The sequence below is a fragment of the Astatotilapia calliptera genome, chromosome 2 (genome assembly GCF_964374335.1).
Source record: "Astatotilapia calliptera chromosome 2, fAstCal68.1, whole genome shotgun sequence".
NCBI lineage: Eukaryota > Metazoa > Chordata > Actinopteri > Cichliformes > Cichlidae > Astatotilapia > Astatotilapia calliptera.
The window spans coordinates 16,552,192-16,672,510 of NC_137423.1; the positions used below are offsets into that span (position 1 = coordinate 16,552,192).

Sequence of the window (120,319 nt, forward strand, 5' to 3'; positions counted from 1 at the left end):
TCCTTTGTTGCCCGGGCGGTGTGTTTTGGATCATTGTCATGTTGGAAGACCCAGCCTCGTTTCATCTTCAAAGTTCTCACTGATGGAAGGAGGTTTTGGCTCAAAATCTCACGATACATGGCCCCATTCATTCTGTCCTTAACACGGATCAGTCGTCCTGTCCCCTTGGCAGGAAAACAGCCCCATAGCATGATGTTTCCACCCCCATGCTTCACAGTAGGTATGGTGTTCTTGGGATGCAACTCAGTATTCTTCTTCCTCCAAACACGACGAGTTGAGTTTATACCAAAAAGTTCTACTTTGGTTTCATCTGACCACATGACATTCTCCCAATCCTCTGCTGTATCATCCATGTGCTCTCTGGCAAACTTCAGACGGGCCTGGACATGCACTGGCTTCGGCAGCGGAACACGTCTGGCACTGCGGGATTTGATTCTCTGCCGTTGTAGTGTGTTACTGATGGTGACCTTTGTTACTTTGGTCCCAGCTCTCTGCAGGTCATTCACCAGGTCCCCCCGTGTGGTTCTAGGATCTTTGCTCACCGTTCTCATGATCATTTTGACCCCACAGGATGAGATCTTGCGTGGAGCCCCAGATCGAGGGAGATTATCAGTGGTCTTGTATGTCTTCCATTTTCTGATGATTGCTCCCACAGTTGATTTTTTCACACCAAGCTGCTTGCCTATTGTAGATTCACTCTTCCCAGTCTGGTGCAGGTCTACAATACTTTTCCTGGTGTCCTTCGAAAGCTCTTTGGTCTTGGCCATGGCGGAGTTTGGAGTCTGACTGTTTGAGGCTGTGGACAGGTGTCTTTTATACAGATGATGAGTTCAAACAGATGCCATTCATACAGGTAACGAGTGGGGGACAGAAAAGCTTCTTACAGAGGACGTTACAGGTTTGTGAGAGCCAGAGATTTTCCTTGTTTGAGGTGACCAAATACTTATTTTCCACCCTAATTTACGAATAAATTCTTTACAAATCCTACCATGTGGATTCATGGATTTTTTTTTCACATTCTGTCTCTCACAGTTGAAGTGTACCTCTGGTGCAAATTACTGACCTCTGTCATCATTTTAAGTGGGGGTACTTGCATAATCGGTGGCTGACTAAATACTTTTTTGCCCCACTGTATTTGATATGACCAAATCTTTTAACCTTCAGCTCTATACACCGTCTTCTACAGCCTGAAACTATGAATTTTGCAGTTACATTAGCACTAAAAGACAATGGGCTCTTGTGTGCCATAAATAAATACGCCTACATCTGCTGTGTGTGAACTCTCCCTCCAGTGTTACTAAATGTTAGGTTTCTCTCTTTCTTTATTTGTACCATTGTTAATGGACCATGGTTGTTTTTCAGCTTTTTCACTGCAACCTTCCCTCCTTCTCCCTCCACTGGTAGTCAAAATGTTAATAATTATAAACAGTTAAGTCTAATGTGACATCTGTAATAATCAGTGACCTTGAGGAGCATCACATTGATTTAATCGAGGTTATTTTAGTGCTTCAATAAGCTATAATTAAAGAAGAAAGCTCATAGTTTACATCACCAGGCTCTCTTTTCTTGGAAAGTGTCATCTACACCCATAATCACTGCGTGACATGAAAACAACAGGTGGTCTCATAAATACCACAGTTGCAGCAATCAGCTGCACTCTGTGTGTTCTTAATCATTTGCTTGCCTCTCGCTGAGTGTTTTTGTTTTTGCAATAGTCATAGTTTTTGTTGTTTTCCACTTTGTTTCTGTTTGCATGTCGCTGCTATTTATAGTGGAGATGAAAGTTGGTTCTGTTTTACTGCCTAACATTTAAAAACCAACTCTAACATCACTGTTGACAACTTAATGTCCACCATCTACCTTTTATAGGATTAAGTTAAAAGTTGGGATTTGTTTTAACTACATGCTTGCCCTGTTAACATGCTTAAGATCCCACTATCCTACTTTGAGCTTAGGGTCACACGGCTGGCCACTGTCCCAGGTGTCAACAGGTCATCAGTCTTCCACAGGCCAAAGAGCCAGACAGAAAAGCACACAAATTAATAAATGTTTCATTGGACTGTGGATATGAACTGTGGATATGAACTATGCATATGAACCGCACAGAAAGGCCCCAACACATGTTCACATTGCCTTCTTGCTGTCAGGAAACCATGCCAAAATCCTCCATTTTTTTTAACCACAACCAATTTCTCCAAATATAAAGTTAACTATTAATTGAAACATAAGACAGTTCACATAGATTTTACTTTAAACAGAAAAAAATTCAAATGGTTTCTATATCTTTTCCTATACTTTAGGTTTTAGTTCACTGTAGTAACCTTGACAAACTCTAAGCTATTTAAAAATAATTCCTATTTTGTATACGTAGTTCTGAAAGATACCCATACATTCAGATGTACTCAATATTACTCGAAGTGAAAATCACAATTTCATACAGTAACTTCTCTTTCCTCACTTCCCTCTGCAGATAGATGTGCACAGAGGTTCAACAAGGCACAGACCTCGATCAGACAGTGGGCCGACATCACTGATAAGAGACTGCATGAAGAGTGTGACTTTTAAACTGCTTTATTCATTCACTTCAGTCAAGCTGTTTTCAATAGACTTAGTTTCACTTCATTTCATTCATTGTGTGTTTTATATTCACCTTCATCTTTTATGAGCTAGTTAAAATGAATTGCCCTTGTGTGATAAATTAAATTAAATGGAATTAAACTGAATTGAAACTTAGTAATTATTTAATAGTGAGTTTATTGTTAGCAATGTCGAACTGTTGGTTACATATTTATTAATGTGAATGAATGGAAGGGATGAATGGAAAAACCTTTGCATTCAACGGCCTTGTTTAATGACAAAGAAGAGACAAACAAACAAAAGTGTGTGGGTGGGTGTATGTAACACAGCAGTGATGGTTAATTTACATGATCATCACCTCAAACATGTCCTCGCATCCATCTTAGTCTGTGGTGTACTGTTCATGCTCATGCACACACACACAAACACACTCACACACCACTTGTCTGTGCATGCATGTAGGTGTCATATAACCACTGGGGACATTGTTCCTAGTTTGACTTTTAATCTGCTGTGACACAGTGTTAGGTGCATCCCTGGATACGTATGCTGCACTCACACATGTGACTGATAGTGTAACAAGTTTGAATGAAATATTTTTTTATGAAGTTTTTTTTTATTAAAAAAAAAAACCCTATGGAAACTTCAATTTTTACAGATGTTCTGAAAGCTTCCCTTTCTTTCAGAAATCCAATATTCATATCTTGACACCAGTTGGGGTCTGCCTGTGTGCAGATCTGTGTTCTCTTGCAGCTTTAAACTTTGAACTGTTACAAAGACCAAGCCTAGTTTTAGAAACGAAGGATTAAGAATTCGAAAATTAAATTTCTGTCAACAAATATACAAAACTGTCACCTCAAATACACTTCTGAAATTCTGTTGTGCAGCACAGCAGCCTTTCATGTCTGTCTCTGGAGCTAATTCACTTACTGCCTATGCAGAGGTTTTTTTAAGTGTGTATTTCTGTGTGTGTGTGTGTGTGTGTGTGTGTGTGTGTGTGTGTGTGTGTGTGCGCGTGTAAAAGAATGATTCTTATCAAAAAATACTGAGACTGTAATCTTCAATTCTGTATAAGAGAGTTTAATCATTTGCCCAAGCTTAATATGTTTTTATTCGGTAAAGTGCAGGCAGAACCTAATTAAACTCCATTAACTGGTTTATTGCCTTAAGACAATCTAAATAAGATTTAAATAAGAGCTGAATGACTTCATTTAGTATTCAAACTCACGGAGAGAAAACACAAACAGATAAAAGGAAAGACAGAAATTTAATATAGGTCAAGGCATATATAGGAAGTGCAGAATTATTAGGCAAGTTGTATTTTTGAGGAATAATTTTATTATTGAGCAACAACCATGTTCTCAATGAACCCAAAAAACTCATTAATATCAAAGCTGAATGTTTTTGGAAGTAGTTTTTAGTTTGTTTTTAGTTTTAGCTATTTTAGGGGGATATCTGTGTGTGCAGGTGACTATTACTGTGCATAATTATTAGGCAACTTAACAAAAAACAAATATATACCCATTTCAATTATTTATTTTCACCAGTGAAACCAATATTCTCCACATTCACAAATATACATTTCTGACATTCAAAAACAAAACAAAAACAAATCAGCGACCAATATAGCCACCTTTTTGTCCCCCATAAACCCCCCACCAGAGCGGCCAAAGGTTCGCCATCGAGCCCCACCCTCAACAGAGCAATCGAAGTCACATTGCCCAGCCTCGCCCCCCTTAGTTCCTCTTCATGCCCTGTCTCCGCAGTCTGATGCGTGATGTGTGAAGGGTCCGGGCTGTGAGGATTATGGCAGTGATGACTTTTCCCAGGAGAAGCTGGGACCCTGTTTACTAGAAGGTTTTAAAATTTCTGTACTTTTAGGTGACAGGAGACATGTGGCCTGGTCAAAACACAGAGAGCTGCACTCTAAAAGATCTTTAAACATAGTAAACATACCTTGTGTGCCACAGACTGCTCCCAAACACGAGGGGACAAGTAATACCTCTAAAACACTTAAGTTGGCTTTATTAAACATTAGATCTCTAGCTGGGAAAACATTTTTAATTAATGATTTAATCACTGAGCACAGCCTTGATTTTATGTTTTTAACTGAAACTTGGTTGGACCAAAGTAACAGTGGAGCTGTTCTCATCGAGACGACCCCTCCTAACTACAGTTTTATCAGTGAGGTCAGGGCGAGCAGGAGAGGAGGAGGGGTTGCTGTCTTATTTAATGAATCATTTCAATGTAAGCAGCTATCTCCTGGAAGTTTTCAGTCTTTTGAATATGTGGCTTTACAGCTGAAGGCCCCATCCAAAGTTGTGTTTCTTAATGTTTACAGGCCTCCCAAATACTGCACAGACTTTTTTAATGACCTCAGTGAACTGCTGTCTTTGATCTGTGTTGATTTTGACTGTGTAATTATTGCTGGGGATTTTAACATTCATGTGGACAACCCTCAGGACAAAGGGACTAAAGACCTGAGTAACACTCTGGGCAACTTTGGGCTGACTCAGCATGTAACAGAGGCCACACATAATAGAGGACACACTCTTGGCCTACTGATCTCCAAAGGCCTGAGCATTTCAAAGGTTACTGTGTCTGATGTGGGCCTGTCTGATCATTACTGTGTTTTCTTTGAAAGTAAAATCTCAGCCCACACAAATATATCAACAACAGTGATCACAAAACGGTGTATAACTGAACACAGTAGTGCAATTTTTAACCAGGTCTTCCCATTAACACCTGACCTGTCCAGAGGGTCAGTCAATGAGCTCGTCAATAGCTTCAATGCTAACATGTTAAATGTAATGGACACTATTGCTCCCATTAAGGTGAAGGTTATCTCTGGAAGGAAAAAGTCTCCATGGAGAAACTCCACACTGGTGAAAAATGAAAAAAGAGAGTGTAGGAAAGCTGAGCGCAGATGGAGAAAAACAAACCTCCAGGTTCATTATGACATTTATAAAGAGAAACTTCACAATTATAATTTACAACTGAGGAATGCAAGGAGGTCCTACTTCTCTGACATCATCACTAAAAACAGCCATAATGCTCGGGTCTTATTTTCTACAGTTGACAGGCTAACAAACCCTCCTGTGTCAGTGGCAGCTGAACTTCATTCGACCATGGCCTGCAATGACTTTGCCAAATTCTTCACTGAAAAAATCCAAAAAATTAGACAAGCAATTGGTACATCAACAGCAGATCCAGGATATGTACTGTGTCCACCAAAAAACTGTTTAAACACCATGAAACAGTTTCAACCTATTAACAGCAAAGACCTGGAGGACATCTTAGGTCAACTGAACTCCTCCTCCTGCTGTTTAGATGTCCTGCCAACAAGTTTTTTCAAAAAGGTCTCAAAGACTTTAGAGTCAGACCTGTTACAGATCGTCAACTTTTCTTTATTATCAGGTGTGTTTCCAGAATCACTAAAAACTGCTGTAATCAAACCTATACTGAAAAAGGACAATCTTGACAAGACACAAATGAACAACTACAGGCCGATCTCAAATCTCCCGTTTTTAAGTAAGATCATTGAAAAAGCAGTTTCTCAACAGCTCAGTTACTTCTTAAAACAGAATAATTGCTACGATGCCTTCCAGTCAGGTTTTAGACAGAACCACAGCACTGAAACCGCTCTGACCAAAGTGTTTAATGACATATGTCTGAATACAGACAGTGGAAAAATGTCAGTCCTAGTTTTACTGGATCTCAGTGCAGCATTTGATATAGTTGACCACAACATATTACTCAAACGACTGGAGAACTGGACAGGTCTTTCAGGAACTGTACTAAACTGGTTCAAAACATACGTAGAAAACAGGAAATACTTTGTATCAATAGGTAACTTCACATCTGAGCAGACAAGTATCACATGTGGAGTTCCCCAAGGTTCCATCTTGGGACCCCTTCTGTTTAACATCTACATGCTCCCACTGGCACAGATTATAAACAACAACAAAATAAACTATCACAGCTATGCAGATGACACACAAATATATATCACAATGTCACCAGGAGACCGAGGCCCTGTACAGGCTCTTGGTAAATGCATTGAGGAAATCAATGACTGGTTGTGCCACAATTTTCTCCAGCTAAACAAAAACAAAACTGAGGTAATAGTCTTTGGCGCCAAAGAAAAACGATTACAGGTCACCAGAGAACTTCAATCTATACATCTAAAAACCACAAACCAGGCGAGAAATTTGGGTGTAGTGATGGATGCAGACCTAAACTTAGAAAAACACATTAAGACAATAACAAAGTCAGCTTACTATCACCTCAAGAATATATCAAGGATAAAAGATCTGATGTCTCAACAGGACCTGGAAAAACTAGTCCATGCATTCATCTTTAGTAGGCTTGATTACTGTAACAGCATCTTTACAGGTCTACCTAAAAAATCAGTCAGACAACTACAGCTCATTCAGAACTCTGCTGCTCGAGTCCTCACTAAGACCAAAAAAGTGGACCACATCAGTCCAGCTCTGAGGTCTTTACACTGGCTGCCTGTCCGTCAGAGGATAGACTTTAAAGTTCTGATGCTGGCCTATAAAGCTCTGAATGGTTTAGGACCAAAATACATCAATGACCTCCTGACCCAGTATGAACCATCCAGATCCCTCAGGTCATCTGGATCCGGTCTTTTATCAGTTCCCAGAGTCAGAACCAGACACGGAGAAGCTGCATTCAGCTTTTATGCTCCTTATATCTGGAACAAACTCCCAGAAAGCCTCAGATCAGCTGAAACACTCAGTTTATTTAAATCCAGGTTGAAGACTCACCTGTTCTCAGCTGCATTTGAATAAAGCACCAAATCCACACTTTAAGCTTAAATTTCAAAACTTACATTTAACTACTGATTTTATCTACTGTTCTGATTTTATCTGTTTTGATTTTATATACTGTTGTTTGTTTGTTTGTTTGTTTGTTTGTTTGTTTGTTTGTTAATTAGTTAGTTAGTTTATTTGCTTGTTTTAATCAATTTTAAATCATGCTTTTTATTTGTTCTTGTTTCTAATGTCTCTGTAAAGCACTTTGAATCACCTTGTTGTTGAATTGTGCTATACAAATAAACTTGCCTTGCCTTTCTTTGCAAGGACACTCAAAAGCCTGCCATCCATGGATTCTGTCAGTGTTTTGATCTGTTCACCATCAACATTGCGTGCAGCAGCAACCACAGCCTCCCAGACACTGTTCAGAGAGGTGTACTGTTTTCCCTCCTTATAAATCTCACATTTGATGATGGACCACAGGTTCTCAATGGGGTTCAGATCAGGTGAACAAAGAGGCCATGTCATTAGTTTTTCTTCTTTTATACCCTTTCTTGCCAGCCACGCTGTGGAGTACTTGGACGCGTGTGTTGGAGCATTGTCCTGCATGAAAATCATGTTTTTCTTGAAGGATGCAGACTTCTTCCTGTACCACTGCTTGAAGAAGGTGTCTTCCAGAAACTGGCAGTAGGACTGGGAGTTGAGCTTGACTCTATCCTCAACCCGAAAAGGCCCCACAAGCTCATCTTTGATGATACCAGCCCAAACCAGTACTCCACCTCCACCTTGCTGGCGTCTGAGTCAGACTGGAGCTCTCTGCCCTTTACCAATCCAGCCACGGGCCCATCCATCTGGCCCATCAAGACTCACTCTCATGTCATCAGTCCATAAAACCTTAGAAAAACCAGTCTTGAGATATTTCTTGGCCCAATCTTGACGTTTCAGCTTGTGTGGCTTGTTCAGTGGTGGTCGTCTTTCAGCCTTTCTTACCTTGGCCATGTCTCTGAATATTGCACACCTTGTGCTTTTGGGCACTCCAGTGATGTTGCAGCTCTGAAATATGGCCAAACTGGTGGCAAGTGGCATCTTGGCAGCTGCACGCTTGACTTTTCTCAGTTCATGGGCAGTTATTTTGCACCTTTCGAGTCTATACAGCTTGGAGTAAGACAACATGCATGAAGAGGATGATGTGGACAAAATACTCATTTGCCTAATAATTCTGCACTCCCTGTACATGCGTGCTATGGATGCACTATGTCTTAATTACATCATGAGCATGACAGGAATTTTTAATAACCTCATGCACCGAAAATGAAGCATATCTTTCTATACATAATATATTATACATGTCTAAAATCATTCATTATATTATATCACAAGAGTCTAATTTCTGTAATTATTTCATGTAAGCACTCAGATTCCTAATTTCGCTGTTTGTCTTTGTTGCAAGATTCCCTTTTCCATTCACGAATACCAGATAATATATAACTCATGTAACATTACACAAAATATATTAAAGCATAAAAAGAAAATGAGAAAGTCAAAGTCAGACACAAAAATACCAATCAGTAACCCCAGGGGCTGAAAAATGAAACTAATCCTCAAGAGCCCAAAACTGTATTTTCTCTAATGGCCACTTGAGGATGGCTCCAAAGGGAAGTTAGCCCCCTTGGATTATCCTTTCAAACTGGCTGCTGTGACTCATGAAGTATCTAGTGTGTTTCAGTTTTTAGGCATTTTGTTGATGTCGGTGTTCTGCTGGTCTGACTGCAGATAATGCTTTTACCAGCCTTCTAGATTATTTCGTTCATTCTTTGAAGCATTGGTTTTCTTTTTAAACCTCTAAAACCAGGCAAGATTTTGACTACTGAGTGTTTTGATCTGGACAGAATCATGCATTTCTAAAAAACAAGACTACATTAACCTAGCTGAGACATTGTGTTAGCTTGTGTTTTTAGTCTGATGCAAGGGCGATTCTAGGATCAGAGCTTTGGGGGTGCTGAGCACCCAGAGAGCTGCCCAGCCAGGCAAGATAAACCTGTCTCTGTCAGTCCCTGCATCCTTAAATGTTGTCCCGAGTTCTCTCTGACTGTCACTTTGGTGCATTTAATCCCCTGTTCCTCCCTGTCCTCATCGTCTGTTGTCTTCGTCTCCGTTATCAGTCATCATAATTTTACCATCTCTATGCAAGTCTGCAAATTTCTTTATTAAATCATAAGATTCTTAAATTCATCAAGTCTCTCTGTGCCTGGGTCCTCGTCACAAAACATGACATCACTGTTTTGTACATGTTAACACAATTTAATCCCCACATTTGTGAAAGAAAAGCAAAACACTTTTTTGAAAAGTCTGTAACAAAACCATCAAATCTGATCAAGGTTGTTTAAATGCTGTAAAAGAAGAAGGGATTGGAATAGAAAAAATACATATCCTAACCTTAATTACTGGGGGAGAATAATGAATGATGCTAATAGTGAGTAAAAAGTAAACTGAGTGCATTTTTTGGACAGAGATTCACTTTTAATGTGTATGTATAATATAATACATAAAAAATACTCCCAAAACAGAATTATTACAAATAAATTATTACAAAATATTAATAAACACTATAAAAATGGAGGCAACTTTGCCTGTGGTAGAATGTATACAATGTATGAAAAAATCTTTATTGCAGATACTAATTTTACTAATTTAATAATAATAATTTTGTGTTGTAAGATTTATGACTTTCATGCTTTCATAGTGGTACTTAGGAGAGCTTGACATTTTTTATCAGGTGGTACACACTAAAAAGTTTGAGAAACACTGATAAGTGTGTGTGTGCTTTTGAAAAACATTTAAAGCTGCTGTACAGAATCTTTGAAACAAGCTTAAAACATTTTTAGAATATAAACAGAGCATCTGCTTCTCTTTACAGCTCCTCACTCGACCAGGGCTGTTTGGCACTTTCTGATAGAGTGCAAATGTGATGTACGTACTGCAGCAGTCATACAGACAACTGGACGGTCCAAAAGTTGGCCTACCTATTACTGGCTGAGGTTTTAGTAGAGTTGTGGCTGAACCACATAAAAACATATCATTAATTTTAATCTCCCCAATCAATGATAATGTTATGTTGGAATGTTGTTAAAGAGGGTCAAAAATGTTTCAACCCAGTTTGTTTTGCAGATTCTGTATAGCAGCTTTAATATAGGGAGGACACAACTTCCTGATTGTGTGAGTAAAATCAGGTTTTTTCTCTTTGTCAGTTTAACAGTTTCTGTTGTGCCTGTCACTGCTCCCTGTCTGTTTTCTTACCTGGTTCTTCCTGACTTTGTACTCTCTCCTCACATTCTCCTCTTTCCTCTCTCCCTCTTTGGACTGAGAATCATACACAAATAGATTGTATTCAATTAGATGAAAAATTACATTAATATGAAAAAAATTATATTAAGATTGCTAACAAAAAGTCCTCTCTCAGTGTACTTTCAACCAAAAGGCAAATAACCAAACCACATGAAAACCTAATAAAAGATAGAAACATTGCAACACTGATCCAACATTATTCTTGATTGACGGATCATTTGATTTTACACTTTTACCTGAATGTGGCTCCTTTTTTGGAATAAACTTCCTTATATCCACTATGAACCTGGCTGTCTCTCTGTGCAAGAACACGCACACAGACACACACAACAGGAGTTATAAGGTTAATGGGCATTAAGTCAGTTAGCTAGTTAGTATTTATTTTTATTTTTTTTATTTTATTGATTAGCATTCAAATATCTCAGTGAAGACAGAACAAAGATCTACCACAAAGCAAGAAAGCATGAGACAAGGCTAATCAAAAGGTATTGGCTGAAGCATTTGCTTATTATGCCAACCCTTTTAACAAAAGATCTTTTTGCATGCAGCTCCTGTACACAGGGCTCGAAGCAAATAATAAAACAAACAAACAAACAAACAAACAAACAAACAAGGAAAAAAAAAAAAAAAACTTTCCACCTTAGATAAGTAACTACATCAAAGCAAAAGAATCAAGAGTTTTTTTGTTTTTTGTTTTTTCTTTTGCTCTTTTCATTCTTGATATATATATATATTTTTCTAATACTCTATTTTTAAACATATTTTTAAACAAGGAAAATGAACTACACTTGTCACGGCAGGGTGCGCCGATGTGTGTGGAAACAGGACCCAAGAGCAGATGACGACGAGGAGTAGTAAGGTTTTAACAGAAAGGTGAGGCTTTATTAAAATGACGGCAGGGGTAAACCAGGAAACCAAAACAAACTGGCAAAACACTAAGAAACAGAACACTAAAGGTACTAAGACCAAAAACTATAACTATGATTGAGGTGGAAATAAACAGGCAAAGACTATGACTAATGTGGACATAACAGACGAAAACTAGAACTATGACTGAGGTGAGGTAAACAGACAAACCGACAATGGCATGCAGAAAACAAAGGGCTTAAATACATACAAGAGGTGATCAGGGGAAGTAGAGACACATGAGGGGAACAGCTGACTAACATAAACCTAATGACAGGACCAGGAGAGGAAAGCTAAATACAATGAACAAAGAACACATGACACTGTCAGAATAAAACAGGAAACACTAAAACTAGACATGACAGCACAAACTAACAGACCTAATACATAATGAATAAATACAAGAACCCAAAACATAGAAAACCAGAGGAACAATAAACAAAAGCTGCCCAAACTAAAGACAGAGAGGAAATGACACAAAACTAATCACATAACAAAATGAGACAAATACAAACATGAACTCAGAGCGCTGGGTCAGAGACCCAGCCTGTGACAACACTGTCACGGTTCTGGGTCCGTTGGACCCAGTATTTTGAGTTCATTATGTTTTGGTACTTTTGCATCATGGATTTTCCTCTATGTTTCTCTGGTACTTGGTGTTTCAGTTATCTTGGTGTTTTTCTATATTATGATTTATGATCTGATACTGTTGTGATTATGATTATCATTTAGTAGCCTTTGGTCAGTGTCAAGTCTGTCTCTGTCTAGTCTGTGTCTTAGTAAAGTGTGTTTTGTTTCCTGTTTTACTTTGAAGGTTCTTGTTCCTGTCTGATGTTAGTATGTGCAGCTTTGTTCCCCCTGTCTCGTTAGCCCTGATCTCTCCCAGCTGTGTCTCCCTCCTGTTGCCGATTCCCCGTTACTACCCTGTGTATATAAGCCCTGTGTGGTTTCCTGCCTGTTGCTGGTTCGTCTGTGTAACTCTGTGTCAGTCTGTTACCCTGTGTTCCACGGTGTCCTGTTCCTCGTCTGCGTCTCTCTGCTTCTCATCCCGTTGTCATATGCTCCCAGGTCTGTTATTTTTAGTTCTCCCAGTTTAGGTGTATTTAGTTATTTGTTATGCCCCACTGTTTGTTTGCCACTACACCTCTGTAAATAAAACCACCGGTATCTCATCCACTGCCTGCATCTTGGGTCCTTCTTCCAACTCCACACGGCTCGCCTTGGCAGCCGTGACATACACCTTTTTAAATCACTGTCATAACCATTCCGCAGGTTAACTCCTCTAAAAGAAACACATCTCTGCTTTATATTTGTCCTTATCTTGTTTTTTTTAAAGAAATCTGTTCCCCTTAAGTCATATTGACTCTCTCTGACTTTGAACAGCTTCTGAGTACTGAGGCAAAAAAGTTATTTTGTGCTATATACATTATCTGTGCCATTTTATATTCAACTAAATCATAAAATTTCAGGGTATTCAGATTAATAAACAAAATGTTAGTTGGTTCTATATAGTTTGATTGGTTTATAATTCTTATAGCTCTTTTTTGTAACTTGAAAATAGGAAGAGTGTTCGTTTTATATGCATTACCCCATATCTCCAGACAGTAAGTCATATATGGAAGCAACAGAGTACAATAAAGTGTGTATAATGATTTTTTTGTTCAGGACATGCTTTGTTTTATAGAGAATAGCAATGGTTTTTGACATTTTTGTTTTCACATGGTTTATATGAGACTTCCAACTCAGTTTATCATCAATTATCACTCCAAGAAATTTATTTTCGTACACTCTTTCAATTTCAATTCTATTAACCCTTATTTTAGATACATTTTTCATTTGTCTAGTGCCAAAAATAATCAATTTTGTTTTCTTTATATTTAATGATAACTTATTTACATCAAACCAGTTTTTTTAATTTATTTAACTCCTTTTCCACTGTAGTCAGAAGCTGTCCTAGGTTTTTACCTGAGCAGTACAGAGTGGTATCGTCAGCAAACAATACACATTTTAACAGTTTGGAAATGCTACATATGCCATTTATATATAATATAAATAATTTAGGGCCCAGCACAGAGCCCTGAGGAACACCACAAGTTACCTTCAACTGCTTAGATTTTACATTATTGAATTCGACATATTGATATCTTTCATCCAGGTAACTTTTCATCCACTTGTATGCTATGCCTCTTATGCCATATCTCTCTAGTTTATTCATTAATATAGAATGATCAATTGTATCAAACGCCTTTTTTAAGTCTATAAAAACACCAACAGTATATTCCTTATTATGTATAGCATTAGATATCCCTTCAACTAGTTCCATCACTGCCATCAAAGTGGACCTTTTCACTCTAAAGCCATATTGGTTATCACTTAGGAGATTATGCTTCTCAATATATTTATCAAGTCTATTAACAAATAACTTTTCTAAAATCTTTGAGAACTGTGGGAGTAGTGATATTGGCCTATAATTGGTAAACTAACATCTCTCTCCGTTTTTATGGATTGGAATAACTTTTGCTATTTTCATTTGTGAGGGAAACACACCAGTTTGAAAGGATAATTACAAATGTATGCGAAAGGTTGCACTATATATTCTATAATACTTTTAACTAATATCATGTCAATACCAAAAAAGTCAGTGGACTTTTTATTTTTAAATGTCTTCACAATGTTAATTATTCATCTATGAGTTGCAGCACCAATAAACATGGAGGACACATTCTGAGTAATATGTTTATTTAGGTCATTATTATTTCTTGACTCTGGAATTTCTTTTGCTAAATTAAAGCCAACATTTACAAAGAAATCATTAAATTCATTTGCAATGTCTTTAGTTTTATCAAGCACAATATCTTTATCTTTTTAAAAATAAATCCATTTCAAACAGGACAGTGGTAACAACAGTAGGCTGCGGACAATTTAAAGTTTTAGATTTTAAATAGGCTGTATACATGTCAATGGGAGCAACAGGACGGTCAAATGTCGCTGATTTTACTATAGAGCATGACGGATTGTAGAGTAGCAACCATTGTCGGAAAACACATTTTCAACACTGCAGGTTACCTGTTGTAATGCTTTTCAGCTAAAAAGAAACATGGTCGAACTCCTACCTACTGTAACTATATAAAGAGTAACTGAAGGTTAAATGCAGCTAATATGTCATGTTTTAAGCCAGGCACTTACACCTCCGCTCCGCTGCGTCTCAGCCACCATTGCTCTGGCAGCAAGAGCGCTAGAGCCAGAGCAGGGGAGAGGCGAGCTGGAACAAACCATTTTTTGGGGGGGGTATCTATACTTTTGTTGTTAAAGTGTTACATCTCAAACAAGTACAGTACTGTATGCTTTTTATATTTTTAGTAGTGTGTCACACAAACAGCAAATATTGTCCAAAAAAAGTAAAAAATCTTTGGGGGTTCTTTGATTCATTCAAAATGGGCTAAAATCGTCCCTGGTCTGATGGCTAAATCACTCACTGCCACCCTGCTTCCTCCCATATCTGCAAGCTGTCTTTGTTTTAGCCAAAACTAGATAGATAGAACAAAGGCTCTCCACCCTTTACCAGATTAAATACAGTGACCAGCTCTTCGACTCCCTGATAACTTTAGGCCTTGTTAATCGATCTGGTGGTGTAAAAAAAAGGAAAAAATTACAAAACATGGTATCATTGTTCATATACTTATGAGCTTAACCATCAGCCATTCATACAATACTTCATTGCAGTATCTTGATTCTTTTCTTTTACAGTACTTCCAATGTGATTAGCATCATTTCCCTTTTTCCATAACCCCATCTTGTCCTAGCATTAGCTGTTAGACAGATAGCCTCATATTTGATGCTTGACTGAACACATTCAAAATATGTCACACATATCTGTGATTTTCAGGAATCATAAAGATCTTAACTGGATCATATATATCACATTATTTAGCAAGCTGGCAACAGTCTTTCTAAAAGTGACATAAAACCTACCCACTTTTCAGACTTTTGAAATGAAAATTTCTAGTATCGGATATCAGAACAGATCCTTTATAATCCTGGTTTCTCCACTGTTGTCAGCCTCCCCAGCAGGATAAGAGAAGACAGTGTACCCCTGCTGACTGAGATTACAAAACTGTATCTGTGTTTGAGTGTGGTGGGAATATTATATTATGTTGTACGAACTCATAACTCCTAATTACAATTTGGGAGTGAAAAAGACTCAGTGTTGAAGAAACAAAGGAGCATCTTCTATTAGAGGCATTATTGCAATGCTGAGAGGTGTTTCTGTGCTTTTCTTCTGTTTCTTTCAACTATTTATTAGGGGAGACAAACACATGGTTTCCCATGACCCCTCTAAAATTTAAAACTATGGGGTTACTTATTTCAGCCTACATTCTCAATAATACTCAGCTCCGTGGATGTAAAGCTGTATGAATGAACTGTAGATAAAAACATATGTGCAGTTTCTGCCCTGCCTGCAAGGGCCAGCACCTTGGTTACTTAGCTGAACATTTAGATCATCCAAGAAGGAACCTAATTTCTCTTTATCGTATCCTGGAAGCAGTACCCTAAAGAACAGTTTAAAAGTATAAATAGAGCAGCAAGACTGTCACGGTATTGGGTCTGCACCCAGTATTTGTATTTCAGACTTTGTGATTATAATATTTGATTATTGTTGATTCATGGTTTTTGTTCTCTTTGTTTTCTGCTGGTGTTATATTCTTAGCTCCTATGATTTAGGTTTCTGTTACTTTCCCCTTCGCCGTGTTCCACATCTAGTCACTCTTGTCCAGTGATGGGAAGGTTACTTTTAAAATTTATTCCATTACAGATTACAGAATACATGCCCCAAAATGTATTCTGTAATGTATTCCGTTACGTTACTCAATGGCAGTAACGTATTCTGAATACTTTGGATAACTTAATATATTATCATGCTTTTTACAACTACGTGAATGTACTATTGCTGTGTGATTTATTACTATTACTGAAGGTCCGCGGCTCCGAACCTTAGTAAAGGGACCTCTGACTAATACGGCAGGGTCCGTGTCGGCTCATAGCCGAAAAATAGCTTTACTTTGTTGTGTGGGTCAACTTTTCTTGCAAGAGACAGAGAGAGGCGTTGAAAGACTGCTCCAACGGAACTTGGTACAGTCGAACACAGTGTACAGTCGAGTCTTAATAGCGTACTTACAACTGGGCTCGTCAGGCACTCTTCTTGGCTGCAGTGGTTATTATTATATTTACATGCTTCCAGCTCCCATTTTTGCTTGATGACTGCTCGTACTTTTCCACTATCCTTTTTCTCCCTCCTCTTGCTCACAGACACATAACGTGTATGGCGATCCATTCTCCCTGCAACACGGACTACACTGCCCATGAGGCTACATTCTTTAGAGCTATGCTTGTAGCATTCTGCCTGTTAGCTTAGCACAACAACAACAACAACAAAAAAGCGCTCTCTCACCCAGGAAACACACAGAGAGAGAGAGAGAGAGAGAGAGAGAGAGAGAGAGAGAGAGAGAACGTCGCCATGTAACCATGGCAACCATAACGCTGCCACCTGGAACAACAGAACGTAGCTGTCAAACAAAACCCAGTCCTGACCCACCACAATATGAAACAGGAAAGTACCGCAGTGTAATCCATTTATTTCAACAAAGTAACTGTATTTTAAATACCACCTTTTTAAACAGTAACTGTAACGGAATACAGTTACTTATATTTTGTATTTTAAATACGTAACGGCGGTACATGTATTCCGTTACTCCCCAACACTGCTCTTGTCTCTATGTTTCTTCTGTCTCCAGTCAGTCGTGTCTCGGTGTCAAGTCTGCGTCTCTGTGTCATTCTTTTCCTGTGTCCTTCATTTCCCCATTTCTCCCAGGTCCAAGTTTACATGTCTTGAGTTCAGTCAAGACACGTAGACACGCGTGTTTCCTGTTTTACTTTGATGGATCCACCTGAGGACCCAGATTAGTCCCAGCTGTGCTTCCACCCATCCTCTTGTTATCCCACCTTTGTATTTTAGTCGTCAGTATTCCCTTGCTCGTTGTTGCATCATACCATCACCAAGCTTGGTGTGTCTTTCGCTCCATGTTCCTGACCAAATTCTAGTTCATAGTTCCACCCTTACAATTCCAGCGAATATAGCTGCGCTTTGAGTGTAATCATCCGTCTAAGAGTCCTACATTTGGGTCCTTCCTCCTGCCACACAGCAAAACATGACAAAAACATTCAATCGAAGCAGGCCGAAGCTGGCAGTGAACCTGCTGCTGTGTGATGTTATTCATCTAGGAGATACACACACGCAGCTAACTGGTTACTCCAGTTTTTTGAGGGAATCTATAAGAGCTGTATTTTGCAGAGTTCCAATATCGAAATCACACAAACAGTATCAGCGGAGTATAATTAATATGAAGAAAAGTTGAGTCTTGAGCCAGTTTTTTTTCTTTTGAATTCTAAAATTACTGTTTTGTTTGTTTATTGCTTTTCCTTTTGTAAGGCAGAATAATCAGATGTTGTTTGCTTCAGCTCAGTTAAAGTAGTGGAGATGGTTTACAATGAAATCTTAAAAAGCAACGTTGTCATCCATTCAGAGTTGTCTAAATGCGAGTATTATTGGTCAGTGTCTCATAGCTTTGTCCAATGTTTGATAAGCAATAGAAGGCCAAAACGAAAAAACAAAACAAAAAACGTGTAATTAGGAAATTATGTTGATTTCACAAATTTCGGGATCATAAAACTGTGCAGGGATTCTGTTTTTGCATACTATAATGCATTTCATATTGTCTTCGTGTTCTTCTCTACCTATGAGCTAGAGCAGCTTTTTTGGTCAAAGGAGGGAGTAGACAGGAGGCAAAGAAAGTTGTTAGGGTCAGGGAAGGAAGTGCAGATATATATATATAAACGATATAGTAGAGGTGGGCAGCAGAAAGGAGGGATTAAATTGGGTGCTAACTCAGGTTAATGCTTTAAGGCTTCCAATACTAAATCAAGACAAAGAAATATGTGGAGGAAGATGAGAGAGCAGAGGGGAGAATAAAACAGTGAGGACAGTTTGAGGATGGGAAAGTAGAGGAGAGTGGTAATAGGGGCTGATTTTATATAGGGTTCTGTGAATTCAAGTATATAGGTGTACTGTAAAAATTTTTATGAAATTAACAGTAAAAGTTTATAAAATCTTGACATAAAAAAGTGTAAATAGAAAAACAAAAAAGCAATGTTTAATTTACATGAACATTTTGTAAATAATACATATATACCTGTAAAGTCCTGAACCAAATAAAAATGTTAATTTTACAGTAGGAATATGTTTTGAATATCAAATGTCCTTGTTGAATTTACAGTTTAATGTTATCTAAACACTGAAAAATCATAATTTAAAAGTCAACACACAACTGAAACGGTAACAAAATAATGTTAAAATTACGTATTTTGTTATTTTTTTTTAAATACAGAAAGTATCTTTATTACATTTTACAAATTCATTCACACTCATTTACAATGTTGGTCACATACAGACCACTTTTTAAGTGAGCCAGACCAGTACAATTTCTGTAAGTGTAAAGAAGATATCAGAGATATCTTTATATGACTGTCTTTAAAATGTAGAAAAACTGACAAGTACTGTTTAAATTGCACTGCTGTAGTAAATAAATGAAATCAGTCAGCATAAGTCCTAAACTGTAATAAATAAATGTTAAAAAATAACCTAAAAGTTATGGCACCCTACTGGCCAGACTGTCATGTAATTATAAAATAGAGAGGTTTTCTTGATTCATAAAAAATGTCCTGTTTTTTTTATAGACAGTGAAAAGACAGGAACTTTTCTTTCATTTAGTTTTTTATCTACTACTTAATTACTTTGGTGTAGTATGAATGGCTATGGGAGAGGTCTTTTTCAGTGGGTGAAAAATGCAAAACTGGGCTAATTATCTTTCAAATAGATAGCTGCTCATCTCCTCCATGGTAGTCATTTCTTTAATTTTGCACCATGTTCAATCAATTTTAGCCAGATTTAGTAAAAGTTAAATTAATCATTTGCTGAAATGTTTATGTTTTTATTGCCCAAAGTGCGTTAGTATTTAAAACTATACGAGCTCTACCTTGGCAAATCACTGAGCGGAAGAGTTTGTTTCTGTTCTTTGATTGGACTACTTAAATTATTGCGGTGAAACAAACACTAAGCAGCTTATTAGAATCAGAATTATGGAAGAATTCAGTGTTACAGCAGTCTTGTGAAACTGACTCTGAGGCTTTTGGAGACATAAGTGATGAACAAAACTTTAAGTCCAACACGTTTTTCATTGAAAATACAGGATGCCTGAAGCTAATTCTGTACCACGATGCATTTGAAATTGTTAATCCTCTTGGCTCCGCTAAGAGAAAACAGAAAGTCGTTGCAGTCTATCTGTCTGTGGCAAATTTGCCTGCTTATTTGCGGTCCAATACTAATCTCATGTCCCTTGTCTTACAACGTGGAGAGAATTACCTTAAAAAATTTGGAAACACAAAGGTTTTCTCAAAAGTGGTAGAAGATTTAAAAGATTTGGAGCAAAATGGTATCATTTCTGGTAATGAAATAGTCAAAGCAGCTTTGTACTGCATTGTTGGTGATAATTTGGGTTCACGCAACATTGGTGGGTTTATTGAGAACTTCAGTCGCTCTGAATACTTTTGCAGATACTGTGAAATCACACGAAGTGAGTTTCAGAGTAATGATCCAAATGTCTGTGGTCCACAGTGCAAACCTGAAAGCTACAATTCTGCTGTGGGCGATCTACAAGCTGAAGGCAGTCAAGAAATCAAAGGGATAAAGGTAAACTCTGTTTTTAATACCTTAAAATCTTTTCATGTTTGCCAACCTGGTTTACCACCTTGTTTAGCCCATGACATATTTGAGGGTGTCTTAGCCTATTATAGTGCACTGTACTTGAAGTATTTTATTAAGACAAAGAAATGGTTTACATGTGCACTTTTGAACCGGTGCATTAAACAGTTCAAGTATAAAGGAGCAGATGCGGTAACAAAGCCATGTGCTGTCAACCAAGATTTAACCAAGCTTTCAGGTCAAGCCATTCAGAACTGGAATTTCTTAAGGTTGCTACCTGTTATAATTGGTGATAAAGTCCAAAATCCAAAGGATGATGTATGGCAGCTAATGCTTCAACTTAAAGACATAGTTGAAATGATTTGTGCACAAAACATCTCACTGTCACGGGTAGCCTATCTTGACATTATAATCCAAGAATATTTGGATTCAAGAAAGTGTTTATTTCCAGAGAGTGTACTAAAACATAAACACCATTTCCTCTGTCACTTCCATCCTGCACTTATTTTGAAATTTTGCCACTTGATTAGGTTATGGACTATGCGTTTTGAAAGTGAACATAGTTACTTCAAAAGATGTGCCAGGAGTTTGAAAAACTTTAAAAACATCTGCCAAAACCTATCTGAAAGACATCAGATGTTTCAGGCATATCTTTTAGCTGGGCCAGGATGCAGTCAGTTTCTGCAAGTGAAAGACAGTTGCACCTTTTACCCCGATCTCTACAGTGATGCCATCAAATATGCAGTGAGACAGTTTGGCTTTACAGGAAATGATACTAGTGTTTGCACAGACATACAGTATAAAGGTACATTATATAAAAAGGGGAATTTCCTTCTGTCAAAAAATGAGGAGTCCATTGAGTTTGGAGAGCTTCTTATTATTTTAATCAAAAATGATGCAGCAGTGTATTTTGTGTTGGATGTACACCAAGCTGAGTATCTTTCTGAATACCACATGTACTCTGTGACAAAGGACAGTACAAGGCTGCAATGTCTTAACCCTTGTGTGGTGTTCGTATTTTTGTTACTCAGCCAGTGTTCATGGGTCTGGTGGACCCGCTAGAGTTTTGGCTTTCCAAATTAACACTATCAAACAATTTTATGTTAAATTACTCAACAGATGTTTACTTCATCCCAATTACAAGCCATATGAACAGCAAACATGATTAATTTTTTTCCCTTTACCTTTGTTAGATCACATTTATGTGCTTCTCGTTTTTTTTTTTTGTTTTTTTTTTATAAAATGTTATAAAAAAATAAATCAGTTATAATCAAGTGGAGTGAGTGGAAAGACACAACACATTTACACGTGAAGCAATATGTTTCACAACTAAATGGGATCAGCTGCTCATCAATGGTGACATTAGGCCCAGGGTTGTAAAACAGGGAGAGGTGGTGCACCCACTTATCCCACACTGTCCTGATGGCAGCTAGCTCGTCTCTCTGCCGTCGAGCTGGTCTGTCGTCTCGGTTATCAAAAAGGAATAATCCTGGAAATTTTGTGGAAGTTTTCCAGAGACATTGATGCACGGAAAGGTTCTTGCCGGTTTCTGCATCCCACAGGGATTCTGTGGATTCCCCTTTGGACCTGAAAACTCCAGCAAGGATAAGAACCCCAAAGTAGGCCTTTGGGGTTCTTAGATTAATTTGGTCCATCTCCTTCCACCTCTCTCCAAAAACACACCTTCCTTCTAGATTACTGCAATGCAGAAAAAATTTCTGGATGGAATCTGGGATGAAAAGCTCAAATGAAGACTTGATGTCCTGCACATGAGTAACTTCAGCCCTGTTGGCCCTGGCTTATCACAGTAACAGCTCTGCAGGGTGGCTCATTTCTTGGGCAAGAAGACCATTCAATGTCACCAGTTACTGACATCCATATTTCTTCACTTGCTGTCTGGTGGGCTTGTTCTGGTCCTGGAGCTGGCTGCAGATGGGGTACTCGTCTTCGTTTTGTTACTAAATGGTGCTCAACCTCATCCTCTTCTTCAAAGTCACGGTCAGACTCTGAATTTTCAGAAATGTGAAATATTCTGAAACCTCTTTGTCAACATCATCATCTGAAGCCCCTCTCTCTTCCAAAATCAATTGCATGGCCCTCGCAGTAGATAATCTTTTGCCATCTTGATCAGTTGTCATAAAGAACCACACTGGCAAAGTCTTATTTATAGTATTTTGCCCCTAATTTGCAGGTGGGACAGGGTATGAGAAAATAAAATTTGGATCCCTCAAGAAAGAGGGTAAAATGTGTGGGAATGTCAGAGCAGACGGTGTTGATAGTTGAATTTTCAACAATGTTGCAACTTTGTGCAGAGCAGGAGGGGAAGAAAACACTATCAGCAGCACCAGAAAGGAGGAAGACAGAGTGTGGGAACACAGGACCTCCACTTTCAACACTTTTACTAGACCTGGGTCCAGTGGACCCGAACACCTTGTATGTAATGTAAATGCGTGGGGGGAGGTACAGCATTCGGTCATTGAAAATTAGTTCGGATTTATGTTCTTCACAGAAAATAAGCCAAAGCCAATGAATTTCAGGTTGAAAAAATAATTCATTGTTTAATTTTTCTCTTGAGAAAAACTGAAAACGGGTCTCACGGACCCGAACACCATACAAGGGTTAACATTACTGACTTGGTAGAGTTTGATCCATTGCCATCATACTTTGTTAATGGCCACCAAGTCATTCCTCTTAAACACAGAGTGTTGTCAAAATAAGCTTTTTTTTATGTTGCCACTGTTGTTGGGAAACCATATCAAAAATGCATGTGTGCCTACTAGAATGATTAAAAAGAAAATGTTGTGATGGGAGGGGAAAAATCTTCTTTAAAAAACCATTTTGAAGAACCTTTTTTGAGTGGTTCTTTAAAGAACCATTTTAAATCTTTCAAAATAAAATGTATCCTAAATTGAATTTGAGTAGGGTAAAATAAATACGAGCACAGCATAGACATATATTACTCTTGGTGGCGCTGTCACTTGGTGTTCGCTCGCTCTGCGGTAGAGTATCACTTCCTGTTCCTGCTCAAACACAGTGGTGTTTCTGAGTAGCTTATTTGCTTAGCAATTTAATTAACAACTTTTAAATACATTCTTCTTTCATAGTATAATCTTCACGTGCTTCATCTGAAGCACACTTTCGTGTACTCACTACCTAATTTATAGCCAAAGTATTCACTCACTGTCTCTGTACTGTTTCGCTAGCTTAGCTTAGCTCGTAGCCGACTTGTTGGCACCATGGCTACTTCACCTGTCCCTCCTGCACTTTCTTGCTCATTGTGTCAGATGTTTAGTTACTCCTCGGCCTCCTTTAGCAGTAATGATATCTGTAACAAATGTAGCATATTTGTAGCACTGGAGGCCAGGATTACTGAATTGGAGACTCGGCTTCGCACCCTTCATTCACCCATAGCTAGCCAGGCCCCTGTAGCTGGTGCAGCCGAAGATAGCGTAGGCCCCGCTAGCTGTTCCCCGGCAGACCCCAAGCAGCTGGGGAAAGAGGGCGGCTGGGTCACGATGAGGAGGATGCATAGTCCTAAACAGAAGCCCCAGGTACACCAGGTTCATGTGTCTAACCGTTTTTCCCCACTCGGCGACACACCCGCCGGGGGTCAAACTCTGGTAATTGGTGATTCTGTTCTCAGACATGTGAAGCTAGAGACACCGGCAACCATAGTCAATTGTCTTCCAGGGGCCAGAGCAGGCGACATTGAAGGAAATTTAAAACTGCTGGCTAAGGGTAAACGTAAATTCAGTAAGATCATAATTCACGTCGGCAGTAATGACACCCGGTTACACCAATCGGAGGTCACTAAAATCAATATTGAATCGGTGTGCAACTTTGCCAAAACAATGTCGGACTCTGTAGTTTTCTCTGGTCCCCTCCCCAATCAGACCAGGAGTGACATGTTTAGCCGCATGTTCTCCTTAAATTGCTGGCTGTCTGAGTGGTGTCCCAGAAACGATGTGGGCTTCATAGATAATTGGCAAACCTTCTGGAGGAAACCTGGTCTTGTTAGGAGAGACGGCATCCATCCCACTTTGGATGGAGCAGCTCTCATTTCTAGAAATATGGACAAATTTATTAAACCCCCCAAAATATGACTATCCAGAGTTGGGACCAGGAAGCAGAGTTGCAGTCTTACACGCCTCTCTGCAGCTTCTCTCCTCCTGCTACCCCCCCAAAAACTCATCTCCATAGAGACTGTGTCAGCTCCCAAACAGACAAAAAACAAACTAAAAACCATCAACAAACAACTTAAACATAAACAATTACAAAGAAAGAACAATACAGTATCCACATCTGAACCAAAGAGCAAAACAGTGAAATGTGGATTATTAAATATTAGGTCTCTCTCCTCCAAGTCTCTGTTAGTACATGACTTAATAATTGATCAACAAATTGATTTACTCTGCCTTACAGAAACCTGGTTGCAGCAGGATGATTATGTTAGTTTAAATGAATCAACACCCCCGAGTCATTCTAACTACCAGAAACCTTGAAGCACAGGCCGAGGGGGCGGTGTTGCAGCAATTTTTCACACCAGCCTATTAATTAATGAAAGACCAAGACAGACTTTTAATTCATTTGAAAGCCTGATGCTTAGCCTCGTCCACCCCAGCTGTAAAACTCAGAAACCAGTCTTACTTGTTATCATCTATCGTCCACCTGGGCCTTACACAGAGTTTCTGTCTGATTTCTCAGACTTTTTATCTGATTTAGTTCTGAGCTCAGATAAAATAATTATTGTGGGTGATTTTAACATCCATGTAGATGCTAAAAATGACAGCCTCAACATGGCATTTAATCTGTTATTAGACTCAATTGGTTTCTCTCAAAATGTAAAAGAACCCACCCACCACTTTAATCACACTCTAGATCTTGTTTTAACATATGGCATAGAAACTGAACATTTAACAGTGTTTCCTGAAAACCCTCTCCTGTCTGATCATTTCCTGATAACATTTACATTTACAATAATTGATTACACAGCGGTGGAGAGTAGACTTTATCACAGTAGATGTCTTTCTGAAAGCGCTGTAACTAAGTTTAAGAATATAATCCACCCACTGTTATCATCTTCATCTGCCCTGTACCAACATAGAGCAGAGCAGCTATCTGAACGCTACCCCAACAGAAGTCGATTATCTTGTTAATAATTTCACCTCCTCACTACGTACGACTCTGGATACTGTAGCTCCTGTGAAAACTAAGGTCTCTAATCAGAAGTACCTGACTCCGTGGTATAATTCTCAAACACGTACCCTAAAGCAGATGACTCGTAATCTGGAGAGGAAATGGCGTGTCACAAATTTAGAGGATTATCATTTAGCCTGGAGAAATAGTTTGCTGCTTTATAAGAAAGCCCTCCGCAAAGCCAGAACATCTTACTATTCATCACTGATTGAAGTAAATAAGAACAACCCCAGGTTTCTCTTCAGCACTGTAGCCAGGCTGACAAAAAGTCAGAGCTCTTTTGAGCCAACAATCCCTTTAACGTTAACTAGTAATGACTTCATGAACTTCTTCACAAATAAAATTTTTATCATTAGAGAAAAAATTACCAGTAATCATCCCACAGATGTAATATTATCTAGAGCTACTCTTAGTAGCATTGATGTTCAGTGTTGGGAAGGTTACTGTTAAAATGTATTCCATTACAGAATACAGAATACATGCCCCAAAATGTATTCTGTAACGTATTCCGTTACGTTACTCAATGACAGTAACGTATTCTGAATACTTTGGATTACTTAATATATTATCGTGCTTTTTACAACAACGTGAATGTACTATTGCTGTGTGATTTATTATTATTACTGAAGGTCCGCGACTCCGAACTGTAGTAAAGGGACCTCTGACTAATACGGCGGGGTCCCTGTCGGCTCGTAGCCGAAAAATAGCTTTACTTTGTTGTGTGGGTCAACTTTTCTTGCGAAAGACAGAGGCAGGCGTTGAAAGGCTGCTCCAACGGAACTTATTGTTTTCGGAGGAAAACACGAACACGGTGTACAGTCGAGTCTTAATAGCTTACTTACAACTGGGCTCGTCAGGCTCTCTTCTTGGCTGAAGTGGTTATTATTATATTTACATGCTTCCAGCTCCCGTTTTTTCTCGATGACAACTCGTACCTTTCCACTCCCCTTTTTCTCCCTCCTCGCGCTCACAGACCCATAACGTGTATGGCAGTCCATTCTCCCTGCAACACGGACTACACTGCCCATGATGCTACATTCTTTAGAGCTATGCTTGTAGCATTCTGCCTGTTAGCTTAGCACAACAACAACAACAACAACGAAAAGGCGCTCTCTCACCCAGGAAACACACAGTCGCAGAGAGAGAGCGCGTCGCCCTGTAACCATGGCAACCATAACGCTGCCGCCTGGAACAACAGAACGTAGCTGTCAAACAAAACCCAAACAGTCCTGACCCGCGACAAAATGAAACGGGAAAGTACCGCAGTGTAATCCATTTATTTCAACAAAGTAACTGTATTCTGAATACCACCTTTTTAAACGGTAACTGTAACGGAATACAGTTACTCATATTTTGTATTTTAAATACGTAACGGCGGTACATGTATTCCGTTACTCCCCAACACTGTTGATGTTAAGTTAGACTCTTTTTCTCTAATTGATCTTTCTGAGTTAACTTCAATAATTACTTCCTCCAAGCCATCAACGTGTCTTTTAGACCCCATTCCTACAAAACTGCTCAAAGAAGTCCTGCCATTAATTAATTCTTCGATCTTAAATATGATCAACCTATCTCTAATGATCGGCTATGTACCACAGGCCTTCAAGCTAGCTGTAGTTAAAGCTTTACTCAAAAAGCCATCTCTAGACCCAGCAGTCTTAGCTAATTATAGGCCAATCTCCAACCTTCCTTTCATATCAAAAATCCTTGAAAGAGTAGTTGTCAAACAGCTAACAGATCATCTGCAGGGGAATGGTTTATTTGAAGAGTTTCAGTCAGGTTTCAGAGCTCATCACAGCACAGAAACAGCTTTAGTGAAGGTTACAAATGATCTTCTTATGGCCTCTGACAGTGGACTCATCTCTGTGCTTGTCCTGCTAGACCTTAGTGCAGCATTCGATACTGTCGACCATAATATCCTATTAGAGCGATTAGAACATGCTGTAGGTATTACAGGTACTGCACTGCAGTGGTTTGTATCATATCTATCTAATAGACTCCAGTTTGTTCATGTAAATGGAGAGTCCTCTTCACACACTGAGGTTAATTATGGAGTTCTACAGGGTTCAGTGCTAGGACCAATTCTGTTTACATTATACATGCTTCCCTTAGGCAGTATCATTAGAAGACATAGCATACATTTTCACTGCTATGCAGATGACACCCAGCTCTATCTGTCCATGAAGCCAGATAACACACACCAATTAGTTAAACTGCAGGAATGTCTTAAAGACATAAAGACCTGGATGGCTGCTAACTTCATGCTTCTTAATTCAGATAAAACTGAGGTTATTGTACTCTGCCCTGAAAAGCCTAGAAATATGGTATCTAACCAGATTCTTACTCTGGATGGCATTACCTTGGCCTCCAGTAACACTGTGAGGAACCTTGGAGTCATTTTTGACCAGGACATGTCCTTCAATGCACATATTAAACAAATATGTAAGACTGCGTTCTTCCATTTGCGCAACATCTCTAAAATTAGAAATATCCTGTCTCAGAGTGACGCTGAAAAACTAGTTCATGCATTTATTACTTCCAGGCTGGACTACTGTAATTCATTATTATCAGGATGTCCAAAAAACTCACTGAAAAGCCTTCAGCTAATCCAAAATGCTGCAGCAAGAGTACTGACAGGGACTAGAAAGAGAGAGCATATTTCTCCTGTTTTGGCTTCCCTTCATTGGCTTCCTGTTAAATCCAGAATTGAATTCAAAATCCTGCTCCTCACATACAAGGTCTTAAATAATCAGGCCCCATCTTATCTCAATGACCTTGTAGTACCATATCACCCTATTAGAGCACTTCGCTCTTGCTCTGCAGGCCTACTTGTTGTTCCTAGAGTATTTAAAAGTAGAATGGGAGGGAGAGCCTTCAGTTTTCAGGCCCCTCTTCTGTGGAACCAGCTTCCAGTTTGGATTCGGGAGACAGACACTATCTCTACTTTTAAGATTAGACTTAAAACTTTCCTTTTTGCTAAAGCATATAGTTAGGGCTGGACCAGGTGACCCTGAATCCTCCCTTAGTTATGCTGCAATAGACATAGGCTGCCGGGGGATTCCTATGATGCATTGAGTTTTTCCTTTCCAGTCACCTTTCTCACTCACTATGTATTAATAGACCTCTCTGCATTGAATCATATCTGTTATTAACCTCTGTCTCTCTTCCACAGCATGTCTTTTATCCTGTCTTCCTTCTCTCACCCCAACCGGTCGCAGCAGATGGCCGCCCCTCCCTGAGCCTGGTTCTGCCGGAGGTTTCTTCCTGTTAAAAGGGAGTTTTTCCTTCCCACTGTTGCCAAAGTGCTTGCTCATAGGGGGTCATATGATTGTTGGGTTTTTTTCTCTGTATCTATGAAGCGCCTTGAGGCGACTTATGTAGTGATTTGGCACTATATAAATAAAATTGAATTGAATTGAATTGAATATCTTAATGGTTTATTGTCATTTCGTAGTATACCAAAAGACAAAAAGGCATTTTAACCCTCAGCACAACATCACTACTAATACATGTCACATATTAGTCATTTAAACAGTAATAATTCAATATTTTTACTATATTATAAATAAATATATATAAATAAAATAACTATAGATAACACAACAATTAATACATGTATTGTTTAATTAATAAAACATCAGAAAGTGATAAAAACACATTAGAAATAGCAATAGCTTCATAACAGACCATTAAATCAACACATTGTCATCAGCAGATGTTTGCATGTTCAGTAAAAATATTTCAACAACAACAACAACAAGTTTTTGATTAAAATTATCAATGAACTTTAGCGTTATGTAAGGCAAGTTTCATGTTGTACTCATGGTCCTTTGTTAGTCCAGTTTAGGACCATGTCTCTGACGTATGTATCATATCAAATATATGTCATATCAAAACAACCCCACACCTGCAGTTGTTTCAGTTTTTCATAGGTGTTTCTTGTCAGCTGGTCAACCTCACTCAGGCGGACATCCGTATCAGCCAACCAAATGACAAGGTCCTCCCTTTGTGCTTCAAATCCCTCCCACTCTAAGACAAGGAGCTGAGAGAGAGAGAAAAAGAGTCAATTATAAAGAAAAGAGAAAATCGAAACCCTCCTCAGAAGGTCTGACTCGCATACCTTCAGTTGACCTGCGATGGACTCCTGTTTGGCGTTCACGTCATCCCAGTGGCAGCTGCACTCCCTCGCCAATGCCAGCAGCTAAGTCTGCAGGGTGCCCTGGAAGAACCGAGTTAATGTTTGACTCCTCCTGGTCAAGCTCTCCAGCTGGATGATCCGAGGTCTCCCCTCTTGCCGCCGCCTCTGAACACACAAACACAAATTGCATGTGAAGCAGGAGGTGCAGATTTTTTTGCTATTCTTTTCTAAATCCAGGCTTGATCACGTGGAGCTATTTGGAAAACTTTTTTGGCCAGCCGATGACTGTTGTCTCACAGAAAGTCAAATCAAATGTATGTGATACACAATTAATTCACAAGAACACATTATAAAAAACAAGTCCAGTTCATGCCTGATTTCAAGTTAATTCTGCATCAAAACAGGGTGACAGAATTAAAACGAGTGTTTGCAGCAAATGTGAGCACAAAGCCTCACTTTGTACAAGCCTGCTATTAAAGTTCTCCTCTATGCAGACGACTTTCCTGTTTTCAAGGCACAACTTGGATCTGTGCTGTACAAATCTTATGGATACACGCTAAATGAAACAGTAGTGTGCACGACTCCAGATTCTGATCCCTCATCCTAATATGGTCCCAAAGGATCAAAAAAACCCACATAGCAATAGCAATAAAGCAAATGTTGAGGCTTCAAAATATAATGTACTAGAGATGGACCGATCCGATATTACGTATCGGTATCGGTCCGATACTGACCTAAATTACTGGATCGGATATCGGAGAAAAATAAAAAATGTAATCCGATCCATTAAATATCACGAAAGCACCTCACAAAACTTGCAACACGCCGTAACTCACCTCAGAACGTTAGCACGTCGGAGCAGTATGCATCACGTGATAGAGCGGCTGTGGCATGCAGGACCTGTCGGTGGTCTGGATAGCATTTGGAGCTTCGCTAGCAACCCGGCATTTCATCTCCGACAAAGTTATCCCCGAGAGAAGTAAAGCAAGTGTGTAAGTCCATCTCTGAATGTTTGTAAAGCATTCCTGCGTTAAGCTTAACAAACGATATATGGAGCGACTGCCTCTTCTGCTGCTGCTACTTCAATCATGAAACTGCTTAATGATCAGCTGATCGGCTTTTCTGTCGCGAGTCGTGTCTCTAGTTTGCTTTTGGCCCACTTTGCACCAGGAAAGAGGAAAACAGTGGCTGAACAACAGCAGCACGTTTAAGCTTGATCAGCTGTTGTTAGAATTTATTTAATATTACTTTCTACTCGAGGATCTTTTTCTACGTAGCTGACGCTGGTAACTGTGCAGGGGCGGATCTAGCAAAGTTTAGCCAGGGGGGCCGATAGGGCATTAACAGGGAAAAGGGGGCACAAAGACATACTTTTCTTTCTTATTCTCATTTAAAATGTCTAGCTTTTAATAAATAATTATCTGACACCCAAAGTTTTAATTTGATGTAAAATGAATAGAAGTCAATTACTGTATATAGTAACTATTAAGTCTAATATACCCTAGTAAGCTATAGTACTTTTTCCTTTGGGAAGGTACCATCTGTGCAGTCTGCAATTTTGTTGAAGAAAGATGTTGAATCTATTTAATATTTCTTGAAAAATAATTGATTTCTGTGCATTTTTTTTCACACTGCATCAAATTAAGGTTGATTACGTCGATTAAGCATCATGAGGTGGCGCGTGAGGGGTGGTTTCCTATTTTTTATTTATTTATTTTTGTTGTTGCTGGGAGTTGGAACCCTATTAGTTAGGTTGCTTAATATTTATGCTAAGTACTCTTTAAAATACCAGAATAGGGAGGATGGTGTAGGTTTAAGTTTATTAGATTGATCAGTATTGCTGAACTATGAAATTTTTTTTTTTGCATACAGGTATAACAGAAAAGCTTTAGTGTAGTTGTTATTTTAAACTTGAGTATGAACTCATACAAAATGCAGCAAGATATTTAAAAAACAGTTTTGTTGATTAAAAAACACTATATCGGATTCATATCGGTATCGGCAGATATTCAAATTTATGATATTGGTATCGGTATCGGACATAAAAAAGTGGTATCGTGCCATCTCTATAATGTACATAAACCAATGGCTGACATGGGTTTTTATCATAAGGGTGATAAATATGCAACATATGGTCTTAAGACTAAAAGTACAATACAGATTTTAGTCTGAGAGATTTGATGTTCATTTACCTGCAGATGCACTATACGTGCCTTCTGTCATGGTCCTGGGTCTCTTGACCCAGCGTTTTAAGTTTGAGTTTATTTTGTTCATTAGGTTATTAGACTCCTTGTGTTTTCTTCCCCTGTATTTAAGCTTCCCCTCACCCTTCGTGTTTCATGCTGCGTGTCTTATGTTATCAAGTTTGTATTATTATGCCTAAGTGTTTCTAGTTATTATTTTCCCCTCGTGTTTCCAACCATGTTAAATCTCCCCTGCTCTTCATGCGTTTCATGTCTGTCTTACGTTGTCAAGTTCGGGTTGTCATGTCTATGTCTCATTATGTTTCCTGTTTTATTGTGAAGAGGTCTGGTGTTCTGTGTTCATCATGTTCAGTTTTACTCTCCCACTGTGACGTCATTATGTTCATGTGTGCCAGCTGTTTCCTCATGTGTCTCCACTTCCCCTAATCACCTCCTGTGTATTTAAGTCCTCTGTTTTCAGTGTGTGATTGTCAGGTCGTCTGTTGTCCATGCCATGCCATGCTTCCAAGTTTCTTGTCTAGGTTTTTCTTATTGTTTGTTTAGATTCCCCAGTTTAGGTTTGTGTTAATTTTGCTTCAGTTTGCCTTGCCCTTTGTTTGTACCTTTTCTACCAGCCATATTAAACGGCTCACCTTTTGTTAACATTCAAGTTTTGTTCCCTGTTCCTTGGAGTCTGCATTTTGGGTCCTTTTTTTCAATTCATACAGTCTGCCCTCGCCAGACTGTGACACCTGCTCCGTGGTTTTCCACAATGTTTTGCACGTCACTATTTAATACAGGAAGTAGGTGAACTAAAACAAGTCATCTTTCTTAGTGAGAGGACAATATTAATGAAACCAACCTTAATGACATCATACAGATCCCTAAAGATGCTCCTGCTGCTTCTCGTCCTCCTCATCCTAAGCTTCCTTCTCCTTGTCCTTGACTTCCATCCAATTGTAATTCAATCTAATTGTGTTTCTCCCCCTCCTCTTCCTAATTTTGTTGGAGATGTGAACAGAATTAGTGTGAATCTGAATTAACTTGTGCAAACAAGAAAAATCTACAGCTCTTCGGTAAGAGGTGGTCTTGTGATTTAAGCCGGGTAGAGTAGATTTATGTGTTGATGCTACCTGCTTCAGCTCTACGACTGGCTGCTGAGTGATATTTACACCCTGACTGGATTACAAACTTTAACCACATGCTGAACTTTGGCCCAGCTTTTATACTTCTTGTTAATGTCAGCCTGCAACTTAGTCTTTCTGAGAGACACACACACTGTTTAAACCTCTGAATACAATATCAATGCTGCAGGTTATATTATTAATGCAATGGTAATGATGATGATTATTTAACAATAGCAGTAAAATAATTTCCCTGCTCCACAGTAGCTCTGTTTTAGAAGTTCAGTTAACGCTAGAAATGGGTTTTAGAGTTTGTACGTGTTTTGTCTCAAGGGGCCACCGCATATATTTATATATAAACATTATAAATAAAACCACTTTTTTTTTTTACATTAGTAATTCCTTTTTTGCATAATCTTATATTATTGTTAATAATAAATTAATTAAAGCAACAAAACAACCTGAAGAGCCGATTGGGAGCCGAAAGAACCGGCTCTTTTTAGTGAGCCGAGCTGAAAGAGCCGGTTCTCTAAAGAGAGCCTGAAATCCCATCACTATAATGTATGATGGTGGATAAATGAAATGTACAAAGGGAATTTAAACTATATTACAAAAGGACATCTATCTTGGAAACATCAAATGACCGGAGCATAATTTTCAAGTAGTCCGTAAATAAGTTATACAGTAACAGTCATGTGACACATGAGAAGGCGTGTCTTTTTCTATTCATTCAAAACACTTCAAAACACTCTTCCAGAATTCAAAGTACAGGCTGATGTGAGTGTTTAATGTAAGGCTCAGCTCTACTGAATTTCTGAGTTTCTAGAACAGACACAGAGCTCACGTCACAGGCTTCAGGCGCCATTTTAGTGACTTTAACAATATTATAAATTTCAATATCGGTCTAGCTGACATTAAGTTATGTACGCAGCATGCAATAGAACCACGTATTTTAGAAGCCAAAGGTTCAAATCAGTTAGGAGTACCTTCACTTAATTATGACAGTGTTTTTAATTATAATTAATTATAACTGTTTTTTTAGGAAAACAGTTCTGTATACCGATACTAAATTGCGTTAACTTTAACAGCTAACATAGCTAATCGTTATTGTTAGCACAGCATTAACAGCAAGCTACACTAACGAGTATCAAAAACAAAACAGTACAAAGGTTTTTATGAAAATATTTTACCTTTTCCAAGAATCCAGAGCTTCAAAGACCAGCAGGTACTGAAGCCTGTTATCCACTTCGCTGTCACCGGCCGTGAGAAAGTGTTTTTCCCTTAGAAAGTTCAAGGCCCACTGCTCACGCGATCTGCCTACGCATGCGCATTCCACCGACTGACCCCCTCCGTCCGCTCCCGGGAGGTTGCCATAGTACAACGTGTTCTAACGTCTCTCTCTGTCATTTGGCTCAAAACACATATTAACAAATTGCTCAGTGATGAACAAGTACTCAGATCATTTACCTAAGCAGTGCGCTTTAAGTGAAGTGAGTAAGTGTGTTGGTAAGTGTGTTCATTACATTGACATTCTTTTGTGCAGTTGTTATTTACTTGTATTTTATAATTTGACTTTACATACTGCTGGGTGGTTTGTAAAGTTTACAATACCTAGTATTATCATTATGCTATATTTTCTAATATATATAATAATCTCAAAAGTAATGCCTTGAAGCAGAAAATAGTAATACTTTATTAAAACTTAAAATTAAAGTACAGTATTTGAATGTGTGTATTGTGTCTACTGTTTGTTAACTCACCATATTCATAAACATCTTAATAATATTCCATATTCTACTACCACATTATTTGTGATCAATGGGTTTGCTGGGTTAGGTGTGTGTGTGTGTGTGTGTGTGTGTGTGTGGTGGGGGGGAGGGGGGGGATTTTTTTAAGCAAGTATTTCTAGCTTTATTTGAATATTCAGTTTCCTACCATCTGCTCTTAAAGGGTAATCACCAGGTAACCCGCCCTCCCCCTTCGCACACACATGCACACAAACAAAACACACAGTATGATTCACACCCTCATTATAGTGAATAAATATTTATGCCATTTTACACCATCAAACTTAGATAGCTAAGGATGAAGAACCTTTTGTCCTTTAAAGAACCATTTATAATAGCTATGAACCATCTACAAAATAAAAAGGTTCTTTGACGTATGATGGTTCTTTAAAGAACCATGAAGACATCTGAAGAACCATTTAAGAACCGTAATTTTTCTGAGAGTAGGATAAGTAAAAGCAACTCTACTGAAGTTGCCAAAAAGTTGGTGGCAAAATATCCCAAATCTCTGCAAGACATAATAGAGGGAGATGTGATTAGTCCAGGGTATCACTCTCTAGTCAGGCAATTGGAGTACAGAATTGATAGTGTGAAGCGATCTACAGCCCCAAAAATAAGAAAACGTAAGCGTCATACTGATGAGTCTGACACCGACTCTGTTCCTCCAAAACAGAGAGCAGCAATTGAAGACACTTATGGGTGCATTAACTCGGATGTGAAATTCCTGCCCCTTGGAGAAACTCCAGAGAGCCAGCAACTGAAAAAAGAAAAACTTAAGATGATTTTTCAGATGCAAATCCTGAAGAAGTCAAAAATCTAATGAAACTGACTTTCTACACACAGCGTAAACAACTCATCCAGGGAAAAAATATAAAACACCTCATGGAAGAATGGCCATTTTGGTTTAGAGAACTTGGCATGGCAGTCCACTTCAAGGAACTCACTGGAATTGGACTTAAAGCAACTTTGATACTGTGGAGGTCAGGGAAATTATTTTGCTGCTATTGCTAATAATCATCATCATTACCATTGCATTAATAATATAATTGACAGGATTGATATTGCATTCAGATGTTTAAACAGCGTGTGTCTTTCAGAAAGACTAAGTTGCAGGCTGACAGGAAATTGAAGAAGCGGTAGTCAAAAAGGTTGCCAGGAAACATCTGCCATGAAGATAGAGCAATGTTCCTTTTTAAACTGTGTTAAAAGTCATTGTGGTTTTGATCTGACCTATGTATGAAATGTATCTGACGTTGAAGGGGCGTCATTAAATTCAAGCCCTGATGGTAAAAAATATCTGCTTATGCTTTGATTAGTCAGTCGGAGATCAGCGCTGTCTGCGAACGGAGCTGGTCCCCCCACGCATGTATTTCATTAAAATCAATTGTTTGACCAAGCTCTTCTGGACCATGGTTGCTTTTACTCTCCTCTTACAATGATTTTTTTTTTTTACAAATTTGATGTTATCGTGACTGTAATGCATTAAATTTGCAGACCTGCTAGAGGTACTCTTTTGAGTAAACCAGAAAAGACCAGAAAAATTCTGTTAAATAGCAGTTTTATAAATGAGGCTTTCACAATAAAATACTGTTGAATTTATTTATTTTTTTCTGTGAAACTGAGATTTAGTGTACAATAAGCAGCAACTTTGTGTAAATCTTACAGTGTTTAATAGCAGTTTGGCCATGCTAATTTGACATAAAAGGGCTGTTGAATTTATTGGTTTGACATGGTTTTAGGGGGGAAATTATAATGGTTTTAAACTGTAATTTTTACAGCTTTTCAAGTATTCTTGTTTACAGTTCAGTTTTTTCTACAGAATTATTCTGACAACCACAGCTGCCAGATTTTTCTGTAAAATCAACAGGATTTTTTTACAGTGTGTAATTTACTGTCAATTTATTTGAATGAGATCTCTCTCACACATGCATCACTTCAGTTTGGCCTCAGAGGGCGACAGTAAAAAAGGACAGGTGTTAACTTGGTTTGTCAGTCCTTTATTCCACCGGACCACATATCACATCAAAACTCTGACCTTTATCACAGCACTTTCCTTCAGCACAAGCGACCTCTCTTTGCCAGTGTTCTTTATCACTGTTTAACACGGAGTCAGGGAAGAGAAAGGAAAGGACAGACAATGCTAACGCCTTGGAAAGAAACAGGCTGTTTTGTTAAAACTGCTGGCTTGGCTCATTTACACACAAGTTGTTTGCACCCTGACACTGCAGGGATACGCCTCTCTCTCCTAGATCATCATTTGTCAATGAGCACACCCTTACTGATGTGAAGTGTACAGAGTAGTTTTCAGTGTGTAAACGTGAAGTAGTTTTTAATGCCTACGCGTAACAAAGCCGTTTTTGAGCAAAACACAAAGGACCCAAGAGAACAGGAACCACAGTCAAACCTGACGAACCTAAAATCTACTTTGGTCTCAGAATATTTTCCAGGTGTCTTACATTCAAAAAAGTGCAGAAGGATATTTTGGGCATACAAGGAGACACTAGGGCCATCTGTTAAAGCGACAATATATGATGCCACAGGAGGAGTATACACTGAAATAGGAGAGAGGTTTGATTTTCTAGCACTGGAAGACAAATGAAAGAAAGAAAACATCCCTGAAATGCAACAAAATCAGTCATCTAATCTAATCACCCATGCTCTGACTGTGCTGGTGAGCTCTCCAAGCTAGTAAAGAAAGCCCGTGGAGTCAGTGGTCCCTCGCTATAATGCAGTTCACTTTTCGTGGCCTCACTGTTTTTTTTGTGCAATTTTGCATGTTTTTTTTTGTTGTTGTTGTTTTGGGGTATTTTTACAGCTCATTGTGTATTGTGTCCTGATTGGCTGTAGACCATTGTCAGTTAATCTCGTTCTGTGGTCCTGTACAGTACAAATGCGTTCAGCTTGTCAAATTTACATAAATCTTCGATCGCTAGCAGTGCTGTACTGTATGTTTGTACGTCTTCTCCTCAACAAACACAACAATGTCGACAAAACATTTTGCACCATCAAATTCAACCACAGGTGGCTTTGGTTTTAATCTATAACACTGGACTTATTTTCCTATAAAGGTTCAAATTATGAGAGTGTTTAAACAAGAGACAAAAGTGTGAAAATGTTTATGCCTGTCTGAGAAAAGTGTATAAAGTATGTTTAAGGGGTTTTACAGCCTTAAAACATCTATAATAATTGTAAAAAATAAAGTTGGCTACTTCGCGGATTTCACCTATCGCAGGTTATTTTTAGAACGTAACTATTGCGATAAACGAGGGACCACTGTATGTCCCTTAGGTGCAGGAAGCAGGACCTAACAAAGGCCCTCTTCCCTGTCACCTCTTGACAAAAGAGCTGGAATTCAAACTTCCTCCGTCTAAAGCTTTTTTATCATAATGGCTTAACCTTTTTTCCTAATGTTCTCAGAATTATAAGATCCCAGAGTTTAAGATGATAATCAAATGACTATCGGAACAGAAAATAAATATGACTGCAAGAATAGAAGCATCCTGGGATTTTCCCTACCACAACTCCACTACAGGCTCCTTCCTTGGCATCGCTAACTGAACATCGTCTCTCCCTCCAATTTCACCATCATCAGTATTCCACCCACAATGCTCTCTACTGCTCACTTTATTCCCTTACCACACTGCTCCCAGTTAGAGTAAATCCACAGTTGAAAGGACAGAAAAAAATAGATGTTGAAATTGAGCAGGAAACCAGAAGCAATGCAAAGTTTTAGAGCAAGCAACAGGCAGTGAGAATGCTGAGTGTACAGTAAATAGGAAAAAGAAACACAACATAATTGAGCTAAATGCAAATATTAAATGTGATGGTCCACAAAAGAGAATTCTTGTGCTTTTAAATTTGTTATCTGGTTGTTTTTCAGATACAGCTGTTTCAGACATGGCTGTTTTTCAGACACAGCCTGCGCACAGTTTGTACGGGGAGATAAAATAAGGCAAATGTAAATGTTTTTATAGCCGATGATCTGAATGGGACTGGACTGTCCGGATTTAAATTTCACAACTGTCTCCTACAAAATAGTACCCTTCTTCAGTGACCATAACCCAGATAGCAAGGAGACATTGAACAGATGTTGATTTTCCATCTGAACCATCAGAATCGTCAGGATTGAAATGTCAACACAAAACCAGTGTTGAAACAACATTGAAATACTGATGAAACCTGACACTGACATTGAAATAACATTGATTCACTGTTGTTCTGTCATCGTTGATTGTTGATCTATGTATAGTTGACAAGGTGACAACAATCACGTTGAAAAACCATCGATTTATGGTTGAGCGGGAAATTAAAGCTGCTACCACTTGGACTATTCCGCAGCACCCCTATCACATTGGTACATCCCTCCAGGTAACCATTGTCTTGTACAGTAGAGCGGGACATTAGATTTACTCTCAGCGGAATTGACCGGAGAAGGTATAAGTTCATGCACTGCACTGGCCTGCACCACGATTAGTATAAGGTAAGAATGAATGACTTTTGTTCTATTCGTTATTTCCACGGTTGCATTTGAATAACAGTAAAAAAAACAAAACAAACTTGTTAATGTAAAGTTTCGGATAAAATGTGGGAGCCCGAAATTGTGTCTACTTTCTTCTTACAATCCGGCAACAAATAAATTGCACTGCAAACAAAGTCTATCAACAAAGAAAACATTTTCGTTTCATACTTTTCCGTTATATTTCCTTACAAAGCTAGCTTTAACGCTTCGAGGGTTCCTTTGTTCTTGCCGTCGCCTCGGCGCTTGACCCAGACTTTCGCTCTGTAGTTGCTTTTTAGCATAGTACTACAAAAAATTTTAAATCTGTGATATATGATTGATAAACGTAAAGGTAACTGTATAAATGTGTTCAATGACTTTGTTACTTTTAATGATTGGAGAGCACCCGCTTCGATTCGCACTCAATTCAAACTTTACGCTGCACGCTCACCTAACTTGCGTTTGCACCTTTTGTCCACACGTAAACTGCGTTTAGCATTTACGTGTGGACGAGGAAGACGGAGAAAACGCAGCGTCAAAGGTGTGCGCCTATTTTGACGCCACACTGTGCGCCAAGTTTTTGTCTCGGTGCCATGAATTCCTACAATGGCAGACTTAGACAAAATACTGTTAATGTTATTATCTTCAGTGTTTAAATGCTTACATATACGGGTTTGCTTGTAATTGTTGCCTATATACATTTTAAGCTATTATTTATTATTTAGTTTAATCAATAGATCAAGTTTTGTAGTGACTATGAAATATATTGTAATTATCTGTTTCCTGTTTATCCTAGACAGGGCAAAAAAGGACTCCAAATTAAAAAAAAGATAAAAATGAAAGACTGGTGCATTGTTCAGCACTGGTGGTACAGAAATAGTCCCTAGTTCATGGATAAATGGGGAGAAATTGTCATGGCCTCCATATCCTCTGTGAGACACATTCAGGATCCACGATGCAGTAAAGAGGAGAGTTCATCCTGGTTCAACATGGCTCACCTATGCACCAGTCCGACTTCTAATAAGCCATGGTGGGTATCATCTGGATTGGTGTTGTATAAATGTAACAATAACAAGTTTTTCATGTCCTAATTTATGTCTGGCCATACATTGTGTTTGTACTTCCAGACACATTTCACAAAGCAGAACGCAGTCTTCAGAAATATCTAAGTGAACACTGTGATACGTCTGACCTTCAGTCCGAAGCTGAAACTCAGACCAGTCATAAAAGAAAGCACAAGTAAAACTTTTTTTATTTCACAAACATATCTTTGATTGCTAAGAATTTATGATCTTGTCTTTTGTACATATCTGTGGTGCTTGCATACTGCAATATCACCACATAATATAGTCCAAAAAGTGGAAGCTTGTAAACTTTTTATAAATGCAAAGCCGTGTACACTTGTGCACTTCAAAAATTCCTTGTATACTGTACCTTCTTGCACATCTCCGTTTCCTGTGTGTGTTGTTATAAATTAAACTGTAACTTTAGGAAAAAATATTCCAAAAGCACATTTGTAATTACTTATGACCGTTTTCAACTTTTTTTCTTTAGACCAAATCCCCTGTACACATATAGTGACTCAGAGGATGAGCAGCCCACAAAGAAATGGTTTCCCCAGGCCCCTCGAGTGAAAATACCAGGTAATAAAATACTGTCTAGTGTCTTTGTACATATCTGTGTGTGACACAAGGAAACTTTTGACAAGTTGTCTGTATTCTTAAATACTTAAAAAAAATTATCTTTTTCTGTCAGACCTGACGAGAGCTGTTAACGAACTCCGTGAGGAGGTCAGAGCCATCCGCAATACCGGCTGCAATGAATCGGTAGATGCTGGGGTACTGCCTCTGGATTTGCCCTTGCACAACATTGAGGAGCTAAACAATGCAGAGCCAGCTCTTCAATCACAAGAGGCAAATAAGGCAATGGTAAGTATATAAAGGTTATATACACTTTGTAACTATAAAGTGTAATAGCTGTCAGATGTGATTTAAATACATAACAACGGCTTGTTGATTAAACACACAAGCACTTGCATACACATTTAAGACATGAGACACGCTAATTCCATCTCTTAAAATGTGTCTATAGGTGAGACGCTTTGCCTTGATTGGAAGGACCACACTGGAGGTGCGAGTCCACCGTGTAATGGCTTATGCCATTACAAACGAGCTGGCCTCGGTACTAAACTGGGCAGGGAAAAAAACCAAGGACCAGACAAAGCAAAAAATGGCATTTAAAGATACAGCGCTCTGCAAATGCATATTTGGTAAGTTTTACTGTTTTTTTGCTATATTACTTTGTCTTTCTTAATAACAAGACTTTCATGTCCGGTTAATCTGGAGATGGAGTCTTTGGTCTTTGGCTTGTTTAGTCCTCGGGTTGTAGTTTGTACAGCCCGAGGACCCCATGTTTATTTTGTTTTAAAGGATACACGGCACACCATGCTAAGACTTATCACTTTTTCCGCTCATAGCTCTTTGGGAATCAAATGCGGCAGTTTGCAGATTTACGCCTGGTGACTTTCATGTTTATCAGCCTAGGAGTTTACATACTTTCTCCCCGCTGAAGACAGTTAACAAGAGCTTATTCACGTGCTCTAATTCACTTTTTTTGTTTGTGTGTGTGTGTGTGTGTATTTTTGTCCTAGATGGCCTGACGCAGCAGTTAGGGGCAAACTCTATGTCCGAGTTTGTCTTTGCGCAAGCAGTGCAGAAATGGCTCCGATACGCCCCAGATCGTTTGGGTGGTGCAGGACGCACATCATGCATCCCCATCCCAGAGTAAAAAATTACAAACTTCTGTGAAACATATAAATGTAAATAGGAAACTGTCTTTTAATAAAGTATTTAGCAAATGAAACATGACTATTGACCTTTTTTTTTTTTTCTCTGTTACATCACATGCAATGCTTTCTTATTTTAGGATATTAATATTGACATGATACATTGTGAGACATTTGGGGTTTTTTTTATAAAGGGTGTCCAATTTAAGGAATAAGTACAATTATGTGTTTAGGTGGTTTAAGTATTGATGGAAACATGCAGTAGTTTAGTATTGGTTAAAATACCTATAAAGAAAGGTAGATTTCCAGTCATGATTTAACTGTTGTTTTAATAAAAAGCAACTGTGCAAAAGAGGTGGAAAATCAACACCATAGCTCAACAGTGTTTCAATATCAGAATCTGACATTGTTTCAATGTCAACAGTATTAGAAAATACAACGTTGAATCAATGTCAGGTTTCAACATTGATTCAACATCAAAACCTGACGTTGTTTCAACGTTAAAAAAGGGTGCAAGAGTGACGTTAGGTCAACGTCACACTTCAACGTTGATTCAATGACACAGCCTGATATTGACTCAACAGTGTTTCAATGTTTCCTTGCTATCTGGGAAAGCAGAGGAGCGGCTGAGGGCGCTGCACCCACCTCACTGGAGATCGCACAGATGTCACTTGTCATTATATACTTTTTTCTTGATTACTCTGTTAAATGACCTGAAACACACTGCCACTTAATCACCATTTAACAATATAAACCTAAGATTTATATTACAGTCACACACACTGTAGCCTCTATTGTCACCCTTTTTTATTGTCAGATACACAGCAAAATCTCCAGTGTTAAATTAACACTAGAGAGTGTCTATATGGGTCCACACCTCTGAGTGTTAAATACAACACTGTTGAGTGTTAAATTAACACTTTTGACAGTGTTATATGTTTAAAAGTAACCTAGTCAGTTTTGAAGATTAACAATGGCTAACACTGAGCAGTGCTGATTTTCTAACACTGGAATATTTCTAACATTTTGAGTTATTTTCCAGTGTTAGAAAATCAGCACTGCTTTTCTTAACACCCCGATAGCTTGCTGAAGACCTCGAGTTTCTTCTCCCCCCTCCATGCTGTCAGACACTTGAAAGTGACCCGCGCGTGCTTCTCAGCCAATCACAGCGGTACAGACACCCAGCCTTCCGTTTCCCTTAAACTCCTTCCGTTTCCACTATACTCTATAAGAAGAGAATGCATACATGTCTGAAGAAAATATATGTATGCAAGAGAATAATGTATGTCAATATACATTATTCTCTTGCATACATGTATTTTCTTCAGACATGTATGCATTCTCTTCTTACATACATATATTATTTGTGAGATTAAATGCATATTGGATGCATGTAAATGAGAGCAAAATGTAGGAATGCATAAATGAAAATACATGTATGTTAGAGTGAAAATTTGTAAATATGTACATTAAAAAGCAGAGGCGGTGGTGTGTGTTTCATGATCAACAACAGCTGGTGTGATTATGCGAACGTGCACCCGGTCAAATCCTTCTGCTCACCGGACCTGGAGTACCTGATGATTAAGTGCCGGCCATTCTGGCTACCGAGGGAATTTACAGCAGTGATTATTACGGCTGTTTACATTCCCCCACAAGCCGACACTGACCGTGCACTCAGGGAACTGTACAGCGCGATCAGCAGCGAGGAAACCGCACACCCAGAGGCAGCGTTTATCACAGCCGGAGACTTTAATAAGGGAAACCTGAAGAAAGTCTCACCAAAACTCCATCAACACATCCTTTTCAACACACGTGGAAACCGGCTACTCGACCACTGTTACACCTCTTTCCGGGATGCGTACAAAGCCCTCCCCCGCGCCCCATTCGGCCAATCAGATCACTGCTCCATCCTGCTCCTGCCCGCCTACAGGCAGAAGCTGAAACAGGAAGCTCCAACCCGGAGGGCGGTGCACTGTTGGACGGACCAATCGGAGTCTGCGCTGCGGGACTGTTTTGATCACGCGGACTGGGAAATGTTTCACGTGGCCGCCAGAGACATTGATGAATACACAGACTCAGTCTGTGGATTTATCAGGAAATGCGTGGAAGATGTCGTCCCATCCAGAACAGTCAAATCCTTCCCAAATCAAAAACCCTGGATTAATGGAGATGTTCGCGCGGCACGGAACACCGCCTTTGCCTCCGCGAACACATCGGACTACAAACACGCACATTACCAACTCCGGAAGACGATCAAAGCAGCCAAACGTGAGTACAGGGACAGGGTGGAGCAACAGTTTGACAACCCTCGGAGTATGTGGCAGGGACTAAACACGATCACAGACTTTAGAGGGAAAACCAGCACACCGCAGACCACGGCCTCTCTGTGTGAGGATCTAAACGTATTCTACGCTAGATTCGACACAGCGAACACCATGAGCACCGCGGATGACGTCAGTGCGCACACTGTGTCTGAGGAGGATGTGCGGAAGTGCTTCAGGAAGGTGAACGCACGCAAAGCTACTGGTCCGGACGGGATTCCCGGCCGCGTCCTCAGGTCATGCGCGGCTCAGCTGGCTGGAGTGTTCACGCACATCTTCAACCTTTCCCTCTCTCTGTCTGTAGTCCCAGCCTGCTTCAAAATGGCCACCATCGTCCCTGTACCCAAATCCTCCACCATCTCCTCATTGAACGACTGGCGACCTGTAGCCCTGACCCCCATCGTAAGCAAATGCTTCGAGAAGCTGGTCAGGGACTTCATCTGCTCTGCACTACCCGACTCACTGGACCCTCTACAGTTTGCATACCGCCACAACAGGTCCACTGATGATGCCATAGCCCTGACACTACACACTGCCCTGTCACACCTGGAGAAGAGAGACACGTATGTGAGGATGCTGTTTGTAGATTACAGCTCAGCATTCAATACCATCGTTCCCTCGAAGCTGGACAGGAAACTGCAGGATCTAGGACTGAGCAGCTCCCTCTGCAGCTGGATCCTTAGCTTCCTGTCTGACAGACGCCAGGTGGTCAGACTGGGCAGCATCACCTCATCCCCCATCACACTGAACACTGGTGCTCCACAGGGGTGTGTACTGAGCCCTCTCCTGTACTCACTCTACACCTACGACTGCACAGCCACTAACAGCTCCAACATCATTGTGAAGTTTGCAGACAACACTACAGTGATGAGACGGCTTACAGGGAGGAGGTCAGCGCCCTGACCCACTGGTGTCAAGACAACCATCTCACCCTCAACGTCGCAAAGACAAAGGAGTTGATAGTGGACTTCCGGAGGTGCAGAGAAGTACACACCCCCATCACCATCAACGGCGCTGCTGTGGAGAGAGTGAGCAGCTTCCGGTTCCTTGGAGTACATCTGGCTGAGGATCTTACGTGGTCAGTACACACAAACAAAACAGTGAAGAAGGCGCAGCAGCGCCTCTTCTTTCTCAGGAGACTGAAAAGATTCGGCATGAGCCCCCGCATCCTCAGGACCTTCTATCACTGTGCCATTGAGAGCATCCTCACTGGATGCATCACCACCTGGTATGGCAACAGCACCGCCTACAACTGCAAAGCTCTCCAGCGAGTAGTGCGGTGCTCTGAACGGATAATTGGAGGTGAGCTTCCCTCCCTCCAAGACATCTACAGGAAGCGGTGCCTGAGGAAAGCGGGGAGGATCATCAAGGACTCCAGTCACCCCAGCCATAAACTGTTCAGACTGCTTCCATCAGGAAGGAGGTTCTGCAGCATCCGGTCCCGTACCAGCAGACTGAGAGACAGCTTTTTCCATCAGGCCATCAGACTGCTGAACACGTCATAGACACCTCAGCTTCACTACTGGAACTTCAACATTATGCACTCCACACTGTATATAAATGCCACTTGTTTTGCACATATTCAACTCTGTATATTTTATATATTTTATTATTATTATTATTATTATTTTATTTTATTTTTTTTAACTATTTAATTTGTAAAAATGTGTATACACACACACACACACACACACACACACACACACACACACACACGTAGGAAAATATTTAGTATACACATCCAGAAATGCATACACTATTATATATTGTACATATATTTATTAGTTTCAGGTTGGCCATTCTTGTATTTTGCTCGTTTGTGTTGTTGTGTTTGCACATCTCTGTTGCTTGTGGGGCTCGCACACAAGAATTTCACTCGCATGTGCTGTGCCAGTGTGCCTGCACATGTGATGTGACAATAAAAGTGATTTGATTTGATTAAAATACAAGTGTAAGAGAGCACAATATTGCAATGTGTGTGTTAAATATGTGTAAACATGAGAATAAAAATATCTAATTATAAAAATTAAAATAAAACTATGTGAGAGTGAAAGTATATGTATGTGAAAGAAGAATATATGTATGTGAGAGTGAAAATATATGTATGTGAGAGTGAAAGTATATTTGTGTGAAAGAAGAATGTATGTGTGAGAGTGAAAGAATGAATTTTGGCTTGTACGGCCCCTCATATTTTTTGATTCACACTTGCTTTGAACATACTCACACATGCACTCAAGAACAAACATATGCATAACCGTATGTACAGTATACCTAAAAATGTTCACTCATGCATGTACACTCACACAAATACACACTTGGGATCCCTTTCTGTTAGACTTCCAGTACAAGCCAGTCCTGCTTGTCTCTTGGCTTGGTTAGCTGGGCCATGAATTATTTGTTGGGCTGCAACAACCTCTGGTAATATGATGAGAGCACAGATGACTGAGAAAAGCACTCACATACACATGCACTTACATAGATGTAGTACCACGCACATGCAGAAGCACAGGCAGCCTTGATCCAAGTGCACAAAATATGCTTGTAGAAAGGCATTTTTGTGTGTATGTGATTGTATGCGAACTGTAACAGAGAGCATACATGGGGACAGAGATGAGAGCTGACACCAGTAGACTAAGTAAGCTTTTAGCTGCGGTGTGGATAGAACTCAGAGATTCTAATACATGTGGCATGATCGCAGTACAGAAAGTCTGGACATCCCTTCTCCAAGTCCACAGTAAAAGGCACACATGACAAGTAGTTGGGTTTGCCGTAAAGAATGAAGTGAAATATGACTTATTCATGAGACCTTTGTTTGAATTTAGCTGCAAATGTGCCAGCAACATGAAAATTTAGTCATTAAGCAATGTAGCTGTTCTAGTTGACATCCATCCATCCATCACCATCCGACCATATTCTGCACAGCATATCAAATTTAGGGTCACGGAAGTGCTAGAGCCTATCCCAGCTGTCACAGAGCATGAGGCACCATATGCACTAGATAGGCTGCCTATCCATCACAGAGCTAACACAGAGAGGCAGACAACAATAACAGATAGGGGGAATTTAGACCTAACAAGCATGTCTTTTGACAGTGGGAGAAGAAGAAATTCACATAAACACAGGCCGGCGTGATGATGCAGTGGTTAGCACTGTTACCTCAGAGTAAGAAGGGTACTGGTTCAAATGCTGCTCGGTCCTTTTTGTTTGGAGTTTGCATATTCTCTCTGGGCCTGTATGGAGTCTAAAAGAACAGAGACATTCACATAGCATTGTGTAATCCAATAGGCCTGCACACTCAATAGTCCTCTCACATACTTTCCTCTCACCCCCCACATAAAAAATAAATGAATACAAACTCTGTCAAAAACCTGCATTATTGGCATAAAAAGCAATACAAAATTACAATAACAATTAAACCAATAATAAATTTGTTACAATACAAAAAAAACAAAAACAAAACAATAATACTGAGGTAATCTACACCAAAAACAAAGTGAATGTAATAAGGAGATGTTGAGTTTGTTTATATTCAAATTCAAATTCAAATTTTATTTGTCACACACACACAACCATACACAGTATGACATGGGGGTGAAATGCTTGTAGCTGTACAATGCCCGACCATTAAATGACAGAAGAAAAGTTCTACAATATTTACAATTTACTACAAAAATTTACAAATTAATTTAGGAATTTACAGTAAAGAATGTGCAAATAGCAGAAGAGATTATAAAGATAAGGATTATAAATTATAGGAATTATAGGATTATAGGAAATGTGTGGTGGTGCGTGTGGTGACGTGTGTGAGAGTCCAGTCTTATAGTGACGTGTTTGGGAGAGTCCAGTCTACACCTGGTTCAGGCCCCGAATAGCCTGGGGGAAGAAGCTCCTCTTCATTCTCTCTGTTTTGGCCTTAAGGGAGCGGAAGCGCTTCCCAGACCTCAACAGTGAGAAGAGTCCATTGTTGGGATGGGAGAGGTCCATCATAATCTTCCTAGCTTTGGACTTGCACCGCTTGGTGTAGATGGACAGCAGGTCAGGGAGCTCTGATTGAATGATGCGTTCTGCCGAGCGCACCACCCTTTGCAGATCTCGTCTATCCTGCTTGGTGCTGTTCCCAAACCAGGTGCAGATGTTTGACGTCAGGACGCTCTCGATGGTGCAGGAGTAGAAGTTCTTGAGCACCTTCAGTGGCAGATGGAAGTCTCTAAGTCTTCTGAGGAAGAAGAGACGCTGACGGGCTTTCTTAACCAGGGTGTTGATGTGACAGGACCATGACAGGTCCTGAGTGATGTGGACACCCAGGTATCGGAAACTGTCCACTCTCTCCACTGGCGTGCCACTGATGATGAGGGGTTTGTAATTCCTCGCCTGCTTTGTAGTGAAGTCCACGATCAGCTCCTTAGTCTTGCTGATGTTTAGGAGGAGGTTATTCTCCTGGCACCAGGTCTCCAGGTTCCTAATCTCCTCCAGGTAGGCCGTCTCGATGTTGTCGGAGATCAGGCCCACAACAGCAGTGTCGTCAGCAAACTTGACAATGGAGGTGGTGTCGGATGTGGCTACACAGTCATAAGTGTACAGTGAGTACAGCAGGGGGCTTAAAACACAGCCCTGAGGCACTCCAGTGCTGAGTGAGATGGAGGGGGAGACTTGTTTTCCCACCCTCACTGATTGGTGTCAGGATGAGGTCGTGGACGAAAGAAGGAGGACCCAAACGCTGGACTCACGGTGCAGAAATGAAGGGGATTTATTGGAGGGTGAGTGAACAAAGCAGGACAGATGGAGTGACTGGCTGGCTGAAAGACTGGAAGAATGGCTGGCTGACTAACTGAACATACAGACGGAGGGACGACATGAACATCAACATCAATGACACGACAGAGAACTGGTGAAACCGAGGAACTTAAATACACAGGTGGATGATGACAATGATTGGAAACAGGTGAGTACAGGGCTGAACATAATCTGACTAATGACACGGGAGACAAGCTGACACGGGAAAAAACAGGAAGTGAGAACATTAATGTGGCGAACCAAACTGAACATGAACAAACTGAAATCACTGGGTCAACGACCCAGGAACCCTGACAATTGGGGTCTGTCTGTGAGGAAGTTGAGGATCCACTGACACAGTGATGAGCTGAGTCCTAGATCCGTCAACTTGGTGAAAAGCTTAGAGGGAATTATTGTGTTGAATGCTGAACTGTAGTCCACGAACAGCATCCTAACATAATATGTTATATTATGTTTATGTTATTATATGTTTAAGCTGTGCATTCACTGGCCTTAAATGTTTAAGCAGAAGTCATTAAAATAAACTTCTTATGTCTTTATCAATAGGATATATTAAGCATGACTGCTGATGGCCTTTTGTCCATCATTAGGTTAAAACAACAGTTTGTACAATTTGGTTTAGTGCTAATTAGTAAATGTTGACATAATAACCATGTTGAATCATATAATGTAAACACCACAAGTTGCCATGGTCAAACCTTTTTTATATGTCATTTTTAATATGTCATTAAAACCTCAAATATCAATATCGGTATATTTCCCCTAAGGAGGTCAGGATGGATTGATGAACCACCTAAATACTGGATACAGGAGGCAGTTGTTTCAAACCTAAAAGTCGAGGTTTCTTGTGAAGCATGAAGAAACAGTGGTGAACCAGTGACAGGGTTACAGGTTGCTAAAGGTCGCTGCTGTATGTGGGGGACGAAGGCAGACCCATGTGGTCTAATCCAACAGGTAAGCTATTGTACAGGGAGTGCAGAATTATTAGGCAAATGAGTATTTTGTCCGCATCAACCTCTTCATGCATGTTGTCTTACTCCAAGCTGTATAGGCTCGAAAGCCTACTACCAATTAAGCATATTAGGTGATGTGCAACTTTGTAATGAGAAGGGGTGTGGTCTAATGACATCAACACCCTATATCAGGTGTGCATAATTATTAGGCAACGTCCTTTCCTTTGGCAAAATGGGTCAAAAGAAGGACTTGACAGGCTCAGAAAAGTCAAAAATAATGAGATATCTTGCAGAGGGATGCAGCAGTCTCAAAATTGCAAAGCTTCTGAAGCGTGATCATCGAACAATCAAGCGTTTCATTCAAAATAGTCAACAGGGTTGCAAGAAGCGTGTGGAAAAACCAAGGCGGAAAATAACTGCCCATGAACTGAGAAAAGTCAAGCGTGCAGCTGCCGAGATGCCACTTGCCACCAGTTTGGCCATATTTCAGAGCTGGAACATCACTGGAGTGCCCAAAAGCACAAGGTGTGCAATACTCAGAGACATGGCCAAGGTAAGAAAGGCTGAAAGACAACCACCACTGAACAAGACACACAAGCTGAAATGTCAAGACTGGGCCAAGAAATATCTCAAGACTGGTTTTTCTAAGGTTTTATGGACTGATGAAATGAGAGTGAGTCTTGATGGGCCAGATGGATGGGCCCGTGGCTGGATTGGTAAAGGGCAGAGAGCTCCAGTCCGACTCAGACGCCAGCAAGGTGGAGGTGGAGTACTGGTTTGGGCTGGTATCATCAAAGATGAGCTTGTGGGGCCTTTTCGGGTTGAGGATGGAGTCAAGCTCAACTCCCAGTCCTACTGCCAGTTTCTGGAAGACACCTTCTTCAAGCAGTGGTACAGGAAGAAGTCTGCATTCTTCAAGAAAAACATGATTTTCATGCAGGACAATGCTCCATCACACGCGTCCAAGTACTCCACAGCGTGGCTGGCAAGAAAGGGTATAAAAGAAGAAAAACTAATGACATGGCCTCTTTGTTCACCTGATCTGAACCCCATTGAGAACCTGTGGTCCATCATAAAATGTGAGATTTACAAGGAGGGAAAACAGTACACCTCTCTGAACAGTGTCTGGGAGGCTGTGGTTGCTGCTGCACGCAATGTTGATGGTGAACAGATCAAAACACTGACAGAATCCATGGATGGCAGGCTTTTGAGTGTCCTTGCAAAGAAAGGTGGCTATATTGGTCACTGATTTGTTTTTGTTTTGTTTTTGAATCTCAGAAATGTATATTTGTGAATATGGAGATGTTATATTGGTGTCACTGGTAAAAATAAATAATTGAAATGGGTATATATTTGTTTCTTGTTAAGTTGCCTAATAATTATGCACAGTAATAGTCACCTGCACACACAGATATCCCCCTAAAATAGCTAAAACTAAAAACAAACTAAAAACTACTTCCAAAAACATTCAGCTTTTTTTTTTTTTTTTTTTTTTTGCCTGTCCCGTTTGGCTCTTTTGCCCTCAGAATTGTTGTCTAAAGGCAAAGAAAGATGCCCAACGGATTTACTTTACCAAACTGACCATCCCAGCCTTGCCGTAATGGTCCATTTGATTCACCTTTTATTGTTTATTTTATTTTCACTTACTGAATACGGGACAGACTTGACTGAGGGAAAGAAGGGGAGAAAGAAAGAGGCAAAGAGAAACAGCTGAGAAGAGGGACGGGGGGGAAGGGCAAAAGACAAAAACCAACAGAACGGGCAGAGAAAAAAAAATGCATATATCAATCACCTGGGTCACCTGCTGAGAAAGAAAAAAGAAAGCAAGCAGAAGAGAACAAGAGTAATAGAATAAACAACATCACAATGATATATGGGAATATGACAGTAAATACTAAATGTTAAACATTATTGTGCAGCACATAAGATCAACAGAACACAGTGTGCTTTGAGGTAGGAGCCAAAAAGGGTGTAGTTTGTGGGTGTGATCACCCGTGTGTACACCTGTGAGCATGGACGCGCTTGTTTTTTGTTTTTTAAAAGGTTCCTTCATGTAATAATCTGCTAGAGGGTGTGGGGGGGCCACAGCCCCGTCCTCCAGGGCATGAAGCAGGTGTGGAGGAGATCAAAACTCCAGACATCCAGAGGCCCCCAGAACACAAGAGACCAAGGAAGACCAACAGAGGGGCAGCTGCGCCACTGTCCCGGAAAGAGCTGAGGAGAGTCCCAGATGAGGGCTCACTCAGCAGCCGCGGAGCAGAAGCCAGGGGGCGTTGCAGTGACGCGCCCGTGAGCTCCGCCGGCAGCCAGCTGCGCCTGAGTGACCGAGCCCCAGGCCGAGAGGCCGGGGGCACCCCACCTCCGAAGTGGCCCGAGCGAGCCCCAGGCTCCAGGCCCCAATAAGCGGCCGCCAAGGAGTGAGCCGGTGTGTACCTGGACGCCCATCCCCGGACACAAAGAACCACCAACGCACCGATGTCTGAGGGGGTCCGCCACTGGCAGGGGAAGTGGTGGTAGGGGGAGATAGGCCTCCAAACCTTGGAGGGCCTGAGATGTCCCCAGAGAGGTGGCGCCTGACACCCAACCTGACATATAGACACAGACATACAGGCACACACAGATACAAACATCCATTCCCACCCTCATGCTCTCATATGCACTTACTCCACACTCAACCAACGTGGAGACAGACATAAAGAGACGTTGTACACACGATCACACTCCCCAAGCGTACTCTACAAACCGGGTCTAGGTGCCCCCGCCCCTGGAGGGGGGAACTGCACCCAGACCCAGGTGGTGTTTCCCTTTTCCCTGCAGTGGGGGGAGGCAGACCGCCCCGACTCCGCAGCAGCAGGAAGGCTCCACACTCCAGACCGCAGTCGGACGGCCAACTCCTCCTCCTAGCCCCCCTGCTCCAGCAGGTCGCAGAGAATGGGGGTGAGAGAAGACTCCAAACCTCCCTCCACCCGCTCATTGTAGTGTTGATGCATGTGTGTTTTAAGGTGCATTTAAAACCCAGGAGGGCTTGGAGCTACCTGCCAGAGAGCAGCAGGTAAGCGCATGGTCCCTCCTGCTAGCCCTCAATGTCTATGTGTATTTAAAATTGAGAGGTGGGCAACGATGCCAGGGGTGGGGTGTACACCCTGATGGTACTTTGGACTCCGTGTATCGTGCCCACCCCCAAGATCCTATATGTATGTGTAATGAGAGTGTGAGTAATGTGAATGTCTAAGTTGTGGGATAAAATTGAGGCAGAGGCAGCCAGAAGGGGACAGAAGGGGGGGGGTAGCCTCCTCTGCACCCTGGTGGGTGACATACCCCTACTCCAAGGCCCTGCATGTGTGGGTGGTTGTGGTGGAGCGGGAAGAGGGAGGCAGCTGGAGATGGGGAGGGAAGGAAGGGAGGGGCAAGTGACCCCTCCCTGGGGCCAGCTCCCCCGCTGACCCCAGTAGGCACCCCCACACTCCGCGACCCGCCAGGGAAAGGGGGCCCAGGCCCATCCAGACCGGGGCCCAGTGCAGCAGCGCCGCCCGGCCCCACAGAGCCCGGGACAGTCCACCCAACCCCACCACAGAGAAAACTGCACCCACCCCACCATCCACTCAGCTTCCAGACTACATAAGACAATAAACACCCAGGCTGAGATCTTCCTCCACCTCTCCTGTATCTCCCCCTCCTGCAGAGGGAGCTCCTGAGGAGAGGAAAGCTCCTGCAAGATGTGACAATCTCCCCCACCAGTTGAAGAGCCCCCCAGGTGGCTCGATGCACCGGCGGCACCCTGCTCCAGGGCTGGGCCCCCATGCACCCACCCGCCCACAACCCCGGCAACACACCAACCAGGACCCAAGCCCCTTTCTGTAAACATTCACCATTAGTTCAAATGAAATCTTGGGAAAAATATTTTTTGTCTGGCATCAGTAAACATTAATAGTATGCACGCAGACAGTGTAATGACTAGATCCACTTATATAATATTGCCTGCATTTGGTGGCTTATCTAATCTCATGAGAGGGGAAATGTGGTGGATAAGTATTGATCTGGGAAATGCATTTTTAATAAATAAAGACACTCCCACAATTCCACATGCTAGTGCAACTCCTTAATTTATGCAGTCTCCTCTGTAAAAGACAGAATATGGAGACATGCGTCTACATAATCGCTCAACTATTAATCACATCTAGCATGTGAATGAAAATCAAAGTTGCAGTTTAAAGCAAAAATAAAATTATTATTACCATTTAGGGAAGGGAAGTGAGATTGAAAGTAGAAAAATGTGCAAAATTTGAACAAATTAGTCCTGTAGTTTGCAGGTAAAACAGACAGAATGGATGCAGAACACGACAGGTTGAGAATGACGTATAGAGAGGAGAGTGGAATGAGATGGAGTGCTAAGAAACAGAGAAGTATATTTATGAGATTGCTATGCGGCAGGCCCTGCAGCAGCAGGCTTTAGCCATATTGTTTGTCTTCTTCACAAGGCTGTAATATCCTGACAAGTGTGTAAATCCTCATTTAATTTTCCAGGGGACTCTAAATTCTCTAAAAGGGGAACTACGCCTTAGAGTTCCTCTCACTCAGCCATAGCAAGGTCATTGTAAATGTCATTTCAACCTCTTAACATCCTGTGTCTCCCAGGTTGTTGTTCAACAAAGTAAAAACCTTTATCAGGCGGTGGGCCAAGTGTCTGAATGAAGACTGTGACTTATAAAGATCTTTATTCATTTACTTCAGCCAAGTTGTTTTCAGCGTCCACTCTTTTAATCTTCTGTGAGCGAAGGCATATTTTTTGTATTTAACATTTCAAAAATTTCATATTTTTGCCTGGCAACAACAAAAAGCAGTCTAGCATGCAATTTGGAGTACAGCAAGCTCTTGTGATTTTTTTAAAATCACATTTTCTCAAATTAAATACATGTACTCTGACACCTTTAATGTGTGTTTTAAGGTTTCAGCTTAATTGTTGTGTTATGTATATGGATATGTATGCATATTTTATATGTATATAACTATTCAATACTAAAAAGATGCTTATAGTAGTTTACCAAATGTGACATTATTGGTATCTAACTGTAGAAGTATTTAGGTGTTATTTTTTTTTAAATATTTGTTCATGTGACAATTAAATATCATTACTATGGATGTGAATGGTATCGGAATGGCTGCTTCTGAGATGCTGACTTGACGTTTTGCCAGTGAGCAACCTACCATCACACATCAAATTCGTGGTGACATAGCAGCAACCTCTTGCAGCATAGTGCAAATATGTCAGCAATACATTGCTGTGCTGTTTGGGTCGGGTTTGGTTATTCCAAAGTGGCTTGAGATGGCAGGACACAATTTAAGGCCCCATTTTAGTTTTAAAATAACAGTTAGCTGTTAGTCACTCCCTTACTAACAGGCTAACTGTTATGTCTCCTCCATTTATTACTGTACTCTGAAAGCAACAAACAGCACAGAGTTAAATCACAGCTGCTTTGGAAATGTTTTGCCCTGGATTTTGCTTCCAGGCCTACATACATGTGGTGAAGAATTTTGGGGCATACTCTGGATTCAAATATAAAAACAGCCAAAGGCAATATTTTTGTATTTCTTCTGGGGTCCTTAAAGCACGCTGGAATCAAACATGAGTTAAAAACTAGTGCCAGATTGAATCCTGACATAGTGAACACTGGTATTAACTTTGGTCAGCAGTTCTGAAACTGAAAACTCAAAGTTGCTCATCTCAGAGTGCATAATCTCAGAGTTTGCCAAACCTGCTTTCTAGACTTGCGCTCTAATTACTTTCTCCACCACTGGGAATTTTTGCATAATTGGCATCTCTAATTTTACTGGTACTGCACTAATACTAATTGTATTAGAACTACTAATACAAAAACACTGACTTGCCCAATAATAATTTAAAAGACTTACCATAACACAGGGGTCGGCAACCTATGACTCCGGAGCCACATGCGGCTCTTCAACCTCCTTGTATAGGCTCCCTTTGGCTTGACAAAAAAAACCCCACAAACATAAATAAAGGGTATTTCTTAATTCATTTTTATTCATACATTATTATTAGTTTTTGAAACATGGACTCCTATTCCTGACAAATATATTAACATAAAAAAGTATGCATTCGGAGTCTTGCCCATCTTTGGCTCTACATACAAATTTTCCCAACACTTCCCAACAAGTCCAAACACTGCTCCCTCCTCACTGATGAGAGCCTGCAGTCCTGTATGAAGATCGAAGTGACATCTTATGGCCCTGACATAGGGAAGATTTGCAGCAAACTTCAGACACAGAAGTCACATTAAACAGGTAAGAACAATAGCATTTAATAAGCTATTATTTTTCAAAAAATAAACCCATTTATTTCAGACTCCGAGCTGATGTAGATTTTTTTGTATGTTCAGGTGATTCAGTTGATTGCTCGCTGAGCAAGAAACCCAAAGAGGACGAGAGAACACTGACATGTAGACACTCAAATTTGATGTTTCTTTTTAAAGCTGCTAAGTTGCAGCTAAATGTGGGCTAGTTTTTATTTTACTTTTACACAAATATAGGAAGGACTTAAGTAGTCCTACAGTTCACAATAGGCCTACAAATGCACACTGCACTTCTGTTGTTGCTTTCAGAGGTTGTAACAGGTAAAATAAAATAAAAAAAGATGAAAACTTTAGTTTACAAGCTCTGTTATTTTTTTGTTATTTTTTTTTTTTTGGCCAGAAGAGGGGGCAAAATGGCTCTTTTGATAATAAAGGTTGCAGACCCCTGCCCTAACACATGCACCTAACCATTATTGTGAATGCTACTAATCACAGAGAGATGTGCAACATAGTTTAAAATTTTTTGTTTCAGATTGAGCACACACAAGGATGCTTTGGGATCAAATATTTATTTCACTCAATGACACGTAAATCAATGTATAACTTTTATGTAATGTGTTTTTTCTAGATTTTTGTTTGATGTCCTCTTGAGATCCAAGGGAAAAAAGTATATTTCAGTTTAACTGTTACTGCCCACTACAGAAGACATAATTAACAGACTGGGTCTCAGGAGGATATTACCTCTATTAAAATTAAACTGCCATAAAATCAGAGACTGTTCAGTGAGCAAACTTACAAATTATTCATTTCATCCCCCCCCCCACCCACTGTACAAACACAGATTATTTAGATATTATTATGCCTCCTTAATTTTTAAGAAGTGATTTGTTTTGTTATTTTGTATGTTGTTTTTGGATGTAAACTTTTGTAAAGAGCTTAGATTTTTTTAAATAATATACTTTGATATATTGAACTATTCAATAACTCCTGCCAGTGCTGTATGTGTAACTTGGGCTGTGGTCCTTTAACTAGTGTCTACACTGTACAGAAAGTGTAGACTTAAACTGAAAGATTCCATTAATATACAAAAAGATCTGAGAAGAAATCTTTAATTATGTATTAGAATATTATATGGATATATATATTTCAGCGATGGGTATCTGGAGTTGAGATTTCTCTGGGACTAATTTTGTCTGTTTAAGGAGATAGCTCAAAAACATATCTGTTAAATATCAGTAACAATAAATACAGTGTATATACAATAGCTCAAAACTGAAAACATAAACTAATCCATATCCTGACATATCTGACATATCCGTCAAAGATCTGGTTCACATTCTTCAGAATATTGTCCATATCTGTGACAAACACAAAGGTGTTACTACTTTGGATAGTACTGTATTTTAATGCTTAAGTGTTGTAATTTGAGGCACTGGTGAATGTAGACAATGAGAGAGGAGGACGGATGGAGGACAGATAAAGATAATGGATAGGGAAGTCCTGAGGAGTAGCAAGGAGGAATTTAGGGCACCTATGAAAAGGATGAAGAGTGGAAAGAGGTTGGTCTGGATGACATATATGTAGAGATATCAAGGAGATTGGGTACTGGACTTTTCAATCAGACTATTTAACACAATCCTGGAGGGTGAGAGGGTTGCTGAGGAAAGGGTAAGTAGGTGCAAGACATGTATGGGGACAGTGAGACAGTGGGGTGATAGTGAGGTGTGTGGCATGAGTGGACATCTATTTCCAAGGTGAGTGGGATTACATCAGGGAAGTGTTTGTTTGCAATGCTGATGGATGGGTTGATAAGGTCAGGCAGGAGCTTTGTGGACTATGTTTGCAGATGACATTGTGATCTGTGTTACAGGTGATTTGTAACAGAAGAATAGAAGCAAGAGATACAGTCCGATTTGCCATGATGTATGGTTTATAGATGATGATAGCACTAACAAAAATGCAGGAGATAGAGCTGAAGGTAGCAGACCTGAAACTGTTAAAGGAATCTTGTCCATCCTGTGAATGACCTAGAGTGCCTTGTTGTACTCATTGTTGGTAACTGTAAGGCATGACTGTATGTATATGAGGCCAAATTGCCTTCTAGTGCACAGCTCAGCTGGCCAAGTAGGGTCGCCTGAGCTCACGACAGTCTAAACAAATCTGGTATTCTTCTTCACCTACAGTCCACTGTCAGCTGTTCCCTGGCATCACACCTCGATAGTTCCATATCTATCTATCTATCTATCTATCTATCTATCTATCTATCTATCTATCTATCTATCTATCTATCTATCTATCTATCTATCTATCAAATAAAGGTTTTTTTTGTACCTGTCACAAAACACCAGAATCATATTGCGATACTATTGTGATGCACCGCTGTTACTTGCTTTGATATAATCTCATTTTCAGTTAATTTAATTCTCTTAAAACCACTATAGTAGGTGTCATTCCCAATAAATAATCAAAATGGCCTTGCAGATCGATTACAGTCCAGTTTTAGAAGATACTGCCAAGCTTGCTCATAATTATCGTTTACTTTGGCTTCTTCTTGCCTCTCTGTCTCATATTCTGGAGTCCCTGTCTGTCTTTATTCCACCACCCATTCTTATCTGTCTTCTCTCTTTCTCCATCCAACCTTTACACCCTCCTGCTGTCCCTGTTATGACATTTAATCTTCCCATAAACCCTCTTTCCTCTCTGACCTCTTTCCATCTATGTCAATAATCATCTCATCTCAGCACCCCAACTGAGTAGACATTTATCTCCTGTCAGACTTGATTCCCCTTCCTTCCTTCCTTTTATTCCACTGTTCCCTTGATGTGCCCAGGGTGATCTGATTGTATTTAGACTGAGAAAACACACATTAAAGCCAGGTGTCAAAATAGCCATGGGGGAATGACAGGTGATTGCAGAATCATTAGTGGCTCATGGTTTTATTCAAGATGTTTAGAATATAGAGAAAATTAGTCTCTGGATAACTAGCATGACTATAGTCTAGGACAGTGTTTCCCAACCACTGTGCCCCGGCAAATAGGTGCGCCGTGAGAGATCGTCAGGTGTGCCGTGGGAAATTATTTAATTTCAATTAATTGGTGGAAAAAAAATACAATTTAATAATTACTGCAAATAATAAAATCATTGCTGGGCATCTGTGCTTTCAATGAGGTGACTGGTAGAGTAATTGCTTTTTCATGTCAGTGGGTGGCAGTGAGTAGCGCAATATGACCTTGTTAAGTTAGGACAATAGAATTAGTGATGTGCGCAGCACATGGCAGTTGCTAGACGTACAACAAAGATGAATAAATATTTGAAAAGAAAAACTGCAGACCTCAAGACGGGCCCTGGACAAAATTCTAATCCTGAAGAGCCTAGTACGAGTAGTGGTCAAAAGAAAGCAAAAGCAGTGAGCTCGAGGCAATACAGCAAAAGTTATCTTTCATTTGGATTTAGTTTCACTGGAGATCTGACTTATGTTTGGTGTGTGGGGGAAAAGTTTGGGACCAGTGCCAATGTAATATGTTGACGATTTGTCACCTAGCGTAAAATGTTACGCTTTGGGAGTGAGAACGCCATGTGGTAACTTTTACAGAAAGGCAAGCATAGATGATTGAGGCTCCCCCACCCCAGGGCATACACAAACAAAAAACATTCCACAATTTTACCAATTTAGATTAAAGCATAACATTTATTAACACCATCACTGTTATGGACATTAATATTACTACTGTAGATGTGTAGGATTGAGCTCATTTTAATAATTAATATTCTGTATAATCTGTATAATCTGTAAAGACCAGGGCTACTGACCCTGTTCATCATCGTCAGAGCGTTACTTGTTAAGGCATTAAAGAAGTTATGAACAGTTGTCCTTTTCACTTTTAACACATTGAGGAAAAAAATCACTGATTTGTGTTCGGTTACACAAATCAGTGAACTGAAAGTTGTGACTACATCAATGAACTGCCAGTAATATGTAATTTGTTTTTACGTTACATTTGTCTAACATATAGCCGCATGACATCTAATATAACATAGAAGCTATTATTATTACTACTATTCTTATTATTGTTATTATTAATACCATAAGTCCCTTGGAACCATGGATTATTTCTAAATAGAGCATTATCTTTATCTTAATTCTGATTCTGATTTATTAAAACGTAAATACCCCTGCTAACCCTTCCACTGTACCAAGCTTTGTACATAATCTGTACAAAATGCATGCATATGAATTCACATTTTTATCCTTTTTAATACTATTTTTTAGCTACCATTGTTTGTTAAGAGAAATGTGCTAACAGATGGTACATGGTTCATATTTACTTTACTGGAGTAATGTAACATGCAGTTATCAAGGACTTCTTATTTATTTGCGGTTGTGAGGGCAGATTTTTTTTATGACCAGAATGAGTGTTTTTTATGATAAACAGAGTACTTTTGTGGCTGTTCAGTGACATCATGTTTTTTCATCACTGAAAGAGTGCATGACTTTGCATGGCTGACTGATTTGCCTTCAGAGTGTCAGGATGGCATCAGGGATTCTGGTGGTCAGCCAGAGACAGGCCATACATGATAATGCAATCTGCTACAACACAGCAAGGACACACACACACACACACACACACACACACACACACACACACACACACACACACACACACACACACACAAGGTAATCCTTTGTAACGCTGTCTTGAGCAGAACACTGGACTCAGTGACAAACACCTACTACCATCTTATACAACCTCTCTCATTATCTGTATCATTCATCCATATACACACAAACAATAGGTTTAGTTTTCTGATAAGCTAACACATACTGGAAAGTATGTTTTAACTATTAAAGGCACACCTCAGGTCTATTTGATATAAATGATAAAAAATGATATCCCTCATAGTTCATTAATGTCACTTGCAGATGCCATTCTTGAGCCATCCAGCTGAAACTGAACTAGCAACCCTCAAACAAATATGCTACCCACTATGGAACCACCAACTTTAATGGCAAAAAGTCCATTTTTAATCTTCTCACACCAACCCAGAGAATAGATGTTGTTGCACTGCAACAGGGTTTTGCATCTGTCTCCCATCTGCCCAGTCTCTCCATTGTTATAGAGCACCATGTTGATGGTGCGTTCCCTATAGATTTTGTGAAGACAAAGTGAAAATAGTTCAGAAGGAATTGGCTGCAATACTGGAGATGGAGGTGACAGAAGAGTTACACAGCAGTGCGACTCCATAGTTCTTGTGGTGAAGAAAGATGGGTCTATAGGTTTTTCTGCCTGGATTATCGTAAGGTGAATAAGGTGTCACAGTTTGACGAATAGTCCATGCCCTGAGCTTGACTAGCCCCTGGACCAGTTAGGCACTGTACATTTTTTCACGACAGTGGATTCACTGGCAGATTCCCTTGTCTCCAGAGTCTAAGAAAAAAAAAAGTCCTTCTCCGCTATCTATGGATTGTACAAATTTGTCACACAAATCTGTTCGATTTGTTTGGAGCCCCTGCCACCTTCCAGCTCCTCATGGTCTGGGTACTGCATCTGCCGCCTACTTGGATGATGTCATCATACAAAGTGACACCTGGGCACAGAATATGCAGCATGTGGCTGCGGTTCTAGAGTCCCTGAAGCAAGTGGTGCTCACTGCCCTCCCAAATAAGTGTGCAGTTGGATGGAGAGACATAGAGTATCTGGGGTACCACCTGGGAGGTGGGCAGGTGTGTCCCCAGGGGGAGAAAAAAACAACCATTGCATCCTCTCGTGTGCCAGGACTCAAAAAAGAGCTGAGGCGGATTTTGGAGCTGGTTAGCTATGATTGCCAGCTCATGTCTGGCTTTGCGGTTCTGACCAGACCCTTAGCCGATCTCACCTGAAAAAGTGTCACAGATTTGATCCAGCTGACAAAGTTGTACCAGGCAGCATATGCTCAGATTAAAATGGCTTTCTGTGGGGAGCCCTGCTCCACACCTTTGACTTTTCCCTCCCCTTTCATTCTGCAGATGGATGCCTTGAACAGAGGGCTGGGGGCTGTTTTGTACCAGCAGTTTAGGGGGCATCAACCACCCTGTTGTTCACATTAGCCGCAAGCTGGCAGAATGGGAAAGCTGAAAGAGTATGGTGGAAAAAGAGTGTTTGGCGATCCAGTGGGCAGTCGTTTCCCTTCATTATTACCTCCTTCAATGCCCTTTCACTCTGCATTCAGACCATGCCCTGCTCCAATGTCCTTACCGCATGAAGGATGCAAACGCCCGGATCAACCGGTGGTATCTGCCTCTCCAGCCTTTTAAGTTCAAGGTGGCCCATAGGCTGGGGTGCAGATTTTGGCAGCCTATTTCCTCTCCCGCAGTGGGTTCAGGGGGCAGTGCCAGGGAGGCTGGCAGGGCAGCTGGGACCCTAATGATGCTATGCTATCATGCTTCCTATTTCACTAACCCCAGGACCTGGAGAAAGGAAAGAGCTGAGTTGGAGACTTGACAGCTGGGAAGCTGTCTGGAGCAAAGAGCACGAGTTTTGTAGTGTGACAGCACTGTAAATAAATCATCACTTCCCTGTAAACACAGTGTGTGTGTGTGTGTGTGTGTGTGTGTGTGTGTGTGTGTGTGTGTGTGTGTGTGTGTGTGTGTGTGTGTGTGTGTGTGTGTGTGTGTGTGTGTTGTGATGGGGTCCGTAACCCACTGGTGTTGTATAAATATATAAATATATCTGGATAAATGTATCCAGTGTAACATACTCACATTTATATACCACTTTTCAAAGTCCTACCATTGAAAGAAACTTTAGAGTACAACTAACATTTTCGCCACACATTCATACAGTTCTTTACTTTACTTTACTTAATGCTATATATTTCAATCACTGTGACACATATCCAGCATCAATTTAGAATAGCCCGCTAAATTGATATGCATATCTTAACTGCAAGAGGAAGCCAGCAGGTAGAACATTCAACCTCACTAAAAAAAGGCCCAAAACAGGACTTTCTTGCTATAAGGCTACAGTGCTAAGCACACCACCACCCCATCATGCCGTAGCAAAAGAAAAAAGAAAAGAAACAAATTCCTCCCGAATTTAATGTAGGTTCTAAACAGCTTTCTGATTTGAAAACTGCATTAAGAATAGTGAGAATAGCTGTTCTGCTATGAGAATTGTGAAAAAGTGATTGAGAAAAATTGCAATTGCTGAGGGCCTCATCTATGTTAAGCAAGTACATCGTCTAAACACCCAAGATTTGCAGCACTGTTTGGGACACATTAATGCCTTTATGGTTCTTTGCTATAAAATCTAGTATGGATTTTTTTTCTCCTTGTTATTTATTCACTTTTTTTTTACAATATTCAGACGGGAGTAGTATTGGCTGAAGTTATCTAGGCCCTTAATCCAATGTGAATCTGCCAATTCTGTTACCTGTAAAAGTGAAAATGTAAAAATTAATTCCCTGCCATACCATGATGTTGCTCTTTCCTCTCACAGATGTAGAATTCTTATTATGACGACAGCAGTGGAAATTATTAATAAAATGCTTTGATATCATTCTGGAGGCATTTTCAGAAATCTCATCAAGCTATTCTCTTTCATTCAGACATGAAGCTTTGAATTTGGACCGTCCGTGTGGTTCAGTCTGAATTACTTTGATTATCACACAGATGGAACAGAAATTCTAGAGGTGTTCGGGTTCTGCAAGTTTAACTTCTTCTAACTCCCTGATCATTGATTCATTGATGTTGATTCATCACTGTATATTGATTCACTAAGTACTGAGTCATAGGCAGATTAAATAACAGGATAATCAGTTCCAGGGTGTACATATGAATTAAACTGTTTAGCAATTACTAGTACTAGTACAGACTCACAGAAATTGGACAATTGAAAATTGAAAAAAAAAAAAACACTGTATGGGGCCAGTAGAGTATCTTTTGGATGTGGTCGAACGGTAAATCTGGATGAACACCTCACAAATCTGCAGCAACTGTGTGATGCTATTATATCCATATGGACCAAAATCTCTGAGGAGAGTTTCCAGCATCCTGGAGTGTGCCTTAATAGACTGAATGTAATCGATTAAGGCAGTTCTGAAAGCAAAACTTGTACCCATAGGCCACATAAACACACACACCCACCCACACACCCACCCACCCACACACACACACACACACACACACACACACACACACACACACACACACACACTCCGGATCTGTTGTAGGGTAAAATAACTGCCAAAGATGAATCTGAAAGCTGCTATTTAGTCTGTAATACAACTGCAACAGTAACTATGATCTGTGGCTACAGTCTGTGAGTTCACGTGCATCTCTAAACCCCCCATCACACCAAAATAGGTCACTGTGATAACAAGCTTATTGGCATTTATTAATGTCTCACCTATATAGGGTAAATGATATTATCTTAAAAAGGCTGCATGAATACAGCTGCACTGTGGTCTGTGGGTCTGTAAACACTCAAAAGTGCTAATTCCAACCACAATCATAAAACGCAAACCCTTTAGAGTTAGATTTTGTATCCAAAATCAGTCTGGGTTCCAAAATCTAACCACTATGTTATTATTATTTTAGTACTGCAAATTAAACAAAGAACTGCAAGCCCTTTCACAGACCCAGGACTGCCAGGTTGTTTTTGTAAATATTGTATGATTAAAGCATGAAATTATGTGTTTGTAGCACTTTATTACCATTTAGTGTAGGCAAAAATGTGTAATTTTGGTAATGTGTAATCTTAACTTGGCACTGATTTTCTGGCTGACTAGGTGGTGATATGAGGTTAAGATAAGGAATGTGGTTCATGCGACTAAACAGCTCACAGTTAAGCACTGCAGAAAAATTGGTGCTGTTGTGCAGCTGTAGCCCTATGAATCTGTATTTCCCGCCTACATTCATGAAATAGTTTTCAGTGCAGCACATACTGTAAGTTCAAACAATAGAAAGTGTCATGTCTTTACTTATTTGACACAGCATGCTCATTGACACTAGCTCATAAACGAGGTCTCAAGCTGATAAATGTGAGTAGGAGGGATAACATTAAGCCGAAACTCAGAAAGCTACGGAGTGATGCCGATGAATCTTTACCAATTAACTGTATCTTGATGCATTCATGTGGGTGTTGGAAATGTTAATTAATTATGAAGTCTGGAGTTTGTCAGTGGAGTGTTCCCTTATATCTGTGTTTGTAGCAGTTTGACACCAACAGAGTTGTGGGCTTTTTCCTCACATACACTAATGTGCAGTGTGATTTTTTTTTTTTAACAAGATAGCATTAAACCAGACGAAACGTTTAAGTTATGTAAAGGTTAACGCTATGGCTAATAATTATTAAGTACACTGTCAGTGTTGTGAAAACTTTGCATGCTCCCCAACTATCAATCATCATCTCATTTATAATTTACCTCAAATTATAATCTTTTAATCATTTCTTGTCTGGGTAAAACTCCCAGTCTATAAATATGTATGGAAGATTTCCCTCAAGATGTTGGCTGATAGGACTGGACTGGCAAATCAGAGATCTAATCCCAATGCTAAAATTGCTTTTAGTAATTTTGTTGATGGAACCTGCCTATCATTGTTATCATTTTGCTGCTTAATGTCAAGATCAAAAACTCACAAATTATAGTAAATTCACCCCCATTACAGTTATGCAGCAGGAAATTAGCTATAGGGACTAAATCTTCTTGTTTTTTATACCAGTAGGTAAACAAACATTTTAAGAATATCTAAAAAAGCACATGAGGAAAATCTATTTCATAAGTGATCGAGAGAGCCAATTTTTTCCCCATAGTGCAGTTTCTAAAGCTCACACACACGTGTGCACATGTCTCAGTGTTATGATCCTAGAACCCGCCATGCCCCTAGGTGATTTATAGTGTGATTTCCTGCTGTATACACCAGCAACTTGTTAATCATGAGTTGAACAGGTTATTCACCAATTTCATAATTCAGTTTTTCATTTTGTGCTCAGAAGTGACTCTGATGCATACAGTAAGGAGTGACATGCATGTTTATGTGTCACACAGACATCACAGCGATCAATCATTTTTTCGTCACTTCAGTGCTGTTATTATTCTGTGCAGACATCATGCGGCATTAACAATCAAAGATTTTTTCACGTACAAAATCTCGGATAATCATAAAGATCTCAGAGTACCACAGTATACATCAGAGTGCAGGGTTATTCTTGGTTCCTAATTTTTAGGCAGAGCCTTCACCTACCAGAGCCCACTGGTCTTAAACTAGCTCACAGTCTGCGCTGAGACAGACACTAACTGTTAAAGCTTATAGTTAGGGCAGGATTCTGATCCAGTTGTGATCCAATAGGCTGCTGGAGTTCTTCCCATTAGGCACTGATGGTACAGGTCACAGCACAAGGGTCCCCCTGATTCTGCCAGAGACTTCTTCCTGTTTAAAGGGAGTTTTTCTTTCTCACTATCACAAAGTGCTTCCACATAAGTGGCGATCTGATTGTTGGTATTTCTTTCTAGTATTGTAGGGGCTCTACACTGCAGTTAAAAGTGCCTCGATGTGACTGTTATTGTGAATTCTTGTGAGTTGAATGCTCCTTTTTATATAAAAAAAAATCACTGACTGTGAATTCCTAGCAGTGGTATATTTAAGTGTGAATGCGCTGTCCCATTCTTCCAACTAAATTCAAATACTGCTTTGTTCTTTTGTCAGTGCTTAAGTTACACACCTACCTGCCAATGTAAAACAATTCAGAGCTTGCTGAAAACTGTAAAAAATACAGATCAAGATAGATATACCCTATGTGGAAACCAGAGTACCTGCACATCATTAAGTCTTAAAAAGCACTGGTCACCACATCAGGAGCAAATAGCAACTTCTCAGGCAGAAAAATTAAGCCATCATTGGAAGTGACAAAAATGCAGCACCTATTCCTCTGTTTTGCAAGTTGAGGCGGCTTTAAAAGTGAATCTCTATGAACTCTATATAAATGTGTGGTTGCGGTTGTAGCTGAAAATTGAGCCAATGGAGAAGTGACTCAAATCTAAATTCTGTCAAACAACCAGAAGTGGTGCAACTTCTTTAATTAAAGATGTCTAGTTGTATAGACGTCTTGTCACGGACCCAGTTCCGGGGACTTGGGGTCCGTGAGCAGTGTGGACCTGTAGTATTACTATTGCGGTTATTATTATTATTATTATTATTATTGTTATTATTATTATTGTTATTATTATTATTGTATTGGATGTATGTTTGCTGCACTGTGCTCTTGTGTTCCATGCTGGTGTGTGTACATGTGGGTGTCTGCGGGTGTGGCTGAAGGATGAAGGACAGCCACCTGCAGGCCTTATGGGCGTGGCCCTGCCGGCTGCCGGTCACGCCTAGGTTCTCACACACCTGCTTCTGATCAGGCTCGTCGGGGGAGCTACTTAACCGAGTGATGGAGCTTCCTCTGGTGCAGGATTGTTGAGTTAGACTTCATGTCAGTGTTTAAAGTGCTGTTCAGTGTATGCCTGCTGGAGTTGGTGCCATAACGGCTGTGTCTGTTGTTTTTCCTCAGGAGGACAGCGGAACACAGGACTGCAGTCAATGAGCTCGTCAATAGCTTCAATGCAAAAATGTTAAATGTAATGGATACAATTGCTCCCATTAAGGTGAAGGTTATCTCTGGAAGGAAAAAGTCTCCATGGAGAAACTCCACACTAGTGAAAAATTAAAAAAAGAGAGTGTAGGAAAGCTGAGCGCAGATGGAGAAAAACAAACCTCCAGGTTCACTATGACATCTACAGGGAGTGCAGAATTATTAGGCAAGTTGTATTTTTGAGGAATAATTTTATTATTGAACAACAACCATGTTCTCAATGAACCCAAAAAACTCATTAATATCAAAGCTGAATGTTTTTGGAAGTAGTTTTTAGTTTGTTTTCAGTTTTAGCTATTTTAGGGGGATATCTGTGTGTGCAGGTGACTATTACTGTGCATAATTATTAGGCAACTTAACAAAAAACAAATATACATACCCATTTCAATTATTTATTTTTACCAGTGAAACCAATATAACATCTCCACATTCACAAATATACATTTCTGACATTCAAAAACAAAACAAAAACAAATCAGCGACCAATATAGCCACCTTTCTTTGCAAGGACACTCAAAAGCCTGCCATCCATGGATTCTGTCAGTGTTTTGATCTGTTCACCATCAACATTGCGTGCAGCAGCAACCACAGCCTCCCAGACACTGTTCAGAGAGGTGTACTGTTTTCCCTCCTTGTAAATCTCACATTTGATGATGGACCACAGGTTCTCAATGGGGTTCAGATCAGGTGAACAATGTGGCCATGTCATTAGTTTTTCTTCTTTTATACCCTTTCTTGCCAGCCACGCTGTGGAGTACTTGGACGCGTGTGATGGAGCATTGTCCTGCATGAAAATCATGTTTTTCTTGAAGGATGCAGACTTCTTCCTGTACCACTGCTTGAAGAAGGTGTCTTCCAGAAACTGGCAGTAGGACTAGGAGTTGAGCTTGACTCCATCCTCAACCCAAAAAGGCCCCACAAACTCATCTTTGATGATACCAGCCCAAACCAGTACACCTCCACCTTGCTGGCGTCTGAGTCGGACTGGAGCTCTCTGCCCTTTACCAATCCAGCCACGGGCCCATCCATCTGGCCCATCAAGACTCACTCTCATTTCATCAGTCCATAAAACCTTAGAAAAATTAGTCTTGAGATATTTCTTGGCCCAGTCTTGACGTTTCAGCTTGTGTGTCTTGTTCAGTGGTGGTCGTCTTTCAGCCTTTCTTACCTTGGCCATGTCTCTGAGTATTGCACACCTTGTGCTTTTGGGCACTCCAGTGATGTTGCAGCTCTGAAATATGGCCAAACTGGTGGCAAGTGGCTTCTTGGCAGCTGCACGCTTGACTTTTCTCAATTCATGGGCAGTTATTTGGCGCCTTGGTTTTTCCACACGCTTCTTGCGACCCTGTTGACTATTTTGAATGAAACGCTTGATTGTTCGATGATCACGCTTCAGAAGCTTTGCAATTTTGAGACTGCTGCATCCCTCTGCAAGATATCTCACTATTTTTGACTTTTCTGAGCCTGTCAATTCCTTCTTTTGACCCATTTTGCCAAAGGAAAGGACGTTGCCTAATAATTATGCACACCTGATATAGGGTGTTGATGTCATTAGACCACACCCCTTCTCATTACAGAGATGCACATCACCTAATATGCTTAATTGGTAGTAGGCTTTCGAGCCTATACAGCTTGGAGTAAGACAACATGCATGAAGAGGTTGATGCGGACAAAATACTCATTTGCCTATTAATTCTGCACTCCCTGTATAAAGAGAAACTTCACAATTATAATTTACAACTGAGGAGTGCAAGAAGGTCCTACTTCTCTGACATCATCACTAAAAACAGTCATAATGCTCGGGTCTTATTTTCTACAGTTGACAGGCTAACAAGCCCTCCTGTGCCAGTGGCAGCTGAACTTCATTCAACCATGGCCTGCAATGACTTTGCCAAATTCTTCACAGAAAAAATCCAACAGATTAGACAAGCAATTGGTACATCAACAGCAGATCCAAACTATGTACTGTGTCCACTGAAAAACTGTTGAAACACCATGAAACAGTTTCACCCTATTAACAGCAAAGACCTGGAGGACATCTTAGGTCAACTGAACTCCTCCTCTTGCTGTTTAGATGTCCTGCCAACAAGTTTTTTCAAAAAGGTCTCAAAGACTTTAGAGTCAGACCTGTTACAGATCGTCAACTTTTCTTTAATGTCAGGTGTGTTTCCAGAATCACTAAAAACTGCTGTAATAAAACCTATACTGAAAACGGATAATCTTGACAAGACACAAATGAACAACTACAGGCCGATCTCAAATCTCCCATTTCTAAGATCATTGAAAAAGCAGTTTCTCAACAGCTCAATTACTTCTTAAAACAGAATAACTGCTATGTTGCCTTCCAGTCAGGTTTTAGACAGAACCACAGCACTGAAACCGCTTTGACCAAAGTGTTTAATGACATATGTCTGAACACAGACAGTGGAAAAATGTCAGTCTAGCTTTACTGGATCTCATTGCAGCATTTGATACAGTTGACCACAACATATTACTCAAACGACTGGAGAACTGGGCAGATCTTTCAGGAACTGTACTAAACTGGTTCAAAACATACTTAAAAAACAGGAAATACTTTGTATCAATAGGTAACTGCCGTGTATATACCCCCCGACGCTAATGCTAGGTTGGCCATGAAAGAACTTTCTGCAGCCATTAACAAACAACAGAATAAACACCCCGAGGCTGCCTTTATTGTTGCTGGCGACTTCAACCACACCAACTTAACCCCCCGCAAGATGACAATTGCAATAAATGCCATTAGTTCAGGGAGGTCCATGAACCAATGAACATGCTCCGTTTGCTGTGCATGTTGAATAGTCCATTCTTGAATGGACCATTGATCAGTGGTCCATTGTGGCATCAATCAGACCACTGGTCTTTGATAAATATGCTTTTATTATACCAGTGGTCTGATTGATGCCACAATGGACCACTGATCAATGGTCCACTGGACCACAATGGACCACTGATCAAAGACCTTTATTTTATTATTATTTATTATTTGTAAATATGTGTACAAATGGTTGGTTTTTTGTACTGTTTTTATCAATAAATCTCAGCAACAAAGGACATACACCCATGTGTGTTGATTTCTCCCTAAGATGGCAAACTGAAACACTCCAAGTTGGTGACTTTTGGAGATTTATTTCTCTGGATGATTGAGAATGCATCAAGACGAACACAAAAGGAAGTTCACAGCTTTTAGCAGCCCCCCCCCGACAAACAAAGAGGCAGTTGGCAGTTAGAAATTAGCAATCATTCACACACACCCACTCCCCTCCAGAATTCTCAGGTAACAACCTAATTTACATATGAATGACTAGCCAATTTAGCTTCCACTTGGCTGAAGCTAAAGCCTAGCTAAAAGCCATTTGGCTGGTAGGCGGGTTTTAAAGGTAGGTTTTAAAGGTAGAAAAGCCAACTGGCTGCTCTCGGGGGCTTTTAACAGGGTTCCATCTCTACGTGACTGCTGGTCAGCAAACCTGGGAAACCCACAGATAATTGGAACTATGGCACGAAACCGCTTCCAAGACATCATGAAACACCTACGCTTTGATGACAAGTCCACCCGCAGTGATCGAGCAAAGACTGATAAGTTCGCTGCAATTTCCAGTGTGTGGGGATCATTTGTCACCAACTGCATCACGTGCTACAACCCTGGTCTATATATCACCGTTGATGAACAGCTTTTCCCATCAAAGACTCGGTGCTGTTTCCTGCAGTATATTGCAAGTAAACCTGACAAGTTTGGGATCAAGTTTTGGGTGGCTTGCGACCTAAAATCCAAGTACATTTGCAATGCAATGTCTTCCCATATCTTGGCAAGGACCCCAATCGTCCCACTGGGGAGAGACTTTCTGAAAATGTAGTAATGAGGCTGATGGAACCATTCCTAGACAAGGGCAGGAATGTTACCACGGACAATTTTTTCACATCGCTTTCACTTGCGCAAAAACTTCTTAGACGGAAAACCACCATCCTCGGCACAGTCAACAAGATTCGCAGGGAAATTCCTCAATCCACTAGACAGACAGATCGCAATGAATTCACCACTCAGGTATGTTGCAGGTCTTTTGTGGTTCTATGTTTATGTGTTTCATTGTGTGTAAAAGGGCTATGGAAATAACAATTTATCTTATTTCTTAGGTGTTTTCAACCTCTGCTGCCACGCTGACGGCGTATGCGGCCAAACGGAAGAAGACAGTCTATATTCTTAGCAGCATGCACAGCGTGGTTCAGACTGATAACAATACCAAAAGGAAGCCAAACACTGTCACCCTTTACAACAAAACAAAGTGTGGCGTGGATGTGATGGACCAGATGGTTCAGGAGTACACTGTCCGCAGAGGAACACGGCGCTGGCCAGTTGCCGTGTTTTATAACATGATTGACATGGCAGCACTGAATGCACATGTGCTGCATCAAGCATGCACCGGGACGAAGGAAAGACAGGTGGACTTCCTGGTGGAGCTTGCAAGAGAGTTGGCTCACTCTCATGTAGCTGGGAAGAAGGCAAGAAAAGAACAGTTGCTTTGGACACAACCCTCCACACCTAGCCCTGGAAAAAGAGCCATGTGTCAGGTCAAACACAAATGCAAGAACAATCATGCCACTGTGCGATGTATTCACTGCTACAGATACACATGTGGTAAATGCAGACTACAGATACCATGGCAGTGCCAGGATTGTGAGTGATTGAAATGTACTCACTCACTTTTTATTATTATTTGTAAATATGTGTACAAATGGTTGGTTTTTTGTACTGTTTTTATCAATAAATCTCAGCAACAAAGGACATACACCCATGTGTGTTGATTTCTCCCTAAGATGGCAAACTGAAACACAAGTTTCCTTGTGGCTCAGGAAACTAACCACTCCAAATTGGTGACTTTTGGAGATTTATTTCCCTGGATGATTGAGAATGCATCAAGACAAACACAAAAGGAAGTTCACAGCTTTTAGCAGCTCCCCCACCCCCTCATTCACACACCCCCACTCCCCTCCAGAATTCCCAGGTAACAACCTAATTTACATATGAATGACTAGCCAATTTAGCTTCCACTTGGCTGAAGCTAAAGCCTAGCTAAAAGCCTACCAGCCATTTGGCTGGAAGGCGGGTTTTTAAAGGTAGAAAGGTAGAAGCCTGGCCGGCTGGTGTTAAAAAGACTTCAGCTCAGCGTTCAATACAATCCACCCCTCACAACTCATCAGGAAACTGACAGACCTGGGCATCAGTTCCCTCATCTGCAAATGGTTACTGGACTTCCTGACCAACCGCCCCCAACATGTCCGGCTGGATAACCACTGCTCATCTACAATCACAATGAACACCGGTGTACCACAAGGCTGTGTGATGAGCCCTTTCCTCTACTCCCTCTTCACCCACGACTGCAGACCTGCTGATGGTTCCAACACCATCATTAAGTTTGCAGATGACACCACGGTGATTGGCCTCATCAGTGACAACGATGAGGCCGCCTACATGGAGGAGGTGGATCGTCTGGCTGAGTGGTGCGACACAAACAACCTGCTGCTTAACACCGAGAAGACCAAGGAGCTCATCGTGGACTACAGGAGGAATGCTGACCCAAATCCACCCATCCACATTAAGGGGACGGCTGTGGAGCGTGTGAGCAGCTTCAAGTTCCTGGGAGTCCACATCTCCGAGGATCTCACCTGGACGACAAACTGCTCCAAGCTGGTCAAGAAGGCTCACCAGCGCCTCTCCTTCTTGAGGACTCTGAGGAAGAACCACCTGTCCTCAGACATCCTGGTGAACTTCTATCGTTGCACCATCGAGAGCATCCTGACCAACTGTATAACAGTCTGGTACGGGAACTGCTCTGCCTCGGACCGGAAGGCGTTGCAGAGGGTCGTGAAAACTGCCCAGCGCATCGCCGGAGCACCACTTCCTGCCATAAAAGACATCTACAGGAAGCGGTGTCTGAAAAGGGCTGGGAAAATCATCAGAGACCCCAGTCACCCATCACATGGACTCTTCACCCTCCTTCCCCCTCTGGGAGGTGCTACAGGAGCCTCCGGACTAAGACCACCAGGTACCGGAACAGCTTCTTCCCCACAGCTGTCAGACTCCTGAACTCTGCCTCCTGACATCTGACCCACGTTAACACATGGACTGAACATACACACACCCACAATGGACAACTGTACCCTCAAACACACAATAATAACATGGACTGAACCACAACTCACAACCACTAGCACTTTATATAGCCTCTGTAGAAATTATCCACATATCTCACTTATCTTAACTGCACTACTGTATAGCTCTGTAAATAATCATTCTGTACATACGATAATTTTTAATCCTACAACTGTTTACAACTTGCATAGTTCCCATTTCTGTATAACTGTATATCTCAGATTTCTGTAAAGTTATTTATTTCATATTCTGTATAGTTTTTCATATTTATATCCTGTTCATATCCTGTACATAGCTTGTACTCACTACAGCCTGTACATACTTATAGTTATAGAATATTCACAACATACTTCATACGGTGTACATTATAACATACCATAATAGACCCATTTCTGTAATATACTTACATATCTATATTATTGCTAATATATATTGTAATATATCTTTATCACTAAAGCACTTCTGGATGGATGCAAACTGCATTTCGTTGCCCTGTACCTGTGCATGTGCAATGACAATAAAGTTGAATTCTATTCTATTCTATTCTATTCTAGCTTTGCGTGGTGTGCATTGGACGAAGGGTGGCGGAAATTTCCTTTACTGCAGCTAGATCCCAAAAAGAAGAAACGTGATGTCCAGAAATGTGCTCTTAATAGCCTCTCAGACATGACAGAACTGTCACAACTGTGGTTTGTTGATGTGAAAACTTTATCCTCATACTTTATGATACACTGACTGTGAATTGTTATTTTATCTTCAAGTATTTTTCCATGAACAGTGAGTTAACAATAAAATAAATAAAGTGCATTTTTCTGGTTTGGCTTCCCATAAAGGCCTGTTTAAAAGATGACTCAAACATGGGATTAAGAGTTAGGCAAACAAAATAACTTTACCAATTCTTGTTGTGAACTAGGGTTAGGAGAAAGAACAAGAAAGAACAATACTCAAGGGAAAAGAGGCACACAGAGAGAAACAGCACAGGCTGGCAAACTAAAGTAGACAGATTGACAGGGACAGAAGGAGAGAAGGCACAACATGTACAGACACACATGCACACACACACACATTAAGAAGTAATACCAAACAGGTTATAACACACAAAGATAGCAACATGGTAACAGGAGGAACTATAATGAACTAACGCACATAGTAATGAATTTTGACATCACACTCTATATATCTGAGGTTTGCTTTGTTGAAAATGCTAAAATTGCATTTATTAATTATATTGTTATTAATCATAAGAGAAAGGACCCAAATGCAGTACAGGGAGGCAAGATTAATAAATGGCAGAAACTGCTTATAGTAAACCCAACAAAGCTCTAAAGCAGAAACCAAACTACAGGTAAGGAGAAGGATCTTAAACAGAGAGTAAACTGACACGAGCAGAGACAAGAGACAATACCATGCACACTTGAGTGGAGAAAAGGTGAAAAGAGCTGAACACGGGAAACTAGTGAGGATGGCTCAGGCAATCAAAGGAGGAAAAACAGAAAGCAACACAACCAGAGAAAATGGAAGTCGTCAAACTGCAGTGGCCACCTGAGGCTTCACCAAAAGAGTCAGACACCATACACTGTCTGACTCTGACTCTAATGTCTAAGTTTAAAAAGAAATACAACAAAATATTTATGGTGTGCACTGGATATGTAACTTATCCAACTTTTCATGAATTGGTGAAAATATCAATGCACTCATTTCAAAGCAATTAAAACAATCAAGTAACGAAAAAGATACAATGACATTATTTCACCAATCGGAGGAAGCAGTGCACTAAACTGCAGAGCGTGCCAAAAAGAAGAAGACTAGATTAGATAAAACTTTATTAATCCCTCGGGTGGGTTCCTCCAGGAAATTCGGTAAGACGACTAGCCACTTGGCTGTGAGCATGCGCAGTAACCTACTTCAAATTTCCGAAACTCTCAAACATAACACCTGAAACTAAATGATGCTTTGTGAACACCTACAGGCCAGTGGACACTCTTTCAAGGATGAGGATGTACACATTCTGGATGGGGAGGAACGCTAGTTTGGAGTCAAGGAGGCCATTCACGTGAAAAGCGAAAGATCTCCTCTGAATCGAGGAGGGGCCTCTGTGAATGGTACTCATGGCCATTGATCAGTGGTCTTTGATCAATGGTCATGAGAATTTTCATATTAATGACGAAGGAACTGATCTCGCAGCCCATTGTTCCCTCAGTGGTGCAAGTTTCAGTCATTATCTAAATGTACTGTTTATAAGGTTGGGGAAACCTGCAGTCAGCTGAGACTGAAGAAGTCACTTGGATGAGTGATGAAACGTTTCTCCCACTGAAAACGCTACATCCAGATGAACAGAGTTAACCTTTTGGGGATGTTTTGTGAACTTTTATAAGTAAACAATGCCAGCTAAACAGCCTATCCTGTTTTCTTTCATTTGGGCCTCATCTACAAATTACATAACCCAAAAATGTCATTTGGGCTCCACTGGTGTGATCTGTATCCTCAGATACTACACTACTACACTACACCCTCACATATATGTTTGTATCATACAAGATGTGCTGGCAACTATTTATTGTTGATCTAGCACCTGCTGTGACCTAGAGCAATCTCTTTGCAAGGACAGAGCAGTTTGTACAGAAACACTGAATTTTGGATTTTCTATATGAGTTAGGCTTCTGTAACATTCCCTGAAGTGCGACACCATCTGAATGTAAGCAAGACAATCTCCAGCAGTATCTCATTATGTAGGAGATGCAGAAATTAGACAGACTGAATCACCGGGCCAGGCTTGTGAGAAGAAATCAAACTCTGTTTCAGAGAAAATGTGAACTTCCACTTACCTCCACTATCAATGCTAAATATATTAGACAACATCAGTACATATGTGCACTATGTCCACACACACTGTGTGTCACATGAAGTATCTGCTACTTTAAAAAACCCCAAAACGAAATTGTGAAAAATAAATGGTTCTGACTGGATATTATTGTCAGTGGTCCTGGTCTGTGATTTGTTTTGTGATGAAGAGAAGGTGTGTTTGAAATGTCATAACTATAGTAGATATTGAAACTGGAAATCTACATTGTGTGAACTGTTAATTGTTTTCTATGGTTTTTTTTTCAGCTCTGCACTTGCCACACATGGTATTAATAATGTGTGTGGACTTTTTCCCGTTTTAGTTAAAAACAAACAGAAATTAAGTTTCATATTGTCGCGGGTCAGGTTTGGGTTTTGTTTCACAGCTATGTTCTGTTGTTCCAGGCGGCAGCGTTACGGTTGCCATGGTTACAGGGTAATGTGCGCTCTCTCTGTGACTGTGTGTTTCCTGGGTGAGAGAGCGCCTTTTTGTTGTTGTGCTACGCTAATAGGCAGAATGCTACAGGCATAGCCCTAAAGAATGTAGCCTCATGGGCAGTGTAGTCCGTGCTGCAGCGAGAATGGACTGTCATACCCGTTATGTGTCTGTGAGCGTGAGGAGGGAGAAAAAGGAGAGTGGAAAAGTAGAGTTGTCATTGAGCAGAAACGGGAGCTGGAAGCATGTAAATACAATAATAACCACTGCAGCCAAGAAGAGTGCCTGACGAGCCCAGTTGTAAGTAAGCTATTAAGACTCGACTGTACACCGTGATCGTGTTTTCCTCCGAAACAATAAGTTCCGTTGGAGCAGCCTTTCAAATCCTCTCTCTGTCTAAGGCTATGTCCACACGTACCCAGGTATTTTTGAAAACGCAGATTTTTCTATGCGTTCTATTCGTCCACACGTAAATGGCGTTTTCGGTCACTGAAAACGCAGATTTTTAAAAGCTCCTGCCAGGGTGGATATTTTTGAAAACTCCGTTTTTGCGTTTAAGTGTGGACGAGAAAAACGGAGAAAATGAAGAACGCATTTGAGGGCCGCATTTCGAGCAGCCTTCAAATTGGGACAGCCTTCGTCGCGTCGCTGTGACCTAATCGGCCTAAAAATGCGGCCTTTAAGGCTGCAGACCCTGAATTGGGATACAGCCTTAGGACTCTGTTCTGCTTCTATGCACCATCTTTGTTTACTCTTTCCCACCCAGGCTGACTTCTGATTGGCCAACATTTCTACACGGATAGGAATATAGTGCCACCTGCTGCTTTGGCATGTTCCTAGCAGCGTTTTCCTTTGTTTTTGGCTTTTACGTGTGGACGGGATTTTTAAAAAAAACGAAAACGGAAAATCTCCGTTTTCAAAAATATCCGTGTACGTGTGGATGTAGCCTAAAACTTGACCCAGACAACAAAGTAAAGCTATTTTTCGACTAAGAGCCCGACACGGAACCCCACATACAGTGGGCAGTCTGAGGTACACCTGTGCACTACTCATGATGTCAGATCAGCATCCTGATGTGGCACACCTGTGAGGTGGGATGGATTATCTCAATATAGCAGATGTGCCCACTACCACACATTTGGACTGATTTGTGACCACTGTTTGGGAGGGATGGTTATATTGTGTATCTGGAATGAATTTTAGGTCTCTACGTCCATCCCATGGGGAATGGGAGCAGTAACAAAGGTGTTGCGTTTATATTTTTGTTGAGTGTATTAAGAATCAGAATCAGAATACCTTATTGATCTCTGGGGGAAATTATTTTTTTGTTACAGTGCTCCAATTATAAACAAACATTAACAAGACAGACAATACGCTAACTAAGAATAGTACAATATATACAGTACATATATATATATATATATATATATATATATATATATATATATATATATATATATATATATATATATATATATATAAGTGGATGCGTTGTACAGGGAGATGGCCACGGGCAGGAAAGATTTCCTGTGTCATTCAGTGGTGCTTTTCGGTAATCTCAGTCTCTCACTGAACGTGCTCCTGTGACTGACCAGCATGTCATGGAGTGGGTGGGAGGTGTTATCCAACATTGTCTTTATTTTGGACAACATCCGCCTCTCCGACACCACCTTGAGGGAGTCCAGCTCCATCCCCACAACATTACTGGCCTTACGGATTAGATTATTGAGTCTGTTGGCATCTGCTACCCTCAGCCTGCTCCCCCAGCATGCAACAGCATAGAGGATCGCACTGGCCACAACAGACTCGTAGAAAATCCTCAGCATTTTCTGGCAGATGTTGAAGGACCTCAGTCGCCTCAAAAAATAGAGACTCTGGCCCTTTCTGTAAAGTGCTGTGGTGTTTTTAACCAAGTCCAGTTTATTGTCAATGTGTACTCCAAGGTATTTATAGTCCTCCACAATGTCAACACCGACCACCTGGATTGAAACAGGGGTCAAGTGTTTCCTGGTTTTCCTGAAGTCCACGATCAGTTCCTTGGTGATTCTGCTCACACCACGTGACAAAGGAGTCGACCACAGCCCGGTACTCTGTCTCATCATCCCTGCTGATGCATCCAACCACCGCAGAGTCATCAGAAAACTTCTGAAGATGGCAGGTCTCTGTGCAGTGGCTGAAGTCTGTGGTGTAGAGGGTGAAGAGGAAGGGGGAGAGGACAGTCCCCTGTGGTGCCCCTGTGTTGCTAATCACCTTGTCAGACACACACTGTGGGGGACGTACATATTGTGGTCTTCCTGTCAGGTAATCAACAATCCAGGACACCAGAGAAGCATCCACCTGCATCGCTGCTAACTTATCACCCAGGAGGGTCGGCCTGATGGTATTGAAAGCACTAGAAAAGTCAAAAAACATGACCCTCACAGTGCTCGCCGGCTGGTCCAGATGGGTGTAGACACGATTGACCAGTTAGATGATGGCGTCCTCTGTTCCGAGACAAGGCTGATAAGCGAACTGAAGGGGATCCAGATGTGGTCTTAATATGGGTCGCAGCTGGTCCAGGATGAGCCTTTCCAGGGTCTTAATGATGTGGAGGTCAGTGCCACAGGCCTGTAATCCTGGGGGCCACTGGGACGTGGCGTCTTTGGTACAGGGACGAGACATGATGTCTTCCACATCACTGGTACCCTCTGCAGACTCAAACTCAGCATAAACTGTTTATGAAAGACTCCACACAGCTGGGGGGCACAGGGTCTTGAGGACGAGGGGACTCACTCCGTCTGGTCCAGCAGACTTGCCTGAGTGAAGTCTCCTCATTTGCATCTCAACCTGGTATTGAGTGAAGGTGATGGGTGGGGGAGGGGTGTCAGGAATCTCACAGGAGGCAACAGCGCCATGTGAAGAGAGAGGCTGGCTCAGTGGTGTGGCTCTGGATTCCAGGCTGACTACAGGTGAGGTTGTGGGGGTGGGAGCAGACACTGTGGTGTCGAATCTATTGAAAAACAGATTCAACTCGTTAGCTCTATTCTCACCTCCCTCAGCTCCCCTGCTGTTGGTTGGCCTGAATCCAGTGATGGTCTTCATGCCTCTCTCATGCTGTTCTGCTGGAGTTTCCACTCCAGCTTCCTCCTGTAATTGTCCTTAGCCTCTCTGAGCTTGTCCTTTAGTAACACCTGGACCTTCCTCACCTCCTCTTCATTGCCCCCTCTGAAAGCCCTCTTCTTGTTGTTGAGGAGGGCTTTGATGTCCTTAGTCACTCATGGCTTGTTATTTGGGTAACAATGAACAGTCTGAGCTGGAACAATGGAGTCGGTGCAGAAAGTTATGTAGTCTGTGATACACTCAGTAAGCCCATTGATGTCCTCGGCGTGAGGCTCACAGAGTGTTTCCCAGTTGGTCACCTTGAAACAGCCCTGTAGTTCCGCTAAGGCCTCCTCTGACCACCTCCTAACAGTCCTGGTGGTCACAGGTTCCCTCCTCACAATTGGCACATAGCGGGGGTGAGGTGAATCAGGTTATGATCTGACCTACTAAGTGGGGGGAGGGAGGAGGAGCTGTATGCATCCTTGACATTAGCATACAGTAGGTCTAGAATTTTTTCTACCCTGGTCGGACAGTCCACATATTGTCTGAATGTTGGTAGTGTATTGTCCAGTGATACATGGTTGAAGTCACCCGAGATTCCAATAAAGACACTCGGGTGCTGAGTCTGTAACCGGGCTATGGCAGAGTGGATAGTGTCACATGCAGCTGTAGGGTTAGCAGAGGGAGGAACATAAACAGCCACCAAGATGACGTGAGAGAATTCCCTGGGTAAATAATACGGCCTGAGTCCAACAGCACACAGTTCAATGTCCGGGCAACAAATCCTTTCTTTGATTGCTATGTTGGTAGGGTTACACCACCGGTTGTTAACTAAAAAAGCAAGCCCACCTCCTTTCCGCTTACCGCTAGCGATGCTGTCCCTGTCCGTCCGAACAGTGTGGAAGCCTTCCACGGAAGCATTCTCATTGGGAATGTCCTGGTGCATCCATGATTCGGTGAAACATAACAGGCTACACTCTTGGTATTCCCTCTGACTCCGTACCAGTGCTGAGAGCTCGTCGATTTTATTCGATAACGATCGCACATTTCCCATTACGATAGATGGCAGACACGGTTTGTACCTCCTCCTCGCTTCAAGCCTCCGCTGTCTCACCGTCTCCTTCTTTCTTCTCTTCTGTCCTTGACCTCTGCATCCCCGATGTGTTATACTCCAAATTTGAGCTGGTACTTCTGCGGGTCTGGCCAGCAAGCCGGCCGGCATCAGGGTGATCAGCTGATCTCTGGAGTAAACAGTCCATGAGTGTAGATGTGTCGCGGTCCCGTTCCATGATAAAAGTAATAGTTCCACGGCCACCAGAAGAACAAAACCTCTCTCAATCCACATGATTGAGTAAAAGAAAATAAACGGATGAAAACACAAGTCATAAAAAAAAAGAATACGTAAGGAAACACAGCTAAACTAAGAGAAAAAGCAGGAGCGACTGTAACAGGCTGCACGCTGGTTGGCGTATGCGTACTGAATTAGCCAGTCCCTTTACTACGGTTCGGAGCCGCGGACCTTCGTAATCGTAATAAATCACACAGCAATAGTACATTCATATAGTTGTAAAAAGCATGATAATATATTAAGTAGTCCAAAGTACAGGGAGTACAGAATTATTAGGCAAGTTGTATTTTTGAGGAATAATTTTATTATTGAACAACAACCATGTTCTCAATGAACCCAAAAAACTCATTAATATCAAAGCTGAATGTTTTTGGAAGTAGTTTTTAGTTTGTTTTAAGTTTTAGCTATTTTAGGGGGATATCTGTGTGTGCAGGTGACTATTACTGTGCATAATTATTAGGCAACTTAACAAAAAACAAATATATACCCATTTCAATTATTTATTTTTACTAGTGAAACCAATATAACATCTCCACATTCACAAATATACATTTCTGACATTCAAAAACAAAACAAAAACAAATCAGCGACCAATATAGCCACCTTTCTTTGCAAGGACACTCAAAAGCCTGCCATCCATGGATTCTGTCAGTGTTTTGATCTGTTCACCATCAACATTGCGTGCAGCAGCAACCACAACCTCCCAGACCCTGTTCAGAGAGGCGTACTGTTTTCCCTCCTTGTAAATCTCACATTTGATGATGGACCACAAGTTCTCAATGGGGTTCAGATCAGGTGAACAAGGTGGCCATGTCATTAGTTTTTCTTCTTTTATACCCTTTCTTGCCAGCCACGCTGTGGAGTACTTGGACGCGTGTGATGGAGCATTGTCCTGCATGAAAATCATGTTTTTCTTGAAGGATGCAGACTTCTTCCTGTACCACTGCTTGAAGAAGGTGTCTTCCAGAAACTGGCAGTAGGACTGGGAGTTGAGCTTGACTCCATCCTCAACCCGAAAAGGCCCCACAAGCTCATCTTTGATGATACCAGCCCAAACCAGTACTCCACCTCCACCTTGCTGGCGTCTGAGTCGGACTGGAGCTCTCTGCCCTTTACCAATCCATCCATCTGGCCCATCAAGACTCACTCTCATTTCATCAGTCCATAAAACCTTAGAAAAATCAGTCTTGAGATATTTCTTGGCCCAGTCTTGACGTTTCAGCTTGTGTGTCTTGTTCAGTGGTGGTCGTCTTTCAGCCTTTCTTACCTTGGCCATGTCTCTGAGTATTGCACACCTTGTGCTTTTGGGCAATCCAGTGACGTTGCAGCTCTGAAATATGGCCAAACTGGTGGCAAGTGGCATCTTGGCAGCTGCATGCTTGACTTTTCTCAGTTCATGGGCAGTTATTTTGCGCCTTGGTTTTTCCACATGCTTCTTGCGACCCTGTTGACTATTTTGAATGAAACGCTTGATTGTTCGATAATCACGCTTCAGAAGCTTTGCAATTTTGAGACTGCTGCATCCCTCTGCAAGATATCTCACTATTTTTGACTTTTCTGAGCCTGTCAATTCCTTCTTTTGACCCATTTTGCCAAAGGAAAGGACGTTGCCTAATAGTTATGCACACCTGATATAGGGTGTTGATGTCATTAGACCACACCCCTTCTCATTACAGAGATGCACATCACCTAATATGCTTAATTGGTAGTAGGCTTTCGAGCCTATACAGCTTGGAGTAAGACAACATGCATGAAGAGGATGATGTGGACAAAATACTCATTTGCCTAATAATTCTGCACTCCCTGTATTCAGAATACGTTACTCCCATTGAGTAACGTAACGGAATACGTTACAAAATACATTTTGGGGCATGTATTCTGTAATCTGTAGTGGAATACATTTTAAAAGTAACCTTCCCAACACTGATTACACACAAGCATATACTATCTCTGCTAAAAAAACAAAAATCAAGTAACAAAAGTAACGCTTAGAAAACTAAATTTAGATTCATTTCCAGAAATCATTTCCACACAATATTGATATTTATGCACTCCATCCTACAAATAGATTGATATCTGTGTCACTGACAGGCTTTCTTTTAAAATAATTAGTATTTTTGCTATTTAGATATGCTTCTCCTTTATTTTGCAGTTAGAAAAACATTTTCTTGATAATTGTGACATTTACTTCCACACTTCATAGCCTAGGCTCTGTGTCTATCACGGTTCTGGCTAGTGATGTGCGATACCACTGATTTCCTTTCCGATCCGATACCAAGTAATATTCAGGGTGGTATCGACGATACTGATCCGATACTGATACTTTGTACAAAAACTTATTTTATTTGTTGTATCTCAAATTATACTGTCATAATGATTACAGGACTAGAGATGGACCGATCCGATATTACGTATCGGTATCGGTCCGATACTGACCTAAATTACTGGATCGGATATCGGAGAAAAATAAAAAATGTAATCCGATCCATTAAATATCACGAAAGCACCTCACAAAACTTGCAACACGCCGTAACTAAACTCAGAACGTTAGCACGTCGGAGCAGTATGCATCACGTGATAGAGCGGCTGTGGCATGCGGGACCTGTAGGTGGTCTGGATAGCATGTGGAGCTTCGCTAGCAACCCGGCATTTCATCTCCGACAAAGTTATCCCCGAGAGAAGTAAAGCAAGTGTGTAAGTCCATCTCTGAATGTTTGTAAAGCATTCATGCGTTAAGCTTAACAAGCGACTGCCTCTCCTGCTGCTACTTCAATCATGAAACTGCTTAACGATCAGCTGATCGGCTTTTCTGTCGCGAGTCCGTGTCTCTAGTTTGCTTTTGGCCCACTTTGCACCAGAAAGAGGAAACCAGCGGCTGAACAACAGCAGCACGTTTAAGCTTGATCAGCTGTTGTTAGAATGTATTTAATATTACTTTCTACTCGAGGATCTTTTTCTACGTAGCTGACGCTGGTAACTGTGCAGGGGCGGATCTAGCAAAGTTTAGCCAGGGGGGCCGATAGGGCATTAACAGGGAAAAGGGGGCACAAAGACATACTTTTCTTTCTTATTCTCATTTAAAATGTCTAGCTTTTAATAAATAATTATCTGACACCCAAAGTTTTAATTTGATGTAAAATGAATAGAAGTCAATTACTGTATATAGTAACTATTACGTCTAATATATATACCCTAGTAAGCTATAGTACTTTTTCCTTTGGGAAGGTACCATCTGTGCAGTCTGCAATTTTGTTGAAGAAAGATGTTGAATCTATTTAATATTTCTTGAAAAATAATTGATTTCTGTGCATTTTTTTTCACACTGCATCAAATTAAGGTTGATTACGTCGATTAAGCATCATGAGGTGGAGCGTGAGGGGTGGTTCCCTATTTTTTATTTATTTATTTTTGTTGTTGCTGGGAGTTGGAACCCTATTAGTTAGGTTGCTTAATATTTATGCTAAGTACTCTTTAAAATACCAGAATAGGGAGGATGGTGCAGGTTTAAGTTTATTAGATTGATCAGTATTGCTGAACTATTAAAATTTTTTTTTTTTGCATACAGGTATAACAGAATAGCTTTAGTGTAGTTGTTGTTTTAAACTTGAGTATGAACTTATACAAAATGCAGCAAGATATTTAAAAAACAGTTTTGTTGATTAAAAAACATTATATCGGATTCATATCGGTATCGGCAGATATCCAAATTTATGATATCGGTATCGGTATCGGACATAAAAAAGTGGTATCGTGCCATCTCTATACAGGACATCAGATTACTTGTTCTTATCACTTAATAATGCAGAGTTCATCATATAGAAATAAAAAAACTGAAGTTGTGCGCCATTTGAACACCTTGCCTGCCTGCAGCACTAAAGGACTCTGTGAGAGATGTCTGTCTCGCCCTAGCAGCACCTGTCCCTGTCCTCCTCTTCAGTTCACCTCAACATACGCTCGTTATATTCTGTGATATGATTTACTCTGCGGTGTTTGATGAGGTTAGTGGTGTTGCCACAACCATACATGCCAAACCTCCCGATTTTTCCGGGAGAATCCTGAATTTCAGTGCCCCTCCCGAAAGTCTCCCAGAGTCACCATTCTCCCGAATTTCTCCCGATTTTCCACTGTGACGTACTACCCGGCTTGCTTTAGACCGCGAAGGCCGGGTCCTCAGGTGGAAGCAGCCTCTGAATTTGGACACCCCCGCTGTTTCCAGGCCGGCCAATAATAACGATGACATTTAATGTATTTTATCCGATAAATAAACATTGTAAAATGTATTTATCCCCCCCACACACCCCCACGCCAACAGCCCTTTTGAATATCTCCCTAATTCTGAGGTCTCAAGGTTGGCAAGTATGGCCACAACACATCACTCTTGGAGCACTTTTTTGCCACATGTATCGCAAACCACGTCTCAGCTGTTTGTGGAGGTAAAATACGTCCGCACATGACTCTAATTACGCTCAGCCATTGTTGTGAGTGCGCACGCCAAGAGGCTGCGAGACATTTATACAGCCGTATTTTGCACATAATTATTAAAGGCGGAAGAGGAAGTAGTTCCTTTGAATGTAGACAATCCGAATGTTATAGTTTCTTTCCACTGTGTTCCTGTTAATGATAAATTACAAATTTATCCTAAATTACTAAAATATCGATATTTTATTGTGAGAATCGATTCTAGAACATAAATGATTGGTATCGGAGGAATCGATATTTCAGGATCGATCCGCACATCACTAGTTCTGGCAGGCCTAAGTTTGTTTTCCTCTTTCTTTGTCTGTCATCTTTGAGATGGAGCAGTGGGCTGGCCCTGCGGGTGGGCTTTCCAGTTTTTCAGTGCTGGCCATTGCTCCTCTATTTCACCAACTCATCAAGCATGCAGCATTAAAAGACTGGCTTCCACGATCTGCCAAATTGTTGCTTTGCTATGGGTGGTAATCAGGAGGTTTTCTAATCTAGCGTTTTATTGCTTATTCTGTGAAATTCGTAACCTAGCTTTCTGTCTTGTGTCAAGATGGCATGGAATTCCTTTTGAACATCATTGCCCTGTGGAGGGTTTAAAAAACATTCCTGCAAACTTTCTTAGCTGTCTTCTCATTGACCACTGCTCAACTCCAAGCTTTTTGGGGATTTCTTTGGTTTGTCTGCTTCCATCCCCACAGCCTGTTAAGGAAAGACAAACAATCAGCCAAAGAAACCAAGTTTCCAAACTACTTCAGCCAGCTTTAACTTGTCTACTGCTCTTTGGCAGAAATCCCCACAAAGCTTCAGTAAGTACCGTATTTTCACGACCATAAGGCGCACTGTGCTAAAAGGCGCAGTCTCAGTTATGTGTGCCCTTACTGTATTTAACACACACATAAGGCGCACTGGACCATAGGGCGCATACAAGTACCGTATGCGTATTTAAAAATAAAGCGGGAGCAAACCTGAATTCGGTACCTTACTCACATTTCTATTGCCGGTAATCGTCATCATCAACAACACACAAGCATACAAGTGTGCATATTTAAAAATAAAGCAGGAGCAAAACTGAGTTTGGTACTCACATTTTTATTACCAATAATCGTCATCATCAACAACACACAAGCATACAAGTGTGCGTATTTAAAAATAAAGCAGGAGCAAAACAAAGTTTGGTACTCACATTTTTATCATCAATCAAACCCATCGAAGTCCTCATCCTCTGTGTCTGAATTGAACAGCTGCGCTAAATCTCCATCAAACATGCCAGGTTCACTGTCTTCACTGTCAGAGTCACTTTCCGTGCCGTGCGGCTCCTCGGAAACGATGCCGGCTTTTGCGAAAGCTCGAACAACAGTGCCAGCAGACATGTTAGCCCAAGCATCTACAATCCATTGGCAAATTGTGGCGTAACTCGCCCGGCGCTGCCTTCCACTCTTAGTGAAACTGCGTGGAAAAAACCACCTGGTCTCCTTACATACACCTCCCTCAGCCAGTCTTTCATCATTTCCTCATCCATCCAGCCCTTTTCATTTGCCTTAATGATGATTTCTGCTGGAAACTTCTCTTTAGGCAAAGTCTTTCGCTTAAAAATCACCATAGGCGGCAGTTTCTGTCCATTAGCATGGCAGCCAAGCACAACAGTAAAAGAAGACTTTTCATACCCCGTTGTGCGTATCGCTACCGTGCTGGTCCCCTTCTTCTCCACAGTGTGACTCACCGGGATGTCAAAAGTGAGCGGGACCTCATCCATGTTTGTGATGTGGCTGGGCTGGATGTTTTTGTCGCCGATGTGTTTGCTGCAGTAGGAGCGGAAGATGGCCAGCTTTTCCTTATAATCCGCTGGAAGTTGCTGCGCTACCGTAGTCCTGGTCCGGATGGAAAAATGGCACCGTTTCATAAAACGAAAGCACCAAGAAGGACCTCCTTGGAAATGTTCAATGTTCATCTCTTCAGCTAGTGAAACTGCTTTTAGCCGAATGGTGACCGTCGAAACGCTTCTCCCGCTCGCTCTTTGCTCGATGATCCACCGCTCGAGTCTTTCCTCCAACTCGGGCCACCTCGCCTTATGTCCGCGGAAACTCAGCTGCGTTTTCTTGACCTGCCGGAGCTTGTTTTCCAGCTTCCTCCATTTGCGAACCATCGATTCGTTAATCTTAAATTCTCTCGCCGCTGCTCGATTTCCATGTTCCTCCGCGTAGCTGATGGCCTTCAGTTTAAACTGTGCTTCGTAAGCGTGTCTCTTTGCCATTTTCAGGGTTGTTAAAACAACGATGTCCTGCATAATGCACATACCTGTTCTTTTATACAGGTATGTGCGATTGTCCCGGTATATACGATCAACGCCCACACTTCACCCTTTAACGTTCTCATGGTGTTCTCTACTACGTCCTCCTTACAACACATAGGGCGCACCGCGCTATAGGGCGCGCCGCACTCTTTGAAGAAAATCTAAGACTTTTAAGTGCGCCTTATGGTCGTGAAAATACGGTACTGCTGGTTTCAAATGTTCAGAAATCCTGATTCTGTGGTTCCCACATTTCCTGTTAATGAACTGTTTCGGAATTTGGGTTCAAATTACTGGCATTACAACAATATCACAGTTTTTTACATTTTATATGAAATTTATTGTCACATAGTGCACATTACTGTGTAACATTTGGTTTCCTGGTTGTCATCAAATATCATTTATATCATTTTTATTTACAAAGCCATAATGAGTAAACACCCTTCTTATCCTTTTAATCTCTTACTCCTTTCAAACAGCTGCATTAAAAAACTGTCACCCTTTAAAGTGCCTTCTCTTAAATATTACAGAACTTTATAGATCATTCTCTTTTTTTCTCTTTTTTCATGGAATAACTTCAGAACATAACGCTGGATGTTTTGTCTTCCTGGGAGCATTCAGAGCTCTTAAGAGGAATTTTGCAACTGAGCTGAGCAAATGCTAATCCTAACCTGGAGTTTGTATTTTTTTATTATGTTACTTTTTTATTCTTTGCTTTATTTATGTAGCATATCTGCACCAATGCTCCACCACTTCCACTGGGCATGCCTTGTTCTTTCAGCCTCTGTCCTCCACCTCAGCTGCCAAGTTTGCATACCGCAGCTTCTTATGCTCAAATGTTTCCTCAGTTGCATCCTTCCACGGTACCATCAGCTCAAACAACCAGATCTCTGAACTATAAAGCTGGATTTAACCTTATCCAGGTAACTACAGGCTCACCCTGTGTTTTCTGTATTATAACAGGGGTTCACTTCTTAACAGGGTATATCACCTTGGTAACTAACCTAATCTTTGTCAGAGCAGGTTATGTTCCAAATAAGAGATCAACTTGTATGAAATCATCACCAACTAACCAATGAGTTTTCCAGAAAAAAGCGTCACCATTAATGCAAAATTCCCCAGACCTCTTTGTGCTGACAGTCTGAAGGCCTAAAGTTTTTCCTGTAGCATCACACGTTTCATGTGTCTCTGATGATTTATAAGAAATATAAATTTTTAGAGGCAGCTTTATTATATTTAACTTTTGGTTGTGAATAGTTCCAGTATGAATATATAATCTTAAAACAGAGGACCTATTTGTTTTTGGTGAACTTACATCCAATTTGCATGTGAAAGAATAAAAACTGAAACTATATTTTTTTCATATTAATTTAAAATACCTGATTACAATTCATCAGATTATCCTGTGTGGTAATGACATGGAGCGCTTTTCACCTGTACTACACACCACAACTTTTTTTTTCTATGACTTAAGCACTTCATATCTAACATTTACTCTTGAATGGATTCATTAGAGATGCATTGGAGTGTTGAACCACCAACCTTCTGACTAGTAGGTGACCTGTGCTGCCTGTTGAGCTATACCTTCCCACAACAGAGCTGCATACGCAGTTGGCTAGCTTTCTTTCCAGGCTTCAGGTTACATACAGTCATTCATTCTTGTTGACACTAACGTCCTATACAGTGATTTTCTCACATCCCCAACTTATCTGGAGCAGCTGTGTTGCTTTCATTCTGAATTATGTACATAACCTCTTTATATTTCTGTAGTGTACTCTTCCTATGGAAATCAGCTCTTCAGCTGCTGCTACACTAATCAGTGTGATTGGAGATGTTGCCAGTGCCCCCCCCCCCCTTATACATAATAACCCACTTGGTGTGACTTCTTATCCTGACTACCAATGTTGGGGTAAGTGCATCCAGATAATGAAAAGATGCCCTATGCTGGACTTGCTTTGAATCAGAATCAGAAACAGAATACTTTAATAATCCCTAAGGAAATTTTGTGGGTTACAGTTGCCCCAAGCTAATAACAGTGAAGGACTGAACAAATAAATAATACAATATATTAGTTCTATTTAAACTTACAAATGTAAGATATAGCTCTAATATATACACAAATAGCTCAATTTCAATATCAAGAAAGCCAAAACAGCAGTGGATCAGGGATGAAAGCAGCTTTTTAATCTTACTCATCTGTCTTTAGTTGCCTTTGACTTCCCCCCATACTTTTTCCCCTGTCTCCTTCTTTTTCCTCATTTTTCTTTTTGCTCTCTGGCTAAGCCTCATCATAGGAAGATTCCACTGAGCTCTCTCAACATTTGAAATATGAAGACTGACTTTGTCCTGATTGTTTAACACTATTAAAACAGGCACAAATATAGTCGCAATTCTTAAAGCACATGGCACCAAAGGAACATATTTGCATGAGTGGCAGCTGGTCCATTAATCCTCTTACTCAATGCCATTTAAAAAATGACATTGAGCAAGACAATTTCTGTATTGTCTTGCTCAGTATGCATCCGTGCATGTTCTTCCTTTCGCTCATCTATACATTTTCTTCTGTTTATCCAATTCAGGGTTGTGGGTGGTTGGAGCCAGTCACAGATGTCATAGAGCGAAAGACAGGGCACAGCTTGAGTAAGCTGCTAGTCTATCACAGGGCTAACACATAGAGACAGAAAATCCTTTATGCACATATTCATACCTACACTTACAACCAGTCTGAATGAACCCTTTGGACTGTAGGTGGAAGCCAGAGTAATAGGAGCAAACCCACACAGAGGTAGAACATTAAGAAGAGTGTAGTGTGCATAGATTTTAACCCAGGACCTTCTTGCTACTGTATGACAAAACAGTGGTAAGCACTGCATCACAATGCCACAATGATCCGTGATTGAAATTCTGATTAAAATGCCTCAACAGCGGGCTGGTCTGTGTGAGTGTGGGAGGATGCTGAGTGGCTGACAACTGTTGTCTGACCTCTCTCAGTTTAATATACTAAAAGTATTTTTCAGGCTGATCTGTTATGATGATCTGCATTCATCAACAAGTTATGACACAGAGTGGATCAAAGAAGTAGCCCTTCTTATCAGAGAAGTCAATACAATATTTAAATTTTATCTTTTTCTTTCTTAAGTCTTATCATGTTTATTAATTCTTGTTATTAACGTTTATTAACGTTTATTGTTTTCCCTACAGGCGTTAGTATTTTCAGTTTGAATATCATTAATGTGATATTGATATTGTTTTAAATATTGTGAGCTCTAAACATGAGTACAAAAACAACAGAAATTACTCTTTTGTGTTCATTTACACAATAAAGCTTTTCGGGGGTTTTTATGTTAAATAATCTTTCCATCCTAAAAGTTATTCACTCACACATTAGCGGCACTAGTGTTGTAGCATTTGATCCAAAATTTGTGTAGATAAAGAAAAACTAGCAATTTTTTAGATGAATCTGTAAAATGCTCATGAGCAGTTTCTTGCACCTGCCTTTGTTCCCAGATTGTTCAGTCTTTTACTCAGTCTGCCTTGAGAACATGCAACAGTTGGTACACAGCAAAATCTCCAGTGTTAAATTAACACTAGAGAATGTCTATATGGGTCCACTCCTCTGAGTGTTAAATTAACACTTTTGACAGTGTTATATGTTTAAAAGTAACCTAGTCAGTTTTGAAGATTAACAATGGCTAACACTGAGCAGTGCTGATTTTCTAACACTGGAAAATAACTCAAAATGTTAGAAATATTCCAGTGTTAGAAAATCAGCACTGCTCAGTGTTAGTCTTTGTTAATCTTCAAAACTGACTAGGTTACTTTTAAACATATAACACTGTCAAAAGTGTTAATTTAACACTCAACAGTGTTGTATTTAACACTCAGAGGAGTGGACCCATATAGACACTCTCTAGTGTTAATTTAACACTGGAGTTTTTGCTGTGTACAGTTGACAAAAGTTATGATTATATAATACATTAGATAAACATTTGAATATGTGAGATGTAAAGCTCTGTAAAAATTTGGAGCGACAACTTTAATGAGAACATGATGAACAAAAGTTAAATGAAGGTGGGAGATTTTTCATTTAAGCCTACATTTTTTTATTATTTATACTCCCTCAGCAAATTAACTTTTTGCTGGCAACTTCAGAAACCTCACACTGTCATGGAGCATAAAGGAAACATCAAATATTGAGATGGAGAAAAGTATGTGATAAATATTGCAGGTGTCGGAGGAATCTGTGCACTGAGTTTGAGACGTAAGCAAAGAGACATGGAGTGATTTAAATAGTAACACTAAGTGCTCCAATTTAGCATTATAGAATATAAAAACATTTAATAAATGGTTTATCAAACCCTAATAGTTGAGCAAAGGTATTTGGAGATTGTATCAGTTTTAAGTTTACACAGAACCAATGTTCTAAAACCCCAAAGTGCTATAGGCCATATTTTTTTAGCTTACTTAAAGAGCTATGAATATGTAAACAAATATGTTGCTGTAAATATAAAGATTTACTGTAAAGTGTGTATTAAATGTAGTTCTGTTTTCAAAATCACAGAAGTTCTTGTTGAGTAAAGAATAAAAACTGATTTGACTGCCAGGACCTGCACAAAGCACTAAACCCATACTGCCTGCCCTGCAAGTGGTGGCCCCAAAGGAGGATGGTCCCATGTACTGCTTTTGACCTGTATCTCCCAGCCCGCATGGGCTTGGAGAATCTGCAGTGATGCAGATGGTGTAGCAGTCTTGTGTGGTAAAGAGAGAGAAAAGTGTGAAAGCAAAGCTGTCAATCTACGTTACTATACCCTCATCTATAGCCACAAGCCCTGAATAGTGACTAAATGAATGAGATCGTAAATACAGGAGTGGTGGGAATACACTTTGTTTAAAGGATAGTTTGGCTCCCCCTTAGGGCTAGGGTGAGGAGCTTGGTCATTCGCCCCCCCCGAATGAGCTTGGTCATTCGGGGGGGGCTTAGAGTAGAGCTACTATACTACTCTGCTACTTCCACATTGAAAGGAGAAAGTTGAGGTGGTCTGAGCACCTGTTTAAGATGCCTTCTGAATGTCTCTTAGGTGAGGTGCTCCAGGAATGTCCTACTGGAGGTAGGCCCGAGGGCAGATTCAATGTTTCCACCAGGAGAGAAAGAGGAAAGACACTGGGAAGGATTAGAGGAAGCAAAAAAATCACAGTTGACATAATTAATCTTCAGCATTGAATGTCAGCTGGTATTAGCCTGTCTCAGTTACTAAGCTCAAGTTTATGGATAAATTAAAGAGGAATTGAAGTATATGAAATCATAACATTTATCTTGCACTCAATGATTTTTTACAAACTTTTGCATTTTTTTCAAGCTGTTCTTTTTTGTATAAACATAGTTTTTAGGAACAGTTTTCTAATAACTGATTATCATCTGTTTCATCCTCATATTCATACCCACAGTCAATTTAGAATCACCAATTAACTTAACCACTTGGACTGTGGGAGGAAGCCAGATTACCTGGAGAGAACCAAAACATATACAGTGTAAATATGCAAACTGCCCCAAGACTGAATTCAAACACAGGACCCTGTTGCTATGAACCAACACTACTAACCACACAACCAGAACAGCCTGGTTCAAAGATAGATTGAAAATAAATGAAACAACATCTAAAGAAAAACTAAAGAAAGAAATGCACAGTACCTGCTTAGACATTTGTGCTAACAGTTAATTGAAAAGGTGCACCTAATAAACTGTCCAGTGAGTGCACTTTTTTGTATACCTAATACAGAATTCTCTGACAGTGAAGATGACAATTTAACATAGATGATCAGTAAACAAAGCAACCACCCAAAATCTCCTGCTCTTAGCTAACTAGTTAGCATTTTTATTATCTTAGGTGCTGAGAACATTTGCTTGTGCTCTTTCTTGTGGCTGAAAGTGATTTACCATTAGCACCATTCTGAGAAGGTACCGATACAGCACTTTGTGTATCTGTCCGCATGTAGTGTTCTGTTGCAGAGTGTAGCAACTCCGATCAAACACCAAACTAAACCTCTGTCAATGAATACACGAGTCCGAGTAGAGTTGACCTTTTACTCAGAATCTTCATTTGACAAGCGGTGAAAACTGTAGTTGAAAAGAAATACAGAATAGAAAAAATGATCGTTTACATAAATATTGCATCACGAAATAACTCAAAATGTGACCTTACACCTTCGTGTTAGCTTTAGCAACAGTAATGATCATCAAAACTGCCTTTTTTAACATGTACAAATCAACCTCCATGAATCACAAACAAAATATAATTTTTAACAAATACCGCTATTTATGCCTTTTTAACACCTTCATCATGAAATATATACACTTACGGCGTTGCCTGAACAATGTTCCCAAGTGGATGGCTGTGGATAAGTCTCAGAGCAAGACCGCATGTCACTCTCCCTCTTAGAGATCCAGGAAGAGGAATTAAACAGGAAATGAAGCAATACAGGTAGCCCACTAGGAAGTGAGGTTATTAGCAAGTTCACCTTCAAAATTAAAGCTTCTTAACATTTTTAACTCTTTTTACTGTTCTTTCTAACTTAAATACATACAAAAGAATTACTTTAAGCAAACATTAAAGATAAATGAAATAAATGCCTTTGAGGCATCACACTCCCCGCCTGGCCTGTGTGAGGCCACTATGAACTTGAATGAGTCCAAACAACAGTCCTTAAATCAGTGCTTAGGCAGAAGAAGAACTACTTCTGCAACTGGCCTAAGGAAGGTTCTTGTGTCACCTTGGTCGGTCGTTTTTACTTCAACCTTTCTCACATGTCCATCCTTCCCAGGAAAGGTTGCTGTGACTAAGGCCATGGGCCAGTAGTTGCGGATGGTCTGCTTGTCCCTGAGGAGGACCAGATCCCCAACTTGAAGGTTTCTGCGTGTCACTGTCCATTTTTGTCTTTGTTGTAAGGATGGTAAGTATTCTTTGCTCCAACGGGCCCAAAACTGGTTTGCGAGCGCTTGAACTTGCCTCCATTGTTTTGTGAAGAGGTCCTTGTCTGTGAAATCTCCTGGAGGAGGTGGAACTCCTGATTTCTGTGTGAGGAGCATGGCTGGTGAAAGAATGAAAGGTTGGTTTGGGTCTGTAGACACAGGTAGGAGTGGACGTGCATTGATGATAGCTGTAATTTCTGCCATTAGTGTTGACAGCACTTCGTGGGTCAGGCGACTCTTTTGCTGCAAGAGCATTGAATCAAGGATTCTCCTGGCAACACCAATCATCCGTTCCCATGAGCCTCCCATGTGGGAAGCATGTGGAAGTCTGAAGTTCCAGCTACATCCTTGCTTGCTGAGGTACCCCTGTACAGTATTACCCATCTCCAACTCCTTGCTAGCGCCAATGAAGTTGGTCCCACAATCAGACTGAAGTTCCTTTGCAGGGCCTCTGAGAGCGAAGAACCGCCTGAGAGCATTTATACAGCTAGATGTGTCCATAGACTCAATCAGCTCAATGTGGACGGCCCTTGAACTCAAACAACTAAACATCATGGCCCACCGTTTGCTCTCTGCCTGTCCTCCTCTAGTGCGTCTGGCTACAACAGACCAAGGTCCAAAGACGTCAAGCCCCACGTATGTGAAGGGAGGGCAAACCTTGAGACATTCCGGCGGTAAGTCAGCCATACATTGTTCTTCCGGTCTCCCACGCAGCTTCCGGCAGATTACGCATTTGTGTAGGACTGAATTGATTAGTCGCTTACCACCCAAAATCCACAGTCCAGCTGCCAACCACCTTACTGTCCATGTAGAACCTGACAGCATCCAATTTCAGATCCAGCTCCTCTCGGATGAGATCCGCCATTTCTACTGCAAGGACGGCAGCGCAGAGTTCAAGCCTCGGGATTGTTGGTTCAGACTGGGGTGCTAATTTGGCTTTGCCCATAACAAATCCTACTTCCACTTTTCCATCCTCCTGGATGGCTCTCAAGTAAGCGATAGCCCCAATGGCCATAGTTGAGGCATCTGAGAATACAAACAACTCTGTGCGCACAGCTTTGGTGAGCGAGGTTGATGTGTATGCACGTGGCACATGAAGCTCCTTTAGGACTTGAAGAGAATCTCTCCAAGTTTCCCATTTCTTCAGCTTGTCTTCTGGGAGAGGTGCATCCCAGTCAGTCAGTTCCGAACTAAGTTCCCTAAGAAGAGCTCGTCCCTGGATTGTGACAGGTGCCAGCATACCCATCGGATCAAAAACACTATTGACGGTGGAGAGGACTCCACGTCGAGTGAAAGGTTTGATAATAGTTGATGCAGAGAATGTAAATGTGTCTTTTCTGATCTCCCAAAGCAAACCCAGGCTGCGCTGCATGGGTGCTGTCTCCCCACTCAAATCCAGATCCTTGATGAGCGGGACACAATCTTCTGGCGGGAAAGCTCCAGTGACTGCTGGACTGTTCGACACAAACTTGTGCAAGCGGAGGTTTGATTCAGCAAGTGAAGCCCGAGTCTGTTGGAGAAGGTTGATTGCTTCTGCTTCAGATGGGAGAGACACCAAGCCATCAGCCACGTAAAAGTGCCTTTCCACAAATTTCATTGTGTCGGCACTGTACTTCTGGGCACCTTCAGCAATGGCTCTTCGCAGACCATAGATGGCCACAGCCGGAGATGATGAGTTGCCAAAGACATGAACCCTCATGCGGTAGTCGATAACTGCCTTGGTGAGGTCGTTGTCCTCATACCACCAAAACCGGAGGTAGTTGCGGTGCCTTTCATGAACCAAAAAGCAGTGAAACATTTGTTGGATGTCGGCGAGGATAGCTACTCTCTCCCTTCGAAAGCGTAGAAGGACGCCCAAGAGAGAATTGTTGAGGTCGGGACCAGTCAGAAGCACGTCATTGAGGGAGACCCCGCAGTACTGAGCGCTGGAATCAAAAACCACCCTGATTTGGTTGGGCTTTTGTGGGTGGTATACCCCGAATGATGGAAGAAACCAGCACTCTTGATCTTCCCTCAAGGGTGGTGCCACCGCTGCGTGACCGTTGGCAATGATCTTCTCCATGAATGCCACATATTGCTTCTGCATCTCAGGTTTCTTCCTGAATTGGCGTTCAATTCAAACCTCTTAACCGCATGCTCTTTATTATTTGGCAAACGTTGCCGTGGCTCCTTGAACGGCAATGGAGCAACCCAACTACCAGTGTCATCTCTGTGGACATTTGTATCCATGATCTCTAGGAAGAGGATGTCTTCTATTGATGGAGCAGGTTTGTTATCATGTTCAGATTGGTTAAACACTGTGTGTCCTAGCATCCTCTCTGGCATTTTGTTAGACTTGCTGAAGCTTGGCTGTGTTTCTTTGACATGCATGAAACTTGCACAGGGCTGAAATATGGAATGGCGACCGCTGCCTACCACATGGGTCTTGAATGTGTCCACCGTTGGCTTATGCACATTACCTAGGCACACCTCCCCTATCACCACCCAGCCTAGATCGAGACGTTGTGCAAAGGGAGCGTTGTGTGGCCCGTTAACTTGCTGCCTGACCTTGTGTGCTCTAAGCACGTCTCTCCCGAGCAGCAGGAGTATCTCTGCTTCTGGGTCTAGATCGGGGATGTGTTTGGCTATATGGTGGAGATGAGGATGATGCAAAACAGCACCTGGTGTTGGGATTTCAGCTCGATTGTTAGGGATTTCAGGGCAATCAAGGAGTGGTGGAAGAGGTATGAGCACGTTGCCGTTCAACGACTCTATCTGGAATCCTTCTGCCTTTCTGCCATACGTTTCGATGACACCGGAGCATGTTCTGAGATGGTATAAGAGTGGTTCGTTCTCCACACCAAACAGCTCAAAGAACTCTGGCCTGGCTAGAGAGCGATTGCTCTGGTCGTCCAGAATTACATAAGCTTTAATGGCTTTGTGTTTTGAATGTTTGGGGTAGACCTTTGCAAGGCAGATCTTAGAGCAAGAACGACCCCACTGGCCGGGGCCACAAACCTCTGTGCAGCTGGTTCTAACATCAGTTACATTAGAGTCACCTTCTCCCTCCCCGCCATTCTCTTGGTGGTGGAGCCTTGGTGAGTTGAGGTTGTGGGCCAGGGTGCATGGCTGCATCATGATAGATGCTTTCAAACTCTAAGCATTTCACGGAAGATTTGCAGTCTTTGGCAACATGTGAAGTTGAAGAACAACACTTGAAGCATATTCCTTTCTGTTTTAGAAAGGCCTTCCTGTCATCGATGGACTTGTTTCTGAATGTCCTGCATTTTTTAAGTGGGTGAGGTTTATTGTGCAATGGGCAGTTCTTGTTAGGGTCGCTGTTGATTGTGGAGACATCTGTTTTGTGAACCGCGATAGACTTGTTGGTGTTAAAGCTCTTCATAGGTAATCTTTCTGGTTTTGTGGGGTTTGTGCCGTTGCTTTGACGAATAAAGCTGGGGTCATTTCGCTTCTTTGCCTCATGACAGACAAAGTTACAAAAGTAACTAAAGGGAGGGAAGCAGCTGTTATTCTCCTCTTTGTACCACGACCCAGATGACACCCACTTCTCCTGGAGCCCATATGGGAGCTTGTCTACTATGGGTCCAATACCTCTGGAGGTGTCTAGATATGACAGCCCAGTGAGGTATCCATCCTCCTTGGCGCCTTGTATCTCCATAAGCAAATCCCCAAGTTCACGTAATCTGATGTGATCTTTGGCTGCAATTTTTGGAAAACTGTCAAGTCTCTGAAACAGTGACTGCTCGATCATCTCAGGGGCACCATAGCAGTCATTCAGCCTCTCTCATGCCTTGCGCAGAGCCAAACCAGCATTATTCACATGCACTTGAGCGTATGCATCTTATTCGCTGTCCAGACTCTTTTCCTAACCATTTGGTCATGAGTTCTAATTCTTGTGTTTCTGTAAGTTGAACCTCAGCCACAGCGTTAGTGAATGAGGACCGCCATGCACGGAAATTCTCTGGCTTATCATCAAATTGGTACAGTCCTGACGTAACGAGATCACGTCGCGCCAAATATTGTGCCAGAGGGTCTGGTGGTTGTGACACGCTCATGCCGGGGTGTTTGTGATTGAGCACCTATATACGTGCGAGGGTTTGTTATTTCGACGTCGGTCTTCGATTCAGCTTTGGTCAGTTTAGACAGGTTTGTTGTGGGTGGATGCGTCCCATTATCCACTTCAGGCTTGGGCTTGCTATTGCTATGTTGGAATTCTGCTAAGCTTACAGGTGGATGCCATGTTCTGAAACTGTCTTGTGATTCTGCACGGTCTACAGATTTAACAGGTGGGACAGATACTGGTGCAAAGGTAGACTGATTCTGATCATTTTGAGAGCAAACATATTCACTAGTATGTTGCAATCTAAGCCTGTCTTCTGACTCAGATTTCACATTTTCTACATTTCCATGCATTTCTGCTACATCTTCTAACACCTGTGCTTCAGCGATGGCTGCGTCTGCTTCACGATTTAATGTTAGCACTTCCAGCTCTGTATCAATTCTAGCGGCTTCCAACTGATTTTGAGCTTCTCTAGTTTTCCTTTCTGCTTCTCTAGCAGCCTTTTCCAATTTTAATTTAGCCTCCTGGCTAGCATATGATGCTCGTACCTTAGCAGCTTCTGCTTTAGCTCTGGCGCGAGCCGCACTTACAGATGATGCTGATGTCACGTTGCTCCTGGTATTTGATACCGATGACTTGTTGCTTGCTGCCATCATGAACACGTAGGACCATCGAGTGCCGCCTTTTCACTGTAGTGTTCTGTTGCAGAGTGTAGCAACTCCGATCAAACACCAAGCTAAACCTCTGTCAATGAATACACGAGTCCGAGTAGAGTTGACCTTTTACTCAGAATCTTCATTTGACAAGCGGTGAAAACTGTAGTTGAAAAGAAATACAGAATAGAAAAAATGATCGTTTACATAAATATTGCATCACGAAATAACTCAAAATGTGACCTTACACCTTCGTGTTAGCTTTAGCAACAGTAATGATCATCAAAACTGCCTTTTTTAACATGTACAAATCAACCTCCATGAATCACAAACAAAATATAATTTTTAACAAATACCGCTATTTATGCCTTTTTAACACCTTCATCATGAAATATATACACTTACGGCGTTGCCTGAACAATGTTCCCAAGTGGATGGCTGTGGATAAGTCTCAGAGCAAAACCGCATGTCACTCTCCCTCTTAGAGATCCAGGAAGAGGAATTAAACAGGAAATGAAGCAATACAGGTAGCCCACCAGGAAGTGAGGTTATTAGCAAGTTCACCTTCAAAATTAAAGCTTCTTAACATTTTTAACTCTTTTTACTGTTCTTTCTAACTTAAATACATACAAAAGAATTACTTTAAGCAAACATTAAAGATAAATGAAATAAATGCCTTTGAGGCATCACACCGCAATAGTCTACATTGTCCTGCGCACTTTAAATAACAAGTATGCAGTTTGAGACATGGCAACAGTAATAGAGATAATAGAACATTTTTAGCTAACTAATGTCACTGTTTTCTCTCTCAATCTCGCTCTCCCTCACACACACACACACACACACACACACACACACACACACACACACACAAACCATTAGTCACAGCAGTGAGTCATACAGCTCCATAGAAATAAATGAAGTAATATCTGGGCCACTCTGCTGGATAACCACTGACACTTCATTTCGAATGGCTTTTTAAGATGAATGCCACACAGACACACTCACACAAACACACATAGCCTGCTGTGATGCCACAACACACCTGAGTCCCAGTCCAAGAGGGTTGTTCTAGAATTTTAGTGAACAGTACTGAAAGTAACATTTCAAGGACTTGTACTTTGAGTGTTTCCATTTTAGTGCTGGATAATATATTGAATAAAATCCATTAAAGCCATGTGTCAGCTCTATTGAGCATGGAGTGACAAGTACTTCTTTGTAACTTAAGATGTCACTGTTTCCTTGGAGACGCCTTCAGGTGTGAGTTTTTCTAGATAAACACATGAACAATGGCAGCACCTGCCAAAGTAAAATAGAAGAACCGTAGTCATATTTCTGCAGTGATATGGTAATCATTCAGTATGACACTGGGGAGACCTCTATGCTCTGTAAAGTTTGTAACTCTGCTTACTGGCACCTGAGACTAAAGCTGGAGCAGACTGAGAGCAGTGTATGTCTTTCCACAGACATACACAGCTCAGTTGTTTTTGGAAAAATTGTCTTGATCTTTTATTATCTGTTTCAGTCTTTCAGGGGAAGGATGATTTGCAAAACCACAACATCTGTTAGGGTGAAATTCCAGCTTCAGTTGTATTTCCTGCTTTCTCCTGCAACTGTGATTCAAAAAGGAGATAAAGAGCTCAGCATAATCAGGTCACATAAAGTTTAATGCAAACCTTTGTAATACAGTTCATAAGTCCTGATGTAAACGGTGTGTCAGAGTAATTTAATGAATGGGCTACATTATTCAAGTGGTTCAAACCAGTAAAACCACTGTTTAATAATCTACCTGGAAAAACGTCTTTTATTATCTGTTTCAGATAATGGAAAAACTTATTAAAAATTTCACATTTTTTCATTTGATGATAGACCCATTTACAAAAAGACAGTCTCAGATGGCTTAAGAAATATAAGGGCAATTTCAACAAACTGACTGGTTTATACTTTTCTAATGTAGCTGAGCACTCCACACACTTTTATACAACTTGCCTCGTTCATCCATTCACACAAGCACTTTTTTAAAATAGTTTTTCTATCTAAGTAGACACATGCACACATATTCATATATGGATGCATCAGAGAGCAACTTAGGGTTAGCATTTTGCCCAAGGATGTTTGCTGCTCACTCATCGTCACCTCTGTTCTCAATCTAGCTCCAACAACTCCCACAGCTTCATGCTTCTCTTTGCTTCCAACACCACCTGTCTTTTTGCTGAATGGTAAATGGCCTGTATTTATATAGCGCTTTACTAGTCCCTAAGGACCCCAAAGCGCTTTACATATCCAGTCATCCACCCATTGACACACACATTCACACACTGGTGATGGCAAACTACATTGTAGCCACAGCTACCCTCGGGCGCACTGACAGAGGCGAGGCTGCCGGACACTGGCGCCACTGACCACCACCAGTAGGCAACAGGTGAAGGTGGAAAAATCTAGATCGCCATAGAGCCAAAGTGGAGGCTCCAAAATACAGAGTCCTGAAAACAACTGAGGCGGTTATTTGAAGAGTTTCAGTCAGGTTTCAGAGCTCATCACAGCACAGAAACAGCTTTAGTGAAGGTTACAAATGATCTTCTTATGGCCTCTGACAGTGGACTCATCTCTGTGCTTGTCCTGCTAGACCTTAGCGCAGCATTCGATACTGTCGACCATAATATCCTATTAGAGCGATTAGAACATGCTGTAGGTATTACAGGTACTGTGCTGCAGTGGTTTGTATCATATCTATCTAATAGACTCCAGTTTGTTCATGTAAATGGAGAGTCCTCTTCACACACTGAGGTTAATTATGGAGTTCCACAGGGTTCAGTGCTAGGACCAATTCTGTTTACATTATACATGCTTCCCCTAGGCAGTATCATTAGAAGACACAGCATACATTTTCACTGCTATGCAGATGACACCCAGCTCTATCTGTCCATGAAGCCAGATAACACACACCAATGAGTTAAACTGCAGGAATGTCTTAAAGACATAAAGACCTGGATGGCCGCTAACTTTCTGCTTCTTAATTCAGATAAAACTGAGGTTATTGTACTCGGCCCTGAAAAGCCTAGAAATATGGTATCTAACCAGATTCTTACTCTGGATGGCATTACCTTGGCCTCCAGTAACGCTGTGAGGAACCTTGGAGTCATTTTTGACCAGGACATGTCCTTCAATGCACATATTAAACAAATATGTAAGACTACGATCGTGGCTCAAGAGTTGGGAGTTCGCCTTGTAATCGGAAGGTTGCCAGTTCGAGCCCCGGCTTGGACAGTCTCGGTCGTTGTGTCCTTGGGCAAGACACTTCTCCCATTGCCTACTGGTGGTGGTCAGAGGGCCCGGTGGCGCCAGTGTCCGGCAGCCTCGCCTCTGTCAGTGCGCCCCAGGGTGGCTGTGGCTACAATGTAGCTTGCCATCACCAGTGTGTGAATGTGTGTGTGAATGGGTGGATGACTGGATATGTCCTTAGGGACTAGTAAAGCGCTATATAAATACAGGCCATTTACCATTTACCATTTACGTCCTTCCATTTGCGCAACATCTCTAAAATTAGAAATATCCTGTCTCAGAGTGACGCTGAAAAACTAGTTCATGCATTTATTACTTCCAGGCTGGACTACTGTAATTCATTATTATCAGGATGTCCAAAAAACTCACTGAAAAGCCTTCAGCTAATCCAAAATGCTGCAGCAAGAGTCCTGACAGGGACTAGAAAGAGAGAGCATATTTCTCCTGTTTTGGCTTCCCTTCATTGGCTTCCTGTTAAATCCAGAATTTAATTCAAAATCCTGCTCCTCACATACAAGGTCTTAAATAATCAGGCCCCATCTTATCTCAATGACCTTGTAGTACCATATCACCCTGTTAGAGCACTTCGCTCTCGCTCTGCAGGCCTACTTGTTGTTCCTAGATTATTTAAAAGTAGAATGGGAGGGAGAGCCTTCAGTTTTCAGGCCCCTCTTCTGTGGAACCAGCTTCCAGTTTGGATTCGGGAGACAGACACTATCTCTACTTTTAAGATTAGGCTTAAAACTTTCCTTTTTGCTAAAGCATATAGTTAGGGCTGGACCAGGTAACCCTGAATCCTCCCTTAGTTATGCTGCAATAGACATAGGCTGCCGGGGGTTTCCCATGATGCATTGAGTTTTTCCTTTCCAGTCACCTTTCTCACTCACTATGTATTAACAGACCTCTCTGCATTGAATCATATCTGTTATTAACCTCTGTCTCTCTTCCACAGCATGTCTTTTATCCTGTCTTCCTTCTCTCACCCCAACCGGTCGCAGCAGATGGCCGCCCCTCCCTGAGCCTGGTTCTGCCAGAGGTTTCTTCCTGTTAAAAGGGAGTTTTTCCTTCCCACTGTTGCCAAAGTGCTTGCTCATAGGGGGTCATATGATTGTTGGGTTTTTCTCTGTATCTATGAAGCGCCTTGAGGCGACTTATGTTGTGATTTGGCACTATATAAATAAAATTGAATTGAATTGAATTGAAAGTGACAATGGGTGACGTGTCTTGCTCAAGGACACAACGACCGAGACTGTCCAAGCCGATTTGAGTTGATTTCTTTTCACAATTTTTTCAGCAATGAGCATGTAAAGTCATTGAAAAGAAAATAACATGATAGCCATTGCCTCATCCATGGTTAAACCAGCAACTGATAAAATATCATTGTGAACATTATGAACCCCACCACCACCCGTCCTTGTTGGAGGACACTGAACAGAAACTGACTTGCAGGTGAAGAACAAGGCTGTGATGATGAATTGGTGCTGGTGGGAGGATTGGTGCTTGGTAGTGATGTGTCGGTCGCGAACAGTGTTGGGAAGGTTACTTTCAAAATGTATTCCATTACAGAATACAGAATACATGCCCTACAATGTATTCTGTAACGTATTCTGTTACGTTACTCAATGAGAGTAACGTATTCTGAATACTTTGGATAACTTAACATATTATCATGCATTTTACAACTAAGTGAATGTATTGCTGTGTGATTTATTACTATTACTGAAGGTCCGTGGCTCCGAACCGCAGTAAAGGGACCTCTGACTGATACGGGTTCCGTGTCGGGCTTGTAGCCGAAAAATAGCTTTACTTTGTTGTCTGGGTCAACTTTGTTAGCCAGAGACAGAGGCAGGCGTTGAAAGGCTGCTCCAACGGAACTTATTGTTTTGGAGGAAAACACGAACACAGTGTACAGTCGAGTCTTAATAGCTTACTTACAACTGGGCTCCTCAGGCACTCTTCTTGGCTGCAGTGGTTATTATTATATTTACATGCTTCCAGCTCCCGTTTCTGCTCGATGACAACTCGTACTTTTTGACTCCCCTTTTTCTCCCTCCCTCGCTCACAGACACATAACGAGTATGGCAGTCCATTCTCCCTGCAGCACGGACTACACTGCCCATGATGCTACATTCTGCATTCTGCCTATTAGCTTAGCACAACAACAACAACAAAAAGGCGCTCTCTCACCCAGGAAACACGCAGAGCGTCACCCTGTAACCATGGCAACCGTAATGCTGCCGCCTGGAACAACAGAACATAGCTGTCAAACAAAACCGAAACAGTCCTGACACGCCACAATATGGAACAGGAAAGTACCGCCGTGTAATCTATTTATTCCAACAAAGTAACTGTATTCTAAATACCACCTTTTTAAACGGTACCTGTAACAGAATACAGTTACTCATATTTTGTATTTTAAATACGTAACGGCGGTACATGTATTCCGTTACTCCCCAACACTGGTCGCGAACGAAACGACTCTTAGAGCCGACTCTTTGAAGTGAGCGAGCCGGCTCCTTATTGGGAGCCGTGGTGGTGTTTTTCTTTCTCTCACCCTCTCTCTCGCACTTTTTTTCCGCTTCACTCCGAACTTGAGCCTTGTGCTTTACGCTGGGAAGAGGGGGGAGGGGTGGTACTTACACTCGCAGTAGCACAGGAACAGAGCCCGAGGGAAAGAGAGAGAAAGAGAGCCAGGGACAACAACGTCACATTAGAAAGGTATAGTAATCATCCACAACTATTTTCAGTTGTGGATGATAGAGGATTCAGAACGTTTATTCATGCAGGCCTGTATGACAGAGAATGTGCATCTTCTTTCTGTTTTCATATTTTAATTTATATTTAATAGTGTTGAGGTTTGAGTGTTTTGTGTTGTTTCACTTTAAATTTGTTTAAAAGGAAAAAGCTGAAAATTTAAATAGTTAAAAGTTGAAATGTAAATAGTTGGTTTTTATATTATATGATTTATTTATTAGATTTTATGCGGAGTGAATAAATAAAAGTACATTTACGGTGGCACGTACAAACTCTAAATCACGTACAAACTCCAAATCACGTACAAATGCCAAATCACGTACAAACTCCAAAACACGTACAAACTCCAAAACGTACAAACTCCAGAATGTGCAAAACACAACAGAAGTGCTCCAGGATTCTAGGGAGAGTGTTGAGCTTTTGTTACCTAGTGGCTACACAAGCCAGGAAGTACCAACGACTGGATTTGGTGTGTGGTAGTAACAGGTAAATTAACATTATTTTTTATTATTTGAATATATATGAGTACTTGTGTATAAATACACAAACAATACACATATGCTTTCAATTGTGTAATTTAAATGATCTAGGTAGCTCTGTTTTGGAAGTTCAGTTAACGCTAGAAATGTGTTTTGAGTTTGTACATGCTTTGGAATTTGTACGTGCTTTTTGGAGTTTGTATGTGCTTTGTCTCTAGGGGCTATGGAGCAGGGAAATTATTTTACTGCTATTGTTAAATAATTGTCATCATTACCATTGCATTAATAATATAATCTGGAGTTTATATTGCATTCACGGGTTGAACAGTGTGTGTCTTTCAGAAAGGCTAAAAGTCACAGGCTGACAGGAAACAGGCTTGCAGAGAGTTTGCAGAAGTGAAAGTTATTTTGAGCAGCAGGCTAAGACGAGGCTTTAACAATGTAACAGATAGCTTTAAGATGGCCTTAAGATGTTTATGATGATGTTGACCTTGTATTTCAGGTGCAGTTATGACTATTTTATACACAATGCATATCTGTGCTTATTAAAGAGTTGGAGCTCGGTCAATTAATTGGGGGTTGGAAGCTTTGTTCGGCGCGATGTCCGGACAATCTATTGTGCAAGTGACTTGGAGCTATAGAAGGTTAAAACTGCGTACATGCTTACAAAACACTTATATATCAGGTCATTTCATATTAAGGTTTTAGTAGAGGTTCTTGGTTAAAACATTTATTTAGTAGAAGACATACACATAGTCTCAGTGAGCCTCTGGTCTAGTGAAAGGTCAGAAGTGCAACAGGTGAATTGAGAAAGAGCATTTGAGGACGAGACACAGACAGTTAGTAGGTGAAGAGGTGACACAGAGAGCATGTGAGGTCGTGACACACACACATGAGTTAGATTTATTTAGAGGAGAGAGAGATTAGTCATGTCTGGATTGTAACGGTGAAAGTGTCTCGGTAAAAGAGGAACCGTCCTTGTCTTCTCGGCAAGAAAGAGGAACTGAAAGGTTGACCGGAGGAATCGGCCATGAAAATAGAAGATGATGTTCTGTCTTAAAAGTCATTGTGGTGTTGATTTGACGTATGTATATATCCTGTCTGTGACGTATGAAGGGGCGTCAGTAAATCAAACCCTGATGCTATAAAAATCTGTTTGTGCTTTAGTAAGTCGAAGATCAATTGCTGTCTGCGTACAGAGTTGTCTTCCCACACGTGTGTATTCATTAAAAATCATCGTTTGACCAAGAGCTTCTGGACCAAGGGTGGTTTGTACTCTCCCTCCTCAATTTTGAACCTTAACAGGGCCACCGTATATATTTATATATAAACATATAAAAATAAAACCATGTTTTTTTTACATTAGTAATTCCTTTTGTTCATAATTTTATAATGTTGTTAATAATAAATTAATTAAAACAACAAACCGAGAGCCGGTTGGGAGCCGAAAGTCCTCGCGGCACCTGTCTTGTCATTCTGTTAGGTATTGAGAGAAGGAAGAGAGAACACAAATGTAGGACTCACAGGCTGGTGAAGGATGGTGTTTTAATAAACACTACAGGATTAACAAGAATAAGACAACTGACTGGCTCACTGAATGGGTGGACTGAACTGAACCGGAAACACACACATGGAATCGATGATGACAGGACAACAAACTGAGAGAAACTGAGGGCTTAAATACACTGGCTAATGACGGTAAGAATTAGATGAGAACACACAGCTGAACTAAATCTAACAAATGACACATAGAAATAGAACTGAACATAATGCACACAGACAGATGGCTAACACAATAAGACAGGAAACACATGGAAAATAAACAGTGACAAAGTCCAAACTGAAAACACTGGGTCAAAGACTAGAAAAACCCTGACATTACCAAAGAGTTGCAGTTTTAGTTTTATCACTGAAAATCATGGGAAAATGTGATGATGTATTTGCAAGGGAAAGATGCCCCAGTGGGAGTGGAAAGTTCTGTGGGTCATCTACAAACAGTGTGCTAATTTGTTTACAAAACTGCAGTCAGTTTATTTCATTAATTACCTGCTGAGAGCAGCGAGGTCAGAAACAAGCATACCTGATGATGGATTGTGAGGGAGTGAGTGGTGTTCTAAAATAAAGCAAAGCTTTTATGAGTTTGTCTCTTTCAGTGTGACAGCTGAATGAAAGGAGGCTAAAGAACAGTCAATATTGGTTGTCTACAAGGTCAAACTTGTCTCTTAGAAATAGCGGGGGACTCTGCAAGGTCCTGAGTATATAAACTCAACAAATTTTCAGAGGAGAGCTGAACTAATACAAACTATAATAAACTATTTATAAACCTAAATCATGTGTAACAGCTGATCTGTGAGATGGTATTAGAACATCATTATTTACCATCAAATTACAAGCTCTCCAAGCACACCATTGTTTTTCTTGTGACATTACCAATAAGTTTGAGGTGTCACATGGCCCTCTTCCTATTGAAAAAACAAAAGTTGTATCCAAGGTGGCCAACTTCTAAATGGCCACCATGGTCACCACCCATCTTGAGGAGTTTGCCCCCTCACATATACTCACATATACAAACAGGACTTTAATATTACCAGCCATTCCCATTTTATTATGGTGTATCCATATAAATGGCCCACCCTGTATAATAATAATAATAATAATAATCTTGTTTTCCTTATTACAGTGAGCAAGACAGGTTTCATGTTACACATTTCTACACAGAGTTCAGTTACACCATAAGAACATCTCTGTCATTTTCAGAAGTGCGCACAGATATCTTTTTTTCTGATACTTACCTTGACACATACTATCCAACATAGTGATATTGTCAGGGTCCTGGGTCTGAGTGATCCAGGGTCCCTGAGTAGTTATGGACTTGTATTTTATCATGTGTGTTTTTGGTGTGCTGTCCCTCGTTCGCCCTGCTTGCAGGTATGTGTGTTTATGTGTTTATGTGTGTGTGTGGATGCTGGTGTTTCTAAGATCACCTGTTTACAGCCACCTTCGGGCCTGGTGGTGTGGCCCTGCCAGGTATTTGGCCACACCTGAAGACCATCACACAGCTGATCAAGCCTCGTCGGAGGGGCTACTTAAGAGTGTGGTGGAGCTCTCTCCAATGCTGTATCATTGCGTGACTTCATGTTAGTCTCTCGGCCAGTCAGTACGGTTAGTCTACCACATTGTGTGTGTCTTACGGCTGCCTGTTTGTTATCTCCGCAGGAGAAGCATGGAGACGAGAGGTCAGCGAGCACGGGGTGCTCAGACACTGACACGGACAAGGAACGCTGACACTAGGAAGAGGACATGTCGCAGACAGCACTGCCATGTGGGGCTTGGCAGTGCTGCTACCGTAGGCCCCGGTCTGGATGGACCTTGCCTTGGTGGGTACAAGAGGACGGGGGTGCCTACTGGGGTCAGCGGGGGAGCTGGCCCTAGGGAGGGGCATCCTCCCCTCCCTCCTTTTCCTCCCCATCCCCGGCTACCTCCCTCTTCCCGCTCCACCACACTCACCCACACAGGTAGGGCCTTGGGGTGCGGGTGTGTCAACAGGGTGCAGGGGAGACTTACCCCCCCGTCCCCTTCTGGCCACCTGTGCCTCAATTTTATCTCACAACTTAGACATCCACATTACTTACACTTTCATAACACACACATATATATAGGGCCTTGAGGGTGGGCACGTTAACGGCGTCCAGTGGATGGTCTGTGTACTCAAACCTACCTCGGGCGCCAGTGCCCACCTCTCAATTTTAAATCCATGTAGACATTGAGGGTTCTCGGGAGGGGCCGTGCTAACACCTGCTGCTCTCTGGCAGCAGCACCATGCTCTCCCAGCAACACTACACATGAGCAGGAGGAGGGAGGTATGGGGTCTTCACAAACCCCCCTTCTCTACTAGCCATCGGGGCGGGGGAGCTGGGAGGAGATGTTGGCTGTCCCATTGGCCTCCCTACTGCTGCGGAGCCTGGGACGGTCTGCTTGCCTCCACCCCGGGGGGAAGGGTAACATCTCTTGGGTCTGGGTTCTGTTTCCTCCTCTGGGGGCGAGGGTACCTGGACCCGGGGTATAGAGTATGTTTGGGGAGTGTGATTGTGTGTACATGTCCATTTATGTCAATCCTTACTTTGAGTGAGTGCTGAGTGTTTGTATACATGTGCATGAGGGTGGGAATGCATGTTTGTGTCTGTGTGTGCCTGTTTGTCTGTGTCTATATGTCAGATCGGGTCTTAGACTCCACCTCTCTGGGAACTCCCAGGCCCTCCAAAGTGTGGAGGCCTATCTCCCCTCACCACACTCCCTGCCGGTGACTGATGCCCTCAGGGGTCGGTGCATTGGTGGTTCTTGGTGTCCGGGGCTGGGCGCTCAGGTATGTACCAGCTCACTCACGGTGGCTACTTGGCGGGGCCTGGCGCCTGTTGCTTGGTCAGGCCTCCTCCGGGGTGCGGGGGGCCCTCAGGCCTCTGGCCTCTGGACCTGTGGCTCGGTTCGCTCTGGCACAGCTGGGTACCGGCAGAGCCGGCGGGCACGCCGATGCAACCCCCTCTAGCTTCTGCTCGGTGGCTACTGGGGGACGCCTCGTCTGGGGATCCTCAGCCCTTCCCATGAAGGTGGCACGGATGCCCCTCCGGTGGTCCTCCTTGGGCTCTCGCACTCTGGGGCCTCTGGATGTCTGGGGCCTGGATCTCCTCCATGCCTGCTTCATGCCCTGGGGGACAGGGCTATGGCTCTCTACATCCTCTTGCAGACCATTACATGTGGAAACCATTTGAATACAAGCGTGCTGATCCACACAGGTGTGCACACGCGTGTTCACTGTTCGTAGACTTAAATTACACCTTTCTTGGCTGCTACTTCAAAGCACATTGTGCGCTGTCTGTCCTGCATGCTGCACAACAACATTGAATATTTAGTATTTATTGCTGTTTACACTTAGCCAGATTAATGCGATGGTGTTGTGTTTAGTATGTTGCTTTGGTTTTCTTTGCTTGTTTTCTATTCTTTCTCTCTCAACAGGTGATCCAGGAGACTTGATTTGATTTTTCCCCCCTTTCTCACTTTCCCTCTCCCCTTCTGTTTTTCTTTTCCTTCCTCTTTCTTTCTCCCTTTCCTATCCCTCACTCATGTCTGTTCTGTCTGTAACAACTGAAAACATGTAAATTAATCAGAATGTTTTTTTGTATGTAATTTGTATAGTATATTTTTTTTCTCTCATTTCTTTTCTAAATGTACTTGTATATTGTTCACATGTTGAAATAAATTACCAATCAATCAATCAATCAATCAATCAAATAAAATAAAATAAATACTAAAAACAAAGGTAGATCAAATGGACCAATACGGCAATGCCACGATGATTCATTTGGCAAAATAAATCCATTGGGTATCCTTGTTGGTCTTCAGATAACAATTCTTACGGCTAAAGAACCAAATGGGACAGGCAAAAAAAAAAAAAAAAAAGGAAGAGGAAGAGGAAGAGGACATGTCACGGGAGTCGGGAACACACTGAGGATTTATTGTTATTTTCCATTTCACTGTAAATAAACGCACTGCTAAGCACACAGAGTCCGGCATTTGGGTCCTCCTTCCTCACATGACAGAATGATCCAGCCAAACATGGGCCCAGCGGGCTCTGAGGAGAGGCTCAGGAGGGAGGTGATGGACAAAGTTTACAGACTGTGTGATTTGTGGAAGGAGAATCCTGGGGAAGGGTTGCGTTGCGCCGTGGAGAGGCGGCTGCAAGAAATGCTTTTTAAATTTCCCTGGCTGGTTGGCTCTCTCAACCCAGTCGTCATGGACTTCCTGCTTTCAACCGTCCACCTCCACTCCTACTCAGGCTGCTCACCGGCCCGGCCGTGGATTCACAGCCTGACACGCCGGCCCGTCGTCTACACAGAAACGATGTTCGTGCCACCGGCGCTCCTCACCGCAGCCGGATCCCCGGACATCTCAACTGTCGGCTCTGTTTCTTTGTTTACACGGGATGGTGACACCACAGACGCCGGAGGAGCTTGCTCAGCCTGAGCCAGAGGAGCTTGCCCCCCGAGCAGGAGCTCAGCGAACCGGAGGAGCCCGCGCTGCCCACGGAGGACCTCAGCGAGCCGGAGGAGCCCGCGCTGCCGGCGGAGGAGCTCAGCGAGCTGGAGAGACCAGCATGGCCACCACGCCCAACACGGCGACTACGTCCACGGGCAGCACGCCATGGATCGTGTGCCATGCAACACTGTGCCTCACCGGAGCTGTGCTGGACCCATGACTGCCCGCCGGAGATGCAGCGCCGCCGCTATTGCAACCGTGGCAGGCTGCCTGATGCGTCCTGCTGCTATCACGGGACCCAAGGAAGGCCACCTGAACTCTTTTGTTATAGTTCTCGGCCGCCTGAGACTGTTTTGTGGGGATCTTTCTGTTTTTGCACCACTGCTAGATGCGCGGTCTGACTTTGGGACTGTGACCTAGGAGGGTCTGTTGTTTTTGCTTGTATTTGGGTTTGGTTTGACTTTAATACATGCAAACACTTTAACACAGCCTGCAGAAAAGCCCAGAGTGATGTTCAAATTTAGGCACCCACATGGTCAGCTCAAGAACTTATGGTAAATGTTTTGTGTTCTTGTGCACACTGTTTACAAGTTTCTGATTTGTAAATTTGGTCCATTTAGTAAATCTGGCCCATTCTGTGGCTGATAGAGATGTGCCTGATTTGTGGATTCTGCTTGTTCCATAAACCCAGACCATCAGGCTGACCACTCATGGCAGGCCAAAACAACCCTCAGGCCACTGGGATGGCTACAGATCTACCCCCATCTTCAGTGTGACTGCATACAATCATTTTTTTAAAACCAATTTTTAAAAAGTCATTAGTGTCGATTCAGGATTCAAGTCCCATCAACTGCTCTCCTTCCTTTTTATAAGTAAAAAAGGGTCACTATATATTTTTTTCTGGAGCATTTAATTAGAAACATAAAAGGATATTTTTATTTTACTCAGTAGACATTTAACTGTCACACTGTGCATATTCTATTTAACCTCCTAATCCTCAGGCTTTTTCAATCATTTTTTCCAGCTGGAAAAAATAAGCAGATTCAGTCTCAATTATAATGAAAGTGAGTGTCTATAACTAGCAGCAGTTCAATAGCACTGTTGCTACTGAATCTCTTCTAAATCTCCTCAGCTCCAATTGTACCAACAGGACTGATGTGAAATGATGCTACATCCATTTTACACACGTTTGGTTCTTTCATTTTCTGCATTATAACAGATAATCAAACTGTTAAATCTCCACTAACTTGGAATCACATCTAACACAATAAGCTAAAATGACAATATGTTACTTTCATTGAAATGCATATAAACATGCTTAAAGTGAGGCCTATTGTACAGACATTATCCAAAAGAAACAGATTGTCACTGTGCCCCTAAAGACTTTTTGACCTCCCCAAATAGTAAAAATAGTAAAAGTTTCACTAAGTACTGGGTAGCTTCTAAAAAATATATTTTAAATTTTACTTAAACATAGGTCTACATATATAGTCTTGTAGCTTGGCTAAATTGCTGGATTTAAAAACAAACAAACAAAAGAAACATTTTATTGCCACTGTGCATGTGGTAACAGCAAATCCTGTACTTAAGAGCTTTTGGAAAAACCTCATAAAAGATTTTTATGTTTTACATTTGTGTTTATTACAATGTGCTCTGGTGACTTAACAGTGGCCAAAGCACATTGTAACAGTATTAACATTCAAAGCTTGAATATTAAGGCAGACCTGGAACAGAAAGTCACCATTTTTGGTCGATTGAGCTTGTGTCTAACTGTGAGAGATGACAGATGCCTAAAATCTTCCCTCTCCCTTGAATAGTGTTCTCAATCATTGATCATCCCTCTCTTGCTCTCAATTTCATCTGAAGATAAAAATCAAGCTTGTCCACAGTTCAGAGATGCCCACAATGATTGATTAGAGAAAACACTCACTGTAATGGTCTGTGGGAGTTTCGACAGCATATGGTCCATCAAATTTGGCAAACTTGTACAGCAGTGAAGCAAAGTCACCTATGCTTTCCATTTTAATCTCTCCTTTCTCATTCCCTTTTTTATACTCTGTGAGTCTCAGCTTGGCTGTGTCTCACTTGTCATACTACTATTACGATTGAGTGCTTATCTTTTTGTAGCAGTAATGCATATACAGTACTGATGTCAACCTTACTTTGCTGCTGTATCGTATCATTAATTCTTTCTTTATAAAAAAATCTTGTTCCAATTTGTTGGACAGAAGAGATCAGTTTTGATAGCAACATGAAAGGACATGAATTGATAAGTTAGGAAAAAATAATACACCTCACTTATGGCTAAACACTAACGAGACTAGAAGCAAGTGCATATGTCATGTCAACTGTCATACAAATATTATTTATTGTATCAAATGTTGAGCCTGTTGTCATTCCCAGGATATGAATAGTATTTTGTCAAGATTGCTGGGGTCTTAGTCATGTTCAACATGCCCCACAGCAGAGTTGCATGACCCAACTTGGTTATGAAATTATAGGAATAGGGCATTTTCTCCCGACTAAATTTTTCTAACCCTAAAAATGTAGTTTTATGTGTGTAAAACTAATTAGTAATGAAAGGGAAAGTTACCAAAAAAGGCAGGAGGGGAAAAAGCTTAACCAAGAGGAAAACACAAAGGTCAAAATGGAATGTGAACCAGCATGTCCTGGATTATAAACTTATGCTACTGCCACACCTCTAACAAAGCAGACAACACTGCTGCAGCACCCACCAGCAAAATACAACTTGGAGACACTATGGCGATACTGCATTATTAGATACCTTGACGTGAAAAAGTGTTCTCCTGGTGGAAGTGGAGGGATTAAAACTAAAAAAAAAGCCTTGAGTCTGCAACTCAGAATTTAAGTTAAAGGTACTTATTAGGGTTATTACCCTAACTGTCACGGACCGCCGGGGCAGACCGTGTGGAGTGAGTGGAGGACCCAAGAGCAAACAGAGGTGAGGACACAAAACCGGACTTAACAGAAGGCGAGCCTTTATTTAGGGCCGAAAATGTAGGGAAAAGGCAGCAAAGCAACTGAGGGAAAACCTGAACATAGACTGGGAAAACTATGACTAAACAAAGTACAAACTAGGACTTGTTATGGCTGAGAAACTATGACAAGGGGTAGGGGAGATAACACAGACGACGCGACGCAGACTACATGAAACACAGAGACTAAATACACATGAGGGATGATCAGGGGAAGTGGCCACACATGGGATCACAGCTGACACACATGAACCTAACGACAGGACAGGAGGGTGCAACTGAATACACTGACAATGAATACAGATTTACAAAGTAAAACAGGAAACATGGAAATTAGACATGACAAGAACTAAACATAACCACGCAGACATGACTCATGACCCAGGGAAACTTAATACAGGGGAGATGACATAACTGACAGCATGAACTTGACAATACAAGACACACAGACATAAACACACGAAGGGCAAGGGAGGCTTAATACAAGGGTAATATATACAAATGGCTGGGCTACCTTAGTGAACCTAAACAAACAATAAACATCAAAATAGGCTAAACACAAAACACTGGGTCGCACGACCCAGGACCATGACACTAACTCTAACCCTTCAACAAATAATGTCAGAATAAGATGGATTATCTATGTTTCAAATAATTATCTTAGCTAAAATATTTATGTGCACATAAATACTGCATCAATTCAGTTCTGAATGAACAGCTACACAGACCCTGAAGTCCCCATTTCCTAACTTATTTATTTGACAATCATTCACTGTAGCCTACATGTCTCTGCTCAGCGCTGCTCAGACACATGACTGCAGGACAACAAAACACAGCACGACAAGAAAAGTGTGATTGTAGGTACCTGATAGAAACTGAAACCAATATTGGTATTGATACTATAGAGATTTGGATCAGTCCTCCCATACTTAAAGGGGGCTATCTGCTGTGACAGGTGGGCATAGTGAGGGGAAAGAAGAAAATGGAGATCATACAGAGACAGGACAAAACAGAAACTATGAGAGAAATCTAATGACATGCGCAATAGTTGTATTTAAAGCCACAGGGAGTGAAAAGATGATAATGGAGAAGAGGTGGTCAGTGTATCAACAGCACCCTTTAGCAGAATAATTATGGGGTAGTTCAGGGACACCTGAACCAGCTATAAATAGAAGCCATACCTAAAAAGGAATGTTTTAAGCCTAATCTTAATGTAGCAACCATGTCTGTCTACCAAATGAAAACAAGGAGCTGGTTCCACATGAGAGGAGTCTGCATGATTGATGAAGGCTCTGCTTCCCATTCTACTTCTTGAAACTCTAGGACACAATTATTCTGACACACATCGAAAGGTATTTACATACAATGCTTAACAAATGTATTAGACCACTCAGTGTAACATTTATGATATAGCTGCAAAAAAAAAAAAAATACCACAGGTAATTACCAGAATCATTGTTGTTTCTTTCTGTAACGGTTAATCTACCAGAATGAGTCTTTTAGGAAAAAATTATATTCTATTATTTTTGACCCTAAAATATTGTTGTTATCCATGAATTTTCAAATATAGTGTTTTACAAAATAGCAGAAGAAATTGGAAAGCACATACATATTTTTGAGTAAAGTTGAGTAAAGTATAGTTTAAATGTACAATTATTTAACTGAACAGAAAGTTTTAGTAGTAACTAGGATGTTATGCTTGACTAACTTCTGACTTCTCAGAGAAGATAATTCATCACATAATTTGTAAGACATGAAACCAGTGTTATTTGCCTAATAAATAACTCATCAATACCATTTTTAGTTTTTCAACATGTTTTTGACCAATTTGAAATATTTGATTTTTGTTATTTTTATGACTGGCAGTCTAATAAACTCTTTAAGCACTGTAGTTTTACAGAAAACTCCATTCTGCCATTCTCTATATAAAAACAAAGGTGCCACAGTGGTGCAGGGTTGGCACTACTGCTTCACAGCAACAGTGTTCCTGTTATGGGCTTCCTGGTAAGCTATGGGTTTCTCCCTGAGTTTTGTCTTCCCTTGTCTTTCTGCCTGTGTGGATTTTCCCTGCATGCTTTTTCTTTCCTCCCACTAGCCAAACACGTGAATGTTAATTGTAGGTGTGCAGGTCAGAATAAAAAGTTGCAGGCCTCTTTTTGTTACCCGGGTGCCCAGATCTGTACCTTTCGGTGTCCGCGGAGTTTGACTCCATTCTGCCCTCCGTTACTCCAGCTGAGCAAGTGGTTTATTTAATGTACTGATCTCTAAAATTAGAAATATCCTGTCAAAGAGTGGCGCTAAAAAACTAGTTCATGTATTTATTACTTCTAGGCTGGACTACTGTAATTCGCTATTATCAAGATGTCCTAAAAACTCCCTGAAAAAGCTTCAGCTAATCCAAAATGCTGCAGCAAGAGTACTGATAGGGACTAGAAAGAGAGCATATTTCTCCTATATTGGCTTCCCTTGATTGGCTCCCTGTTAAATCCATAATTGAATTCTAAATCCTGCTCCTCACATACAAGGTCTTAAATAATCAGGCCCCATCTTATCCTGATGACCTCATAGTATATCCTCATATAGTGCGCATGCGCCAACCAGCGTGCAGCCTGTTACAGTCGCTCCTGCTTTTCTCTTAGTTTAGCTCTTTTTTCTTACGTATTCTTTTTTTTTCTGACTTGTATTTTCCTCCGTTTTCTATCTCTTACTCAATCATGTGGATTGAGAGAGTTTTTGTTCTTCTGGTGGCCGTGGAACTGTTACTTTTATCATGGAACGGGACCGCGGCACATCTCCTACACGCACGGACTGTTTACTCCAGAGATCAGCTGATCGCCCTGATGCCGGCCGGCTCGCTGGCCAGGCCCGCAGAAGTACCAGCTGAAATTTGGAGGAAAACACATCGGGGATGCAGAGGTCAAGGACAGAAGAGAAGAAAAAAGGTGACGGTGAGACAGCGGAGGCTCGAAGCGAGGAGGAGGTTTAAACCGTGTCTGCCGTCTATCGTGATGGGAAATGTGCGATCGTTGGCAATTAAAATCGACGAGCTCTCAGCACTGGTATGGAGTCAGAGGGAATACTGAGAGTGTAGCCTGATGTGTTTCACCGAATCATGGCTGCACCAGGACATTCCCAATGAGAATGCTTCCGTGGAAGGCTTCCACACTGTTCGGGCGGACAGGGACAGCATCGCTAGCGGTAAGCGTAAAGGAGGTGGGCTTGCTGTTTTAGTTAACAACCGGTGGTGTAACCCTGCCAACATAACAATCAAAGAAAGGATTTGTTGCCCGGACACTGAACTGTGTGCTGTTGGACTCAGGCCGTATTATTTACCCAGGGAATTCTCTCACGTCATTTTGGTGGCTGTCTATGTTCCCCCCTCTGCTAACCCCACAGCTGCATGTGACACTATCCACTCTGCCATAGCTCGGCTACAGACTCAGCACCCGAGTGCCTTTATTGTGATCTCGGGTGACTTCAACCATGTATCACTGGACAATACACTACCAACATTCAAACAATATGTGGACTGTCCCACCAGGGGAGAGAAAACTTTAGACTTACTGTATGCTAACGTCAAGGATGCATACAGCTCCTCCTCCCTCCCCCCACTTGGTAGGTCAGATCATAACCTGATTCACCTCACCCCCCGCTATGTGCCAATTGTGAGGAGGGAACCTGTGACCACCAGGACTGTTAGGAGGTGGTCAGAGGAGGCAATAGCGGAACTACAGGGCTGTTTCGAGGTGACCGACTGGGAAACACTCTGTGAGCCTCACGCCGAGGACATCAATGGGCTTACTGAGTGTATCACAGGCTACATAACTTTCTGCACCGACTCCATTGTTCCAGCTCAGACTGTTCATTGTTACCCAAATAACAAGCCGTGGGTGACTAAGGACATCAAAGCCCTCCTCAACAACAAGAAGAGGGCTTTCAGAGGGGGCAACAAAGAGGAGGTGAGGAAGATCCAGGTGTTACTAAAGGACAAGATCAGAGAGGCTAAGGACAATTACAGGAGGAAGCTGGAGTGGAAACTCCAGCAGAACAGCATGAGAGAGGTGTGGAGGGGCATGAAGACCATCACTGGATTCAGGCCAACCAACAGCAGGGGAGCTGAGGGAGGTGAGAATAGAGCCGACGAGTTGAATCTGTTTTTCAATAGATTCGACACCACAGTGTCTGCTCCCACCCCCACAACCTCACCTGCAGTCAGCCTGGAATCCAGAGCCACACCACTGTGCCAGCCTCTCTCTTCACATGTTGCCTCCTGTGAGATTCCTGACACCCCTCCCCCACCCATCACCTTCACTCAATACCAGGTTGAGATGCAAATGAGGAGACTTCAC

At 41.3% G+C, this 120,319-nt stretch overlaps 1 protein-coding gene across 1 annotated transcript; it reads left to right on the top strand.

Moving 5' to 3' along the window:
- The first annotated feature begins 11,749 nt into the window (after positions 1-11,749).
- On the top strand, positions 11,750-42,737 carry LOC113028191 (uncharacterized). The gene is made up of 7 exons (XM_080289873.1): positions 11,750-11,763; positions 40,295-40,377; positions 40,475-40,586; positions 40,902-40,990; positions 41,103-41,275; positions 41,439-41,616; positions 41,998-42,737. The coding sequence occupies exons 1-7, from the start codon at positions 11,750-11,752 to the stop codon at positions 42,132-42,134; spliced, it is 786 nt and encodes a 261-aa protein (XP_080145999.1). The 3' UTR covers positions 42,135-42,737.
- The last annotated feature ends 77,582 nt before the right edge of the window (positions 42,738-120,319 follow it).

Bases quoted from the DNA above. Each gene is read 5' to 3' on its own strand.
- LOC113028191 (XM_080289873.1), top strand. The intron at 40,587-40,901 runs GTAAAACTTTTT...TTTTTTCTTTAG, and splicing joins AGTCATAAAAGAAAGCACAA to ACCAAATCCCCTGTACACAT. The intron at 40,991-41,102 runs GTAATAAAATAC...TTTTTCTGTCAG, and splicing joins CCCTCGAGTGAAAATACCAG to ACCTGACGAGAGCTGTTAAC.